Raw genomic sequence first — 124111 nt, 5'->3', positions numbered from 1 at the left:
GTATAATAAAAACTATAGGAAGGTTACACAGGAAAATATAGTAAAATACAAACGAATGAGAACAGAAGAGTCAATAAATGCATTTAAAAAATGATTTGCTCAAGCAAGAATGGGAGACGCTGTATAGGGAAAAAAATATTGATAAAGCTTATGAGATTTTTTTAGGAAAATTTAAAATGTTATATAATAGCCGTTGCCCAGTAAGGAAATACAGTAAAAAACAAAAATATGCAGAATGCCCATGGATTACAAAAGGATTGCAAAATGCATGTAAGAAGAAAAATACCTTATACAGAGAATTTATAATGAACCGAAGTATAGAAGCTGAAAATAAATATAAGAAATATAAAAACAAATTAACGAGTATTTTGAGGTTATGTAAAAAGGAATACTATGAGAAATTATTGATTATGAATAAAAATAATACTAAAGGGATTTGGAAAACATTAAATACCATTATTAAAAAGGGCTCTGGACAGTCAGACTATCCTTCGTATTTCACAAATAATGATAGAAATATTACTAATCTGAGCGATGTGGTAAATGACTTCAACAAATTCTTTGTAAGTGTTGGGCCAAATTTGGCTGAAACAATTCCTGATATGACAGATTCGGTAGAGAAAGAAACCAGATTCATTGATCGCAATCCTCATTCAATGTTCTTAACGGCAGTAGAAGAAAAGGAAATCATTGATATTGTTGGGAAATTACAAACAAAAAACTCTACAGACTCTGATGATATAGATATGGAAATAGTCAAAAAAGTGATAGAGGGCATTTCTAAACCCTTAACACATATCTGCAATTTGTCCATACAAACTGGTACATTCCCGACACAAATGAAAATAGAATATGTGATGAGGAGAATTAGGTAAATATGTGGGATTAATAAGATGTTGAGCAGGGGTAGGAGTTAATAAGTATGTGTATACTTCTTCCTACTCCTTTTCAGACCAAACAATTGTTATTTCATGTTAGACGAATGTGTTTTATTTTATTATATTTCTTTTTTGCTTGTCTGTACAAATACGTGTGTGTGTGTATATCTACACATATATTCGTATCCGTAAACGAAAGTACATGTAGACGAGTATATATTGGTTTTTTTTGTTTTTTGGTTGTTTGTTTTATTATGTCTGAAATAAATAAAGATACAATACAATACAATACTTATTTAACCTAGCTTTCCATCTGGTTAGTGTCCCTATTTTATATTGGGCTCAATTTTTTATCTGTGTACTTTATCTTTTAGCTATATCTGTTCTTATGTTCCCTTTTCAGCTCACAGCCAGAGAGAGAGAGAGCTTAATTTTAGATGTCAAAAAGTATGACGTCACAACATTCTGATTGGTCACTTGCAATGTTGATCCTGGAACAACATTTAATATGGTGATCTGGGAACAACACCAACACGACGGTATCAGATCGCCGGCAGCCAGCTGTGCCAGAGTGACCGAGCCCCAGGCCGAGGGCACCCCACCCCCGAAGTGGCCGAGTGAGCCCCAGGCTCCAGGCCCCAACAAGCCTATTTAATCATGTCTTAATTTTCCTGTTTCTATTGTAAAGCACTTTGGTGTACCGCTGGTTCTTTAAATCTGTTATATAAATAAAGTTGTATTGTATTGTATAGTCTCAATAAATTGGCCTCCATCTCTGCATTTTTTTTTACATTTATTAGTTTCACTTAGAATCAGAATGAGAATACTTTATTGATCCCTTTGGGGAAATTATTTTGGTTACAGTGCTCCAGTACAAACAGTAACAAAGACAGAACAATACACTAAGTAAGAAATAGCACAATATATATATATACACACACACATACATATACATATATACACATATACATTGACATGTCTCACTGACAGTGATGTTGATTTCACTGTAGACCTGATGATCCTGATGTTTCAGATGTCTGAAGCAAGTGTCCGATCACCCCGCTTTAAGTCGCTTTCTCATCTGCATATTCAATGCACTTCTAAAGAAAGTGGAAAAACAATCAACAACCCCAAAGTTGGTTAATAGAGTGAGTTTTTCTGTACCATGAGATAACAGGAAGTTTCAGGGACTCATTATCAGTTTGCTTATCTGATAACACAAGCTCAAACAAAACACCCATTGTTCTACAAAGTTCTTACATTGCATGCATTGTCTTTATATCACAAAGTTAGTAGGTCAAGTTGCAAATGTCAAGATGTAGTTTGATGATAAACTCTTCTTTTTGTGGTTCGTTCATTCATCCTGTTTCCTTGATTAAACATTTCCTGTCATTTCATAATTCTCACCGATAGTCCCAAATCATCACTTTCTAAAAACCTTCGCTTTATCCAGGCTGCAGTGAAGGTCTGTGTGAGAATAAACAGGCGGCAGGTAGTTATTCAAAACATCAGTACTGAGTTACCGAACATTTTTAGGTTACTGATCAGATTTTCATACAGCAACATGTCTGATGAGTGTACATTCGCATGTTTCTGGACGTCTGGAGTGCCACATTTCCGAGCTACATTGGAGTCACTGTTACACCAGAGTCCCACTAGAATGCCTTTGTTGCTGAAACTCCATGCATCTCAGAAACGTTATTACGTCACTGTACAAAAAACTGCTTAGTAATAAAAAAACATATTTTTAAAATACATTTCGTGTGCAGATGCTTGTATGCGTTGCCTGATGATTCTCGCACAAACCATCACTGTAACCTGCACACTGCAAGGCTCTGAAAGTGATGATTAAGGACTATTGGTGACAGTTATGAAACAACATTAGAGGTTTAATAGTGGAAACATTATGACTATGTATGATTGTTGGGTCTGTGTTTCCACATGCCCCGCTAGTTTAGAGACTTATTCCTCAGGAAGAGCGGAAAACAAGACAGAACATCTTCAACCGGCTTTTTAACTCGCTGACGAGGGAAGTTTGGGTCAGAACCAGCTCTTGGAGCTCACGCTCCTCACCTGACTCCAAACCCAAATCCTTCGAAGAGCAGCTGTCCTCGTAGCCTTTTTATATTTTTACCCTACTGGCTACTGGTGTTGGCCAGAGGCGAGGCCAGAGGTGTTGACAGTGTTGACAGAAGCGAGGGGCAGCCTCAGGGCAGCTGTGGCTACAACCGTAGCTTGCCTCCACCAGTGTGTGAATGTGAGAGTGAATGAATAGTGGCATTGTAAAGCGCTTTGGGTGCCTTGAAAAGCGCTATATAAATCCAATCCATTATTATTATTAATGTTAACATTCAACAATTAGACTTAAGGCAGAAGCCAGTCTAAATTATTCACCCCACTGTTAGTAGCTACACAAGCCAACTGTCAAGCACAGTGGTGGAGATATGATGATGAAAATGTCACATTTTCAGCAGGGATTTGAATTTTTTTCATTCGAAGCCAGACTTTACTGAACAGCCGTTTGGCAATGGCATCGGCTTTTTCAGAAGAGCAGGGTGAGTCGGCATTTTCGACGACATGCTTCACCAAGTCCTCGATACAGATTTCCACAGAAGATCTGTATTTTTGAACCTCTTCAGCTGCACTAAGGGCTGGATTCTCCATCGACTCGATCAAGTACTTTTTAATTATCTGGATCGTCAAGTTTTGCAATACCGGGTCACTGTCATTTAGTAACATTATCAAATGTTTGTCTTCACAGAATGTTTTGTCGCGGAGCTCTCGGTAAATGGCCTCATCAAGACCTATTAAATTTTTATATTAAAGATATGAAGAGTTGCTGTTGCTTCTCATTAGACGGCGGCACCTTTGCCTCTCTTGAGGCGCGTATAATCACAGCGTTTATGAGCTCTTTAACGAGCCGCTGTTGTTCCAACAGTGGAGGTTCCACAGTCACATCACCAGAAGGGGCAGTGGGCTCAGCCTCACACACCTCACACTCCAGAGAGGAGTCACTCTTTTTTTGAGTCCTCATTGGGCTCAGCCACTGGTCCACTTTTTGGCCCCTCTGCTACTTCTGAAACTGATTCCAGACCAGCTGACTGTGGATCCTCCTGATTCAGTTGCTGGGTGCACGAATGGGGCCAGCACGCACAGTGCTTCCATTTTTCCCCGACTCCCTGTAAAATTGTCTCCCCTTGGTAGACACTACCCTCACAGTGCCTAATCATTGGCATGACTTCAGTTATGGTGATGTGAAACAACTCTGATGTAAACCTGCCAAGTGCCTGCTTGGCGTTTTCATCTGAGCGCACCCTGTTTTCAGTGCACGCCACTGGTCTTCTGTTATTTTCATAAAGAAGTCCCTAATTTTGGATTTTATAGTTTTCCTAGTTTCACTCAAACGATTCATGTCAAAGGAATCATTGTTTTGGAGTCCTTGGTGGGCTCAGTCACTGATCCACATCATGTAAAGCCAGAAAGCTTGAGTTCACTGAAGACAGACACCACAAGCCCTGCCATTTTCAAGTCCAGTTCACTAACTAACAGAGGAGGGTTAAATCGCATATTTGTTACATTTGACATCTCAATAAACTGATCCATAAGGCCAGTAATGTTGTGGGGATGGAGCTGGACTCCCTTAAGGTGGTGTCGGAGAGGCAGATGTTGTCCAAGATAAAGACAGTGTTGGATAATCCCTCCCACCCACTCCATGACATGCTGGTCAGTCACAGGAGCACGTTCAGCGAGAGACTGAGATTACCAAAAAGCGCCACTGAACGACACAGGAAATCATTCCTGCCTGTGGCCATCTCCCTCTACAACTCCTCCATCTAACACACTGTATACTGCAATAGCTACACCCTTTTTGCAATGTATATGTGTATATATGTATATGTATGTTAGGGGTGCAACGATACTCGTATCGATATTGAACCGTTCGATACAGTGCTTTCGGTTCGGTACGCATATGTATCGAACAATACAAAATTTGTAATTTATTTTATCAACTTTCCTTCTGACGATGCTGTCTGTGTTGAGCGCTCAGTGAATCTGCGTTCGACTACTCCGCCTAGGCTGCACTGTCGAGCGCAGATCCACGTTCAACACAGACAGCATTGTCAGAAGGAAGAGCGCAGGGCAAGCTAGCAAGACAGAAGCTCTCCTTGCAACAGGCAAATTGAACCTCCCCCACCCTCATTCAGATCTGGCGTTTGGAATTATTTTGGTTTTCATGTGACGTATGACCCTGAAGGTAAGCGCGTCATGGACTAAAGTAAAACAGTATGTTGGATGTGCCACGCAATGCTCAATTACATGGGTGGGAACTAGTGTGTTAGCGCAGTTAGCTCGTTAACGTGTTGGCTGTCTAGCCCCAGCACAGGGCGATCAGGGGTAGCTCGTTAACGGAGATTTGCCGTGTTGTGGCGTTAACGTCATTTCAACGAGATTAACGCTGACAGCACTAGTGGGAACACAGCGAATATGACTGCACATTTACGCCGACATCATCCTAGTGCAAAGACAAGTGGAAGCAGACAAAAACAACAAGCATGCATGCTACAAACTTTACCCGAGTCATTTAGACAGCCGTTAGCACATGATTCTCCTTATGGGCACCTGATATGTTTAATATTGTGGCGAGCTCAGACAAGGAGGAGACGTAGGTGTCGTTTGGTCTTGCTTCCCGTGAGCTAGCCAGGGAGCACAGCCGTTTATTGACATCTGCAGAAGAACACTGCCGCTTGCTAACTGCTTAGCGTGGCAACCGCACAGCAACAACAACTACAACACACAGGGCGCCCTCTGACCCCGGAAGGACACACTGTCACAGCGAGAGGGCGTCACCCGTCACTATGGCAACATAAACAAAACATAACTGTACAAACAGAACCCCGAACAGCCCTGACCCGCTACAATATGCTGCTGAGAATATGGCCCAGAAGAAGCTATAGTATAGCTTTTATTTTGGAAAGAGCCATTTCTCTGTAATAAACTCTCTTTTCCAAAGATGAGTGATTCCTCAATCAGATACAGGGCTTGCAAAATCGCTAGCCCGACGTCCTGGGGCTAGCGATTTTTCCAGTCGAGCTACCAAAATCTATCTCTGCCCTGCCCGTCGGGCTATTGTAGGAAGGAAAAATATATGTCAATGCTTTTGCATTCTTTCGGAAATGTAGCTGGGTAATTATGTCATTGGCATCGGTGAGCCACTGTCAATATGTGACATATTGAAATCGCGTTTGAATTTGCACTTGTTTTTTGCTTTCACTTTGCAATCGCCCGAACTGTGTATAGAGAGCAACAGTACTGATTGGTGAGTGATGATAATTTGCGCACCAATTCCTCTGACATCGTCTTATCAATCGTTAGCTTACTATGCAAACATGACAAGTGAAACCTCCCGCAGCAAGCTTAAACATGTGAGAGGTTGATCGCGCAGAGAATCGCTGACCGTTATGTGTGCATGTGTAAAAGCAGCTGGATATATATTTTAGTTCTGCTGAGCCAAATAAGACAGGTCAGGGTGAAGAAGTGACAGCCAAAGAAAAGCTTACCACAAAACGGAGAAGTTATGACAAATCAGACTATAAGGCAAAAAGAAAGTGCAGCTTTATGGTTTCATGGACAAAAGAATTTCTGTGGCTGCAATATGACGAGCTATATAACCGGGGCTGCACATAAGTGGTCCGTAGGTGAGCATTCGCTGTCAAAAAAAAAAAAAAAAAAACGCGCACAAGATATGAAGTTGCAACGCGTGTTTGCATACATAAGATTTTCTGGAGGAGGACAGACATTTGTTTAAAACTCTTAAAGAAGCTCCTTTAAGCAATTACTTTGGTGTTCCTCCACCTCCAAACAAATGTCAGAAGGAGTCCGAACCACAAAAGAAGCGCGTATTCTCGGAAAAGTGGTTGCAGGAGGTGAGCTGGCTTCAAACAAATGATGAACGCACAGAGATGTGGTGCGGAATGTGCCGTGAAAATCCCACTCTAGCGGACAAAAACAGTGCTTTTTATATGGATGCAAACGCGCGTTGCTATGGGGCGCCGTTTGTAAAGTGAAACATAACGGCAACATTTTTCCACATTTAGCTCAAAACCTTACAAAAACATATTTTTTCGAGTAATTTTTTACAACATTTAGTAAAATATTTGTAACTTTTCATCAAATGTTAAATATTAAATCTAAATGTTAAATATTAAATCTAAATATTATATTTAAATCTAAATGTTAAATCTAAATATTATATTTAAATCTAAATGTTAAATCTAAATATTATATTTAAATCTAAATGTTAAATCTAAATGTTAAATGTTAAATCTAAATATTATATTTAAATCTAAATGTTAAATCTAAATGTTAAATCTAAATGTTAAATGTTAAACCTAAATGTTTAGGCTAATATGCAAATGTATTGTACGGATCAACGGAAATACCAAAATAAAAGCTTCCCGAAAACCTCCGGTGCAAAATTGTGTCTGTTCTCTTCCTCGCTTCTCCCCGCCATGTGCTGCTTCACTTCTTGCCTACGAGCATGTCCAGCAAAATCGCTGGACATGTGCTGCAGCGATTGTGAAGTGGAGACTGCAGCTGCTAAGAGTGCACTACTGCTGAACCTTTGGATGGCCGACAAAACGGATCTTCCGATGTTTTCAGCTAAATCGCCGGACGTGCTTTCTCATGGTCGGGTTATGGCTGAATTCCAGTGGAATGACGGTCCCGCCATAATGGACGTTCCAGCCATGTGTTCCAGCCCTAAACCTAACCTTATCTAACTATAACCGTATTCCTAACCTTAACTAGCAGTTAAATGACGTAAAATAGTGTTTTCCAAAGCGATTTTTAGAAAACGAAGGAACATGTGTAGATTGAGTCCAAACGGTTCTCATGTGCTCTCCTTTTTCCGTTGCCCGAAAGCATAAAATGTTGACAATTTGTCACCTAGCGAAAATTATTACGCTTTGGGAGTGAGAACGTGTCTGACCACTACGGCACACTTTTGCACCGGAGGTTTTCGGAAAGCTTTTATTTTGGTATTTCCGCTGATCCCTGCAATAAATTTGCATGTTAGCCTAAACATTTAGATTTAACATTTAGCATTTAGATTTAAATATAATATTTAGATTTAAGATTTAGATTTAAATATAACATTTAGATTTAACATTTAACATTTAGATTTAACATTTAGCATTTAGATTTAACATTTAGATTTAGATTTAAATATAACATTTAGATTTAACATTTCGATTTAGATTTAAATATAACATTTAGATTTAACATTTAGATGTAACATTTAAAATTCTGTTTTAAATATGAAAAGTTACAAATATTTTACTGAATGTTGTAAAAAATGACTTGTTTTTCAGCTAAATGTGGAAACATGTTGCCGTTAATTTCAGCATGTTTCACTTTACAAACGGCGCCCCATACGTTTTGACAGCGAATGCGCACATGCGGACCACTTATGTGCACCCGTGTAAATAACATAATGTTCTGCCGGGTGTATTGTTGGTTTTCTCTCGATTTCTGTGTCGACAAGCGCCTTTGTTACTGGGACCAGTCATTTTAAGAAAGGCCCCCATTAGAACCCATGAGAAATGCAAGAAATGCATTATTGCTCAGTCTGCAATATCTTTCCCAGAACAAACACCAATTGCAAATAACATACTAAAAATGAACCTGAAAAATCTGTTTAGAACAGCTACTATGTTGCAAAGAGTGAACTACCACTGGCAAAATTTAGCAGTCTTTGCAAACTTCAAAAAGCAAATGGCCTCGATCTTGGTTCCACTTGTCTCTTACCCGTGACTTCAGTGGAAATTTCAAATTCAGGATCTGACACAGACTGATTCATGTCCTACACAGTTCTTACAAGTTCATAGAAATTTCTGTTCAATTAGAACCAAGTATTTGAGTTGATGATTGTAATTTTTATACAATGTTGTAATTTGTTTTTCAACAATTTTTTGATTAATGTTTTGTTTCCTTTACAATATTATACTTTAATGTATAATATTGTAAAGGAAACAAAACAGGAAACAAAACATCAATCAAAAAATTGCTCTCTTTTTTATTTGGGCTACTTACATTTATTTTGGGCTACCAAAAACTGAAGAGTCCCTGCCCGAAGGGCTACCAGGGATTTTGAAATTTTGAGAGCCCTGAGATATATTTATTTTTTTAATTACTTTTGTTTCAGCAACATTAAATTAAAAAACTGTACTTTTGAGTTAAATATATATATTTATAATTTTAATAAATGACAAATTAAAAAGGCATGAACTTTTTTTTTGTATCGAAAAAATATCGAACTGTGACACCAAAGTATCGAACCGAACCGTGAATTTTGTGTATCGTTGCACCCCTAATAGACATATATAAATAAAACCACTTTTTTTTTACATTAGTAATTCCTTTTGTGCATAATTATATATTATTTTTAATAACAAATTAATTAAAGCAACAAAACAACTTGAAGAGCTGGTTTGGAGCCGAAAGAGCTGGCTCTTTTTAGTGAGCCGAACCGAAAGAGCCGGTTCTCTAAAAAGAACCGTAAATCCCATCACTACGACCCATCCTTCAAATTCGGGGAAATGAAGAACGCATTTGTCGGCCACATTTGAAGGAGTCGACGAATTGGGACAGCCTTCGTCGCCTAGCTGTGACGTAATCGGCCTTCAAATGCGGCCTCCGAAGGATGCAGCCGACGTTTTGGGACACAGCTACTGTATATATTGTTTTTTACCTTTATGCTTTGTGTGAACAACTAAGGTGTGTTGAAATCCATGTGTTGAATGAAATCCATGAAGTGCTACAGAGAAAGTTACATTTTATTTATGTAATTAACACATTTTGAAAGACACCCAGCTGAACTAAAATGATCCATGTAGCAAACAAAAACTGCTGTGAGCCGCCACCCTTATATCGCCTTTGGGCTTTTTTCCCCCAGCATTGGAAATGTATTAGCCTCAAACTCTTGTTAATAATGACCTCATGAACGTATCTGTGGTATAATGACATGAATGTCAGAATTACATCTGGGTCTTTTCATTTCTCTATGAGAGACTTGTAGACCATGTTACTGAGGAATGTCACATTTTCGGCAGGGATTTGAATTTTTTTCATTCGAAGCCAGACTTTACTGAACAGCCGTTTGGAGATGGCATCGGCTTTTTCAGAAGAGCAGGGTGAGTCGGCATTTTCGACAACATGCTTCACCAAGTCCTTGATACAGATTTCCAGAGAACACTTGTATTTCTGAACCTCTTCAGCCGCACTAAGGGCTGGATTCTCCATCGACTCGATCAAGTACTTTTTAATTATCCGGATCGTCCAGTTTTTTAATACCGGGTCCCTGTCATTCAGCAACATTATCAAATGTTTGTCTTCACGTAAAAAAAAAAACAAAAACATAACTATGATAAACTATGATGAACCCATGACTGACTATGATAACTAAAGGTAAAACTATGACTGTGACTAGATGACATGAGGGAAATTGGCAGACATCCTGACAATGAACAGTAAGAGACAAAACACTTAAATACACACATGAGGTGATCAGGGAAAGTGGAGACACGTAAGGAAACAGCTGACTAGGATGAACATAATGATGCACAGGAAATGTAAATTAAAACACAACCACATGAAAACTGGACTTTCAAAATAAACAGGAAAACATGACAAGACAGGCATGACAGCATTAACCAGGAAGACCAGGGGCCCGTTCTTCGTACGTCGCTTACTACATCCAAGATCAAATGACACATCCAAGGCCAAATCATCGCGCTAACCGTGAGCTCGCTGATCCGGTTCTCCGAACACACCCGCTGTTGACGATCAGTACAGCTGGATGAAGTAATGTGAGATCACTGGGTGTCGTAAAAGGGGCTACGCATCGATAGTAGAAACATTGATCGGAAACCCTCTGATTGGTCGGCGAAAATGTCGAAGGAGCGCGCTCGGCTCGGTATTTTTCGGCAGCAGAGCAAGAACTCCTGAGTGAGGGATTTCAGGAGTTTCAGAGTTTAATCAGAACGCAAGGGAACAAATTAAACTCGTAAGTAATTTAATAATAAAAATAATAATGGAGTGGATTTATATAGCGCTTTTCAAGGCACCCAAAGCGCATGACAATGCCACTATTCAGTCACTCTCACATTCACACACTGGTGGAGGCAGCTACGGTTGTAGCCACAGCTGCCCTGGGGCAGACTGACAGAAGCGAGGCTGCCATATCGCGCCATCGGCCCCTCTGGCCAACACCAGTAGGCGGTAGGGTAGATTTATCATATCACACTATATTATCCAATATTATATTACATCATATTATATTATAATATGTTATATTATATCCCCTTTCACATTAGAGCCACAACAGGACCCACTAGAACATGGGAACAAGTAAAAGTGAAATATAAGAATATTCTACAGAATGGTAATATTTATCACTTATATTGCTTTTAGTCTCTTGGAAAGAGACCCTGAAATAATCTGTTTGTTTGTTTATAACAGCAACCAAGAAAAGGGCAGAGCAAAAAAAGACAGGTGGTGGTCCTGCACCCCCTCGTCAACAAGTTGGTTAAGTAAATAATATCCTCACGGGAAAATCGATATCTCTCAATGAGCACACTGTCGCGCTGAGCTAAAGGATCCTGTCTGTCCCGCAATATACGCTGAATTCTGAGGACTCTCCTTATCAATCTTGCACCTTCCGCAATGGGTTGCTCGCGTAAACGGACAGGACATGGCTGCGACAGGCTTCCCAAATCCACCTTCGCTTTTATAGCCGTGGTCTCTCATCTTGATTACACGAAGTAATTTACAATTACTACTCTGAAATATGAATTACATCTGTAATAATCACATACATGTAATAGAATGTTAATAGTACATTTCCCTTTTTTAGGAAATGACCTGTATGTATGTGTGTGAAATCAATAAAAGGATCAAGTGCTGCATTATCTTCAGTTACATTGATGTTATTTATTTATCGCTGTTGCTTTCGTATAAATGAAGCGGACATACCTGCGTGGCCGCGATCTAATCCTGTTTACATAAAGTAAACCTGCTCCCGAGCAGGTTTACGCTTACGGCTCTGTTGCTATGACAGCAAGTCCCGGATGAGCTTCGGGGAACCGAACGATCCAGGATCACGCGAAATCGTCAACAATCAAATCCAGCTAACTTACTTAGCGAGGTACGAAGAATGGGCCCCTGTTGTCAGGCCTGCAGGTACCAGGCTGTTGTTCTCCTTTATCTCATAGTGGACAGAAATTATTTTTTGGAGTGGCACGAATAATTTGTGTGGCATCAAATTTGATGCAGAACAGCTGATTGTTCTGTAAATAGTTTAAATGTTTATTTAAAAACGCCTTGGCTGCATTAAAAGAAAGCTGCAAAAAAATTTGTTGTTTGCTAAACTGAGTTACTTTTTTAAAGAAGTAACTATATATGTCTGTGAAGGTTCTCAGTCATCCAGGTCATCGTAGTCAAAGGAGCTTGCAAAGAAAAGCGTCTGGACTTCTTTAAGTTGCTTGAAGACGTTTCACCTCTCATCCGAGAAGCTTCTTCAGTTCTAAGGTCAAATGGTGGAGAGTCCCAAATATAAACCTAGTGGGAGTGACCCCCCACAGAGGGACAAAAGGACCCCCTGATGATCCTCTAATCGCCTGAGCCAAGGTGTGAAACTGGGCGTGGGTCCCAATCAGCCAGAGTTTCGGGTGTGTTCATTGTGAAACCTGGCCCCACCTTATCATGCGAATTCCTGAGGTCAGATGGCCCAGGATGTGAGTGGGCGTTAAGGCGTCTGGGAAGGGATCTCAAAACTGGATTATAGATGGCAGAGAGTTGGTGTCGTAAACCCCCGCCTCTGTTCAAAGATGGTCGCTCACAGTGGACACAGATGGCTTCTTTCACTCCTCTTTCAAACCATCTGTCCTCTCTGTCCAAAATGTGAACATTGGCATCCTCGAAAGAGTGACCTTTATCCTTAAGATGCAGATGGACTGCTGCGTCTTGTCCTGTGGAGGTGGCTCTTCTGTGTTGTGCCATGCGCTTGTGAAGTGGCTGTTTGGTCTCTCCAATGTAGAGGAATGCTCAGACCTCTACATCCAGACGCTTTTCTTTGCAAGCTCCTTTGACAAGTAACTATATAATTAATTGCCCAGCATTGGTCATTATATACTGTATTTTGCAGACAGAGAGTTACAGAACTCTCTCCCAGACCACAGACTCATAATACAAGACAGAGCTTTTTTTAAAAAGAAAGAAAGTTGTGTTTTCAAAATTGGAGTTCAAGTTATTTTTACTTCCAATAGTGTTAGCATACTACACAGGTCAATGACTAGATTTTTTTTTAACATTTTCATTCGAAGTGGGGTAAAGCAGTTAATTAAAACTAGTCTAACATAAATGTAAATGCTGTAATTTGATTATTTTAATAAACCATGTAACTTGGATGGATTCGATGCTGGCGTGACCACATTGCACACGTCTGCTGTTGCTCACAGTGGTCCAAGGGATTGCTCAGGGAGTTTGTGTGTTCGCTCAGACACGAGGGAACGTCGCCTCATTATTCTGAAACACACAACAAAACTATTGACTACACTACAAACTAACTACACAAGATGTGCGCTAAACATCGCAAATCTCTCACATCTCAAAACACCGCTGTCACTCCTAAAACTTCCCCCCTTCATAAACAACTAAATTCCATATTGCCATTTCATTTTTTTGTTTGGTCCACATGGTACATTTTTCCACCAATAGGAAAGGGTGGGGGGTTTTTGGTGTTGTTTTTGCTCACAGGCTTTCAAGCGTTTTCCTTATAAAACGCCGTTTTTACCGTTTCTTCCCGCAGTAAATATAAACAACGATAGTATTCAGGAAGAAAATCAAACATTGCGTATATTTTTTTTTATCATAACTCTGGTTTTACGTGGCCTATCAACACAAAATTTAAAACTGATATAAAGTCCACACTTTTTCCGTCTGTCCTGCTCACATCTCCAGTGGTTGTACACGTTGTCATTAACGTGGCTTCACTCCACATCAGCCACGCCGCTTTGCTAGCTAAAACACCGGTGTCGGCACATAAGGACGCTGCCTGTCATAGCCTGTAAACCACGTTGATTAGCTGAATATATACTAATGTGAATCGCATTATTGGCCGGACTATGGGATAAGGAGGCATCGTGCTAATCCCATAAGGGAGCAGCCAGTCACTTACCGACTAACACTGCAAAACAGAATTGTTAACATATTCATTTTAATTTCAATTCAGGTTAGATTTTTTTTGTGCGCAACGCAGATTTTCTGTGCGCAGAGATCGTGCCAGCAGTGCGCAATTGCGCACGCGCGCAGCTTAGAGGGAACACTCCGTCAGTCTTGTTGCTCTTGAACAATAAAATGTTTAAAAATGTCGCGAGTTTACCTGGTGATATTGTCATGCAGGAGGCGATCGCGAAAACGGCAAACAATTAACACCACGCCGATGGTGCTCACGGGGCAGCAAGAGTAAACGATCGGGAGAGTCTTGTCTTCGTTATCGTTCCCCTCTTACGTTTTATTACTCCAATTTCAGCGTTTTCGCTGCACAACTAAAGCGTGCAGTTTACTTTGTGTGCATTCAAATGGAGTCGAGTCATCTAGCTCCACCTGTGGCCATGTGCCATAGCCTACAGCCAGATTAACTTGTGACGCACATCTGCACTTGGCTCTAGCGCCACGTTTGAATTCATGCACAATACATTTGGAACTTTCTGTTTTGTCTGTTTTTGTGTCTTGCAAATAAACCTTTAAAATAAATGAAATGGTACTATCTATTTAGTTTTGGCCTACATCAGTAAGAAATGCCAAATTATATACACAAAGTTATGGAAATCACCACCCATTCATGATGATTCCAATAACATCAAATAATAACATGTAACATCACATCCTGTAAGCATAGTCTGATTGTGTCTGATGTATATGGGTAATACATCAACATGGCTGGAGAGAGTTGGTAGTCATATACAGTCTGTATACGTGTGGTTAATCCAATAAACATTTATAAGGACATGGCAGTTACTGTCAATTTACAGCAGTTACACAGTGATTAGTAATAAACAGAGCCAGTGAGACGGAGTGCATTTAAGAAAGTGAGTGACTCAGGTGTGTCGGTTGGTTTGTCATCTGCCACTGGTTCAACTTGATGGAAATCCTTTGGTGCAACCGTAAGAGAGAGATGTGCATAAACAAATACACCCAAACTTCAATAAACTGAAGAAACACTGTAAAGAAGAGTGGGCCGAAATTCCTCCACAGTGATGTGAAACAGTAATGAAATCATACAAAAAACCACTGCTTCAACTTACTGCTGCTAAAGGTGCTGAAAGTTTCTCTGTGCTGCTGTTTTTCAGGAGTCACTTGGGGAACATTTTTCAGGACCAAAGATCTTGACTTTCAGCCATGTTATCTATGATAGAGATGCAAAATCTATAGATTTTGCTGGCTAAACCTGAACAATCAAATCAAATGTTCAAAATGTAAATTTGGTGACAGGTTAACAGAAAGCTTGAAACATTTATTCTGACAGGGAATCCGTGTCTGAGATTTGAATGTTTAACCTTAAAGGGCTGTTTTCATATGGAGGCAACTGGACTGTGAAGCATTGAGTTTCATTTTTGGTTAGTGCATCATCATAATTATTCTGGCACCAAGCAGCGATGTGACTTGTGGACTACTGCAGGCAAAAAATAAAACTTCCGGGCCTTCTTTCAAAGTAAAAGTAGTTGTGGGAACCTGCCAAATGTTGTGTTTCCATCAGCATTTTAAAAAGCTAAAATAAATAAATGAATAAAAAGAGTGGGTGGTGGGCTGAATGAATGATAAAACCACTCTGTGAAGACAAAACAAAGCTATAATAAATGACCACGTGCACAGACATGCACACAAAAACTGCGTGACTCCTTATTGGCTGTAACTCACCGCGCGTGATCACCTGTAATGTTCTTTAAAGCAAGAGGTTCAGGTGCTATTCTTTTTATTTTAATCTTGAAAGCACCAGTTTCTGGATCAGCACCCTAAGTAGAATGATCAGACTTTCAATAACGAAAGAAAGTATCTGTCTGATATAATCTATAGCAGACAATGGTTCCCATGCGTATATGGTGCAATTCCTGGGCCTGCAGTCACTGCACCTGCCCAAAGTCCAAGCCGAAGCCCCCCGAAAAGGCCAAAGGTAGGCTGTAACATTACCTTCCTTTAACTCTTTGACTTGTATTGAGTTGCAGAACATTTTTATTCCATGCCTGTGAAAAAAAAAAAGGACTCTTCAGTGAGGAATACATAGCTTTGCAACAGGCAGCAGGTTTACTAAAAAACAATGATATGGTCTTTTTTTACCTTAAGGCATGAGTCACCATTTTTGTAAATCATGCAATGCCAATGAAAGCTGATGGGCTGCATCATCAGCAGTTTTGGCTTGTGTAAAAATTACAGTATCATGAGCATACATATGAAGTGCCAGATCTTTATTGGATGACCACTTAATTTCAGAATTTAAGAAACAATGCATGTGACTTTGGCCTGATATAAGCTTGGCATCCTTTATCCTTTATTTTTTATTCCTATTTATTCTATTTATCCCCTTTGTATATTTTATTTATATTTGTCTCTGTATTTATATATGTGTGTGTGTGTGTGTGTGTGTGTATATATATATAACAGTTCTGTAACTGTAACTTTGGTCGTTGCTGTGCTTTTTTTGGAAGTCGAATTTCCCAGAGGAACCCACCCGAGGGATTAATAAAGTTCTATCTTATCTTATCTTATCTTATCTTATCTTATCTTTCATCTCTCAAGCCTTTTTGTTAATTATGCCTTACTAAAAATTAGAGATGGCACGATACCACTTTTTTATGTCCGATACCGATACCGATATCATAAATTTGGATATCTGCCGATACCGATATGAATCTGATATAGTGTTTTTTAATCAACAAAACTGTTTTTTAAAATATCTTGCTGCATTTTGCAAGTCTGCAAGTTCATACTCAAGTTTAAAACAACAACTACACTAAAGCTATTCTGTTATACCTGTATACAAAAAAAATATTTCATAGTTCAGCAATACTGATCAATCTAATAAACTTAAACCTACACCATCCTCACTATTCTGGTATTTTAAAGAGTACTTAGCGTAAATATTAAGAAACCTAACTAATAGGGTTCCAACTCCCAGCAACAACAAAAATAAAAAAATAAAAAATAGGGAACCACCCCTCACGCTCCACCTCATGATGCTTAATCGACGTAATCAACCTTAATTTGATGAAGTGTGAAAAAAAATGCACAGAAATCAATTATTTTTCAAGAAATATTAAATAGATTCAACATCTTTCTTCAACAAAATTGCAGACTGCACAGATGGTACCTTCCCAAAGGAAAAAGTACTATAGCTTACTAGGGTATATATATTAGACTTAATAGTTACTATATACAGTAATTGACTTCTATTCATTTTACATCAAATTAAAACTTTGGGTGTCAAATAATTATTTATTAAAAGCTCGACATTTTAAATGAGAATAAGAAAGAAAAGTATGTCTTTGTGCCCCCTTTTCCCTGTTCATGCCCTATCGGCCCCCCTGGCTAAACTTTGCTAGATCCGCCCCTGCACAGTTACCAGCGTCAGCTACGTCAGCTATGTAGAAAAAGATCCTGGTGTAGAAAGTAATATTAAATAAATTCTAACAACAGCTTATCAAGCTTAAACGTGCTGCTGTTGTTCAGCCGCTGGTTTCCTCTTTCTGGTGCAAAGTGGGCCAAAAACAAAGACGGACTCTCGACAGAAAAGCCGATCAGCTGATCATTAAGCAGTTTCACGATTGAAGTAGCAGCCGGAGAGCGAGAGGCAGTCGCTTAGGAATGCTTTACATTCAGAGATGGACTTACACACTTGCTTTACTTCTCTCGGGGATAACTTTGTCGGAGATGAAATGCCAGGTTGCTAGCGAAGCTCCACATGCTATCCAGACCACCGACAGGTCCTGCATGCCACAGCCGCTCTATCACGTGATGCATACTGCTCCGACGTGCTAACGTTCTGAGGTGAGTTACGGCGTGTTGCAAGTTTTGTGAGGTGCTTTCGTGATATTTAATGGATCGGATTACATTTTTTATTTTTCTCCGATATCCGATCCAGTAATTTAGGTCAGTATCGGACCGATACCGATACGTAATATCAGATCGGTCCATCTCTACTAAAAATGCGTACAACAGAGAAACAGCAGGGTTAAATGTAGTGTTAGGCACTTTGTTTCAGAAGGAGGTGGGCGGATCAAGACAAATATTGATAGCATCAATACCAACATTGGCATTGTATCAGATTGATACAAGTGTGGGAGGATCAGTACTTTGATTACTTTCACTAGAGAGAGGCACATTTACAGTCCAACTATCCATCTTCTTCCACTTATCCAGAGCTGGGTCGCGGGGGAGAGGTCTAAGCAGAGAAGCCCAGGCCTCCCTATCCCCAGGCACCTCCTCCAGCTTGTCTGCGGGAACACCAAGACGTTCACAGGCCAGCCGAGAGATATAATCTCTCCAGCGTGTCCTGGGTCTGCCCCATTTGCATCCCTGTCTCCAAAATACCCATTTTTAAGATACATGAAAATCTGTGATTTAATCAAATGTGTTCAGAATTTGCAAACTAATGATGATCTGATAAATCACAACACACTGCTCTCCCCTACATAATCGGTGTAAAGTATCAGAATCAGCACTGGAAATACTGGCCCTGTGTTGAATTGGTATTGGATCAATGCTGCAGTATTGCTCTGCACTGATTTCAGACACTGGATGAGCCAAGAGGGAGCACAAAGGCCAGTATAGGAGAAATGAGGAATATTGTCAGTCAGGCCAAGCCTTTGTAGTACAGTTCAGGGATAAAAATATGGAACTAGAAATGAACACAATGGGTCCACTTTAATATGATCCCAACAAACACATTTCGTGTTTTAATCCCTTTAAATAAACTTTCACGAATCATCAGTGTACAATCAGAGGCAGACACAGACTGAAGCAAAAGATCTTTTTTTAATTCCAAGTGAATCTTGACATGGTACACCATCATTTCATAATTTGACACTCACCAATAAGAGTCACCAAGAAGGAACCCGCTTTTTGTGACAAAGTATATACGGCTTGGTCACACTGAAACTCACTGAGAACTAGAGGAGGGGCGAGGGGCAGGAAAACGACTGCAAACTGGTAAGACACACATAATTACAACCAAACAATTATCATTTCCCCAGTCCTCAAATTGATGTATATTGCACAGTGCAGTTGCTACATGTCACACAAGTGTAGCATTTAAGATAAAAAATAAAACCAAAATGAAAAATCAAAGCCACACAAATCTACACATTTAGAACAGTAACAGATTCAATTTAGCAAGCATGTCTACATAATTGTGTCCAAGTACAACAAATGTTTACCCGATAATTTCATAGGTGCCATACAAAAATTCATGTGTTCACACTGCTTATTTTTCAGTCCATATGAGACATTGAGAGGATGTTTGGTAGCTTTGATATAGCGCCAATAACGGCAGGCCTGGGGGTCCAAATTTTAGTGTTAAGAGTGGAGCCATTTTTGGATTATTGCTTTTTTGGTTTTGTTTTTTATAAGAGGGACTCGTTAGTTACAATGCCTATAGGAGGAACTCTGTCACAGAAATTTCAGCTTTCCCCTTGTGTTTTATTGGTGTCCGAGCAGTCCTCAGGCCTGCTCGAGGATGCTGAGCACCAAGTGCTTTTGGATCCTGGGCTGTGCAACCCCTCTAGTGCCTTTGAGATTGTTAACCTCAAATGGAGAGGGGGGGGTTGTGGCGTGCGATGTTGCTGAATTTGGTACATCTCATCACCTGTGCGTGGCTGACAAAGAATACACACAGGGGCTGCACGCCGCAGGATTTAAAAACTGATTTTCCTTGGAGTGGAGTACATGTTACGGTGCAGTTGCACTCCAAGCCAAACTGCGCACCATCGCGCATCACTTAAAATTCATCAACGCGGTAGAATAGTAGACAAAAAAACCAAACAGGATACACCCATTAATTAAGCAACATAGCAAAAACCCATATGATGTAATACAATAAGCAGATCAGGGTGGGATAACTTTGGAGCTAAACCTTTGAATATTAATTGATAGATAAAGCCTTTTGAAGGAGCCCCTGACTGAAACACATGATGTCTGCCTATGGTAATAGCTGCATATCAACATCCCAATCACAAAAAAAAGCAAGAAAAAAAAAAAAAGAAGCTGTGCAGCCAACAGAAACGCAACAACATTTGAAAACCACAAACAGATGTCGAGTTCCACAAATACATTCACTGTTTGAGAGTAAAGCTTTGCATTTGTGTATGTTCAGGCCCTATGTTCTGGAGTACTGCACAAGTACGGTGAGCACGATGAAACATTCCCTGACTTGAACCTTCTTAGGATTCTGTGAAAAGAGGGATTGTTTTTAGACGTCATGTCGGTCTAACAAACAAACTTTGGATTTTTTTCTTCTTCTTTTTTTGTGAAAACAGGATCTGATCCCGTTAGAAAGAAAACTAGTCTTAACGCGTGACTGCTTTGATATTGATGCGAGACATCATCTCTCAGCCACTTGTATGAAGAAAGGCACTAGTTGTACAGTACGAAGAATTGCGAATACAGTCCGATAACGCAAATAAGAAGAAAACGATAATACGTCAACAGCACACAGAATCAAAGAGTGAATCCAGCCTACGTTTGAAATACTGATGCTAAATACATACGCACAAAACACACACACACACACACACACACACACACCAAAAAGCACTGAATTTAAAAAAAAAAAAAAAAGGGGGGGGGGGGGGGGGAAGAAAAGGAAAACTCATAACTTCCATTACAGCAGTTTACAATCACTTCAAAACAACAAAGCCAATATACAGAGGCACTATCATATAGAGTAGCATTCAATATACTCTAGGATCAAAATAAACCCCACTTCTATTGTATCTAGCTGTCAGAACTACAATATAGGAACGAGAATGCAGGCTAGAATGAGATTAATCCTCGAAATTCACAGCTACGAAGTGGCAGATAATCAGTACATAGCAGCTTATTATCTAATACATTCCAAAAAACAATTTGCCAAACACAGCTCAGAAAATAATAATAATAATAATAATAATAAAACCTCAACCAAAACACTCAAAATAGAGATCTCACAATATATTCCAATGTTGACAACCGCAACAAGTATGCTGGAAGTGAAAAAGAGAGAAATATCGTCGACCATGCTTCAGTAATTATTAAAAACAGACAGTCTTTGGTGCTGATTGGAGTAAAATACCAGCTGATATGACGGGTAAAGACACAGCTCTACTACACGGTGGGGGGAAAAGAAAGTCGAAAAACACTAGAAACACACAAATCAAGGCTATGCATCCACCCTGAAGGAATGTATCAAAACTGACAACAGGCTTCAATACATGGACCAAAAAAAAAAAAAAAAAAAAAAAAAAAAGGTTTGCCTCACATGAATAATTTCAAACGATTATAACTCTAATACTCGATAGCCCAGCACTGATACTGTAAGTTGATAGGTTATTTCAAACACTGAAAAGCAGTTTAAGGTAAAAACATAAAAATTCATGTTTTTTTAAAGTCTATGCCACTCCCAAAATCTAGAACGTAAAATGCATTAATGCAAGTCTAGCCTAAATGCCAAATAATAAAAACACAGCAACCCAGAGTCTATCTAGATTGTATTGCAGTTACAGTAAACAGTGACAATACTGTTGTGAATTAAGTATTATAGTGAATAGAAAACGATTATCAAAATATCAAATCACTCTTTATGTACATAAAAAGCTCATTCAGTCAAAGCCCTATGTGTGCAGCCTCTAGCTAAAAGAAATCCATACTCTGACTTAGAAAGCACACCCAAGTCCAACGTTTGCCAATATTATAACATGAAAACAAGGATTAACCTCATATGTATCCAATAAGCCCATCTTATTTAAACTCTGTAGGTTAAGTGCTGCAAGACTATTTAAATGTACAATCTACTGTATAAGCTCCTGAAGTAACGTCAGAGACACTCGTTTTAAGGCACTAAGAGAGGGCAGCAGTACAGTCTGCCCGAAACAAAGAGGGGGTGGGGGGCTATCAGCGGTCGTCGATACACACTGGGATGGCTTAACAAACACAATCTGACCGGCTTGTACATGCTACAAGGCAATAAGGATAAAGGGGGAGAGAGGCTGGGCCGCCTGACAGCAACAACTACTGATTTCCAGCCGTGAATTAGATCATACTCTCTGAAAAACAACCACTGATGGGAGGTAACATGCAAAGGACACATTCTTAATTAAAATTTCCTTATTGTCATATGAATTCATTCACTCCCGTTGCGCTCTCTTTAAAGCTTTGCGGTTCTAATCTATTATTACTTCTGTTAGTCGATTTCACGGAGAGTCTTTCAGAGCTCAAGATGCTCCGACAATCAAAACATAATCAATGAATCGGGATTACAGGCTGGGAATTTCTTTGTCCTCCGAACTTTAACGTCATCTTCGGCATTGTTACTTTTTTTCTTACTCTGTCCGCTATGATACGTTGTTTTCCATCTTCCCATCTTCTTCTTGCTCATCTTCATCATTACATGCGTCCATTTTGTGCTCTGCTGCTAGCTCTCCCGGCCCAGGTTGATGCCCCTGTCCACTTCCCGTGGCCCTTCCTGACCAGAAGGTACTGCTGTGGCCCCGCCCTGCTCCTCAGATATAAGAGAACTGGGGGTGGTGGCTGAGCTTGGTGGGGCTCAGAGGGAAGCCTGTGTAGGCGGCTGGGGAGGCCATGTAAGGGTGAGGAGGGGGCGGTGGAGGAGGGAAGGGAGGCTTGAACTGGTGGGGGTGGGCGGCGTATCCAGGCTGGTGGTGCGGGTGGATGGTTGGGGAAGGGAGGAGCCTGTGAGGGTGGGGAGCGGGGTGTCCAGGGTGGTGAGGGTGGGCGCTGATGCTCAGGGTCACCTGGTGAACTATAGCGCCTCCTTGGGGGTGGGAAAGACCGTAGCCATGCTGGAGGAGAGGGGGAGGAGGTGGGCGAGAAGGCAGGATGGGGTGGGGATGGTGGGCGGTGGTGAGTGGGCCGCTGGGAGGGTAGGACAGCAGAGTGTGGGGGGCGGCTGAGGTGTGTGTGGGGCTGAAGGTGTGCGTGTGGACAGTAGGGGGAATGTAGGCGTGCGGCCGCAGAGGCCCATAGTTGCCGTTCCATTCTTTGCTGCTCTGGTTTGAAGCGTACGGCTGCACCTGAGGGAGAGGACAGACAAAGAAGACTCATTTAACACCAGGCGCAACTCACACAGGAGCAGTCTGAGACCTCTGATATATGCGCATGCTCTTCTCTCTCAGAGTAAGACCAGAACACTGACATTACTCGTGTCTGTTGCTGTGAACATGAGCTCATAGATACACAGCCTAACGCTGCTGAGTTTTCCACTCCACTAAAAAAAAAAAAACAACAAACTCTTGTTTTACTTTCAACTGGCAGCAACAAAAAACAATATTAGAGATTACTGATTTAGCTTTTTGATTCACAGGTGAACTCTGGGTGATATCTGGACATGTTGGAAACCATTACTGGCCTGAACGCACCAGCAGCCAGTCAACTGGCTCAACAAGTTTTTTTTGCTGGTCCTAAGCCACTGGTTAAGTCATTTCATGAACAGAGATTAGAAGAGCTCAGAAAAGGGAAACAAAAACTTTCAGCACCTCTGTAAGTAATCCATCGCAGACAAAGTGTATAAACTGCACATTGTCTTTCCATGTAATCTATGCTGTGAACCATTTCTTGGCTGAAAGCAGAAACTTTCAAGTTTTTGCCAGTACGCGACCACACACACACACACACACACACACGCGCGCAAGCTTCAGAGATGCAGATTATGTTACCGCCACTCAGAAACAGCAGTTTCCTGGTAAACAGTGGCAGCATAAAAGACAGATTCTTGAGTATAAACATACAGCTGACTGCACAAGCTGACAATATCAGAATCAGTATATGCCATTAATCCTTGGGGTGGGTTGTTTAACTTTGTAACATGCACTCAATTCCAATCGGGAAGAAAAATGAAATTTACAATTGACTTAGTAGTCGATTAAAATCTGCCTCACTATTACTTTGAAAGTTCACTGGCTTCTTACAAGTTAGTCCTGATCCCTGGTTTTCCCTTCCAGCTGTTCACTGTTGTTACAGTCAGCCTCATAGACAAACACACAGTACCACATACAGAGTGTGGGAAACACAGAGTCCTCCTGGAATGATCTCCTCTAAGTAGAAGCAAACCTTAGTTCAAACCTGTTAACGGCCTATATATTAACAAGAGAAAGGACACAAACTGACCTGTCCAAAGCCCAGAGGGTGCTGCTGCCCAGTCACCTTTTGCTGTCGGGACAGCAGGGGGGCAGATGGGAGGAGGGGGATGGAGGAGGGAGTGCTCTGTTGTCCTACGAAGCTGCATCGCCCTTTGGACCGGGACCAGGAATCTAAGACTGGAAGAGACAGAAGACACATTATTCAAACAAAAGCATATACAAAACCAAAAATAGACTCCAGGTTTAGTCTGTGTGACTAAAAAGTAACAGCAACAACCACAATGACTTCAAACAAGAATGCACACCAGAGTGACAGTAGGTTTACTCTGTTTAAAGAACATGAAACTTTTGGCATCTCAAAATGTGACCATTACTAATTTAAGTTAACATGACATATTTTAACCTGTCATGACTCAAAATGTTAAAAAAAAAAAAAAAAAAAAAAAAGCCTTACTCCTGAATATATGTAAACAGCTGGGAATCTTCACATACAACACAGAACCATTAAACAGATAAGAAAATCCATAAAATCAGGCAAAGGGGAAAATGGACACTCAGAAAATGGCATCTGAGCAAAGTTGATCCTCAGACTCTGATCTGTATCAGTTTTAAACTCACTGCACAATTAACACATTTATAATACCAAATTATATTCTGGGTATAGAAACTGATCTCATGTCAGTGTCTTAGGATAACTTTTGCTGCACAGCAAGAACCAACGGCAAAAACTCAAGCTCTGGTCCAGTACCAAACCAAATGCATCCTCCTTTCCCCCTCCGTACGTAGGATCCAACAGAGTATCCTGTCCTGTCTTTATGTAAACCTTTAGAAACTACTGTAATACAATGTGGATCACTGATGGAAGACTATGCAGATTTAAAGAAGAAAAACTTTTGAGGAACGTTTCAACTCAAACGGAGGGAAAGCCATAACAGAGGCAATGTTAGCATTGCCTACAATGGATGCATCTTTTGAGGTCTTAGGCTACGTTCACACTGCAGGCGAAAGCGCATCAAATCCGATTTTTTGACCCTATGCGACCCATATCCGATCATGCTATGACAGTGTGAACGGCGCAAATCCGATATTTTCAAATCCGATCTGGGTCACTTTCGTATGTGGTACTGAATCCGATACATATCCGATGTTTTAGAAAGCGACTGCTGTTTGAACGGTCAAGTCGCATTAAATCCGCCTTTTACGTCACCGACACAAGACTGAAGCCAATTATCAGCGCCAGAGAAGCGCCCGAGAAGACATCGCGAACGCTTCCTGGCCATCCAGTGTAGATGTCAGTGAAACTGTTGGGAAGACAACGTAAACATTTTATTTGTACTGTATAATCTGCAGATTCTGACAGAAATCTACAGCTATCCTTTGAAGCACCGCTCCTCTCTTAAACGGCAATAAGGATCATTATTAGGTTATTTACATTATTATGTAAATAACAAAATAACTTAAAGCAAAAATTGGGAAACGTGAAGACCGAAGTCTTTATATTAAGGGCCATCAGTCAAACAATACTGTTGCTCTGGGTCTAAACAGAGCGCGTTGTGTATGACATCTTCTTTTGCGCATGCGGGCCGCTTTGAGCGTTCACACTAGAGAGCGTTTGCTGTCGCATTTTATTTGTAGTGTGAACGAGCAGACAAAAAAATCGGATTTGATCAAAAAATCGGAATTGAGCATTAAGACCTGCAGTGTGAACGTAGCCTTAGACTAGAAGAAAGTCTTCTGCTGTTGTCTCTTGATCACCTGTTAAAGCCTCTATGACCCACTAGGGGGCGGTAAGCCCCTACTGCTTCCAAATGACCTGTAAAGCAAACACCACCAAAGCACAGGTGACAGACCACACAACTGGGCCAAAAACATGACCACCCCCACCACTATTTCAGGTGGGTTGTTTAAAAACTCCACTTTTATACACTTTTTAAAGAAAAACAAAAACAGCGCAAAGCTCTCTGTACGTGTAACAAAAAGCAAACAAAAAGATACAATAAAACAAAAACAACCTCAGATTATAATTATACACATAGACAAACTTTGCATTGAAGAATCAGATTTCACTGACCGTTTCTCTGGACACGCTCCTCTATCCCCTGAGTGTTGTTATTCTGCACTCTCATTGGTGGAACTACCATTGTCCTGATGCCACGTGGGCTCCTGCCCTGCACAGTAGGCGAAGGTAGTGGCGCTACTATGGCAGCCAAAGACGGGTGGTTGTTGTGGTTACTGTTGTCAAGGTAACGATAGGAACTGTTGCCGCGAGGGGAAGTCGACGTGTCGGATGAGGGGGAGCCTTCCACTGTGTCACAGCCGCTCTCGTGACCATCATCCTCAGACATGCTGAACGGGAGGGGAGGGACAAACAAACATAAAGAAGATTCAAGCAACCGCTACTTAAAAGTGTTTTCAGTGTTTTTCTGTTGAGCAACTTTTTTTTTAGTTACTGAAGGATGTAAACTGCTACCTGTTGGCTCTCTTGCATGGTGAGACTGAAGGGCTGGACTGAAGAGAGTTGGAGGCAAACGAACTGGTGCTGAGGCTGCTGTCGGGGCTGCTCAGTGAGCACACTCTCTCCATAGACAAACTGGTGTTTCCGCAAGCCTCACACACACACTTCTCTTTGCACCTGAGGAGACGTTTTTAGATTTTTTTTTAGTCTGAAACAGCCGAATTTAGAGGTAGTCTCTTGTATAATGCAGGGACTTTCACAGAATGTTGTACGTGAAGCTGACATGTTTTCCCTCATAAGCAGGGTGAGCTTGAACGAGTTAATTTTCCTGATTATACTCACTCATTCAGACGGCACCTCAGTGGTTGTTCCTCCCCACCCTCATCCTCTGCATCTGTCAGATCACTGTGGATGCTGATAACGCTGGGCGTGGGGCTCCCGTCAGTGCCGGCCATCAGAACCGCTACATCTCGCTGCCTGAGCAAGTCCGACTCTCTATTAGCGTTCGTCGCCACCTCTTTGAAGCAGCTCACTTCCTCCTCTGCATCATCATCGTCCTCATCTGTGTTTTGAACTTCTGGTTGCCTGGTTTCCACTAAAGGCACCTCCCTTTGAGGCTGCTCCCTTCCTGCCACTGCCTGTTCAACAGCATCAGCCATTTTGGGGGTCCGACATCCAGTGATGTGGACGTTGCTGGAGTGAGACAGGTTCCTTTAAACAGAATTATTTCATAAATGTTTAATATATCAGTGACAGAGAATCTAAAATCCAAAGACGTGCACAAGGAGCAGAAGCCAACCTGTTGTGACTGCGCCTATTCCTTTTATTGGTTGGCTGTGGCCACACAACGTGAGCTATGCCAATGTTGATCGGCTGATGGGCCGAGAGCGCTGGCATCTGATTAGTCAGAAGAGGTTGTTTGATCACTGCGTTATAGTGGCTGTTGTGTGGACGCACTTTCCTGTTACAGATTTTAAGAGTAAAGGGTGAAAGAGAAACATGAAGCTCCATATTTCGGGTAAAAGCATAAAGAGAATAGAAAACATGCTGTGACATGATAAGAAAAACAGTTACAACTCATGACAAGAACTCCAGTAATGATATTTCAACCCTGCTTTGCACATAATTTGGTAATTCCCAAAATGAATCTTATCATTTTTGCACACATGCCAATAAAGAATTTGACAGAAAAATGTTGACCAGTGCAAGTCTTGCAAGCAGGGACTTTCCCCAGACTTTAAGTCTTTGTGACTCACCCCCAGTCGCTGATTCGCTGAGGTCCAGCTGTGGTGTCCTTGGTTAGGGAGGATGGTGGTGGTGGTGGTGGGTGAGAGGGAGGAGGCCCTACTGGAGTCATCTGCTGCCAGGCTGCTGGGACAAGGAGCTGCTGCCCCCGGTTAGACCAGGCCTGCTACAGGGACAAAGGAGTCAAATCATAGATGTTATGTAATCTTCTTTTGATCTCCATTGGCGTCAGAAGTGGTTTTTGAGGAACTTCTACTCAGTGACGCATCAGCAGTAGGGCGACGGGAGCTGAGAGTTACTCAGGGTGTGTCTGCCACTGCTTCTTTAACAGTTCAACTTATTGTTGCATGTACAGAGCTTACCTGAGCTATTACACCAGGCCTCACAGGTAAGGGTTGTATAGGAGGTGCCTGAGTTGCCATGGGGACAGAATAACCTGCTGGCTGATTAAGGTTGCCTTAAAAAACAGAAAATTTTAATTAAATTAAACTGTTACACAATAACTAAATTTTATGCCATTTGGGTAAAGTTACTTCTTAGAAAATATAAAATGAATGTTGTGTAACTGCCAAAAGAAGCTATGAACAGTCGATATACCTTGCATGGTTGGAGGACAAAGAAGGAGGGCAGGTGGGAATGAGTCACTGCACCCAAACTGACCATTTCCGGTTGTCAGAGCTATCCCCGGATGCAACACTGATGGAGCCGACTGGGTGATAGCCTGCTTCAGGTACGTGTACACAGAGGCAACGGCAGAGCAGAGAGCAGTGAGTGATAGACAGAAATCAGGTGAGAAGGTAGAGGAGAAGAGAGGAAATGAAAAGGAGCGGTGACAAAGAGACACAACAAAGGTTAGCCATGAAAAGAAGATAACGACAGCGGTGCCAGTGAAGTCAATGTGACAGAAATATTTAATCCAGTTTACTACAGTGATGCATTACAGCAACTTCAGGTCAACATTAAAGAATATGCCAACAGAAACAATATGTTAATTAATTGTACATGTTTAGAGGCATTTATGCACTTGCTGTGCTGAATGACAGACTAAACCTATTCCTAGCACATTCTCACCTGAGTGTGGATTGGTATGTTGCTGTAGCCCAGGAGGCCAGAGGAGGCAATGGGAGCTAGAGGTGGCCTTGAGAAATGAATGGTGTTCTGGTTGAGAGCGTCAAAAACTGCATTGCTGGACCGAGTGTGGCACATGTCCATGATGCGGAAAGATGACTGCACACTGGTAAGGGTGACAAGGGAAGCTGTACGTTTGTGGTTCACGAGTACATACTGTATTTTTACCATGCCAGTGTGCTCTAAGTTAGACAGGAGAAAGGAAGCACACAGGAATGTGAAAATCAACACATCTTGTGAGCTGTCGTAGTCTTACTGGTTGCTGTGAGGGTAGTCCAGAAGATGAGTCATAGTGAGGAAGGGGTGACTGAGGACACTGGTGGGAACAGTCCTGTCTTCGGCATCGACCAAAAGCATGCTCTTAAGCAGAGACACAAACTCCCGCCTGTCTGCCTTCTCTGCTTGCATGTCAGCGTTATCAGGACTCAGCACCAAGTTCACCTAATTGACAGAGCAAGTCACAGCCACAAACTTAGGTTTAAATATATATTTTGTGAAGGTAAGACTTGTATTGTATTGTAAGGTGTTTTATTTGTGTCTGGTGTAGGGATGGGTATCGTTTAGGTTTTATCCGATACCGGTGCCAAATCGGTACTTTTGAAACGGTGCCGGTGCTCAAACGGTGCTCAAACCGGTGCTTAAAGAATGGAGAACACAAAATTGGTCCAAAAACCTCTCATGTTCAGCTGTTTTTTGTAAAAATATAACAATGTTAGCCTTTTCTGCAGCTATGGGGCATATATGGTATCACTCTTGGCTGGAAGCAGTGCTTAAACAATGGAAAAAACACAAACTTTGTCCTAAACCTCTCATGTTTAACTGTTTTCCACTTTTTCTTTGGTCATTTTAGCCTTTTTAGCCAGGGTGAAGGGAGTATCTGCCATCAAACAAGAAGACAGCCGCATGTAGCTACGACGGTGTTTGCTAGTTCACCTTACATGCATTAATGTAATAACGTGGTTAGCCTACTCAACGTAAATTAGCTACTCACGCAGAGAAGAACGGCTGCTGCCACCATCATCCTCATCATTTCTGCTACACTGGCAGGGCTAGGGGCCAGGACTCTCCTCTTCGTGTTTTTGGGGGATGTTGCATAACAGTAGAGCTGGGCGATAGAACGATAACGATATGTATCGCGATATAACTTTTACTCGATAGAGAAATTAAGCTATCGCGATAGACCTCGCCGCTCTTGTCCTCAAAAAAAAAAAAAAAAGAAAAAAAGGTCAGCCAATCCAAATTAAGTAGCGCAGAGCCGAACCAATCACAGCCGCAGCGTCACGTCGCGTGACTTGTTACGTACAGCACAAGTGCCAAGCCGCACGTGTGTTTGTTTGGGAAGCAGCCAGCGGGTAATGGAGCCAGCTCGTAATGGAGGAAATGAGTGTGCCGACTAGAAAAATCAACCGAGCGTGACCGAAGAGAAAACAGATGATGGTTCCAATGCCGGAGAGATTGTCGAACGGAAGAGCCATAGAAGTTCCGTAGTGTGAAGGTATTTCGGCTATTTCAAGTCTGACAAAAAACAGAGTAGCGTGCACTGTAAATTGTGCCGAAAGCAAGTCTGGAAATACAATAAACTGGTGCATGCGTCACACTGTGCACCACGTTATTGTTTCGGTGAAATGAATTTCTACAATACTGTTAATTCTACTCTCTGCAGTGTTTAAATGCTTACATATACACACAGTTACTGTCCCTCCACACATACGACTCGGTTCTGCTTCTATGCCCCAGCTTTGTTTACTTTTTCCCACCGAGGCTTCTAGACTTCTGATTGGCCAATATTTCTGCACGGTTAGGAATCTAGCGCCACCTGCTGCTTTGGCATGTTCATAGCAGCGTTTTCCTTCATTTCTGCCTTTATGTGTGGACGGGATTATTTTTTAAAACGAAAACGGAAAATCTCCGTTTTCAAAAATACCCGTGTACGTGTGGACGTAGCCTCGGTCTCTGACTGGAAGCGCTAATTCGTCATTCGGCTTTTGTCAGACTAAAGTAACTGTTAAAACTGTTTGAAAAGCTAAGCTATACAACAAGGAGAGATTGAGAATTTCCTTTTAGTTCTCAGTTTATTTGATATTGACAAAAGTTAGTCAGTTTTGTCTGTTCTTCTGTAAAACAAACTAAGATTTATTTTTAGAATTAATATTTTGTTTCTAAGTGGAATTGACAATTTAGTCTGTTTCGTTTGTTCTATTTTGAAACTTAAACGCTTTAGCGGCTGCCTTTTGTGTAGTTTGCAATATTTGCCTTTATTTATCTGAAAAAGTCTCATGTTCCTTAAGTACATCTACCCTGTTGAACTTATTATGGGAAATAAATATTTAAATAAAAACAAGCTGCTGATTATTTCACATTTTACTTGTGAGCAACGGCACATTTAAATCTTACAAATATAGTTATTTGGCTTATATCGTGATAGATATCGTTATCGCCTGAAATGAAAAAAAACATATCGTGATATGAAAAAATCTCATATCGCCCAGCTCTACATAACAGGCAACCCACCCGCAGTAGATGTGCTCGGTGTGAGGTCTCGCAGCAAGCTATCAAATACGGCGCATTTCTGGGCTTTTAAAAAAAACGCTATGCGTCGCCAGGTGTTTCATCGGATTCGAGGTGTTACCTCCTTTGACAGTATCACAGTATCAGCTTAAAGCACTTGTTGCTGCTGAGTTTGCATATTTTGCTATGAAGTACAGCCAGACTTTTGACCGCTTCGCCTTGGGCATTTTTAATCTGTAGCTCTGCTCTAACAGAACGTACGTACCTGGCCCCGCCTACTATCCTCGGAAACGTAAAATGATTGGCTAGAATCTAAAGTGTATCACAGCTCAGGAAAAAAAAGCACCGAAATAAAGCACCGAAATGTGCGCTGCTTTTCGGTCTGGTTACTACCGTTTATGTCAGAACCGGTGCCATCATGGCACCGGACACCGGTACCCATCCCTAGTCTGGTGTGGTTTGATTTGATGCAAGTGATTTGGTTTATAAAGACTCACATGGGCTATGTCATCCAGACAGCTGAAGATGTACTTTCTGGCCTCTTTGGATTTAAGTCCTGTCTCTTTCTCATGCTCCTCTGTTGTCTGGAGGATGAACAGGAACATGAAGATAAATATTTCAGACACATAAATGTAATATGTTAAGACTTTTGTATAAGCAGGGGTTTGCATCTCTGTGTTTTGGAAATTATTACTGGATTTGTTTCAGAGATGAGGGATGAAAGGTTAGAGTATTACATAGCAGGGAGAGCAAACTATACACGTCAGCATGCAAATCTGGACGCGCAACTTGTTCCAACTGAGTTTTGCTGGAAAGTACACGTACAGATAAACACTCGGCTTACATTCATTTAAACTGTATTTAAAGTCAGCTCAGCAGGTAGTCTAAACACAGTTTCACATTTCCTTCGGCTTTCCTCCGGGTTTGCCGGCTTTGTTCTGTTTGGAAAAGATCATGCAGCTGTTTCCTATTGGGAATGTACTGCCACTTCTTATTTTTCCATGACTGCAAGGATCTTTCACTTGACTTTTTTCTAAAATTTTAATAAACAATTACTGACTTTTAATGATGTGTAGTTGGCAGGAAGAGGCAGACATTGTGTTTGTGTCATATATGTGTCTATTTTTGTAGGATCTGAATGCACATACTTTTAGTCTCCACGATGCATAGGGAGAATCTGATTCTTTGGAGAAGAAACGAGAGGTCTTGGTCCCCTTGTTGAGCAGCTGCTCGGGAGGCAGGCCTTGAGTCTGAGAGATGTACCGGATCTGAGCGGTGAAAGAAAGCAGACAGGACGCAGTGAGGAAGAGGCAGAGGAAGGAAGAGGAAGAAAATAACAGGAAAGTCACAATCAGTCACAACAACTTACATAATCACTGCATAAAACCACACCAACATGAGCATCACGAATGTAATGAATTTTACCCAGTTTCTATATTAGTTTAAATCAGCTGATGCAGTCTGCTTGTGTAAATATGTATATGACTATTCTTTAAAAAGAACATAAGGTAGACTGAAACACTTTCTCCAACATGTATCCCATAGTGCATGTTGGAGAAACCATTTTATTAATAACAATCTTCACCCACAAAATGTAATCAAAGGCTCAAATGTTAAGTGACAGATTCATATGTTCTCAGTCCATGTGTAAGAAAGGATGGCCACCTTTTACCCTTTCCCCCTCTAACTAACAAGTCCAAACTTTTTGTAGTTGACTGCAAGAAATCACAAAGTTTAACACAGCTGAATCATGTAATTTCACAATGTTTTTATTGGGATGTGTAGGCCTCTATCTGATGTTTATTTAATGAGCATGAAAATCCATTTCTATTTATCAGCCCATGCTTAATTTTACTAATTTGTGAGACATTTTAAAATGCCACTGAAGGTGGGATTACCTTCGCAGTGTGATAACACAAAAGTAAACCATCGTGCCCAGATGTAGGATGTCTTTTACCAAGATTGGTTGAGCTGACCCCCCAGGCTTGATTAAACATCTTAAATACTACGATACTCCAGAAATTCCATGAAAAACACAAATCCTACAGTAACAATTTTACAGTGTGTATGTGTGTACATGTCATGTCTACGGCCTAGAACAAATACACCGACTTGCCAGAGAGCACTGGACTGAGAACCTGCTGATGGTGCACTGAACGCCAACCACACTGTCTATGTGTGCACAAGTGTGTGTTATGTGTGCACGTGTGAGTGTGCGCACTTGTCTACCATCAGGCTTATGTTTATAAATACATTTTGCTGTGTAGAGTGGAACTGCAGTGAGCCTTGGCATAGGACAGCATGCTTTTCGGGACTCGATGTGCACGCGTGAGTGTGTGTCCTGGCATGGCCTTGTGATACAGAGCTGTCAAAGCTCAGCGGATGACTATCAGCTACTCTCTGACTGATGACAGTTCAAAGCATTAGCTTCTTATAGAGGAACAAGGACCTCCAAAAACACTGAGAAACACACAATAAAGCAGGGACGATTTTAAAGAATCGATTGCTTGGTTTGGCAACCAAGCAATCGATTCTTTAAAAAAAACAAAACAAAAAAACAACTACGTTTGATTATTTGATGTTTGAAATTCATGTCAAAACACACAACGGTGTCCCACTTTTTTCCCTTCAAATTTCTAAACCCATGACGGCCTTCATTCTGGACCTCGATGAGTTGACTATGGTCAAATGCAGGATAATCCTGCACTAGTCTGTGAATGTGTTATGGGCCTGTTCCCATGCTCCCTCTCCCTTGCCGGGGGACTCCGTTTAGGGTCCCTGTTGTATAGTTTAGATCGCCCAACCCTGTGGGAAGATAATCACACACTGCCAGGAACAATTTCCTGATTCACTTAGTCCAGATTAGTATTAGGTGGACTTCATCAAGGATTTGTTGGACCACAGTCATAAAGCAGGAGAGAGATTGGGAAGCAACAACAAATGAAGGTTTAACTGTGTAATAAAAATACTATCGTTAGGCTCCTGGGAAAACACAGCCAAGAATGAATTATACACACTAAATTTATTTTCTGCAAAAATGAGGTTTAATTTTATTTTCTCCACCTTATTCCGCCTTCATTTATGAAAGGTCTCCCTCTTCAGGCTTTCTGTCCTTGAGAGTGTGCATGTGTGTGCGCGCGTTTGTGTGCGTGTGTGCGGGAGGGGAAAGTCACCTGGTCGTACTCCAGCGCTCCAGGGTAGAGAGGCCAACCCAAGAAGAGCTCAGCTATCACACATCCCAGCGACCACATGTCTATGGCCTCACAAAATGGCAGGCCCAAAATAATCTCTGGAGCCCTGCAGAGAGAAAAGAGAAAGAAAAGGTTACGCCTGGGAGTTGTTCACCAAGTATAATCACAAACAGGTCATACTGACACAACCCAGAGAACAACAAAATAAGTATTGATTGACAAGAGTGGAAAGGCTGGGACCGCTGCAGCTTTTGTTGGATGGAGCTCAAAAGAGGTTGAACAGGAATGTTTATGAGAACAAAAAGGTAAAACAGCTCAGCAGACACCAAGCATACACCCAGGGCATTAAAGACAGCCCAGGGACTAGTGGATGAGAAACTTGCACTTCTGGACTTGTCTGTTTAGTTGCATAATTAACCGTTACATTTAGAACACAATGAACTTTTCTGAAACTAAGACCGTTGTGGCAATGTGGGAAGACAGAACCATGAAAACCATTCAAGAAAAACAGATTATTGTAAGAACTTGGCGCATAATTGTTATTTGTTTGGAACAATTTTCTGGTATTTCAGCAAAAAGATCTCTTATGGCTGGTACCCATTTTTAGCATCATTGATGACCAGAGATGGGCAGTAACTAAAACTAAAACCGTGATTTTTTGCGAGAATGTCTCATGACAGTGACGTTAGCAAGTGCGACGTTCGTGACAACAGCTGTGTGCAGATCAACAATGGATCATATATCAAGTGCGGGAGGGAGTATGAGCGTGCAGCGTTTAAAGAGTGGAAGTACTGAGCTTACTTTGAGTTTGATTCCATAAAAAGTGACAAAAACATTAGCGTCCATTAGCATTGTGCGTGGGAAGAAAACTTCTTTTTACAGCGAACCCCCCCACTTCCAAGCAAGCACCGATTTTCCCTGGCATGTTTAACTAAGACATGGTTAAAAACTTTGTTTCAACAATGAATCTTTCTGTATTATACATAAGGAACATTATGAATACCACCATGCTGCCTAGCATATGACTGTCAAAAAGGAACCAATTACCATGTTGTCAGCAGGATATTCTAAGAACTTAAACCAAATACTACATCCATATGACATGCATTCATTCCGGCAACAAAAGAACTAAATCTCTTTCAAAGAATGGACTTTGCCACTTGCGCAATTTACTGGGTCTCGTAATCTTGCAGTAGTTTCTTGAGCTGGTGGATGAAAACAATGCTCTATCAGGCCTGGACACAGCAGCTGAGAAACACTGCTGCAAACAGCAACCACTGCTGTGACGACCACAGGGAAAATGACTGTTGCCAAGCAACAACTGGACGCAGGACGATAATGTCACCGCATTACTGGGTGATAAATGGGGCCATCAGTCATCGCACTGTGTGTACATGTCTGTGAGAGTGTCTGCTTGTGTGTAGACACACAAACGCATATGTCAAGTTCATTTTTACAGAGCCCAGGCTTTCTGCCCTCCTTGGCTTGCAGGAAATTACACTTTGCCATTTCCCATTGCTCATTCAGGAGGAAGAAGTTCAGTTACGCAACACCAAAAAGAGCCTTGGGGTAGATGGCCTCAAACATTTACAGAACAGTCCTGTAGCAGGGAATAAGACGGTGATTGTGGGTTTCCTTGTTCTAAACATGCTTGAAGTGGTTGATTTTATCTGACAAACCAAAAACCAACCATTTTTCAAACAAACAGAAAGGCTAATAAAATACTTTTAAAATCTTTACTAAAATAATGAATTAAAAAATGATTCATACTTATTAAAACAACAAATAAAAATAGATACATAATGTCCCTTGTTGAGAAACTGCAGTCATAAAATAAGACAATGCTGCTGGAGATTACAACCAGTGTATTATTCTGATGTAGGAAGAGGAAACAGTGGTTCTTGTTTTAACTGTCATCACACCCATGTGCTTCTGCTGTTTCCTTAAAGTCAAGAACAGATCACACGGCAGCAACTCAATGCATTTGGACACGTACACACAGTCAAGTTTAAACTGAGCACCAGAAAGGGGAAGAAAGCAGAGTTTAGTGACACTGAACGTAGCAGTGTCCCACAGCTGGTCTACTGGGATTTCCCCCAACACAGCCATCTCTAAGCTTTACAGAGAATGGTCTGAGAAGGACCCAGAAAAATGCTTTGTTATTAATCAACAGAGAAAAACTTCCAGACGGTTTCATGCTGATAGGAGGACAACAGTAACTTAAATAATCACTTGTGAAAATGTTGAATCAGATGGGCTACAATTTGTATGAACTCACCAAAAACATTGCTTTGTCTCCTGAAATCGTAATTTTTGCTGCAACATCTGCACAAGCAACATGAGAGTGTGGTGCCATCCTGCTTTGTATCAACAGGTCAGTCCAGTGGTGGTGTAATGCTGTGAAGGTTATTTTCTTAGCACACTTTGGGCCCTTTAGTACCAACTGAGCATGTGCAAATGTGTAAATGTCTACTTGGGTATTGTTGGAAACTATGTCAACAACATAACCATCTTCTGATGGCTACTTCCAGCAGGATAATATGCCACGTCACACAGTTCAAATTGGTTTCTTGAACATAACAATGAGTTCACTGTACTCTAATGCCATCCACAGTCACCAGATCTCAATCCAATAGAGCACCTTTGGGATGTGGCGGAACAGGAGGTTCTCATTATAAATGTGCAACAGACAAATCGTCACCAACAACAGCTTGTTCAAACCATGCCACAAAAAACAAAACAAAAACAAAAAAAACAAAATCAAGGCAGTCCTGAAGGTAAAAGGGCATCTGTAAAGGTACCAGTAAGTAACTGAAAAGTCTTCGGTGACTGTGTCTATTCTTAGCTGCTATTAAATCTAGAGTCAGTAGTAATGATTTACAGTAATTATAAACTACCCAAGTGTTGATGCTCAAATGGTATGGTAAATGGGAAAGACTCCACTACACCTGAAAGTGATTCCTCGAGGCTGACATTTTGAAACGGAAGAGTCACTCTCTCTAGTTTAGACAGTACAGCCCATGTTGGTAAGCTTCAACTGCACTTAAATTTTAGTCAGTATTAAGACCACTCATTTTGTCACTTTATCTAAGGAAGATACAAGATGCTATTCTCCACCAACTACACAAGCAAAAACTCAGTTCAGCTGTGCATTACAGGCCTATAGCAAAAATAAACAGTCCACATGCATATGGTCAAGGGAGAGATGGAGACACACAAAAATAAACCTGAAGAGAGGAGTGTGTATGTGCACATGCATGTGTTGTTGTTGCCCCCCAGAGCAATAGCGGCAGCCTTCCAGATCTATAAAAGCTCATCACACAACACACAGCTGACACTCCCGCACACACACGCACACACCCACACCCACAGGTGTTTGGCAGGCAAACCAGGTTCCAGAACTAACTAGTCTCACTAGAAAGCAGCAGCTACGACACGAATAAACAGTGCATACAGTATGGCAACACACTGCTGCGGTGTTCAGAGAACAGAAATAACTATGGACACACACACACACACACTCACTCTCTCTGGACACGTGTTTAATTGATGTTGATGTGATGGGACTTGGTACAGGACACGTGAACCCTGTGCTTGAACAAACTGCAAGCAGAGCTGATTCATCATGATTACATATCAAACAACGGCAGCATTTCATGTTGCAGGAAACACGTCAACCAGAGCAGCAACATTTGAAGCATGTCTTTGCTTTCTGTTGCATTTTCAAAATGTTTGTAACAATTCCTTAAGACTAACTGATCTTTGCTTCTAATTTGTAAAAAAATAAAATAAAAAACCCAAACAAACAAACTTGTAAGTAATATGAAGGCGACTCAATGAGTTCTCAGGCCACACCTTTACAAACATGGATGCATGCCTGTCATTCATTTGTGACAACAACTAACACATGCTAACAGATTTTTGCTACTTCCTCCTTCCATCAAGCATCTACGAGGCCATATTTGTGATACATGCACACGCACACTTAAGGCCATACTACTCACACAGTTGCTTTATCCTACCTAGTGACAATATGTACACAATTTCTGCACAAATGTGTGGATTGGTGGGGAGGAAATTACCCGACGCTGGTCAGATCTTGGACTAAAAAAAGTTGGCTCAAACAAAACTGACAATGAGGTGATCTGTGGCCAATCCAGTACACTGTGTACTACACCAAATGTCAGCAGCACAGAGGTTGCTAGAGGGAAAGCTAATGCAGTGTAAAATAAGCAAATGAGCAAAGTGACAGCAGCTTTGAGGCATTTCACTTTAGCTACACCAAGTTTTTATTTGTATTTTGTAGGAGTTTTTTAAACTGCAAAACTGCAGCCAAATAAGTTGACATGACTGACTGGTACTCGACATAAGCAGATATCATCAGCCATGGTAAAGGTGTGGTGACTTTATGGCAGACTACATTACAGGATTAGTAAGGAGGAACAACTAACAAATAAAATGACAATTATATTATTTAGTCATCCAGATCAGCCTCAGATATATTGAATATCGTCTCAATGGCAGCTACCTGACATTTATTCACCTGTTCACATGATTACATTTCACTGCTTTGTAGAATGTAACCACTATCATTGTTTTACTTCATTAGCATTTAAACACCACAATAATTTTCACTTACATTTTGTTTATTATCTACACAAACTGCATTTGTATGCGGCTGATTATTATAACATTCACACTAACACAGTAGCCAGTGTTTATAATAATATCAATAGCCATAACAACAAAACTGATCTTATTAGCTTATTAGAAATATAGTGTAACAGTTTAATTGTGTTTAAGTGTAGCTCTGGACACACCAGTTTCAGATTTTTGTACAAACAGCTGCTTCACCACACAGTAGCATAAATAATCCATCTGGAGTCCCCAGAAAAATCAATAAGCTTGCCACACAGACACACAGCTACGCAGATTAGGTGTGTGTACTATCATATCATATAATACAATACAGGTGTACAATTTTACGTGATAAAAAACTGACATATCACGAAATCAGTGTTATAGAGATGCCGTGTGTTTACATTCCCTAGTATCCACAGAATGTGATAAGCCCAGGCATGTCAAAACGATGATTTAATACTGAAAAAGGCAGCTACTTAGACAACCTCTAACAAAGCACAGTACGTTGCAAAATATGCAAGAAAGCCGTTACTGCTAAAGGAAGACACAACAAATTAGTTTCAACGAAGACTAGAGATGCTGGCACCTGGTGATGCGAAACCCAAAAGTAAAGAAATCACTTAAAGCATTGCTGGAGTTGGCAGTCCATATAACAGGAAGTGGAAACGGTGGACGGAAATGACTGGTTATGTGGTGGCAAAGGCAGGGCTTTAAGCAGCTAGTTAAAAATCCCAACTCAAGATTCCCAGGTACAAAATATTTTTTAGGTTCAGTTTTATTATGTGACAATATTGAGCAGGCTGCATAAGAGCTACAAAGTTAAGTTAGTTACTGTTAAGTAACTAAGTCAGTTAAGTACGTTTGTTTTTATTTCTATAGCATCAGAAGTAGGGCTGCACGATTAATCGTTAGAAAATCGCGATCTCGATTCATACGTATGTGCGATCTCATTTCCAAATGACAACGATTTAAAAAAAAAAAACACAAAAAAAAAACAACAACAACCAAAAAAAATAAATAAATAAAAAAAATTTAAAAAAAAGACGACGACGATTGTACCGCATTTTGATCCGGGACGTAATCTGCATGAAAACAAGCGCTCACTCTTCCTGCTCAACAAATGACAAGGGCGGAGCCTTATACCACGTGATACAGAAGCTGTGCGATGCTAAAATTAGCAGGGAAAAAACAACGGAGAGCACGTCAGGGATGACGAGAAAGTGACAGGAGAAAATCCGTCCCGGTCAACCACCCAAACATCAATAACGGGAACCTTATACAGCGCTTCCCTATACACGTCGAACTCCCGCAGGCACAAAGAAATTACGGAGGCTATCACTTATCACCTGACCAAAGATATGGCTCCCATCAACACTGTGCAAAACGAGGGATTTAGGAAAATGATCAACACCCTAGACAAACGCTACACAGTGCCGTCCCGCAACTATTTTTTTTATTGTTGCACTACCTGCTCTATACACGCAGTGTCGAGCAATGGTGGAGACGGAATTTCAAGCAGTACAACATTTTGCGGCAACAACAAAACGTGAGATATTTGTTGTTTTTATGTTTATTTATTGTTTTTATGTTCAGTCTCAACTGTTACGAAGTTGATGTGCAGTTAATAAGTGCAATAAATATTTATACTGGAAAAGAAAATCGTGAGAGAATCGTGATCTCAATTCTAAGCAAAAAAAATCGTGATTCTCATTTTATGCAAAATCGTGCAGCCCTAATCAGAAGTATCATCACAAAATTCCTTCAAATATCTTAATACAACTTTGAGTCTATGCTACACAATCCTAACGCAGATGTGTGTACACATAAGCACATACACACAAAAACAAGCGCACACAGGTGAAAAAGGGGTCAGTATATAAAAAGAGAAGTGCAGGTAAATTAGGAACCAGCAAACAAGAGACAGGGAATGTATTTAATGTTTTATCATATACATACACTTAATGTGAGTATCATATATTATTCACTCAAAGTACAAGAAACGTATCATGGAATCAGGTATGGACTTCACTGGCAGGTTTCCCTGCAGACTAAATGTCAGTTAGGAAACATGATACCAAACATGGTTACAACTGATTTCCACAGTTTTACTTCCACAGAGAACGGCAAATAAAAAAAACCCAACAACAACAACAAAAAAGTCATCTTCTAGCCCTACTTTGTAAAACTGTGCCAACGTGGGTGAGGCAGCAACTTAACTCAACATATGGGTACTGCATTTTGAAAAGAAGCTCAAGATCTGCCTAGGACTCTGTCAAATTAGACCTCGACAAAGACACATCTGAATATCTACATGTACAAGATGTACGACACTAGGCGCCAAAGTAAAACATCACTTCAGTGGCAAAGACATCACACCTAGCTTAAGGAAGGCTACACACCCTGCCCCGATCTGCAACTGTGTTAAGATGATAGCAGTCTTTACTTCTACCTGAGCTGCTTAGCTGAATTATTCACATAGCCCAATGCTCCATTTTCACTGTGGGAGGTGGTTTTACGTCAACAACCCCCACAGCACAGAACAGTCACCTCACCAGGCCCTGCTGTGTCATGCTACTATGGCAACATCACATAAGCACATGATGAGCACAAAGGTTTCAGCTACAACTTTCTAGTTACAGAGCAAGGCTTAGGGGAAATCAATAAAGTTCAAGTTCATACCATCACCCTCTCAACTCAAGCACGGTGCTCACTACCAGATAAACCCAAACTATGTTGACATATTGCGCCTTTGACGCCGACAGTGAAAGATAAAATAAAATGTACACACTCACAAATTATGTAAAATGGATGTGATAATCTTTATAAGAATATAATTTCCGATCCTATAAAGTCTATCCAACTTGAATGCATATTCCTTTACAGGCTTTTGAACATGCAAACAGGAGAATCAAAAAACCCAACCTTTAATTACTGGACATGCTACCACTTGAACCACAGATTACCCAGTGAGTCATAAGTTTTTGTTTAATTACCAACGCAATTAGCAGCAGCATCCAAAAGGAAGTTCACCGTAAATTTACACAAACATTGCTAATAACGGCCCAATATAATATCTCAAATCACAATAATCTTATTACATAAGCTAGTCACAAAAGGCCCTAACTTTACATTTAAGAAAATGTACTTATTAGGGCTGCCACGATTAGTCGACTAGTCACGATTACGTCGACTATCAAAATCGTCGACGACTAATTTAATAGTCGACGCATCGTTTGAAGCTTTGTAAGATCACAAAGGACGCAGGAATGAGTAGTAGGATTTAAGAGTGTAATAACGGACTGAAACAGAAGATGGCAGCACTGCATGTACAAGGATGCCAGCTGCCGTTAAACCCCGAAGAAGAAGAAGCTGTGTCCCAGAATTCATAGCGCAGCCCAGCGCAGTTGTCAACAATGGCGGCAGCTAGTTAGTTTTAACTTTACTCTTATTATTCTTTCTGGGTCACAAAATAAACGTTTAACATATTTTCAGGCGAGAATGTAGCTGTGTAAACCTCAAATATCTGCTCAGTTTATCAGGACACCACATATTTTCAAAAGCGCTCCGATGTTTTCGGAGATGTCTGTTACCCACTAGCTCGTTAGCTAGGCGGGGGCAAGGCTAACTAGAGCCGTGAGAACACCGGACTCCCGGCAAATCGTTTTCAAACCCACCGCCGTCTTTTGCTAGTCAGGTTAAACATATATATAAGTCACTTAGATAACTTAAAAATGTTATTGTTTGGCTTTCTTTAGTATTTTATTTGTTCCTGAGTAAATCGGTTTGGCTGAGATTAAAGTTATAGTTTTTGCACAGCTAAAACTGTCAAGCAGACAGCTGATTATCAGAAGTGTGAGACGCTGGAGAATATACTCCGGTGTCCTGTTATATTTTAAAAAGCAAGGAGTTTATTAAACTTCACCGAAACAATCTGCAAATTTCATTAAAAATTAATAAACTACCATCTTGTCTTTATTTTTAGTTAGCACAAACACTTCAAGCTGTAAGCTAATGATAGTTATATAAGACCAGATGCTGCTGGTGCAATAAGCTGTACGCTGTACGTCCAATGGATGATGATCTGATTAGTCGACTAATCGCAAAAATAATCGGTGACTAGTCGACTATCAAAATAATCGTTTGTGGCAGCCCTAGTACTTATACAAGCAGTTATGGCTATGCTATTTGTCTGCCCTCACTTTGACATTAGGTGATATGTGAATGCCTTGAAACTAAGTTCTTTTCAGTGAGTGTCTAATGTGATTTATGGTCAGTGCTCTCAAGACTAGAACTAGACAAAACACCAATCTGTTCATTTTTTTGTGGATAAATATAGACTCTTTGTCATGCCAGTAAACACCAGGAACAAAACATTCATACTGGGCCTCATTAAAATGACCTCAGTTTTACTGCCATTTTCAGGGTTTCTTTGTGTTTTAAAAATCTGAATTCTCATCAAAGCCACACTGTTGGCAATGCCATTATCCATGGTGCTGGAAAATCCAGGGAAAACCCAAAAACATTAAGCAAAAAAGCAGAAAAAAGAAAAATCCATCCAACCACTGTGGTGAGGCTGTATCTATTAAGAGCTTCGCTATGGTAACAATACAGCACAGGCATTATGTAACATGAGCATGGGAGATGATACACTATATCCTTCAAACCACTCTCCACATAACCTCACTTACAAACAACGTAACACTCGCACAGAGTGAGCTGACTCATTGAACTGGGTCTTGTATAACAGCAATAAGAAGCAACAGCTACTTTCATCTGCTCCACACGTATAGGAAACAAAATGCACTGCAAAATATTATTATGACATCTCAGTTTGAATACAGACAATTCCCCCAACCAAGCTTACATACATGCTTACCAGTGCACACTGCACGTGCAGTACCAGCTATCATCATGGCTAAGCCAACTCCTCCTCACACAAACCCACAATGGAAAGCAGGTGGGATATACAGCAAGAGAAGAAAGCCATGAAGTACTGGTTTATTTAAAAATAAGACTGTGTCTGGAGTCAGCATATTCTTTCAGCCATACACCACCAGCTAAGATAAAGGTCAAGTTAAAAGGTACAAAATCTCAACATACAAACGTTGAATACTCAGCAAAGCCCCTCTGTGACATTCATGTGGCATTATTGTCAGGCATGTTAGAGCACATTTTATATCCAGGCTCAACAGCTGTTCTATAGACAGGGGCACCACATAGGAACACACCCAGACACACACAGGAATGTCTGAATGTTTTTTCCTGGATCTAAATGTGGGTTTTCACATACCACATTCTTCACTGGCCTGAGTGACCTCTCTGAAATCCACCAGCAGCCCATTTTAACTGCACTATGATCTCACTTTTGCTGCTTCGAGATGAAACACACACACACACACACACACACACACACACACACACACACACACACACACACACACACACACACACACACACACGTTCTCCACAGTTAAACAGGTCAAATGAGGAGCAAATCCTTTATGTTATGTAACAGCTGTAGCTCCACACTAAACCTCAGCTCTGGTAGAGGAGGGGGCTGGGGAGTGGCTAGATTTATCTAAAATAGAGAAGTTGCACAAAGCTATTGGTGGAATGTTTGTGCTCTAAGGCTCAGTTTTACATTTACACAAGTTTCTTCACCTCAGGAAACCCAGACTTATGTATCCCCATTTCAACACCACTACCAGAAACACTTTTGAAATAACTGATAATGTGCTACGTTCCTTACAGGGCAATAAAATCAGAACTGCAGAGAGTGTACTGTTGGGTGTGTGTGCTCCATTAGCTGCTGGCATACCCCTTATCCCAGCAGCCTCTGAAGAATTGCACAATGAAGAGTTTGCAACAGTTCACCCGACCCAAATGACCTGCTTGCTGAAACTTGCTAGTCGGAGCTGTGATGAATAAAATTGCCAGCGTTCTGTCCCGTGATTAGCAAAAAGCAAATACTTTTGCTTTGGAAACAAGCTTGGATATCATTATACGTATCACAAACAAGCCTACGAGTCCACAATGAGACGGCTATATACCAAAGAGAGACAAGGTTGTTTTTTTTAGTCGACCTTGTGGTCTACTTTGTTTTTAAGTACAGAAAGTCCTAAATTTATTGTGTCATAATGCGAGCATGTAAGCTTACAGCTTAACAATGTAATTAAGTTCTACATTTCAGTTCAACAATGCGTCCTGAGGTTGGGAAAGCTGTTTCATAAGCACGTTCTTGCTTTCACAGAGGCCAGAAAGACAAGCCAAATATTTCATGACGCTGTTCCTCATATAAACATTTCAGTTCCTCTGCACATTATGCAAGATCAGCCAAGTTAAGGGCGTGATGCACTGAGAACTACTCAGATGTACATCCAGGCATGTACATAAAAAATGCATACAAATACAGAAGGGGGAAAAAACAGCTCCCAAGACATGTCAATGAACTCCCAATGAGAGTGTGCAGGTTGTTACAGACCACGTCATTTTACATAACAGAGAAGGCCTAAACACACAATGCTCAGGCAAGACCTCACTAAGCCCTGTGAGAAACGGGGAGAAACACACAAACAACCATTACCCATGGGAATAAGTCAAATCACTGTGCTAGCATGTTATGAAGACAAATACCATGACATTTCACCTCGTGACATATCTGATCTTCCTAAAAATATTCTACCATGTGAAGCTTATTCTGAACACTTTGTACTACTGGAAACCAGCTGGGTTCAGTCTGATGCATGCACTGATTGGTTTTTTTAAACATATTTAGGGGCCTTTTTGACAAATGTGAGTCCTATTCAAAATTTTTAAAAGCCCATAATTACAGTAAAACTAAAACTTTAATTGTCACATTACAGGAAATAAAAATGTTTACCATAAACATTTATCTCAAAATTAAACATCATGCTTCTCTTATGATATGGTAACTGATAACGCTGCATTAAAACTACAGGGAGTAGTGAAGGCTGCATTCTGATCTACAATAACAAAGCAAGTTTACACAGCAAATTATTTTAGAACAGCTTCAAAATGTCTTTCAAAGTATGAACAGGAATGCCTATCATATCACGCCACACCTACTGGTGAATGACTCCCATGAGTCTTGAAGAATGATTCAGAATTGAGTGAAAGCACTCACCTGTAGTATCTGGACTGCAGATAAGTGGAGCAGACAGCCTTGGAGACATGGCTGGCTGAGCCAAAATCAATGACTTTGACTCTGTAGGGCTGTCTGGAGGGGTCAACCAGCATGATGTTCTCTGGCTTCAGGTCAGCGTGAATCAAACCCAAAGACTTGAGCTTCTTTAGGGCTGTTGCCACCTGCAGGAATTAACACAAATACAAAATATGATTCAAAATGGTGCTCTGCATTTTTTTTAGCCCATTAAAAACTAGGTGTGCCAGCTCTAAAAGCATCATCATACAATATGTCCTGTATCTTATGTGTTTCTATGGCAGAAAAGAAAAGTTTGTTTTACCTGCTGCAGAATAGGCCTGATGATTTTGAGTGGCAGTGGGCTGAACTTGTTCTGTTTAAGAAAGTCATACAGATTTTGCTCCAACATCTCAAACACCAGGCAGGTGTGGCTGCGGTGCTGGAAGCACTCCAAAGCACGCACCACATTGTGCTCCTCTGCATTCTCACTGCTCAACCGTGCCAATATCTCAACCTGGAACAAAAGGAAATAACATAGGCTCAGACTATCAGCTGTTAAAAGATTATGGGAGAGAGAGGAAAAAAAGGCAAATTGAACCGTTTCTGTTGTTCGGTTTTGGTGTGATGCTGCAACAAAACTGTGGGCATGCACAGAGTAACACAGCAGCAGATTTCAGCTAACACACTAACAACAGACAGTAATTCACAGTTCCTCACCTCAATCTGTCCCTGACGTGCATAAGACGGATGGTTCTTCAGTATTTTAACAGCCACCACTTCACTCGTTCCCCTCTTCCAACACTTTACCACCTGGCCAAAGGTGCCACGACCCAGAAACTCCAAAACCTCGTAGCTGTTCTTCTGGGAACACAGAACCTCATGCTGAACTAACTGGTAGTCACCATCTCCTGACCCAGCTCTAGTCACTGTAGCTCCAGCCACTGCCTCGTTACTGCCATTTGGCCTGATTTCAGATCCATCCACCCTGATTCCAATGTCTGTCACACCTTCCACCCTGTTGTGTTGAGCAGGCATCCCTCCACCTCCTAATCTGACAGTGTCTGCAAAGTTCCCAGTGTTGGTTTGCAACATGGCCACCGGAGGAGGAAGTGAAGGCAGAGCAGATACCTCCTCCACTATCTGCATGGTTCCGACACAGTTGTTTCCCTGCAGTTGTTCTCCACTTTCACCTGTCTTCTTTTCACATTTCTGGATGGCAGCTGTGTCTAAAAGTTTGGTGTATCCTCCTGGCCTCGGTACTCTTCTGTTTCTACCACCGTCCTCTTGCGTTCTGATACAGGCCCTACTCAGCAGCCCACAGTCCAGGCCTCCTCCTGCTGGAGTACCACCACTGTCCCTATAAAGCCTCACTTCCTGTGGGCCTCTGCCTCTGCTCTGGCAAAGAGACTGCTGATCCTGGGTCCGAGTTGGACCTTCTCCTAGGTTCTCTTCACTCTGTATTCCTGCAGTCTGCAATGCCCACAGCCCCCCTTCTCCGAGCTGTATTCCTGCGTGCAGTCTCCCTGAATCAGCCCCGACTGAGGATGGGACAACGTTGTTGGGATATGCAATACCGTAGTTGACTCCGATCACATAGGTTTTGGGTGGTGGTCGGTGCTGAAAGGCTCTGCTGGTGTTATTACTGCGGTGGGCTTCACCTATATGTCTGCTGGTACCACTACTGCTGGTTCCTAAGGCACTTGTTTGAGCTGAGTGCATCTGTGATGGGTAGACCAAGACTTGTGAGGCCATACCTAAAGAACAGAAACACAAGCCACATTAATCATTTAAAGCATGGCAAAACAAACTCACACCAAAATGCTACATTCAAAAAAAAGTAAAGAGTAGAACCAAAGTTTTTTCTTCTCCTTCACCATTCTCTCGAGCCAAGATTTTAAACAAAAAGAAAAAAAAAATACCAAAGGACACCAGAGCAAATACACATTAACTCATCATTTCACCATTACAGGAAAGGGGAACTGGCCTCCTGTAATGAGAGATGGGGGAAGCCCGCTGCATCTCTGGCCTGTCTCTGCATGCTATACTCAAGGGTCAGTTTCACACAAGCAGAACCACACTGCAAGCAGTACTGGAGGGGAAAATAATCCACCATAAAGGCACGATGAGTTATCAACCAGTGACATTTTACAAATATGGCAATGATACTGAAGTAACAGTGCTTATTTAGATTAGCATCAAAACCAAAATCAGAAGTAACACCATCTGTAAGAGAGGACGCTGAACTGTAGTAGCTACTGCTTTACTTTATGGCCTTTGCAATGCTGTAGTCCAAATGATCTAACAACGATTCTTTGATTAAGGCACACCTCACTCCCAAATCCTAGAAGCATATTAGATCAAAACATGCATTAAAGAAACTTACACAATCTTCATGTCAAGCACTCACTTTTCTATTCAGTGCTTTCTACTTTAGGTAGTTGTCTATTACTGATGTTCATGTATTAATGGAAACATTTGTTCAGCATACAATGTGATCTATGCTGTAAAAATGTAAGAGTTCACATTTCTAAAGTCAGAACACTGTGGTAGCACACCAGGCGTATACTAGCTAAAGTGTGATAACATGGTTAGAAACCAATGTGACACAATGTGGGGGTCATGATAACTGTGTATTGATAGTATTAAAGTATTAAATATTCATGTCATGCCTATAGCACAAATAGGCTTTCTCAAACTGTTTTTATGCTTTTGTAGAGTTACAGTTAGACTCATCACCTCCATCCACTCGGATTTCAATTTTAATTTCCCAAAACAAACGACAACAAACACATTCAGTTATAGAGCCAACTAAAAGAATACAGACTTTTTTTCTTAAAGATTTTGTACAGATATCTTTTTTGGTGTGTTTCTTTTTTACCAAAATAATTGTGGAGTGAAAATTTAATACTGTGATAGCCCTGGAGCACAATCTACAATGTTTATTAATGTTAGATGCTTTGTTGAATTGGATTACATGTTTTAAATCACAAATGACACTGACGTTATAGACCAAGGTTTAGGCCAGTTTTCTCAGCTGACAGTTCAAATCAAATTCAAATTAGATGTAGGCCTATTCAAACAACATGGATGTGTATTCAATGTTCACAAAAAGACAGAAAGGCAGTATAATTTTATGGAAATCTAAAGCATAAATTTTACTGATGGTTTTTATTGGGTAACTGAATTTATAAGAGATGGGGTATGGGCAGGAGGCTTTTTTGGGGGAAAAAAAAAAAAAAAAAAACTTTCAGCAAAGTGTAACTCAAGTTGTCTTGATAGGATTAGGACTGTTCCATGACCACTGGGCTCTGACCAGCCAGTATCAGGTTTCTTTTAGACTAGATCAGGTGAGCAAGGACTAACTGGTGGAGAAGTGGAATAAGAAGAGGGTCTCACCACACTGAGTGGGGTTGAAATCAACCAGGTAAGACTACTGTGGCTTGATCCGTTTTTATATCTGAAAACAAACAGCAATCTTTTAATTAATCCTTTATTTTCTCTTCCAAACTGAAAAAGTACCTAATGCCCCCAAAGCTGAACAAGGACTTTTGTTAACCCTTAAACTCTTTTAAGTGAGCAATGTCCATCTGTCCCACAAAACAGTTAAATCATTGACTAGAGTGGACACATTAGGCCGAATTATTAATTATTCAGACCTTAATGAAGCACTGCTGGCATTACTCACATCTCCCTGGAAGTTAGGAATATACAAACAAAGGAAAGTGATTATGCAGCCAAAGAACAAACATGCTTGATTTAGTTTTACACCAAATAGGATATGATTAGAGAACAGTGTTAGCCATTGTGTAACATACATATTTTAACATCCCATTGTCTAATGCTACACACTACTATAAAATATTTGCCTTCATTTATTCTTTTCCTGCAACTTTCCTTTCATTGCAGCAAGTCTGTACACCGCGATAACAGGCATAGGCAAAGGCTGCAGCCATACTTCCTGAATGCCCGTGTTTGGCTGGGTTACATTGGGACTCAGGTGATTCCAGTTTGACGCTCATGAAGCCGGCTGCGTTAAGCACAAAATTTCATTCCAAGTGCCAATGCAGGTTGAGACAAGCAGAGGGGTGTGCCTCAAAGTCAACATTAAAATAAAACACACCTCTTATTACCAGCAGGGCTGATGTGTTTCACTAGACAAACTGCTGATGGACAGTAACACTTGCAACCACACTTTTCTCTCTCAATATAGATCTGTATTCAGACTCTGGTTAACAACAATATTACTCAGAGCAGAAATGAGCTGGCAAATAGCTGTGGAGTGTGGCTGTAATTAAAATTCTTGCTGACATCATTGTAGTCTAAAACCAAACCCATATTTTTCCACTGCCTCCCTCACCGCTACCTTTCTTCATTCAACAACTACAGCAGCAAATTTAGCAAACACTAAAAATAATCTGATGGTGCTACAGGAAAAAAAAAAAAAAAAAAAAAAAGGCGACACCACCATATGGCTGATGCCAACATCTCCACCTTCCTACGCTTGCCAATATGTCATTCCAGTCTCTGGGGGCCACCGACACAGCCAGTGCTGCTCTGCCTTCTCACTGCCAGGCTTAGGTAGCCTGATATCCCCACAGGATGACGAGACCCAAGCCTGAAATAGAGAGCCACGACACACACAAGTGTTTGCGTGTTTGTATGTGCTCACGGGTCCAGCTAGCGTCCACCCCACAGTTTGTTACTGATCAATCTAGAGAGGCATGTTAGCACACGGGGAGGGTGATGTGTGCCTGGCTGTGTGTGTGTGTGTGTGTGTGTGTACGTGTTTGGGGGATGGGCAACACCAGCCGAGACACCTGTTGGAACTTATAAACTGACAGGCAGCAAAGTAATTTACTCAAACTCACTCAAAAATACAAGTGCGAACTTTTACAGGTGTTATATCTTTACTAAGGGACAAAAATGTGTCAAATAAAGTCGTTTTTTCAGTACATAACTTTTTCAAGTTAGCATAAGTTAACAAAATGCATAGCTAAAGTTACTTAAAAATGAACACACATGAAAGGGCACACTAAAACCACACACCTGAATAGCTACCGTGTGCCCTAGCTCTAATTAAGCACGTTTTTATCGCCAACAGTTTCCAGCTACAGGGGACAAATCGAAGTTAGCAGCTGTTAGCAAACAAGCTAGCCATGAGCGAAGTACTGTCAACGTTAAAGGGACATATGAAACAAACACCAGCGCAGCACACAAAGTCCATTTGACGCCCAGCCTTGCCAGATAAGGTGACATACCTTCAACAAAACCAGTAAATCGTATCGCCCAGGGTGTGAAAGAGCTGGCTAGCAACGAGGACCCGCACCACAGTCGATTCCTGCAACGGTGCTGCTCCTGCTGCTGCTGCCATCTTGTTCAACGACGAGGACACACCGAGCGACTTTTCGCACATTTGAAGCACTAAATAACGCAAATAACTATCTATTACGAGAGCCCGACGTGACCCATGCTTTCCACAGCCGTCTCGGGTTGCGCCGAACGTCACTCTTGTGCCTGCTTAGGACAAGGAATCCGTGTTTCTAAACTTTTGCATGTTAATACGCCTCGTCCCCCACGGAGATAGCTGCTGGCGGGCGGCTAGCTGTTGCTGCTGGTTCGGTAGCTTGTTGCTTCTCCGCATGTGTGGAATGTTGGGGAGGGCAGAGGGAGGGGACAGTAAAATAATAACAGTGCTGTCTCCATGAAACACTGACTGAGCTGCAACGTTTGATTTCTGTTTAGATGTGCCAGAATTAAAACTTGTTTTTAACAATCTGTTCATTTCATCATCTTTTGAACTTTATTACAGTACTATGAATTTGTATCCACTCCAAAAAAAGATGCTTTGTTTTTACACGCATGGCTTCATCAGCCCCCATGTTCACCACAAGTCAGTTGATAATGTTTATACTTCTTTTAGCTCATTCTAGCTCACTGTGCTGGCATGATCCCCATGTTTAAATAAAACACTCTCTAGCTGAGCTGTGACAAAGAAAATGGCACAAAGGACAGTCGGTGGCATGTAATAATACACCAACACAGGAGTACTGGTTGCTTCTGATTCTCTGGTCCTAAATTAAAGTTGCCTTTTGTGTTAGCGGTGATCAGCTGAAGCTTCTGTGTGCTGCTATTTTTGAGTCTTTTTAGGGAATCAAACAGAATCACTCATCGGTAATAACTGGATTGCACACCAAAGTGATAAACACAACACTCAAAGATGTTTAATTGTTGTTTAATTCTTAAATAAAATGTAAATTCAAATGTTTTGTTTTCTTCTCCATCACATCCACAGTTAGTATGCATACAGCTGGGGGAATCAGATCACATGTATATTGATGCAGAATAATTGAAAGCAATAATTGCAAGTGTCATTTTGCACATTACTTCATAATACTTTGCTGAATGTAGCCATCATATTAGGTACACCTGTTCAACTGCAAATATATAAGCCAAATAGCATTGCATTGTAGCAACCTGCTTTTCAAGCTGAGCATCTGAATGGCAAAGAAAGGTGATTTATTAAGTGACATGGATGTGGGTGCCAGAGGGGCTGGTCTCAGTATTTCAAAAACTGCTTATCTACTGAGATTTTCCCACACAGCCATCTCTAGGGTTTTTGGAGAACGGTCCAAAAAAGGGAAAATATCCACTAAGCAGGAGTTCTGTGAGCAAAAATACCTTGTTGATGTCAGAGGTCAGAGGAGAATGGCCAGAGTGCTTCAAGCTGATAGGATGGCAACAGGAACTCAAATAACCAAGCCATGCAGAACAGCGTCTCTGAATGCACAACAGTCCAGCCTTGAGACAGATGTGCCACAACAGCAGAAGTCCACACTGGGTGCCACATCTATCAGATAGGAGCAAGAAACAGAGGCTACAATTTGCACAAGCTCAACAAAATTGTAGTTTCATTTTATGCTGTGACGTTCAGATGGTAGGGTCTGGATTTGGCGTAAACAGTATGAAAACAAATGTTTTTGACTAACTTTTAGAATATTTGAATTTAATTCAAATATTACATGAACTCTTTGGGAATGTCAGCCTTTTTCTTTCGTTATTCCTTCCCCTTGAAAGGTTTAAAAGCAACTGTAAAATCTAAAATCATAGTGTATAATTTTAGATATGAAGATTGTTTTTAATACATGGCTGAAAATCCTTTGCAGTCAATGACTGCTTGAAAGTGCACCACCTCCCTTGATATGTTATGCCAGGCCTGCACTTCTGTTAAAACCCTTAAATTAAAGCTGAAAATTTAAAAAAATTATAATTGTCCAATAACGTTCAGAGCTTACTCTATGTAGATTTAGTAGTAATTAAGATTACGGACAAAATGGCAGCCAGGCAGTCATAATATAAGTGAAACAAGTTAGCTATTGGATTAGCCAAAACACACCCCAGTGCAGTTCAGGACAAGACAATGCATGTTAGCGTTACAACAGTGCGAACTTAGTCAGCTCTAAAGCATTCAAAGTGCATGCTCCCATCATGCTGTTGCACTTATTTCTTGGTTTCTTTGTAGGCATGTTCAAAAACATTAAAATAGTGGTCATAATTGCCAACAAAACTTAATTCAAACACACGCTGTTTTGAAGAATAAGTACAAGTCTCCCTCTGGTTATAAATTGCTCTTATGCAAGTATTTGATCGCACGCTTTTTATTGCACAAACGCAACGCCTTGTACTGGTTTTTAAATTTGAGATCTGGCGCCACCTACCGCTATATAAGTGTATTGCACGCAAGCAGCCTAGCGATACACAGAAGAATGCACCAAATCTTATTGGAGTTAATAATGAGAGCTCTATTATAAAATCTTTAAACGTTTTATTTCCCTCACAGTGTTTTTGATGAACGCAATCAAGCTCTTTGATGTGAAGATGGATTCAAAAATAAACACAGACTGCTGTGTGGGACGTAACGCTTTATTGTCATGTTCAACGAACATTCAAAGTGTAGTCAGTGTGATCAGTCAGAGTGTTATTCATTTGGGGAATGGCTGACGTCATTCTGCCTGAAGGAGTGAAACAGTGTTACAACCAGCTGTGTGGTAAGTTGTAAAATATGCACGAGAAAAGCCAAACCCCAACGAGAAGTGCTTGTTAAAATGAAATGTTCCAGCTTCTTAAAAACAATCAAAAAATCAATACGTAAACATCAGTTAAATTAAAATAGTTCGAGTTGGTCAACAACACAAGTCCCTTGGTAAAAATTACAGTACAACATATAATGCAGGTTATTTTCATTTTATCTAATATGCTGGAAACTATCTCACTTACTGCGGGTACAAAAAGTCTGCACACCATTATTTCCAACAGATAAACGGATCCTTTTCTTTTTCTGTGAGCAGGTATAGAAGAGATTCAGATCATCTTTTTGTTTGTTGGTTTTTTAAGTCCAACCTTCATCATTAAAGGAAACTAATTTACTTTATAGTGAAGAATTTGTTTAGCTGGGTTATTGTACATATTTCTGAAGCTACTGCAAGGAGTCCCCTGTCTGTTTAAAAAAAATCCACTAGTACTTACAGATGCATGAACTAAATGCTGCAAAAAGATTAAGGTGTATAGTTTTTGTACCCTCTGTATTCTCTTTCAGTTCCAGTGTAAAAGACAGCATGCAGGCATTTGCTGTCTTGCTCATTCTTTCGCTTGTGTGAGCTACACAACTGCTTAGAGTGCCAGTTAAACGGTGCCACGAGCAGTAAGTTAAAAAAACGTAACGTACTGATGCTTTCTAAATACTTTAAGGCTTTTACCCATCACATATCTCACTGAAGGGGTCAGCTTTGTCAACTCATCAAGGAGCTCTCTGCCAGTGTTTTAGAAGAGCTCCACCTCACCTGTCAGGAGCTAACAGGAAGGAGCATTCAGGCAGATTCACTAAAACACTTTCCCCCACCCCCACAAATTCGTTTTAAAAATACTCAGTGACTTGTTTATCCTGAGTAAACAGATTCCTTTTCAAATATACTTAAATGACCCTTTCTAAGTAGAGATTGTGGCTCTTTTTTGATAAATGTAATAAAGCAAACACATCTGTGAAATACCATAACATCTCCTGGCAGCTCCTGACAGGCGGGGGCAGCACTGGAGCTTGTTGGATGTTGGGGGGAATTTCCTAAATTAGGAAAAAGGATTGTGTAAGAACAGGAGACCTGGGGGTTCAATTGTAAAGTCGGCAGTTTAATTTGCTGGTAATGACAGCAGCTAACTTCTTTCAGATCCTATATCTTCCTACTTTGGGACACTTTTATGATACATACGCTGACACTTTATCTTCCTGAATTCTTTCTTTAATTGAATATTGCGCAAACTAAGTCATAAGGACTCTACCACGTATGGTAAAGATGCAGAATACCCCAAAATATTAGTTCTGGGTATTAAACTGTTCCGAATGATACCCTGCCATGCTATAATACTGAATACAGGCTCATCCAAGACAGCTGCTAATAGGTCACAAATATGAGGTTTGACATTTTTCCAAGCTAACAACTTTGTGGATTAATGTAACTGAGATGTGAGTCTATTTTCTAATCGACTTGGTTTAAGGTGCATACTTCTCTGGGCACCTCCCGTGACTGTTTTCTTTAAATCTTAACCGTTACTAGTGAGAGGAAACTGCAAAAAATCACAGACTGCTCTCCACATTTCTCTTCTCCCTCCCTGCAGAGTTTATGTGTCTGTGCCGGGACTCTCCCCTGGTGCCAGTATTTTCTGCAGGGTCTTTTGATAGAATGGGGAGAAGACCAGCTTGTTGTAGTTGACAAGGCGACTGAAGTGAACAGCAAGCTCTTTTAGCTCCTTGCTGACTGGAGCCAGACCTCCTGGCAGAGGAGGAGGGGTCTTATGTTGGCTGGACTCCAGGGAAGCCAGAAGGTAGTTGTGAACCCGAGATTCTGAGAGGAGAGAAGAGAGTTTAACTGTCGCTGACAAACACCTTCACTGAACTGTGCACCGCTGGTGTTGCCTCTAAGGAAGTAAGAAGTAAGTGCTCTTACCCATCAGCATGTGGACTGTGTTGTCTGGTTGGATGGCGGCGGAGATTTGCCCCTTCAGAGCGCTCTTTCGGTCAGCTGAGAATGGAGAGTAGCCATGCTGGCTTAGACACTGACTCAGCTCAACACACAGTTTCTCCCCAATGGTTGCCAAGACCTCCTGTGCACTAAATGAACTTAGGACAGATCACAAAAAAAAGCTTTAGTTTTATAACAATACAAGTTGTTAAGTTAATAAGCTTCACAACAAAAGCCAAGCTTTATGCATCTTCTATCCATAGTTTTCAGTCATGTAACTAACTCGCTACCCTAGTGTGCAAAACCATACTCCATTATGATGGCTAACAGTGGACAGTCGGTAGTATTGTGGGACAAATGTGCTTTTTTACCCATCTGTCTTGAGCTAAAACTTCTTGGATTTTTTTTTTCATTGGAGAAAAGCTACAACCTTTAATATATAATAAACTTATTTTACTGATACAATTAACTTTACAAAAAAAAGCTGTATGTAATCAGTACTTCATAGCCATCTATCAAACACTGTCTCAAAAAAAATTGTAACTGCTTTGGCCTCTTGTTCTCATGTTCACAAATTAAGCCAATTTAGAATAAATGGCGTGGCTGTAGCTCAGGTGGCAGAGCAGGTCAGCCACTAATCAGGTCGGTGGTTCGATCCCAGGCTGCCTCCTGGCTGCATGCCAAATATCCTTGGGCAAGATACTAACCCAGGGGTGGGCTCAGTCCACGAGGGCCGGTGTCCCTGCAGGTTTTAGATCTCACCTTGGGTCCACACACCTGAATCACATGATTAGTTCATTACCAGGCCTCTGGAGAACTTCAGGACATGTTGAGGAGCTAATTTAGCCATTTAAATCAGCTGTGTTGGTTCAAGGACACATCTAAAACCTGCAGGGACACCGGCCCTCGTGAGATTGCCCACCCCTGTACTAACCCCATGTTTGCCTACTGGTGGTGGTCAGAGGGCCGGTGTCCGGCAGCCTCGCCTCTGTCAGTGTGCCCCAGGGCAGCTGTGGCTACAATGTAGCTTGCCATCACCAGTGTGTGAATGGGTGTGTGGCTGAAAGTAGTATAAAGCGCTTTGGGGTCCTTAGGGACTAAGTAAAGCGCTATTCAAATACAGGCCATTTACCATTTAAATAGTTAGTACAAAGCACATCTTTTAAAACTGTTGGAAAACACACAAACTCCACAGAAAGGTTCCAGTTGACCAGAAAAAAATAAACAAAAACCCCCTTAACATAGTGACAGCAAAGTCCAAAAAAGTTGTCCAGAAATTAGTGGTCCATCTTTCATATACAATTCGTGGAAACAACACTACTCTTGTCTAAATGAGGCTAAACTAGTCACATCACCACATCTGTGAAACTGATGGAATCTACAGTGTCTCTCTTTATTTTTGCTGAATTCAGATCAGGCACATTGCAGAATATGTCAGCATGGGACCTTTCCAGAGAAAGTTACCTTGAAATTCAAACTAATCCTAAGTCGTTCAATTTACGCATTAATGCAAGTCAAATTAAATCCACTCTGGCTCAGTCATATTTGTCCACCTTTGTTTATTCACATAGAGAATAATTAGTGCTTGAGGAAGTGAACTGAAAGAAATGAAGGCAAATTTGGCCACTGTAGCTTTAAATATAAAAAAATATATATATCTTTGTGCTTACGGTGTATGCATGTCTGCAAGCAAGACGTTAACAGTGTTTTTGAGGGTCTCCATCAGTCCTGGCAGGCCTGAGATGGCCTCCCCAGTTGTAGTGTAGACAATGAGCAGCACAGAGGAGAGAAGAACCAGCTGTTCAGCCTCCTGCTGCATCTCCTGGAATCGAACCTGATCCATCAACACCGTCTGTAGATAAAAGCAGAGGAGAATTTTAGGATGAAGCGTAGAACACAAGAAGTGAAATCTAAACAAGCGCTGAGATACAATGAACCAGGATTTATTGGGTTTACCTCCGGGAAGGGGTCTGAGTCGTGGTCCCACCTGAGCAGGCGAAGATAGGCATGATTATGAACACTGAGGGGGTGGAGTGAAGAATCAGATGCAGCACCACCTGTTGCTGCTGAGTCTTGCAGGCTTTTTACTGTATCCTCAAGCCATTTCTCAGTGAAGTCTAAGGCATCTGAAGGAGAAACGATCATTGTTATTATTCAGTATAATAATAGCAGTACTAGTCAGCGGTATTACATCATTATAGAATATAATACAGGAGTCTATAACCAAGATTTTTTCAGTTTTCTGTATTGTTAAATGTAAAAGGTTCAGACTACACTAGACAGAAGGGCTAACATACAAATATTTTGAGTAGAGCAGGGATGCACAGTGGTATAAGATGAATTATTAAGTCTATGTGTAAACACTGCATCAAATCAAAGCTGTTGCGTGCTGCTGAAATTCACCTGATTTTCAAAAAGTATAACAAAGAAGTGGCATTCACACAGGAGTGACTACACCCCTGTACATCACATGCTTTTTAAAAGCATTCAATCATTGTGTAACTTATAACTGCAGTATTCGTGGGTTGACAGATTGAGTATTTCCCTTTTGTAAAAAATAAAAAATAAATACGTTAATAAAGCAAACAGTCAAATTTGAAGATGTTTGGTTACAGAAAAATGCAATTTTGTATCCTTTCTGATCTTTGGATATCTCACAAACAGCAATGAGCAATTAGAAAACAATGGACGCCACAAACTGCATATATAAAACACGCATATAGCTGTCACAATGTTGGCTTGTGAAGTCAGATTGCAAAGCCTCAAGCGTTTGTTCAGGTTTTGGCATCCAGATGTCAAGACCCCCGCTGCCTGATTCTGATGAGGAGCATAATTAATAAAATAAAGATTATGTTGTATTTGATTGGACTGGAACCTGGATGTTGAGCTGATACAGTCCTGAGTCACAGAGCAAGAAAACTGAGGGCCATACTCCAACAGAAATCCACATAACTAGTCTTTTTGAGTCACCCTTTGCTGGCCAATAAAAAGAATACAACCTCAGTGGAAAGTCTGACTTTGCTTCACTTTTCACATCTGGAAGCTACATCCATGTTTTATACAGTCTGTAGTACATCTTATTAGAGCTGCAGCTCCTACAGTCATGTTCTGAATGACAAATGGGCAACTGTTTCAGTCTTGCTACAGAGGTAATCAGTGGGTATCACAGTACTCAAGATGGTGCAAAGGACATTGCACAATGTTAACGTCTACAAATCTACCAGCTAATGAGAGATATGTTTTGGGGTTCTGTATTTCATATTGCAGGTGATTAGTCTGAATACAGTAGAATTAGACACTGCGGGTTGTGTGCTATTTAAATAATCATATGTAATGTTTAAAGCTAATAATGCTCATAACAGTAAATATGAAAGTTGTATCCCTTACTTGGTTGTTTCTCCAAAAACTCCTGGAACTTGTTCCTCTCATATTCAACAGACTGTTGCATCAGATGTGGTCTGATGCTGCTCAGGGCAAAGTTAGCCATGTCCACCTTCATCAGGTCCAGCACTGAAAATATGGCCCTAAAACATGACAGATGGAAAAAATGGGCAAACTCTAAGCACTGATGATGAAATATACACATTTCATGACAAGCCAAACTTTTAATTCAGTCTTGGTAAGTCTGGATCTGTACTAAGAAGTTGTTAATAGCGCTTTGAGCTATAATCAAAGAACAGTCGCTCTTATACAAGCTGAGAGCTGCATGGTCTGATGGGAATGAAATTACACAATCTAAAAATAAACCACAGCCTGGAACATGCAGAGCTAATGATGACCTGTCTTCCATGGCTTACTTGAGCAGAGGCACAACTTCGGTGATCTGCTTCAGCTTCTGGATGTCCTCGTCTCTGCTGGGGGCGCAAAGTGAGCCCATCATCCACACAATGAACTGGGACAGACGACCGATGTCAAGAGCTCCATTTTCAGCTTGCTGCTGGATCAGGGGCAAGTCCAAAACCTCCTCAATCTGAGAGCGCAGACGACCGTGGCCTGGTAGCAAGAAAGACAGCAGTGTCTAAAAGAGGGGAGACGAGAGGTTAAAAGAGGTTGGTTAAATCTAGAGAAGGATGATTGAAGAATACGAATGAATGCAGGCTTCAGCATCTCACCTCTTTGATCTCAGCCAGAAGTTTGATGGCGTGTTCATATGACGGTGGATCCTCCTTCAGCTGGGCTTCCAAACAATCCCAGAATGCTTTGTGCATGATCTCCTTCACTCTGCGCTCCAAACTGTTCCAGAACAACACGCATGCTTTTATATCTGCAGCAAGAAAGAACTCACACTGAGGAAAAGATCCAGTCCTCACCTTCCTTCAGGAAGCTCCGCGGGTTTGATTTGAAAAGCCTGGTTCACCATTATTTCATGAGCCAAAGCCATGTTGGTGACTCCTTTAGCTGTCTCCATCAGTTCCTCCACAGAGACAAACCTGGGTGGGCTGGCTAGAAAGAGAAAATGTATATATTTGTACACAATTACACGTCATTCTTTCAAAAGATAAAGTTTCCTTCATCTGGAGAACACACTGGATATAAACCCATTTACTGAGCGCATTATCTCTCACTTCCAAATGGATTTAGTGTGAATGTTTTACAAGCAGGCAACACTAAGTGCAATAAGCGTTGATCTCCTCAATTCATCAGTCAGAGTCTAAACAAAGCTCTCTGTTCAGCAGCACACCTGCCTTTAAGCAAAGCCTCTGTTGTTGTGGCTCACGGCCATGAGCAAAAACAAAAAGTCACAATGTTCCACTCTCGTGAAGTCATCATCTGCACAAATCTAAATCTGGGAATAAACACATGAGAACATTTTCTACATCAGAACTGACAAAGTTAATCTTTTTCCGTCTTATACAAGTCCAAGCTGTTTTTAAGTGGACAACACTGTGTCACATATTTAGTAGTACTCATGTGGATATATGGCTTTGGAGGAGTATTTTGTTTTGAGGTTTTTTTTACATTTTCGAGGGCTAGCATCCTCCACAGCTGGAGCTAGAATTGATGTTTGGACTTTCCAGACCCCTTTGCAAGGTTTTTAATGTACACCGTGTCACAGTTTACTGTGTTCAGCACACAAACCAAATGATATTACCTGCCAAGCATCTTAGAAAACATGGCATTTTAATACAGAACGCACAACAACGAGGCAAAGTAGTCTGTCAAATTTGGTGTGTCCAGGTTTAGTAAACCTACCAATCAATTCATAACCAATTAGTTGTCATTACTGAGAAGGTACAGCTGAATCTTCAGAGGTGGATGATGTATATACTGCATGGACAGTGTAACCGATAACTGCTAATTGCAAATGCTTGTATACATCTATCATTCTACTTCTTTTTGCAACCTACATTTGGCTAGCTCTAGATAAAAATCAGTCAATCAGTAATAAACCCATCACACAGCCTCACTGACATGAAGCGTCTCTGTACACAGTTCTCACAATTCTACTTATTGACTCACTGGCAGTGACTGCAAGAGCCAAGTTGGTCAAAACAAGCAAGCAACACAGACAAGAAGATTTTATCTGCCAACGCTTGAAGGCATGTGCCTGTGAACTGAAGCATTCATGGTCTGACTCCTGTGGTCAAAAACAGGGCAAAGATCACATGTTTGAACAGAAGAACTGAGCTGTTCTCACAGCATGCAAGAAGAAGGGGTCCGAGCCCAACTCCAGCCAGACTGCTAAACCATCTGTGCTGCCTCTTTCAGGACATATTCTCACATGTATGTAGAAGGTCTCACAGCCAACATGTTTATGGATGACCTACCCTCAGAAACACAGGCCTGCAGGGGAAGCAAAGGCCTGAAATGACAGTGAGCAGCAGGAACCAGTAAATCTTTTTTGAAAACGTACTTTTAGGTAGAGGTGGGCGGATCGATCCAAATATCAATAGTATCGACACCAACGCTGGTATCGGTATCAGAGCAATACTAGAGTGACAGGGTCGATAAATGTATGTATATATACTTTTTTAATGAAAGAATACACCTCAAGCATGCACTATGAACAATGTCTGAACCTCTGTGTGTTGATTGTCACATCTATTTATAGCCTATATAGCACATTCAACCAACAGAAGCTGACCCAAAGTGCTTTACGGGTGGGCACATTTATATTCCGGGTTTCAAAGTACATGAAAAGCTGAATAGTGTTTTTTGTTGTAATTACTAATTATTGCAGTACGTAATCACAATCACAGTAAATCACAGTGATTTAGTGGTCAACAAATGTGTTCAAAATGAGTAAATTAATGATGATACATCTCATAAATCACGACACACTGCTCGTCCCTAAATAAGGTGCCTTTACAGGTTTAAAAGTATCGGCATTGGTATCAGCATTTACTTGGTATCAGATGGATACCAAGATATGCAGTATGACACAGCACTACTTTCAAGGATGTGCTATTGTTCAGTTTTCATTTCAGTCACATGACAGGCTGTGACACATTTAATCCAGATCACATTCATGTGTTTAGCCAGTTTATTCAGTTGAATTAAAACAAAGTTTCACAGAAACTAACCAGGAAGTCTAACAAATCTGATGCTTTTACAAAGTCTCTGTTATACGATCATGATCTCATTAGTTAATGAGCAAGCCTGCAGACAGTACTGAACAGTTAAAATAAGCCTGATCACCTTGTGGAGTGTTGCCTCTGTGAGGACTCGGAGTGTTCGCCCGGACCCTCTTCCTAACCGTCTCCCCAGAAGCCCCCTGCCTCTGCTCCTCCTTCGACTCCTTGTCTCCTCCATCCTCCATGTGGTCTGCCTCCTTTGGCATTCTGGAGTCTGCAGGAAAACAGGTGACATGGAGATTTGAATGTGCAGGGATTTGAAATCTGAGAGTCTGCTTTTAAGAGCCCAATCACTATGATACAGCCAGGTCTTTGTAGAAGGGTGTATAGCAGGGCTACACCAGGAAGCAGTGGCTGTCACGTGAAAGGACCTCACTTAAGAGCACAAAGAAAAAGAGATGTGCAGATTTGTTTCTGTGGTGCTCAAATGATGACATCATCTGGACTGGTAGAGGATGAGAGAGGGGAGGGGGGGATCCGTGTGGCAGTGCGATGCTAAGACTGAGGAGGTGAAGTAAACAGAACAAAGCCTCATGGGTACTGTGGCTGTCCTCGCAGGCTTCGGTAACGGTACTAACCTTGTCCTCGGCAGCCCCGGGGGGAAGAGACGCGTCTGATGTGGAGCTCAACTTATCTAACGTTAGCTTTATAGTCAGCGTGAACGCCGCTTTCTGTTTAACAATAACAACACAACAACAAAGCTTTATGACACCGCTACTCCTTCATAACCCAGACACACGTTTATTCACAACTTCACCGCCGCCAGGCACCGCGCTCAGGAGAAGAAAGGCTTTGGTTTATCCTCGGAAACTCCAGCTTTTTTATTTACGTCGCAGCCCTCCTCTGACGGGTTGCCGCTAATCAAGAGACGCTTCCTGGATTGGGTGGGACTAGCATGACGTAACAGCCGAGCCCCCCCTCCCAAACGCACACACACACGGACACAGCGGCAGAAACGTTACATTTATTAGGGCCCGAGCACTGAGAGTGATGGGTGACATCTGCAACTCAAATTTCTCTAGGAAAGCTTTAAGGAGTTGGTCTTTGGTTACAGTGAAAAGTGTGAGTTTTTGTTAAGGGTGTGACCCCAGCAGTATTGATGAAGAAAAAAATTAGTATAAGTCAAAGAAATCCAGTCTGATCAGTACCAGAATTTTCAGGCGTGATGACAGACCTGCCCTGAACAGATTGATATGCCCATAGTTGGGTTGCGGTCACGTGGTTCTGATGACGCGCGGAGGCAGCGCGATTTTTGAGTGGAGGGCGGAAGTAAACATGGAGGACACTGTGGAGAGTCAGGAGAGCAGCTATTGTGCAACTTTAGACCCCGTTTCTCGGGAGAGATATAAACAGATAGTTAAAAAATATATCGGACGTGATCCGTATTCTTTGAAAATGTCCGAATACACCACAGAAGTAAAGGATTTGCCTACTATCGAGGCTGTGGATATCACCAACTACTTGGTCCTCCAGACTTCTTACTACACTAGGCAGCAAATGAAAGCTTTCAAGAGTCTGGAGGCGTACAATTTTTTTGTCAGCGGGTGGGTCCACAACCTTGGAACAAAACGTCTCCGTGATGGATACAGTTTGGTGTTTGCAAGGGTGAGTGTTTGTTCTTATATTGCTTTATCTTAAACACGCTAACAGTTAGCGGTAGCGGCTTTAACGTCAACAAACATGCCACATCCTTAGGACTTCGTTAGAGTGACAGTTGTTTGTTTCAAGGTAAACCATTCTCAGCGGTCTAACGAGACACCTCTGAAGACTTGGGTAATTGCAAAGGAGGATGGAGAAGTGATTGCAGCTCATTGCAATTGTATGGCAGGGTTAGTAGCCTGTTCTCCACTGTCACTAGGCTCAAATCCGGGCTCTCAGCCGTCTGTTGCATATCCAAAATCGCCTCTGCACATCGATGCTGTTCTGCCTTAAGCTTCATTCTTTTCTCTCGTTTGAGAACTGATTCCGATCTGGGTTTTCGTTCGTAGCCGAGATTGACCGTCGGAGCCCAGTCCTCCGACTCTTCGTCATCCAAAGCACTTGGGCAGCCTATAGTCCCAATCAAGTCAATATTAGACTACTAACTTAAAAGCACTAAGTAAACGAGAATTTAACGACAACCTAATGCTAATAAGTTCGTTTGCAAACATAACATTACCTCTGACGAAGTGGTCGCTGCAGACACGGGCATTGGCAGACTCTGCTCCTCCCGACTGTAAACGTAAATTTAAAATCCATTTTTTCCTACGTTTTTCGGTTAGAATTTTCCATTTTTCTCCTCTTCGTTGGGCTATTTTTGGTACCCTAAAATACCGTTTATCAGTTTCTCTGGTCGACCTACTGGAGCATCCGTAAACACAACAGGACATAGGCATTTTGCGTACTGTCTGTCTGTGATTTTGCGCTTATCTTTTTCACTTCCGACCGCCAGTCAAATTTCGCGCTTTACGTCGACGTCACGTCTACGTCAAATGAAACCTAGCTATTGTCAGGAATATGCAGAGCGCCACCTAGTGGGAACAGGAAATGTCATGTCTTTCACTTTGATATACTGATTATCACAGGTTCATCAGGTCCACCTCAAAAGCGGTGAATATTAACTTCAGTCCCTCATGATGCTTCAGTGAGAAAATTAGGAGTTGGCCCACTCCTCTAATGTCATGAAGGCTTTCTTGTTATGTGATCATTTTCATGGAATATTGCAAAATGGCTCAACAGCGCCCCCTACAACATTTAAAAACATCAGCCTCTGCTCTGTGTTTCATCTATGATTTTGAAACCTGGTAAGCTTATGTAAGCTATCAAGATGTACAAAAATGTCTCTTGGAGCAATATCCCAAATCCAACAGGAAGTCAGCCATTTCAAAATTAAAGTGTCATTTTGGCGACACCTTCCCTTCTTTTCAGACCTCGTACATTAGATTGACTCGATCTCCAGTGCAGGGGATCTAAAGACCTTAATGATGTTAAATTGCGAAGCTTTTTACGTTCAGGGAAACGGGGTGGTCATGGCGGCACGTGGAGTTTCAATCACTCGCCAAAAAGCATTAATCTGCTGTCACTCAGAAACCAAGTTCAGTCTCTCCCAAACTTCGTATGTATGAGTCGAGAGTCAAGCTCGGAAATATTTGATATGCCATTTGTCAGTAATAGTTAGAGCGCCACCTAGTGGGACGACTATAATCATCATTGAATGAGATGAAATTTTAGCTGGTGGTTCTACGCATGAATTCCATCCATGTGACATAAGATCGGACATGCTGGGTGTAGGTGTTGGGCGTGTCTCGATGCCCTGGGGTGCGAGGACCCTCAAAACGCTGCTCGCAGCTTTAATTTGATTGTAATTGTCTAGCTGCTCAGATGTGAAGAAGAAGAAGAGTTTCCTTCTCAGACATTTCCAAATTTGATTTCAAAAGAACAAAAGTACATTTTACATGAATTTCTTCTTTGATAGACAATAACTGGCCTTCCTATACATTCCTATATATGGATGGTAGAAATACACAAGAATGTTACAAAATATCAGCTAAAGGAAGTGATAAGGTACAAATATTTTGTTACTGTACTTAAGAGGAATTTACAGGTATCTGTACTTTACTTAAGTATTTTTTTCAACCATCTTTTTTACTTTTACTCCCTACATTTTTAAACAAATAGCTGAACTTTTTACTTAAAATTTCAGAACAGGCTCGCTACTTTAGGTTCAAAGGTCAAACTGGTTTGAGCCTAAATGGGGGTGGGGGGGTTGTCTCACACAAAGGGATGAAAGAGCAAAAACATAAATTATGCATAATTTATAACGCTATATAAGACCTATGTTTTACTTTCTTACTTTGAATACATTTCAGAGCTTGTACTTTTTCACTTGAGTAAAGAAGTTGAATCAGTAACTTTCACTGGAGTATTTTTTAACACAAGTATCGGTATTTCTATCCAAGTAAAGAATGTATGTACTTTTGCCACATTTTCAAAAGATACACTTCTCACCTCATTGTTTGAAACACCTGTTCAGCTGATATATTTAACTAGCCAGCACCATGGCAGCAACTTAATGCTTTTAAGTATGCAGACACAGGGAGGAGATGCTGCTAAAGTTCAAACTGAGCATCAGAGGAAGAATGGTGATTTAAGTGACTTTGAATGTGACATGGTTGTAAGAGCCAAAAGGACTGGTCTGGGTATTTGATAAACTGTTGATCTATTTAAATGTTTCCCCACATTACCATCCATTCTATCTAATATTATATCCAATTTGCTGTACAATGAGGTTGAATGCCTTTTGGAAAACAAAAACATACATGCTGATTGATATCAGACGTGTTACGTGTAACAGATTTACAGAAAGTGAACATTGTTTTTGAGCAGGTTATTTTAATGCAAACTCACTCCATTGTTATGAAAGTTTGGAACCACCCCCTCAGGTTTTCAGTCAGAAAACGGATCTACAGAGAACTGAGGAGTGTGAATGAGTGGTTTCGTTTTATTTTATTTATTTATTTATTTTTTTAAACTCTATTAATGTTAAAGATTTAAAAAAACAAAAACAAAAAAAAAAAACCTCTTGAAATATTTAAACAGCTTAGAGTCTAACACATATAATGCTTAGAGTAGAAGTTCCCAACGTGGCCACCTCAGGCTCTCTTCCAGAAAACAGTTCATTGGCAGAATATACTTGCAAAGAGCTGAATGTTTCACATTTTACAGAGATGCATTTGAGATTTTGTAAACAATTGACATTTTATTCAATAGTAAATACACATACATGCTTTAGTATTCTTCAATATTTATACATTTGATATACAGACACAAACTTACTGTCAGTCAAAAATGCATCTGTGGAGATGGTTCACTTTTGTATAACAAGCAAGTAAAAAGGCAAAAAACACTTTAAAGAAAACAGCAGAGACAAATCTGCACAGATCTACAGCACACTGAAGGCAGAGTCACCAAAGTACTGGTTAAATATTTCTGGGTGGGAAAGGTGAAACTGTCTAAGAAGACGCTTTTTCTCCTTGGCTGAGATCTTGGTATCCAGGTGGATGTTGTTTAAGAGGACCCACAGCGCTTGGTTGGTGGTGGTTTTTGTAGAGCTTTGTAAAGTGTTCCTGTCAACCTGCTGACAGAATGTAGAACCTGAAGAAGAGAGAGAAAAAAAAAAAAAACGTTAAAGGAAATGAACATTGCATAATTGCCAATTTAATGTAACTACAGACCTCCAGTCTCAGCTGGGAATAAAGTGATCTGGAGATTCTGCCACCACTAGGGGGCAGTGAAACATCAATAACCTACACATGATGTAGACCAATTTATGAATCACAACGGACGAGGAGAACAACAATAAAGAGGAAAATTTAATTAAAATTGATTTGAATAGAAATGTCTGGATATTATTTAGTTTTTTCTGCAGATTATAGTCTCCACCAGGGAGCATCTGCTCTTTAGCTGCATGACCTCTTAGCTGTTCTAGCCAGTTAGTCTATGGCAGATCCAACAGTGCTCATTTTTCTTAGAAGAGAGCCTCACTCTGTGGAGATGAGGGAAATCTGCTGTTGCAGATATTCAGGATGCCACGCCAAGAAAATTACTGCATGTTGAAGAAACTGTTTCACTCCATCAGTAATTAAAGATTTTTGGAAAGACTGTCATAGTAATACACAGTCATAGTGAGAGAATTTTAAGAATTTAGAGCATTGAAAGATCGTGCGACCTGTTTGAGTTAAAGAAAGACTTCATGTTAATGTTAAACGATAAAAGTATTTTACTGAATTACAGATACCATTCCTTTTGTGTTTTGCAGTGAGACGGAATTGTGCGATCTGTTCTGGAGTTTCTCCATCTTAAAAGGAAACTGATGTTGTGTGTCATTTACCAAAAGTAATCAAAAGCCATTTACCCGTCACATCCGGCAGTTTCTCCTGTACGAGGCAAGCCAGCTTGTCACTCACTACTTTGTGCAGAGCCCCAGGTATCTGGAGCAGAGAAAAAAAATAAAATAAAAAAAATTTACAGAACAAAGCTGCGCATAATCCATGAACACCCCCCCCCCAAAACAAACAAACAAAAAAAAACAACCCCAAACCACAGTTGGAAGAACAAGAACTGTGTAGCTTTACATTTGTATTTAACCCATTCATATTTTCCCACATTGTCTTCCTTTGTAATATCTACTGCTTCACAGCACCCCAAGCGAACCTTCGAGACACATTCCCATTTACATCAGTGTCTGCTGTGTGGCCACTTGTGTACAGCTTTTTTATAATTGCCATCTCTTCTACTACAAGTCAAAAGGGCCCCATGCAAACACATTTTAAGTTGTTGGACAAGCAGAGGTTACCAAAGAGAATATTCTAGATAAAGTAACTGATTACATTAAGGATGGCCAACTACAGTAGGTCATCCTTAGCGGTGGTTTGCGTGACCAGATCACAATGGGTTTAGTTCGTATGTACAAACATTTCTTGCACAAATCTTTGATCATTTTTTTCTCCCCGCTTTCTTGCTGCACTGGGGCAAGAAATCAGGCAAAAAAAATTCATCATCACTTTCTCACACAGACCAAAAGCATTCTATTACCTTGAAGATTTCTTTAACATTGCTTAGCATAAAGACCAATATAAGATCTTCTTTCTCTTTGGAGAGAGCCTTGCTGTGTAGGATCGCCCTGGAGAAAGACCTCTTCACTGCCAGCCTGTTCTCAATCTACAGATGACAGAGCACATTCTTTGATGTCAGACCCCCCCCCCCAAAAAAATAAAAACACCACTTGCTCTCACCTCCTTGTCCACTTTAATCCCATGTGGGTCAGCTGCCAGAGACACGAAGATAAGCAGCCTACGGAGCTCATCTCTGCAGCTGTGCGGCAGCAGCTTCAGACACAGTTGCAGAGCCTCGAGAGCCTTATCCAATTTAACATTTACTGAAAAGGTGAGAGAATGAAAGAGAATGTGCTGCAAGTGGTGAGGTTATTAAAAATCTTTGGAGGAGAAGAGAGCATGGTTGGAGACGCGGTAAAAATCTCACCGTCACGTCTGAACCAGTGTTCTTACCGAGCAGCTCTGTGATGGCTGTGTAGACGTCAGTCATGTGCTGCGGCAGAAGTGGAAGCCTGTTTGTGATGCTGTAGTGTTTGACCAGAGTCCCATATAGAAGCAGCTTACACTGGGCCAAGCCACTTGGGGAGAGATGTGTGTGCTCTGCACTGTTGTCACCTGAGTATTTTGAAGCTATTGTTAAACATGCCATCATTTGCAACATAAGCTATACATGTCTCTCACCATAGCTCACCAGTGGCGTTTACATGCTTTACCCGATTCTGATACTCATCATACCACTTGCCTCTTTCTTGGACGCTGAGACCAGCTGGTTCTGGGTCACAGCTCTCATTATCTTGAGGGAAACAATGAGGCAGCTCCCTGCTGAGCTCCACTACCGGCTGGTCAGGCAGGAAGTCCAAACAGTCCAAAGCTGCACAGAGCCACTCATCTTCCCTGAAAAATGAGGAGGAAACAGTGCAAGTGAGATCAACAAAAGATCAAATTTATAAAAAAAATTAAAGATTTTTAAAAATCCAAACTTACTGAGAGTCTCGGAAGGCCTTGAGGATCTGTCGGTCCAGGTGGTTGCTGCTGTAGATCAGATCTGGGTTATTGTGTGCCAGGTTGGCTGGAGATGGAGAGGATGGGCTCTGCCTGCACTGAAGCACGCCTTCCAGCACAGGGAGCTCCACCAGGTTTAACAGCCTGAGCAGGGTCTGCTCCTGCCACACCTCATCCACCACTGCAGGAAAGAGCCAGAGGAACCAAGTTCTAATTGAGTTGCAGCCTGTGCAGGTGTATTGCTGCCTTTTGTCCCGCTGAATGCAGTCTATGATAGGATCCATGCTGTTAAACTACATGTGTAATGTTATTTGGCGTCAAACATTGCCTGATAGATGCATATATTGCTCAAAAGCTGAATAGATCATTCAGCATTAATGTCAAATTAACAGATGTGCAAGTCACTCAAACCATGTGAATGAATGTACTCCGATTATCCTCAGAGATGCCAGATTGTGGCTGATCCAGTACCATCTGCTACATGTCTCTTTGAATGCAATTTGCTTGATGATCACAGCTATGTAGTACAGATTTCCTGCTTGTCCTTTGTATACCACAGCATTATGTATTGCAGAAACATTTGCTTTAGTTTAGTTGTTCAGGATTGCTTTAGTGATGCATACGAAAGAAAGATTTGTGCTCACATGATTGTGGTAAACCCGTGGCTGTCTGTACCCTGCACGGACTCAGACTCAGACTGTTCATCGGCAGCTCCAATGATTGGCTGCTAGTGGCGGGAGCATCTAGCTGGCTGGAAGTATGAGTGAAGAGGACTGGGGTGGACATCTCAACAAGCGATGCAGGGGGACAGGTCTGCTCTTCCTGCCTGAAATGCAAGAGACACGGATTTCAGGCACAGTAAATTCAGACCTTGATGGATCTACGCTACAAAAGAATTCAGCCAGTCCCAAAGGTAAAAGCAAGGTGTACCTAATAATATGGACAGTGAGAGTATACAGTAATATTTATTATTCAATTCATAAAATATTCATACATGAGATACATTTTGACTTGATGCTACCTTTGGTTAGATGTTTTATATGCAGTGTGCCTGTAATACAGATAAATAAATATTTTAGAGGTGATACCTGTCTGAAGGAGCGCAGGTGAAGAACTTTTGGATCCCATTCACAAGCACACCTTTTTCCAACTCATCTACTGAAGGAGTAGATGTGTCTACAAACCTGCATGTTTATATGAAATGTTTAGGGAATGCCATCACAGGTAGAAATTTATTTATTTATTTTTTTAAAAACAGTTCGTTTCATGTATCCAACCTGTAAAGAGCGCTCTTGCTGTCATGAAACGCATCCTGTTTCTTGTCTTTTCCCAGCACTTTGGTTCCCACCGCCTCAAACACGCCGCACTCCAACAGCGCCTGGCACACACACACCACTTTGTCCCGAGACACGACGGCACCTTAAATTTAATCAAATAGAAGGGCCGAATATCATAAATAAAATGATCTCTAGAAGGTGAAGCTATGGGAATAAAACAGCATCTACAAACCAACACACACCCTCAAAGCCCTTCGCTTTAACAATGTATTCTGCCAGTACATCCACACCCTCTGAGCCAAGGAAACAGTCACTGTGGGATTTCAAGAGGACTCGTCTGCGCTTCACGGTCACAGTAGACTTCAGGTGGGAGATAAGGCTGCTCCACATGGTGCAAGACTGGACTGGCTTGGAGGCCACACAAGGAGCTTTAAAAAAAAAAAAAAAAAAAAAAAAAAAAGGCACATTCAGAACAAACTCTTAACATATTTTACAGGCAATTTGTGCAGGGCACGATTAGATATATGCAAAAGGACAGAAGAGACCTCTTAAACACCTTTATAGGAATATATATCTCTAAGAGAATGAGGGAAAGGAGCAATTCCACCTTGTAGTGCAGTTTGCACAAATTGTTTTAAAAATGCACTCACGCTACAAACAGGACAGAAGAGAAGAAAAAAGGTGACGGTGAGACAGCGGAGGCTCGAAGCGAGGAGGAGGTTTAAACCGTGTCTGCCGTCTATCGTGATGGGTAATGTGCGATCGTTGGCAATTAAAATCGACGAGCTCTCAGCACTGGTACGGAGTCAGAGGGAATACCGAGAGTGTAGCCTGATGTGTTTCACCGAATCATGGCTGCACCAGGACATTCCCGATGAGAATGCTTCCGTGGAAGGCTTCCACACTGTTCGGGCGGACAGGGACAGCATCGCTAGCGGTAAGCGTAAAGGAGGGGGGCTTGCTGTTTTAGTTAACAACCGGTGGTGTAACCCTGCCAACATAACAATCAAAGAAAGGATTTGTTGCCCGGACACTGAACTGTGTGCTGTTGGACTCAGGCCGTATTATTTACCCAGGGAATTCTCTCACGTCATCTTGGTGGCTGTTTATGTACCCCCCTCTGCTAACCCCACAGCTGCATGTGACACTATCCACTCTGCCATAGCTCGGCTACAGACTCAGCACCCGAGTGCCTTTATTGTGATCTCGGGTGACTTCAACCATGTATCACTGGACAATACACTACCAACATTCAAACAATATGTGGACTGTCCCACCAGGGGAGAGAAAACTTTAGACTTACTGTATGCTAACGTCAAGGATGCATACAGCTCCTCCTCCCTCCCCCCACTTGGTAGGTCAGATCATAACCTGATTCACCTCACCCCCCGCTATGTGCCAATTGTGAGGAGGGAACCTGTGACCACCAGGACTGTTAGGAGGTGGTCAGAGGAGGCAATAGCGGAACTACAGGGCTGTTTCGAGGTGACCGACTGGGAAACACTCTGTGAGCCTCACGCCGAGGACATCAATGGGCTTACTGAGTGTATCACAGGCTACATAACTTTCTGCACCGACTCCATTGTTCCAGCTCAGACTGTTCATTGTTACCCAAATAACAAGCCGTGGGTGACTAAGGACATCAAAGCCCTCCTCAACAACAAGAAGAGGGCTTTCAGAGGGGGCAACAAAGAGGAGGTGAGGAAGATCCAGGTGTTACTAAAGGACAAGATCAGAGAGGCTAAGGACAATTACAGGAGGAAGCTGGAGTGGAAACTCCAGCAGAACAGCATGAGAGAGGTGTGGAGGGGCATGAAGACCATCACTGGATTCAGGCCAACCAACAGCAGGGGAGCTGAGGGAGGTGAGAATAGAGCCAATGAGTTGAATCTGTTTTTCAATAGATTCGACACCACAGTGTCTGCTCCCACCCCCACAACCTCACCTGCAGTCAGCCTGGAATCCAGAGCCACACCACTGTGCCAGCCTCTCTCTTCACATGTTGCCTCCTGTGAGATTCCTGACACCCCTCCCCCACCCATCACCTTCACTCAATACCAGGTTGAGATGCAAATGAGGAGACTTCACTCAGGCAAGTCTGCTGGACCAGACGGAGTGAGTCCCCTTGTCCTCAAGACCTGTGCCCCCCAGCTGTGTGGAGTCTTTCATAAACTGTTTATGCTGAGTCTGAGTCTGCAGAGGGTCCCGGTGATGTGGAAGACATCATGCCTCGTCCCTGTACCAAAGACGCCTCGTCCCAGTGGCCCCCAGGATTACAGGCCCGTGGCACTGACCTCCCACATCATGAAGACCCTGGAAAGGCTCATCCTGGACCAGCTGCGACCCATAGTAAGACCACACCTGGATCCCCTTCAGTTCGCTTATCAGCCTCGTCTCGGAACTGAGGACGCCATCATCTACCTGCTCAATCGTGTCTACATCCATCTGGACCAGCCGGCGAGCACTGTGAGGGTCATGTTTTTTGACTTTTCCAGTGCTTTCAACACCATCAGGCCGACCCTCCTGGGTGATAAGTTAGCAGCGATGCAGGTGGATGCTTCTCTGGTGTCCTGGATTGTTGATTACCTGACAGGAAGACCACAATATGTACGTCTCCCACAGTGTGTGTCTGACAAGGTGATCAGCAACACAGGGGCACCACAGGGGACTGTCCTCTCCCCCTTCCTCTTCACCCTCTACACCACAGACTTCAGCCACTGCACAGAGACATGCCATCTTCAGAAGTTTTCTGATGACTCTGCGGTGGTTGGATGCATCAGCAGGGATGATGAGACAGAGTACCGGGCTGTGGTCGACTCCTTTGTCACGTGGTGTGAGCAGAATCATCTGCAGCTCAACGTGGCAAAGACCAAGGAACTGATCGCGGACTTCAGGAAGACCAGGAAACACTTGACCTCTGTTTCAATTCAGGGGGTCAGTGTTGACATTGTGGAGGACTATAAATACCTTGGAGTACACATTGACAATAAACTGGACTGGGCTAAAAACACCACAGCACTTTACAGGAAGGGCCAGAGTCGTCTCTATTTTTTGAGGCGACTGAGGTCCTTCAACATCTGCCAGAAAATGCTGAGGATTTTCTATGAGTCTGTTGTGGCCAGTGCGATCCTCTATGCTGTTGCATGCTGGGGGAGCAGGCTGAGGGTCGCAGATGCCAACAGACTTAATAAACTGATCCGTAAGGCCAGCAATGTTGTGGGGATGGAGCTGGACTCCCTCAAGGTGGTGTCGGAGAGGCGGATGCTGTCCAAGATAAAGACAATGTTGGATAACACCTCCCACCCACTCCATGACATGCTGGTCAGTCACAGGAGCACGTTCAGTGAGAGACTGAGATTACCGAAAAGCACCACTGAACGACACAGGAAATCTTTCCTGCCTGTGGCCATCTCCCTGTACAACGCATCCACTTAACACACTGGTTACTGCTACAACTACACATGTTTCTTTTCCAACTATTTATTTATGAGTGACTTATGTATGTATGTATGTATGTATGTATGTATGTATGTATGTATGTATGTATTGTACTATTCTTAGTTAGTGTATTGTCTGTCTTGTCTTAATGTTGGTTTAAAATGGAGCACTGTAACAAAAAATAATTTCCCCCAGGGATCAATAAAGTATTCTGATTCTGATTCTGATTCCTGATGAGTCAAGACAGTTGTTAGGCTGCTGATGTAAATTGATTCATTAGTGTATATTTGACAAAGAATCTGAATTGACATGTCTCACTTTTTATATGGCACGAATCAATGTGTTTTTTTATCAGGTGGCAATATGTCCTAGTGCAGACAGAGGGGAAGAGCCAGGGCCAAAGGTGAGGCACATCAAGCACAGAATAATAATTTTAATCTGAGGATAAAACGCAGGTATTGAGGCTGAAAGAAGCTTCAGTGCTCTCAGAAGACTAAAAAGATGGCTAAGGTTAACAATGACTCAAATGAGATTAAACAATGCTGCTGCATGTCCACCAGGAGAGACTGGACAGTATAGATGTAAAACAAACATGCCAGCAGTTTATCTCAGTTAACGAGAGGAGCAGGCACGTGTTTGGCTCCTTCACATAGTGGACATTGAGTTGTGTGGGACACCAGTAGTCCATGTCTGTTGCTGTAACAGTAGTTCATGTTTAGAATAGAAAATCTCAGCTCACTGATTTGATCGGGGCAATAGTGCCTAATCTGTTGCATAATTTTGCTGAGAGATCTTTTACTTTGTGGTAATCTTAGAGGAGTAGTTTTATGGCCTAAAATACTTAGTCATTTGTTTAATAGTAATTTAACATTATAAAATTCACATATAAAACTATGAATCATCCGTCCCCACCAATGCCAAAACCAAATCTACGCCCTTGGAAAGGAGAGAAATCAAGGGTTGAGGAGGAAGGTTAGACTAAGCACAATAACGGAAACCTTAAAATGACCACTGCCAAATTCTTTGCCACAGCTGTTTGTAAGTGTAGCTTTGCAACGCTTGCTTAACATGAGAAAAAAACAATCAGATCTCAGTTCAGGCCTCCGCCAGGTGCAAACAACTCACCTTGATTACGCACACACAATTTCTCCGCAAGGTTCAGCGCTGCGGCTCTTTCTTTTATTGAAGCCATGCTTCTGACGGATTACAAACGTTGAGAATGGGCGGGTATAAAAGCAGGAGGAAGCAATCAATGAAAGCGCCTCCAATCAAACAAGCGCCCTCTCTGGCGTTTGTGTGCAGCTCTGTAATAAAACCGCTAGAGGGCGCTAGTAGCTCAGTCACACAGAGACCTCTGGCTATGGAGGTCTTCAACTATGTGAACTTTGTGTTTTACTGACTTGCTTTCATAGATTCAACTAATGAATAATGGGAACAGATCTTCTGATCCTCTGCGGAGTCATTAGCCATAGCTTTATCAACACTTTATTAAAAAATAATTTATATAAAAGCACTAAATGATGGAGTGATCATTTATTTTAAATATCAAATTAATTTAAATATTTAAACAAATGTTATGCATTTTTTTCTTCTCCGTTTGAGTGCCTGCAGGTGGTGTAAGTAAATCATGACCATCTGCCTGTGTCACATTACTATTGTGCAAAAATAGGACATCTCTATTAGAACTCTATTCTATTAATTTATGCATACATGCGTTTTATTTGTGCATTATATATTTTTATAGAAAACTACTGTCATATTAAAATTTGTATTTATATATTTTAAAGTTTTTGGACATTTCACATTTTTGAAAATCTTCTCAGCATCTGTCCAGTGCGCTTCCTGTAGTTCGCCATCTTGCTTGCTGTGCTAATTGCTAAAGGTAAGCTACAACAACAAGCAAACATTTTATTTGAAGTACTTACTTATGGCAGTGCCTAATTTATTTCTCTGTTAAATTAGTGTACAAATATGTATTTCAGCATTAATATGGAAATGTATGTTTAAACAGCAGAGTCATGTTAGCTACAACTAGGTGGCTTTAGCTTTAGCAATCATTTTTGCTAGGCTAAACAGTTTGTGCTTATTCTGTTAGCATGGGAGTTTGATAACACTGGAAATACCTTTAGAACAACAGTACAGTCACAGTAAAAACGAATGCTCTGCATTTATTGTGTTGTTTATCAACATATCTGGGCCTTAGTGTTTTGTTAATACCCAGATTATTAGTTATCATCAGGATAATGATAACTGATTTTGGTACAGTTGAACCTAGAGCAACATTAGTTATCATAATCCAGGAACACCACCAATATGGGCACATCAGATACACCTGATATTGACGAGTCTTACACTGTCAGCTTTCTTCTCTGGCTTCAAACAGACTAAACTTTATTATTATAGTAGCTCTCTTCTAGTCTTACTGATTAAAGTGCCAAAAGTGCTTATCACATTCATACAGTACCTTTACTTACACATAACCAGATTTGTGTATCCTGATTGCCAGTATTAGGGTAACTGGATCCAGAAAACAGAAAGTTATCCTGGGTTCTCTGAACTTTCGTAGTGCAGGGCCAAGGTCTTAAAATTAGATCAATACAAACTCAGATGAACTACAGAACAATAACACATTTTTGAGTGCCATTATTGATTTAACAAAATTAAGCCAAAATGCGCAAGTGGTGTCTAAAAATTTAAGTACACCCTTACTGCCAATCATATGTACTTTATTAATTGATCATCAACAACTGATGATCAATTAACATCTGGAGTATTCAGGTGTTGACCCAAGGAAGAAAGACATTAGCAATGATCTTAGAGAAGCAATTATATCTTCCCACCAGTGTAGGAAGGGTTATCGAGCCATTTTTAAATATTTTAATAATCCTTTTTTCTACAGTGATAAAGTGTAAAACATTCAGGACAGTTGAAATCTTCTTAGGAGTGGATGTCCTAGCAAATTCACCCCAAGATCAGATCAATGTTCAGAGAAACTGCATAAAACGTTAGAGCTTCATATCAGACCCTACAGGCCGACCTTGGCATGCTAAGTGTTAAAGTTCATGACAGTGCAATTAGAAAAAGACTGAACAACTATGGCTTTGTCTGTTGGACAATGTGCTTTTGTCTTGTCCTTTGGACAAACAAGAGCAAAGTGGAGGTTTTTATCCATAATATGCAGCCTCATTATGGCAGTTCAGGAGATAGAGCCGGTCATGTACAAGTTGAGAGATTGGTGGCCTTTTGCCCAAGGATGCCAAATATCCTTGGGCAAGATACTAACCCCAAGTTGCTTTCTGATGCATCCATTGGAATATGAATGAGTGTGAATGTTAGATAGAAAGCAATTGCCTAGAAAAGGCATTTCATTTCATTTAGTCAACCATGAAATCCTCTGTATACCTAAAATATTCTAGAGTCACAGGTGAGGTCATCTGTCGGTCCAAATTGGGTCATGTAGCAGAACAATGATCCCAAGCACAGCAGCAACTCTACAACAGAATGAGTGAAAAAGAAAAGAATCAAGGTGCGTCAGTGGGTTTAAGTGTAGAACTCAGTCTGATTGAAATGGTGTGCTGGGACCTTAAGAGAACTGTATAAACCAATCCCACAAAATCCAGTTAACTAACATTTCAAAGAAAGAGTACACCAAAATTCCTCCACAATGATGCGAGAGACTGATAAAGTCATACAGGAGGCCTTTACTTTTAAGCCACTGCTGCTAAAGGAGGTTTGACAAGTGCTTGAATCACGGGGGGTACGTCGTTTTTCACACACATAAATAAGCCCACAATATATTACAGCTTATGTTGATTTAATAATAAGGTATGATTATTGATACATTCTTTTTAAATTCTATTTTATTGGAAGGAGGACAGCATACCGCGCCATCGGCCCCTCTGGCCAACATCAGTAGGCGGTAGGGTGAAGTGTCTTGCCCAAGGACACAACGACCAGGACAGAGAGCCCGGGGATCGAACCGGCGACCTTCCGGTTACAGATACGCTTCCCAACCCCCTGAGCCACGGTCGCCCCGTGATAATGTTTAAATATATTTTTCTTATTAGTTTTCCAACTTAGAAAGAAAGACAAGCCGCTTCAGACTAAAAACACAACATCCCTTTTAAAGTCAGAAAGTTTGGTGTGCATGACATTTTACTGGTCACACGAGGTGAAGCACAGGTCACTTACTTTATCATATCATTAACAATGTGACAGTAAGCCAGCATGAAAAGAAAATAAGTAGAGTTTATCAGTTTAACCCCTGCATTTCTTTTACTTGACGAGGTAAAATAAAGAAGCCAAATTGTTGTGTTGCAGTAGTTGGCAGTATCCACACTTGGATTGCATGTATTACAGATTCAGAGCTTCTTTAACTTTCTTTTATGGTTGTATTACAAAACAGTTACCAGCATAACTCACACAAAGATAATGCAAACTTCATGTTACTTGACAGAAATGTTCCATTTTAATGGCTACGGCACTTCTTTTAATTTGTCCCTTCATGGCTTGGAGGTGGTAGTTAATACCTGCTCAACTAAATCCCAGGAAAATCAAATAAAGACACTGCAGTTTCCTCCCCTCCTGCCACATTCACACATACACATTCAGGCTGTGCACATAGTGCGCCAGGAGAGCGACACACTAACGCACGCTTGCACAAATCCCCTCCCTGCTCAGCCGGGGGTCACAATGTCAGTTTATGATAGTAGCCAATTCTAGCAGGGATCATTTAATTCTCCAACATGATTGATACTAGCGCAGGTTAAATGGGAGAAAAAAGGTCTGTTCTATTAAGAGATCATTGGCTAGTGGAGACCTCCCACTTAAATAGTTATATTTTCAGTAGGTGTGTGCTTGCAGTGTGTGTCTGTGTGTGTCACTCAGTTTCTTGGTTATGTTGAAGGGACAGTTGCAGAGGACTATCCACAGGTCAAATTAAATAACCCAGGTAATTTAAAAAGCATTGACAGTGCAATTTGTCCATTCAGTGTTATTGCTCTGACCCCTATTAGTGTCGATGGGCTGGTTCATTTGAACCTGGATGGCTTATCGAGGTGTTATCTTCTCATCGCAATGGAAGCGGTGTAAAACAAAGAAAGAAAAAAGCCCTAACAGTCATTTCAAAGCCATTAGGTCAGACTGCAGTGATTGAGAAGTATTACGAGGCCTTAATGTTCTTCTCTATTATTTCTACTAAAATCATTTAGGGGTAAAAATTGCAGATGAGGAAGTAATTATAAGCCTATAAGCTCATAAGTGGAAAGGCAGAGATGTTACTGCTTATTAAACCGTCTATTCTATTAACCTTTCCAACAAAATGCGCCCCACTCCCACCCCACCGGATTATCAGGCAGAAGAGGCCCAGTGGGACCTTTGGCTGCCCTGAAACGACTCGATGGATGTTAGCACAGAGTCTGAGACACTTCCCACCCACACCACTGTAAGTTACTAATTTTGACAGTGCAAGGCAAAGTAAATAACATCCATCAGCTGGTTTGTTTACTTGACAAAAGATGAGATTAAAATACATTTTACATGAATGATATTGTTTCAATCTTAGCTTTGTTTGAGATTTCGATCTTCTTTTTCAGTTTGGAGAAGATGTGTTGGAACATGAGCTGAATCTTTCCAGCTCACACTGTCAGACGGAGAGTGGGGGGAACATCTTACTACAGCTGCTGGAATTCAAAACCAATCTGCTCGAAGCCGTACAGGAGCTGCATATTCGGAGGGTAAAGTTGAAGTTGTAACCATGTCACTGTGAAGGCATTAAGGTACCATCTCCTTGAAGTATACTTTATTTTAATTTCATAATCAAAATCACGTCCTGTGTCATGGCTCCGGTGGCATTTTTCTGTTTCTCCATGGTGGTAAAAGACGTAAGTACTTAAAAAAAAACTGTAACAAGTATAATAGACCAGTGATCCAATGTAGCCCTTTCGTGGGCAGTGGTAGTACTGCGTTGAGTGTCATGCCTTGATCCCTTTCTCCATCTTCTATTAGCAGTAATTAACAGCAGCTTAGCGACAGAGTTCACTGATTCCTAACTTTAAAAAATCTACCAGCTCCAAGCAAGGTTCATCCATACTTTAAATACTGATCACATAAATTAGCAGAACATTTCATATCAATTTACCAAATTAGTGCAGTGAAGCTATTTTATTTAAATAATATCTGAGCTGGTTGGTACTAGAATGATACACGATACTGACTTATGCATAATTTCAAACAATACTAAAAGCAAAGATTTATAAGCAGATGCGTGAGCACATGCTCTGTGTCAACACTGGTCATTATTAGCAGCGGCTTTCTGGGAATTACGCTGTGCTCGTTTAGGTTCGGAATTGGCTGACATGAGAGCTGTTTGAACTTTGAGGTGCCTTGTTATGTGTATTGTCTCTAGTATTGCTCACTTCCTCTATTCCTCTGTATTATATCACCATTTCCTGAGTAGAACTGAGACACTAATGACTCTGTTTGGCTGAAGAGCAGTGTAATTTCACAAATATATTGGTTATGTTGGTATTAGAGCATTCATAGAGAAAGCTAAGTGCCCCTTTGGCTACGTGGATTTAACCCTGCTGGATATGATGCACATTATGTCAAGAAAGAGGGGAGGGGGTCATATAAGCCTATTAGCCCTTAACCAATGAGCACAAAGTCAATTTGTTTGTAAAGAACTAACAAAAAGAATAAAGCTTTCTCCCCTCCAGCAAGTACTTTAAATCCGAGTGTGCTTAAAGGTTAGAGGAGCAAAAATGGGATGTTGGTCGTTGAGCTTTTATTGTTATAGTCATGTTAACTCAGACACAGACATTAGATGATATATCAGTCTGTTCCTCCTCAGGCACTGCCGTTATCAAAGTAGCACTTTGTAGTTGTGTCGTTCATGGGGGTGGGAAGGTTGAGAGGCAAGAGGATGTCATGATGGAGCCGGACATTCCTGAGCAGGTCAAATTCCAGCACTTTCTTTTTTTTAAAGCGGTGTAACCAGCGGCTTTAGTTGGTGAAGATGAGTCATAAATGGGGAAGAACTGCGAGTAAGATGAAATGTCACATTACATGAAATGCATGTGATATGAGATTTAGTGTGATCTGGAAACAGTGTCAAACTTTTTCCAACTCAAATTTTTATTCCCACAAACTTCCAAATGCCATTTTTTGTTTTTTAACGCCCAATAAAAGGTGACCATTCAGAACAGCAGTAAAAATGGTAAAAAGATGAAAAGCTATAGATGAGATTGTGCAACATGGCTTTTCGGCCTTCTCTTGATACACAGTTACCTGTTTTAATTTACATGGATTACTGATCTTAGAAAGGCTTTGCTGTGCATTTAACACATGCACTCACACATACACACAGCAATTATTCCCTGGTGGAAAAATAACAGCTTTATCTCCTGTGTACTCCTTTTTTCTTTTTTTTGTGCCACGCTGGTAGCATACTTTAATAGGAACTTATAAAATAAGCTCGCTGAGTTAACCGGCTCCCACGTGCACATAAAAAAGTCCCCTGGATATAGTGAGCACTTGACTTTTACCTGCCTTCTCCAAGAGAAGAGGGAGGATAGGGATGGTTTTCCACAAATATCACCTCCCTTCTAATGTTCCCCCGTCACTGACTGCTTCCACAAAAGATACGCAGGACTGAACCAAAGAAACTTAAAGCACTTTGCAGTTTTGGCTCAACTCCACTGGCCCACAGAGTGAAAAAGATGAAGATTTTCAGACTGAATCACACCTTCTTAGTCACAGCTTTCCCGTTTAAATGTTCTTATCAGGTGTTTCCTGGTTGCTTGTCTAATTGTGAACTTACTGATGCCTGAGAGTCAGTTTTTTTGGTTTAGGATGCAGAAACCCGCTTTGAGGATCAGATCAGTAAGCTGGTGTTGGAGAAGCAGGAGATGGAATGGGAGAAGGTACAGCTTTATTTAACAAGTAATATCAAAGAATAGATGAGATCATCAGTAACTTTCTTCCGTCTTCCCTTTCATTTGCAGGAATCCCTACAGCATCGAATTGAATCTGTGACAAAGCAACACACTGAGTCACTCACAAATCTTAAGAAACAGGTGTGGTTTTTATTCCTCCATTTTCATTTCTAAACAAGACTTTTAACAATGTATTAAAACCTTTCCAAATAATTTATTATCTTTTCTCAAGTTTCAGGCCAAATTAAGAAACACAGAGGAGGAAAAGGTACAGAACTCTTATTCCCCCAAACATCCCCACGATAGAGCATTTTATTCAATAAATGTCTTTAGAGGAGAAGTAAATTTACTCATCTCAGTTGCACAGTTTTGGCCCTCGGAGTGAATTCTTTTGTGCTGTGCTTTGGGCTTTTATTGCTTTTTTGACACTCAAAATGAATTTAACATTTCAGGGGAAATATCAGGTCATTGCTGAGTTAAAAGACAAGGAGATTAACAACTTAAAGGAAGAGCTGAAGTCACTGCAGGTACTGAGTTGTTCAACATTCTTCTTTCTTCTCTATCTCTGTTTTATTGTAACATGCACACCATCAGCACCTTTTATCCCTTCTTTATTAAAAATAAGCAAGATAACACAGTTTAATCGTTAAACTGTTCAGAGAGACAAGTAAATAAAGAAAAGGCATGCTCGATCAGAGTCAAGGGTTCTGGTGCATGAGCCTGGCCCGCTCCGGCTCCCCTCTGCTCATCTTCAGACTTGACACCACAGAGGTGATAAACGATCGTACTCACGGTCCAACGCACTTTAACAACCCAGCCGTGTTACAGAGACAATAGAGACCGTTTTTGATATTCTATCTGGGAGACTCTGACTGCTGTGTTTGGATAAAATGAAGCCCGTTTGTGTTCAATCTTGTGACACGGTCTGGTGGATTCTTTAATTTAACACATTATCACACAAGTGACAGGTGGCACTGAAGTGATTTAATTGCCATGTACCTTGACTTATCTGCACACCACTGGTGTTGTATAGTTCAAGTAATGTGAAATATAAAAAGATTCATACACCAGCTATTTTAATTCTAGTAGAAATTTTTTTTTCATATTCATAGTAATGTTTAAATTCATGCAAATGATAAATGGGGTATTATTGCCCCCAAACTTTACCTTTAGGACTATTTTTTTCTGTATTTTGGGGCAAAATATTTTGTTGTTGTTTACATTTTATATGTTAAGAATAAAAAAGGAAACTGTATTTTCTCCTGGCCTAAGACGTAATTTGGACAAAGTCAGTGTTTTTTTGTTTGATTCGTTGTTTGTAGGTGGAAGTAAGTATACAGTTTAAAGAAGCAAAAAAAAAAACACAACAATTTGGCAAAATGAGAAAACATCTGGTGGCCCTATCCAGGGTGGGACGGCCTCTTTGAGTCCTGTCAGTGAGGCGTTCATTGTGTAACAATCTATGCCAAAAGTCTATAAACGTGGAGGGACTTAATCACAGAGCCCGTAAAGACAGTGTATTTGAAAGTGAGATGTCTGCATGACATGATGGCAAAACAAAACATTTGGACATGCAGATGCAGAGAGAGAGTTACAGTACTGAAACAAAAGCGTATGTTGAGATGGGGCTTTGTGTCACATTACATGATCTTTAGTTGGTAGAATTTTTGCATTTTTAAAAGATTGTAGATTCAAATTATTTCTTTTTAAATATGTTTTATGTTGCTTTTGTTTACCTGAACATGTTAAGGAAGTCTTTGCAACACAGGCTTCAAAGCTGAAATGTGAAGGTTTTTTTTAAAACTTTGGAAAAAGCAAGACTTGCTTTAAATTTCACTCAGTTGCTGCTGTTATTAAAAATGTGCCATCTTGATTCCAGATGTGTTGAAAACTGTCATGTACGATTGCAACATCACTTATTTCTATTTTCTAGAAGCCGCTCTCAAAAACAGGCTCGCTAATTTTCTTTTACTTCTGTCACACAGTTGCTGAAGTACAACTTGGAGAAGAAATCAAGTGAGCTGGTAAGGAAGGATTTTTCCATTTATACAAACTGTTGACAGAAGGTTGGTGGGAGGGGAGTAAAATTAAAAGAGGAGGATAAGGGAATGGTGCTAAGGAGGGATGGGTTTAGAGGGGAGAGCTCATCAGGAGTAACGGATAGGGAGTGTGTGACACTTTGAACTGCCAGCACAGCAGAGAAAATATCTCTATTAAAATATTTTATAACTGGGCCTCGCTCAGTTTAACCTTCTTCGCATGCCGGTGGCTCAGCAGAGTGAGAGGGAGTTGTAGAGATCTGGCGAAAAGGAGAGTCGGACAGATTGACTGAAGGGAGTGAGAATGAAAGAGAAGGGAGTGAGTGAGAAAACGGGAGAAGGAAAGAATCTGCTCAGCTTGATACACACAATCAAACTGTAATGGCAGTTTGAAGAGCGATAAAGCGCTCTGAAGCATGAGCCCACTTGATTCTTACATTTCACTGAAAGAGGCAGGCACTAACTCTGTCAAAGCGTGACCCTCACTTTACTTGACAGCTGTTTCCACTGTCGTATGTCTTTATTTTGCAAAATAAGCTAGCTCCTTTTGCTGAGCCACAGCCATCAATCTGCTACAAGCTGGTAATAAAGGGGCAGCGTGGTGGTGAATAGAGGGTCCGTTCTGGATTTGAACCTCCTGGTGACCTGTAGTCGTTCTGTGATGAGTTTGTTTGTTCTCCCTGTTTCATCCAGAAGCTCTAGTTTCCTCTCACAGTCCAAAGACCTGCATGCTACGTTAACTGGTGTTTCTTATTTGGCTGTAGGATGTGAAAGTGTGTCACCTGTGTCTGTATTGCCCTGTGATGAACTGGCGACTTGATAAGTCTTTCTCTTAAGCCCCCAAGGTGGATAAGGGGTTAAAAAATGGGCAAAGGAAGAACTGGAGTCAGGGTGAAATTGCTAATCTGACCCCTACAAAAGTAAAACATCTGCATATGGGCATATCTCATCGACCAATTAACTTTTAAGGGGGAGGGGAGAGAAGCTGGGGACAGGCAGGTGGTGGTGGCTTTAAAGTCTAAGGAGTTTTGCTGTCACCATTTATCATTTGAAACCAGATATAACAAGTGAGGGGCGGATCAAACTGACAAACCGAGGGCCCTCATAGGTTAGAGACATGTCAGTCACATGTAGAATCATCCTCAGTGATATACAAACAGTCCCAGGATCTGTGTCCATTAACGGGCCGGGTCCTCCTCAACATATTTCTTCTTGTCTGTTTTAACTGTGGCCCCTCCACAGGAACAGAAACTGGCCTTACAGAGCCGGACAAAGGACGGCCACCTGAGCCAACTGGGAGAGGTGGAGAAAAGATTCAGTGCCTTGTCCAGGCAGTGTGCCATGGTCAAGCAGGCCCATGACAACCTGGAGCAGAATGGTAATAGATACAGAAAGACAGATATATAAATTAATGTTCTGTATGATGATCACTCTAGGCTTACTAATGATCCCATGCAAACAATTATATACACAAATCAGATCACGCATTTCACATATGTGCCGCTTCAGTTTGTCATTACTGAGTGTTATTAGGTTGTTTTCAGCAGAAGAGGTTCTGGTTTGTTCCCAGTATAGCCTGAATTCTCTCGGTTATAAATATAATAAGGTGCTGGAAACAGTTCACAGGGATCCTGGTACATCGTGACGTGATACAGTAGTATGTCTCTGCTCATGCAGAATTTTCAACAGCACATTCATTCCTGAGAAAATCTTCCTTCACATCATTCATTTCACTTTATCCTCGTCTTTGTTTTGGGGTCAAGATCTGGGTAATGCGCAAAGGTCACTGTCATGTTTCTTTAAATGCTCCTCTAGGAACACTTTGATAAGAGTAAACTATGAAGACATCTCCCAGGTCAGCAGTGAGGTTTAGTTTAGCACTGGGTTGCTATCTAGAGGCTTTATGTGAGCCAAGAAAATATTCCCACACCACCAACACCAGGCAGCCTGTCCTGCTGACACCAGGCAGGATTGATCCATCACATTATTTTCCTGCTCTTTAACTTTTTAACCTTGCTGTCTACTCATCTAACATACTTTCCTCTTTTTCCTGTCAGCTAAAGGTAGAGTTTTTGTCAATGAAGCCCAGATGTAGTCATGTTTAATGAGACGTGTGTTCTTAAACTGACCTTTTGCACAACACCAGCCTCAATTTTTAAGTCCAAGAGGCATTTTCTGGCCAAATATTGGGATTATTTTAGTGTCTGTTACAATTAGTGGTAAACCAACTGCAATGGGAAATCCATTTCATCTTGTGTCCTGTTGTTTAGTTTTTTCATTGAATTTGTGATTTAGATGGGAATCCTTCCTGTTTGCCCTCATGTATAAGCTGTGTATGTTTCATGCTGCACTATGTGTCAATTTCCAGTTGATGAAGCCATGAGAATAAACAAGAAACTGACTTCTGCTAATGAAAAACAAGCAGCAACCATTGTGTCACTAAAGAAGGTATGGGGCCAAGTGGTCTAGCATTTAGATTGTTTGAGGCATTTTTGTGATTTTCCTTCTAAACTTTGTACCATTTGGCGTTATCAGTTAAATATCAGCCACTAAAATATATTGTTGTTTCAAACTAGAAGATATTGAGGGTATTATTTGAGTTGTCCAGTGGCCTGAGTAGTTTGTGAGGCATCAGCTTGACTAATCCTGTGATTCTTATGGTGTCCTGTCAGGAGTTGGATGAAGTCAGTAATGAGCTCAGCAAGGCCAAGATGACTTCAGTTAGACCGGCCAAACCCTACAGTCCCACAGGCAGAGAGCAGCATATACAGCAGCTGCACCAGAAGCTGAAGCTGGTAAATGATGGTCATTAACAGAAATCGTGTTTTATTCTAGCAATTCACAGCCAAATGATCCCAGGTTCAAATCCCATTCTGTGTGAAGTTTGCATGTTAGCCCTGCAAAAGTGTTTGCCGCTGCATAGTACATGGGATAAGGTCCAGCCCCACTGCAACCCTTATTTAAATAAGTAGAAGAGGATAGATGGATGGATTGATTAATGCTGAAAAATCTAATCCAGTTCTGACACAGACAATATTTATTTTTTTGTATGGTTAGGAAACTGAAATGAACAAGAAGCTAAGGGAGGAAAATGCAACTGAACTAGCAGAAAAGCAGGTAAGGACCTGGAACATGACTAAACCTAGACAGCTTTAATGTTGAGTCTCTTCCTTCAGTGAAATTTTGTGAACGTGATTGTTTTGGAAACTCCTTTGAAGTATTTCTACTTTTTATGATGTCAAGGTTCAAATAAACCAAAATCAAGCCCGGTCAGTTTGTGCGCCATTATTGTGTTTGTGTCTGTGTGTGGTTTAGGAGGTGATACGGTCTCTGCAGCACACCCAGCAGCTGTTGCTGAGTCAGACGCAGACAGTGAGGAGAGTAGAGTTGGAGCTACAGACACAAAGACAGACGTGCGAGGTCAGAGTATTTCATCCTGTACTATTTTGTGGATGTAACTCTTCACATGTATACATGTTAGCCAAGACTTCCCTCTTGCCATGCCTTGGTAGCCTTTTTCTGAATTGGCTTCACTTTTCAGACAAGGAGATTACATCTGTGGGGGTTCACATGTAGTGCATTTTAAAAATAACTCAGTCCCCTTACAATTGCTGTCATTCAAAAAGTGGATCAGTCTAAAAAAAACTTGGTTCTTTTTGCATTCGCGTTATAATAATGAGCTCATTTGAAAAGTCACTTTACAGAATACAGGCAAGTGAAAAGTACTTCTCACTTACCTGTATTCTGCACTAAATTCCCACCAAAGTTCCTTATCTTCATGTGATGGTAAGATGGAGAAAAAGTTTCTAGGTGTTCTGGACAGTTCCAGTTTGATGTGTTCTTCAGTTCCTCCTGCACACCAAACTCTCATTCAGCTTTATTATTATTTTCAAGGGCAACTGTTTTTTGTCTGTTTGCTTTGAGCATCTCATTGCAGTTGCGTGTGATCTGTCTGTTGTGTCTCTGCAGACCTAAATTACAATCCCCGATGATGAAACGCATGTGAAGTTTACTTTAACAGATCAAAAGAGAGAAAACAGCTAATATGCGTATCTGAGTGCCCGGCTTGAAATTACCTCCACCAAGGAGTTTCTGGTTTGAAGGCATTTGTGTGCATGTCATTCTGTCTGTAAATACAATAGCTTGAAAACTTTAGAATGAATTCTGGTGAAACTCTGTAGGGGTGTAGAGTGGAGTTTACACCCCATTCTGTCATGCTAATCTCCAAAAGTTGATTCTGTTCATCTGGACGTAGCGTTTTGTGGGAGAAACGTTTCGTTACTCATCCAAGTGACTTCTTCAGTCTCAGCTGACTGCAAGTTTCCAATCTTATAAACAGTACATTTGCATAATGACTGAAACCAGCCCACTGAAGGAACAATGGGCTGGGAGGTCAGTTCCTTAATCATAATTATGCAAATTCTCATGACCATTGATCAACACCCACTGACCAAAACCCACTGATCAAAGACCACTGATCAATGGCCATGAGTACCATTCACAGAGAGTTGGGGAATGGCTGCAATCACAACATGTAAGATGGTGACAGATGTACCCTTAGGCCCCCTCCTCGATTCAGAGATGGTCTTTCCCTTTTCACGTAAATGGCCTCCTTGACTCCGCCCTCAAACCAGCGTTCCTCCCTGTCCAGGATGTGTACATCCTCATCCTTGAAAGAGTGTCCACTGGCCTGTAGGTGTAAACAGACTGCAGAGTCCTGGCCAGACGAGGTGGTTCTTCTGTGTTGTGCCATCCGCTTCTCCAGAGGTTGTTTGGTTTCCCCGATGTATATATCCCGGGAATCCTCCTGGCACTTAACAGCGTACACTATGTTACTCTGTTTGTGTCGGGGGAGCCGATCCTTGGGGTGGACCAGTTTTTGGCGCAGCGTGTTTTGGCGTTTAAAAGCCACAGAGACCCGGCGTTTAGAAAAAATGCGTCTCAACTGCTCCGATACTCCTGACACATATGGGATCACTACAGGTTTTCGCTTGGGCTGTTCTTCTGCCTCCCTGGCCGCTGTGTCAGTGGGGATGGTGTTCACTCTGTGTTGTAGCGTCCTGATGACACCCAGTTTGTGCTCCAGTGGATGATGAGAGTCAAACCTTAAATACTGGTGTAGGTTTACGGTACACGTCAGCTTTTAGATGGCCCCCATTACTGATGGAAATCTCACAGTCTAAGAAGGCTAACCTGCCACTTTTCATATCCTCCCTGGTGAATTTGATGTGTCGGTCCACCGAGTTAACGTGATCCGTGAAATGTGGTACGTCCTGAGATTTGATTTTCACCCAGGTGTCATCAACATATCTGAACCAATGGCTTGGTGGTGTTCCAGGGTAGGATAGCAAAGCCCTTTTTTCCACTTCTTCCATGTATAAATTGGCCACGATGGGTGAAACTGAGGAGCCCATGGCACACCCATGTTTCTGCCTGTAGAACTGACCCTTGTATGTGAAGTAGGTGGAATGAAGACACAGTTCAAACACACTTGGTCGATGCTGAGAGTGGTCCTGTTGCTGAGGTTGGGGTCATCCTAATCTCTTACGGACTACCTCCAACGCTTTCGTGACTGGGATGCAAGTGAAGAGAGATGTAACGTCGTACGAGACCATGGTTTCATCTGCCTCCATAATGACATCTCTCACCTTCTCAACAAAATCCAGGGTGTTCTGGATGTGGTGTTCAGAGCTGCCCACCAGCGGGTTGAGGATCGAAGCCAGAAACTTGGAGATGTTATAGGTGACAGAGTTGATCATACAGACAATCGGTCTTAAAGGTGCACCCTGTTTATGTATTTTCGGTAAACCATACAGACTTGGTGTAGATTCCCCTGGGTACAGCCTGTGGTATGAGGTCCGGTCGATAGCCTTGTCTTGTTCTCACTGCTTCAGACAGTCTATCACCCTCTTCCTGTAGCCACTTCCTGGGTCTCGTTTCAGGGGCTTATAAGTATTTTCATCACTGAGTAGTGACAAAATCTTCTCATGATAGTCTTTCTGGTTTAGCAATACTGTGCACCGACCCTTGTCTGCTGCAAGGATGATAATGTTGTTGTCATCACTAAGTGATGTGAGTGTCTTCCTCTCCTCCATGGTGATGTTGGATGCTGGGGGCTTTGCATTGCTGAGACAGGCCGAAACTTTCGTCATGCTAAGTAAATAGTGCCCAGAGAGAGAGCTACATTTTGGAGTGCTTCTTGTTTATTAATGTGTTAGATTGGATAATTATGTCCAAATACACATTTCAACCTTAATCACACATTTAGAAAAGTGTTGCAAAGAAGAAAAGAATAGAAATGTAAAGTGTAAATCAGAAAAAATAGCACATCTTAATCTCCTGATTTATTTTTAACTGGTGTATTCATGTTAACTATCATATACTGTATGTAGTACAAATATTGGTAAGCATCACTGGTAAGCAAAATTGATTTAATAATAACAAAGTTTTTTTTGCCTACAGGAGAGAAAAAATTAGCTCCAGGTGTGTCTTTGTTTATCAATAATAAGGAAGAAATAGAAGAATTTATCTTGTTGATTCTTACAAATTACAGTCATACATTTAAGCCACATTTAACAAAAAATTTGGGGCGAATGAAATTTATCCTTACAGACTCTGGACTTTAAAGTTAGTGCGATTTCAGTCCTTTTATGTTAGAATACTTTAATTGGTTTTTGTGTGCAAAAACAAAAATAAATGCCAAACTTATAGTAATGACATGTCTGTTATCCCACTTCACCTTTGTAGAAACCTCCTTTTCATGCACGTTGGAGTTTTGGCTGATAGAAAATGTGATTTATGTCTCCAGATAAAACCCTGCACCACCCATTGGTCCCACACAGATCAGAAATTTTTCAGGGTCTATTTAAATGATTATAGAGTAAATTTATGCAAAGACCAAAATGAATGACAACCATTGTTCCTTCCCATAAACTTGATGAATGGGATGTTGTATATCACAGCATGTACATGTGTGAATATAGTCGGCTCCACAACTGAATGATAGTGTGTTTATTCTGCATTTATAGCTTTAAAGTTTATTGTTCTCTTTTCTTCTCTCTATACCACCCCCTCTCATTTTAATTCACCTATTCATTAATTTATTAAAATCATTATCAAAATGACACAAGCCAACTGATTTGTATTAGCAAGAAGTCCTCTCTCTGCCTGCCCTGTTTAGAACCCCCTGTTCACATTAAATAAACACATAAAAATTTAGTATTGCACTAAAACCACATGGGCGATTAATTTTACTGCAGGCCCTTAAACAGGAACATGAGGTGATGGGAGAGCAAAGCAAGGCAATGGAAGACAAGGTGGCCCAACTGATGGAGAGCTATGCTGCTTCCAAGACCAGCTGGGACAAAGAGGTAGAAGAAAAACTGTGCTGTGGGAGAAGGCATTGTGATGATAGTAGCACATATTTACAGTGTCCGTCAGGCTGGACTCTTCTATAGCAGACTTAATGTGTATATGGGAAGATGCCAGAAAATCATACAAGCTCATTTAAAATCACATCTTTCATTTGTCTGTGTGGGTAAACAGAAGACGAAGTTTCTGGATCACCTCAAGACACAGCAAGAAGCCCTTCAAGCACTGAAAGAGGCTTATGATGATCTTCATCAGAAACACGCTGAGCTGTCCTTACAGGCCAAATCACATGAACAGCACATACATGAAATGGAGGTATGTATCCAAAAACACATGTAGGGGATTACACGTGTCATGTGAGGCAGGAGTGAAAGATGGGTACGGGGGGCTACAAATGACAAATAATGACACTGTGATTTGTAGCGGAAGTAGTGAACAGATGAAAGAGAGCCTGGAGAGGTGGAGGTATGCTCTAGAGAGAAGAGAAATAAAAGTTCGTAAAAACAAGCAGATGTAACAGGGATGCTCCAAGGAGAAGAAGCAGTGATGGTGGATGAATTTAAATGCCTGGGGTTAACCATTCAAAGCAATGGGCAGTGCACAAGTAATGTGAAGAAGAGAGTGTAGGCAGGGTACAGTTGTTGGAGATGAGTGTCTTGGGTGATTTGTGAAAGCAAGAGTGAAAGGGAAGGTTTGCAAGATGGCGGTGAGACCTGCTGCTATAGAGACAGTGGTGCTGAAAAAGGACAAGAGGCCGAGCTCCAGATTAAAGCACAAAGGGGATCAGGTCTGTGGAGCAAATTGTCCCTAACATCAGGACATCTCCAGTATTAGATGCTTTCAAACCCCGTATGTATTTTTTGGCTTTTAAATCAGAATGACTTTGAAGTACTTTCATTTGTGCTGTTTTTACACAGCTTTATATTTCATTTAACTCTGTCATTTTTCTCCTGTGTTTTATTTGATTTGATCATTTTAGATATATAGCACTTTGTTCAACAGCTGTTGTTTTTAAATGTCCTGTAGAGACGAACTTTACTTGATTTGAGTACATCAGAGAGACAGCTCAGGTTCAGTGTTTCGGAGGCAGAGTTATAGCGGCAAGGCTGACGGTTGGACACGTACAGGGGAGAGATAGTGGATACACTGGGCAAAGGATGCTAAATATGGGGCTGGCAGGCAGGAGGAAAAGAGGAAAAGAAGATTCATGGATGTTGGTGTGACAGTAGAGGATGCTAGGGATAGGGTGAGATGAAGAAGAAGAGAGTTTCTCTTAACAGAACACAATAAACACTTTTCTACAACTCTGTTTTTACATGGAAAAACTCATCACGCAGACTTTGTACTACTCAATTGATAAGTTTAAAGTATTTACAGGGGACCTTCACTTTTTTCTACCAATATCTGTACTGTTGCAGTGTTGGATGATTATATTAAAAATGAAAAATAACTAAAATGAAAAATTAACAGGTTGTGTTTTCAGCAGTTTTGACAGAAAGTGAAATACATGTGCTGACTTGCAGAACGTTAAGAACTGCAAAGCGGTCCTCTCATTTATTAGACAGACCTTTCAAAACAGACCAGAGTCAGCACTTGAACATTCAGGGATAAAGAAACCAGGAACAGAGCTCACTATAATATTTTTCATAATATTCTGATTTACAGCTATGGGAATAATGTTAATAACAGCAGGTGTAGCTGATGTATAGTAGGTGAGTTTATAAGAGAAACTGTCATGTGAATGCATGCATGTTTATTTTTCTTTGCACAGGTAAGAGACAGCAGCCAGACACTCAGTGTTTCTACCCATCCCACCTCTGTGGAGGAAGTTAGAGGCGAGGAATCTGTAAGTGAACGCATCTCCAGATCTAAGCTTCCCGGCTTTGGCAGTCTGCAGCACTCGGTCTCCTCTCAGGCCAAAATTCCAGACCGTTTAGAGGACACAGCAACTGGAACTAAGATACTTGCCACTGCAGAAACTGAAGGTCAGCACACTAAATATAAACATACAGACGATAAATATGTTCTAAGACACTATGAGACAGTCATTTTCTTATTTTTTCTCATGCGCGTTTTATTCTCTTTTAGGTCAAAAAGTCCCAAAACAACAGTCACAAACAATAAAAGAGCCTTTAAGCCACCTAAAAATGCCCAGTTGTCCACTTACCATGAATTTCAGCTCGTGTACTTTTTCTGGGACAGGAGCCACAGAGGCCATAACATTGAACAAAGGGGTTAACAACTCGAAAAGTGAACACAACCCTGATGTGCTTTCAGATCTAACTAATACTGCTCTCTCTGTGTCTGATGATGATACCCACTTTATCAGAGGTTGCTCTGCGAGTAGTATAACTGCATCGAACTCCGATTACAGCTCTCTCGTTGAATCTGCAGATTTACCAACAAACATGAAAAATAAAGGAGACGACACAGGAATGAATGAGAAAGAACATGAGGAGAAGGACAGCGGGAAACAAGGAAATAGCCATAGAGAAGAAGAGGAGAAAAATACAGGACAGCTGAGGAATAGGGAAGACGATCAAGGAGAAGATGTGAAGGAGGGAGGACGTGCTGGAGAAAAGAGAGGAACAGCCATGGCACAAACAACAGATAGAAGAAACAGGCGAGAGGACAGTGAGGGGTCAGCAAAGGATGCTGGAACAGAAACAAAAGATAGAGCGGATGGAGCGAAGGAGAGAGAAAAGACAGCAGTGCAGACACCACAAACACAGATACGAGCCCAGACGATCACTGATATGACTGCTGAAAAGAGCCACACACTGCAGGTCATTGACTTCATGGGCGCTGAGCCGCCTGTGGATGTCTGTAAACCCTCAGACTTCACACAAAGTCTCTGTCAGAAAGTCAGTGAAAAGGATGCTGAATGCAAACATTTGAAGATCCATGGTGAGACTGGAAGAGATGGAGAACATCAAAGTGTTAGCTCTGAACAACAGGAAGTTTCAAATTTGTGTCAAAACGAGGTCCAAAGCTCAGACGGAGACACAGGATCACTAAGTCAGCCTCCCACCAAAAAAGCAGGGGAGCTTTCTGCTGGACTTTCTGAACACCTGAAGCAGTCAAGTACCTCACAGACAGACGATGCCGCATCAGCTGGTCACTCATATGGTTTTCACAGCGCTGAAAACTTGGGATCATGTCAGACACATACAGAAACACGTACTCCTTCTGATGTTATTTCAGATATGACGCAAACAGATGAAATCTTTGATGTACCTGTGAGTGAAAAACTGGCAGAACCTGAGCAGCTGCTGGAAAGCTTAGAGCAGAAAGATGGGCAGCGGAAGTCTGTGGTAACTGTTGAAGGAAAGGGTGATCCAAGTGTAGAGAACAGAAGAAAAGATGAATCAAGTGTAGATACGAATGTCTATCAAAAACCTATGGAAGAATGCCACTTAAAAGATGGCAATGTTAATATTACGATGGGTGCCATAACCCTTGATTCTGAGGTGAAAAGTGAGCATATAAAGGACACAGAAGATACAAAGAAGACTAAAAGTGAAACAGATCCGAAGCTGCCACTCGTTACAAGTCTGGGTCACAAGCAGCCTGAGTTAGGAGAGAAGCTGCTGAGTGATTGTGGCGAGTCGTCTCTGCCCAGCAAAAAGACTTACAGGCCATTATTTGAGTGGGCCGCTCCCGAGAGAAGAAAGTCAAACTCCAGAACAAAGTCAGATGTCACCATAGCGCACCAGCCAATCCAGGTATTAGAATCAAAAGGTTGTAGCGTTTTCAAGCTGTGTGATGAAAATATGTACAACAGTTTCAAAAGTCATATGATGCTCATACAGGACTAACTAGCTACACTAACCTAGAGAAGTGCAGTTAATCTTAGTTTGTAATCGTAACAATTTTTTGACATTCGGATGTAGAAATGCTTTAAAGCTGTGGTTAGTTTTATATCAGTTAAAATCTTGGTGTTTTTTTCCAGGGATCTTCTCTGTCTGAGCAGAATACAACTGCTGGATTCCCAGGACATCCTGCCAGCACAATAATACCCAAGCCCCTCAAAAGCAAACACGACAATGGTGGTGGTTTATCATTTCACTAAGGAGCACAGAAACTGCTCTGATGCATGACTAGGAACATCTTACACAGTGAATTCATTGTCCGTCTGCGTTTCTTACCATTACTAATCATCATTCATTCTTGCTTTCTTGCTGTTCTTGCCATCTCACCTCATTCCTCTTAGTCCCCTTGGTGATTATGAGGGCGTCAGACCTGTTGAATGCCTCCAGTGTCTGTGGGACCGCACCTTCCCTGAGGAGAAAGCAGCAGGGACTCTGGGAAGCAGTGCAGGAGACCTGCAGAGAGAGAACAGCAGCAGATACGGTCAGTTGTTAAGAAGTAGGGAATTGCTGGTACGACACTTTAGAAGGTGGCTCATTTATAACTGTGAGAGTTAATAATCATATATGTATGTCACAGAAGTTATTTTAAAATAGCTTGTAAAACACTAGTCAAGTGATAAAGCACAGCTCATGATTTACATACCTTTACATTTGAGAGCTTTATTGATGAGTCCTCACTGTGCGAGCTGCACTTTGGAAAATTTAATTTCAGCTGCTGAAGCCCGTGTCCAAGTACATTTCATCACAGTGAAGCTTTAATCGTGTTCTCTAGTACAAGTTGATGTTGAGCAGCAGGAAATGGCCACAGTGTCGTGTTCACATAGAAATGCGTGCCCCCCCCTCAGAGGACATCAGAATGACCGTTATAAAAGGGTTTTCTCTGTCGAGGTCATTGCCGTTCCACAGATTCAGAGCTTCATCATTTTATAGAATGTGTCTGAGCGGAGCCCATGGGAAATTTGAGCTGGAGCTTGAATGAATATGCCCGTTACAACAGCCTGACATGTCCTCAGAGGAACTAGATATTAAAATGCTCTTTCAACATTTTTGTGGTCCTGGACATTTAGAATGTAGGAGAACTTGTTTAACAGAGTACGCAGAATATCTGACAAAGATTTCAGAGGTTTCAAACTTTCCTGCTCTTTGATTAATGTTCGGTCAGGTGTTGACCGAATGGATGTGGCTTGATGTATGTTGAGCTCATAGACAGCCAGACAGACAGAGAACAAATGACCTGTGGAAGAAAAAGTACCTAATGATGCCTGGGTACCTCGCCTCTCTCACTCACTCAGTCTCTGGTCTCCACTCTCGCTCTGTCTTCCTCTCTCACTTCATCATTTGTCCCTCACTCACTTTCTCCACCCTCTTGCTGTTTCACTTTTTTTTAATTCTGTTTCACTTTTTCTCTCTCACACGCTCCCAAACTCTTTTGTCACCATCACCGCACTGTCACTCTGTGTTTTATACAATCCAGGTGCTCGCAGTTGAGGGAGATGGGCTGCAGCATGACTCGAGTATGAGGGGAAAAAACAAACTCATCTGATAGTTTAACAAATTGTAAAGAAGACCAAAGCGAAGAGTTCTGGCTGCTCTCTCTGGGCTGGATACAGATACAAATATCAGTTGTTGCTGCTTATTGTCTGCCCTGAATTTGTTTATCTGTCTTTTCTTTTCTTATGAAGGAATTAAGCATTGAACTGACATTTTTGTACCAAAAAAAGACCAAATGGTGGTGATAGATTTCTGCCTTATAGGTGCACCAGGTTGATCACAGTCTGTGGGCTTCTGCTTGTCCGCTTGATTTTCAGAATTGGCCATAGATTGCAGATCAGGGGAGTTACTGGGTTGTGAATCCACATTGTTCATTTGATATTCCACTTTATCACTTTATCAGGACTAGATTGCGATCACTCAGGATTTGGCCTAGAAGCATGCCACAGAGAACTGAAGGAGAAGGTTGAACACTATGAATACTCACTCTTTTCATACATTTGATTTATCTGCCAGTAATAGTCCAAATCCTATAGAAGAATCTTTGTGTTTCTTATTTACTGTATTATCTCAAACTATTATATTATAGAATAATAAATATGAAACACAAACTTTGTGTGACCACAATCATCAGCAGGGATGATGAGACAGAGTACCGGGCTGTGGTCGACTCCTTTATCACGTTGTTTGAGCAGAATCATCTGCAGCTCAACGTGGCAAAGACCAAGGAACTGATCGTGGACTTCAGGAAGACCAGGAAACACTTGACCTCTGTTTCAATCCAGGGGGTCAGTGTTGACATTGTGGAGGACTATAAATACCTTGGAGTACACATTGACAATAAACTGGACTGGGCTAAAAACACCACAGCACTTTACAGGAAGGGCCAGAGTCGTCTCTATTTTTTGAGGCGACCGAGGTCCTTCAACATCTGCCAGAAAATGCTGAGGATTTTCTATGAGTCTGTTGTGGCCAGTGCGATCCTCTATGCTGTTGCATGCTGGGGGAGCAGGCTGAGGGTCGCAGATGCCAACAGACTCAATAAACTAATCCGTAAGGCCAGCAATGTTGTGGGGATGGAGCTGGACTCCCTCAAGGTGGTGTCGGAGAGGCGGATGCTGTCCAAGATAAAGACAATGTTGGATAACACCTCCCACCCACTCCATGACATGCTGGTCAGTCAGAGGAGCTCGTTCAGTGAGAGACTGAGATTACCGAAAAGCACCACTGAACGACACAGGAAATCTTTCCTGCCTGTGGCCATCTCCCTGTACAACGCATCCACTTAACACACTGTTTACTGCTACAACTACACATGTTTCTTTTCCAGCTATTTATTTATGAGTGACTTATGTATGTGTATATATGTATATATTGTACTATTCTTAGTTAGCGTATTGTCTGTCTTGTCTTAATGTTGGTTTATGTTGGTTTATAATGGAGCACTGTAACAAAAAATAATTTCCCCCAGGGATCAATAAAGTATTCTGATTCTGATTCTGATCACAGCTTTCTCACAGTGGATATTTGGTGATATCTACTGTTTGTCGTCGTTTTTATGCAGGATGGCAGAGCTCCTCCGCCAAGCTGTTCTTTTCCAGCCTCCAGCACAGGCAGCAAACTGTCATGGCAAACCACTGCAGAGTGAGTATGTTTGTTCTTTAGAAAGAAGACACCAGCATTTGAACCAGAATAAATGTCAAAGTAAATAAGTAATAATGGGCAAATTTCATAGCTCCTATCTTTGTATCTACACACCTGAATGAAAATGTTCTTCACTAACGTTTTGGCCCATTCAGTAGTTAACAAAAGTATTGACAAAAAACAAGAGGGTTTTTTTTTTTTTCTTGGTTAAAAATGATATTTTAGAAGTTTTAGAAGTATTCTTATCATCTTATTCTATTCCAGCGTTTTTCTAATTTTTGCTATGTGACTTTGCACTGTCCACTTTCTGCTGTAACAAATCAAATTTCCCATGTGCGGGGCTAATAAAGGTTATTTTATCTTATTATCTTATCTTAAACATTTTCATTTAAGTGCATTACTTCAGTCTAATGGTAAGGAGAATTTGTATCGCTTAATTTGAAATGTGTATTATTACATGATTAATAATATGATTACTGACTACAAACAAGTTCATGCTAGTGTTTTCTTTGAATCAGGTGTAGCAGAGCTCCTACCTTAGCTGCAGGACCTAGTTCAGAGTCCAACTGGGAACTCTCCTGCTCCCAGGAGAGGGACAATCAACAGGAATCATTCAGGGCGCAGATCTCAAAAATCGAACAGTTCCTCAAGACAGAGAGACTCCGTCTGCCCAAAAGACAACGAACTGAACCAAATCTGTAGAAACTGCTGGTCGTCTTTATTCGCTGTCCTAGGTGAGACATTGTGTGGCACACGTTTGACAGTTATTGTTAGCGCAGGTCTAAATGTTCTGAAACATAATTGCTTTTTAATATATACATGTGTTACTGATTCCTTTGAACTGTATAGTTTCTTCTAACATTGCTGTTTGAAGTTTAAAGTTTTTTGGGTCAAATCATTAATTCTTCACTTTATTGTTATTTTAACATTTCTGTGCTTTAAATGGAAAACTGCAGAGTTTGTGTGTTTGTTTCACACGTGTGTATTTTTATGTTTTTAAGTGAAGAGATGAAAATAAGATAAGATAGCCTTTCTAAGTGACAAATATACAATACTACTACTGCTACGTTGGTAAGATTTTATTTTATCACACAGTTGCATGTGATTTAAGTAATTTTAAAAAGGCTCTGATGTCACCAGTGTAAAAATCCAACATTTCCAATCTCTTGTAATTTCATTAAATTACAGGGTTATCAGTTGTTTTCAAAATATTGTATACAAAGACTTTAGATACACTACAAGTTTCTGCAGCCTCACTGACACAACACTGACTCATCAAACCACACAAACAGGACATCGGTATGTGTTGAATGTCTTTTACTGGAAACATTATTCACAGTAAATCATGCATTCACAGCAAACAGCTGGATAAGTAAGGACCAAGAGCGCTGTTGCCCATTAAAAAGGCTGGGAACATGCTAATTAACATTAATTAGCATCATAGCCAATCAGTGTGGCATGTCTCAGAGGAGCTCTAATTGTGGAGGCACCTTTGGTCTACACCATGTTGTTTCTGCTGCTGCTGTTGTTGGAGGCAATTACAACTCGGGACACTCTGGTTTGACTGTGTTTACACCTATTAAATTAACAGAAATAACAGTTCAAATAACAATTAGCACTAAATACCCCAACCCTAATTAACCAAAAATCAATTAGTGAACACACAGTCCAATTAACACGTACTAACAAGCCTCTCGTTAACTTTATGTTCCCTGTGAGGATGATGGCGGAAAGAGCATATGGCCCCACAAGAGCATGAAGCAGCTGACCACACATGTTTGGATTCTCATTAGTCTGGTTGCTGCTTATGTACTGTAGACGTGTGGCATTTGGCTTCAGCTCACTCGCATCAGGTTAGTTTAAGTGGGTTTGAGAGTGTTGGACAAAGAGGTTTTTGTAGTATATAGACTGTCTAGATGCAAATTTCTATTAGCAAACTGATCTATTAATACATCTGACTGACATCAGTGCAGTTTGTAGCCCTAATTTTCAGCTGTCACACAGATACACAATGCTTTTTTACAGTATCACCTTCAGAAGACGAGATAATTTCAACATTATAATGTGCTGTTACGCATTTTTGACTTGGTGATAATGTGAAGACATAAAAATATATTACTTCACTTTTTAAAAATTACTTTTTTATTACCTCACTTTTTGTAGGTCACCATATTGATGCAAAAAAATATCTTTTTTTTTTTAATATAGCATAACAACATAGTATGTAAATATAATGCAAACATAATACATAATACCCATCTGTCAATTTTCCAGCACTCATCTAGGGCCAGGTCACTGGGGCAACCGTCTAAGCAGAGAAGCCCAGTCCTCATTATCTCACCTGCATAAACAGAATAACGCAAAGTTCAGTGTTGCAATGCTTCCCGTTTAACTTCTTACCTGTGCCTGATATGCAGCGAGTCAACAGAATTGCATGACACTGCCTGAGAGCATCACTCATATAGGGCTAATTGTTTTGGTTCATAACGTTAAATGGACTCATTCTTATATAACGCTTTTCTACTCTCCCAGAGTACTCAAAGCGCTGTATACAACATGCCACATTCACCCAATTACACCCATTCTCACGGACTCTAAACTAAGTGATTTTCTAATGACATTCACACACATTCACACTCGGATGGATGCATCGGAGAGCAACTTGGGGTTAGTATCTTGCCCAAGGATACTTGGCATGCAGACTGGAGGAGCCAGGGATCGAACCACCCACCTTCCGATCAGCAGGGGACCTGCTCTACCTCCTGAGCTACAGCCACCCCACATTAGATTCTGTCTTTAGCTTTAAATCCGATACACGGGACTTTGAAGCACATAAAGATATAGTTTTGTTTTCATTACTGTACTTTGACACTATGCTGTGAAACATAGGTTAGCAAAAGTTAACCATTTGGCTGTGGTAATTGACCCTTATGACTCCCCCACGCCCCAGAGCATGCCTACCAACAGATCCACAGCAGACCTTGTTGAAGTTATAAGAAAAGACTCGAGCTTTCACCATATTTCTACTCGCACGCTAAAATTAACAGCTAACATTTCAGTGGTGGTAAAATGGCTCAGCTTGATCCATCTTACTACACTTACTGATAATGAATACGTCTGAACCTTAATGCACTCATAAAGAAACCTGGAGCATTTGAGTGGCTGTGCCCACCACTGCTGACCCTTATCCGTATTGGGAGGACGGGAGATGATGGGAGGAGAGGTGGGGGAGGTGTGGAATATAAAAGAGTTAATTTTAATGCACTCGTGGTCGCAAAAACTCATAGACGATCTATATTTCTCACTCATACAGTTTTTGCCTCTCCTCTTTTACATAAGCGTGCACATGGCCACATACACACATACAGTCTCTGTTATGAAGTGTTGGCACTTTGAAACAGTCAATTACCCTCTGGCTAGGGAGGATACCTGCTGTTAATTACTGCTCAGTGTTTTATATGGAGCGTAAATAAAGAGACCGCTGACATTCACATTCCATCAATGCGTCCCCCAGCTCACACTGCATTGTGTGTGTGTGTTATTTGAGTTTAAAATAACCCTTGTGAGGTAGGAACCATGGGGAAAACAGCATTTTGGAAAGAACGGGTACAAATCCTCCAACCTGACCAAAAAGATGCTGTTTCCCAGTGAATTTGCCTCATAAGACTAAATCCTGAAATAGTACCCCTGCACAGATATGCAGTATAATATATGCAGTTAAGATTTTGGTTTATAGTAATGTTGAGCTGGGGTTGGCAATGGCAACCTTCCATTTTAAACACAATTTGTTTTTACCCTTCCATCTACCCCAGCCTCCTCCTTAGTCCTAAAACACAGTCAGTCTTCAGTCCCAAATGTGAATCTGATAAACTTCGATCATCAGTTTTTAATGCATGTTGACTGTACAGTGATAATAACTATAATGAATCAAGGCCATGATACATGTCTATTATTGTTTTGTTATATCTCCCTGTCATTGTTATGAGTTATGAGTTGGTCCCCCTGAATTCATCCCAGGTTATCTTTAGTTGCAATTATACACTGTACATAGTGGGAAACATTGGACCACTACTTTGAAGCCACAAGTAAAGGTATCATCATCTTTCTGTCATATTGGTAAACTTTTAATTTGTTTAGTAGAGTGAGGTTCTCGAGCCAAAAATGCCATTCATACGTCTCCATATAGGGTTTTAATTATGAGCCATAATGTTGTAGCCATCTAAAGTTGACTTACTATATTCTTCAAAACTGGGAAACAATGATATGTGTCTTGTAGAAATTGCCATAAGATATCAACAACCAACCAATGTGATGTCAGACAAAACATCTACTATATCCATAATCCTAAAGGGAAGCAAATACATCTCTGATTAGTGGAGGTCACTGTTGCCATGGAAGATTTTAAACATGTGACAAAAACTTCAGAAACTGTAATAGCAGTGATTGCAATCAGTTGATGAAGCACTGTACTATATCGATGACGTGGCTATATATATTACTTTGCTACACACAAACAGCAAAATATATTTTAAAAGTTCCGGTTTTATTTATATAGTGCCAAATCACAAAAACAGTTGCATCAAGGCGCTTTATATTGTAAAGACCCTACAATAATATAAAGACAACAGAGAAAAACCCTTAATAATCATAAGACCCCTATGAGTAAGCGCTTTGGTGACAGCGGGAAGGAAAAAAATCAATTTTAACAGGAAGAAACCTACAGCAGAACCAGGCTACAGGATGGACGGCAATATTCCGTGAGCAGTTGGGGTGAGGAGGGGAAGACAAGACAAAAACATGCTGTGGAAGAGAGCCAAAGATTAATAACTAATAATTGATATTATTATCAAAAGTCCTATTATGCAGCGCTGCAATAATGAAAAGAATTTCATTTGAAAAAGTTGGAAATCATTATGGGATTTGCAAAAACTTTTGGGATGAGTAGCTCCTTCACTGTTAAAAGAAATTATTCACACAGTCCTGCGTCTTTTTATGGTCATGACTCAACTGGTAGCTGGCTGCTTTAGTTCAAGACAATCAACGGGTTTCTTTGCTCTCACTGGTAGTAGCTTCAATTGCTCGCTTCAAAGTTGAGAAAAGTTTAACTTAGGACAACACTGGCGGTTATTTCATCACTTTCTGTGGTCTGTCGCCACCATATGTCTTCTAGTCACTTCCTATGTGGATGCTCCATAAAGGCATTTGTATAACAGGCTAAAAAAGAGGCAGATAACCACTACTGTGGCACAGATATAGGCTTATTAGTGCATACAAATACATACAGGATACAAATTAAATTAGCATCTTACCGATACCAGATTAAAAACAAATCCAATATTTGAGTTTCCACAGCAGTTATTGTTTTACTTGTTTACACTCTGCTTGAGTTCACTTGGATCAGCTGGTTGTCGTGTTTGTGACGTTTCAAATATGTGTTTCCAACAGCAAAGGTGTCTTTGGTGGACAAACTGCAATGTCAACGCTCGTAACATGGTTGAAGAATGCTTATCTCATCTCTTTGTTACTTTTTCAACCTTAAATTATCAGCCGATATAAATGCTAATACAAAAAGATTAACATATAGCTAATATCAGTAATCTTGCTGGCGGTATTGGAGGTTGCCACTTGGTGCAAAGTAAAAAGTGACTTAATCACGCACACCTCCACCTTTACCTCCCAAATTGTGGCCTGTACAGTTAAAAGAAAAAAAAAAAAGACAGAAAATGTAGTCAAGTTTAAATTCAACCCTGATTTACAGTCCCATTTATTGAAATTCTGTACATGAGAAGGGAGGAAAGTTATATATTTGCCAATCCTCCAGCTAAATGGGTCTCACCACCACTAAACATTGCTGACTGTCCTGGGGTTACAGGGCCATGTTTTGTCATATTATACCTCTTTGCCTCAAAAGCCATCACAGTAAATCTAGCCGGGAAGTCGTATTAAACAGTGCAGTAGATGTCTGCAGAGACGGACGCTGAGTGCAATCCTGGCACTCTGAGTGTACTCTGCAGTCTTAAAGTGAAAAAGTGCAGCTGCTCCTTTGGCCCTGTAAAAATACTTAAATGAGCAGATTATTATAGAGAGAGAGAGGGTGGCTTTGGCTCCTCTTACCTCTTGTTACACTCTTGGTAGAATAGAGCTTCCTTTTTGTATTTTCTATATATAGTAGCTAATTTTTAGTATACTTCTTACTTTAGTATAATTAATGTTAAATGTGGTTTGGCCCTGTTTTAAATAACCCTTTTGCCAATCAGAACATCTTATTGTTTTGCTTTCAATAAAATTTAATTGTATAGATGTATGGTGACCTACGGAGTGTAAATAGCCACAATTAAAACTGTTCCTCTGTTGTAAATGGCCCAAAACTCTGCAGAGTGTTTCTTTAAGTTTCTGTCTTTTTTAGGCATGAAGAGTTTGCTTTAATTCAATTTCTGACTCAAAAATCTGATGATTTCTTTGATTTTAGGGACTTAAGTTTTTGATCTTGAACTTAACTTCTTCAGAAGGCTATTACTGTGAAAAGCGACCTGTTAAAAGTCAGTATAGTAGTCAATCTACGCTCCTTTCCACACCTATGGTCACGAGCTCTGGTTTGTAACCTAAAGAATGAGGTCGGCTGGACTTAGTCATTCAAGAAGGACCCGAAGTAGAACAACTGGACCTCCACATTGAAAGGACCCAACTGACTGGGATTCCTCTGGACACTTCCCAGGTGAAGTATTCCGGGTACAACGGGGGATTCCCAGGACTCGTGTTGAGACTACATCTCTCATCTGACCTGGGAACATCTCAGTGTCCCCCCAGATAAGCTGGAATCTGGGAGGACACTGGGGTGAGGGAAATCTCAGAATGCTGCCCCCGTGACCCAAGCCATGGTAAGCGGTAGAAAATGGGTGGCTAGATAGATACATGCAACTGTCCTTAAAGAATTTTCCAAATAATAAAGAATAAAGTAAATCTTTTCCAGTTTAGGGTCACAGGGGAGCTGAAACCTGTCCCAGCTGTCATAGAGCAGGTCGACAGGCTGTCACATGCCTAATGGAGAAACACTCACATTCTCACCTGTGGGCGGAAGCTAGAGCACCTGGACTCATATAAGCTCCACACAGAAAGGCCTCAGCCTACATTTGAGATGCTAAGAGGCATTAGTGCTAACCACTGTACCACCTTGCTTCTAGTTTAAAGCTATGAAAGTTTCCCTTGAGTATGGCCCTTGAGTTTGTACACACACTAAATCAGTTAGGTACCCCCTTAAGCAGCTGGACACATCAGAGGAGGAATCAGTCATCAGTACAAAAGAAAACAACCGACATTTAAACTAAAACCTCTCAAATGTTTTACTGTTTTCTTCACATAGTATTTCTTATTCTTAGGTTTGAAATATAGTTGTGCTGTTTGTCTTGGTTTCTATCTCTGTGCATTTTTACTGCAGTGAGACCTCGCGACACTGATAAATAACAGGCTTCACCTTTCCTTAGCGGGGCTTAGCATGACTGAATGCACTCCTAGTCTCTCTGAGAGTGTGTCCTCAGCTGTGAATCACTTGTCTTCAACATACATCTACGGTATACTCACACACACACACACACACACACACACACACACACACACACACACACACACACACACACACACACACACACACACACACAGATGCTGCTCTCGGCTTTTACCGGCATGCAGAGAGCAAAGCAGAGAAGATAATCTCTGAAATGCTGACCTGCTGTCAAAGGTCAGAGGAGTTGAAAGGTCGCCCTGCGCATCATTTATAGGCTCTTAAATTAGACTGGCTCTTACACTCTGGCATACTCTCCCTTTCAAACTGTTATCAGACTCTACAACGTATGACTGTGACATGTGCAAATCGGTTTAGTTGGCGATGGGTCCAATGGTAGAGAAGAAAGAATGCAAAGAGAACAAAACACAACAAAACAGAATATGAAAAGATAGATCGAGGCTTTGGGATCTACTAAACATCTTGATTGGGATCTTATTTTTACTTTTAAAAATATTAATTCTTTATCACATTTTCTAGAACTTTTCTTACAGATATCGCTAACACCTGCTGTTTTCACAACATTACATAAACACAACATTGTATTTGTGTTGCATTTCGCCTTTTTATTTATGTTTTTATATGTCGTTTATTGAATAAAATTCCATAAGGTCCTGTGGTGTGGTTTAACCATGTTTTAGACAGTAACTTATCAAGGCACTTTCTGATCCCTTAAAAAAAATCTTTTTTAAGGTTAAAAAAAAAAGCTAGAGGCTACAGTTTGTCCCATAATCTTACCATTTAATGCAGCCCGATTTTATTTATGTAGCACCAAATCACACCACAGTTGCCTCAAGGCACATTATATTGTAAGGTAAACCCCATACAGTAATACAAAGAAAACAGGGAAATCCCCACAATAATATAAACCTCTATGAGAAAGCGCTTTGGTGACAGTGAGAAGGAAAAACTCCCTTTTAACGGGAAGAAACCTCCAGCAGAACCAGGGTCTGTGAGGGGCGGCCACCTGCCGGGACAGGTTGTGGGTGAGGGGAGGAAGATGGGACAAAGACACGCCTGTGAAAGAGAGCCAGAGATTAATAATATTGAATAATGTATTTTTCTCTTACTTACGAAGGAGTATTAATGCCACTTTAAGAAAGAAATAGGACATTCCTTTTTCTTTTGTTATTATAGTTGATTTTGAGAATAAGGTTGAAATTCATAGATTCAAGTTGTAGTTTCAAGTTGAACTATCTACCCTCTACAAAATTTCTTGTTTAGTTGACTTCAGAATCAGTTTAAGTAACAAGGAAATGATTTATCTTTTGTGATTTGATGAATGTGATGATAACTATGAGGACGTTTCAAAAGGAAAAAACACACAAAGTTGGAAGAGTTGGCTGGATTTGTGCAAACTTATTTAGCTTGAAGCTGAGATATTGATGGTTACAACCTTGTCCAGTAAAGAGGGAGTATGGTGCATCACAAGACAGCTGATCAAGTTGTTTCACTAACTCTTGCTCTACAGATTTTTCAGAGGGTATAGCAATCGTGGCTGTAGTTTGACAACTTAATCCCCTCTTTGTTCTCAAAATAGTATTTTGACGTTGTCTAACATTGAAGCTTTGTGTCTGTAATACTCTGTTGTAGTCACTCACTGAACAGAGAAAAGTAGTAGTCGTGTGGCTAGGGGAGCTCACTTCATGAAGGAGTAGTCTGCTGTCCTTGATGCTACCGTTTTGGAGTGAAAACAAAGTTAAGGGGCTGTGAAGAGTTGCTAAACCTAGTGACAAAATGTTTAGGTTTGCAAAACTGAGGAGAAATGAAATGTAGCAATCACTGCTCCAGAGATGTCAGGGACTCCAGCTGTGAAGCGACATATAATTCTACAACAAACACTCAAAGTGAAAACCTACCCAGCAAATTAATCTCTGAATAGTGGAATTGGTTGAATAATGCTCTAACCTAAAGGTTACAGTTAACATAATGGTTGCTCTACAGTAATGCCACCTGACGCCTTTGCACCTGTCATAGTAACCAAGACCACCAAAGAGCTTCTTATGTCTGTTATATGTGAAAAAGTCTATATGTCATTTTTTAGGACATTTACTAAACAATTAGTTCCCTAACATTGCCGTTGAACGGTGTCCATTAATAGTGTAACATATAATAAACTGTGTAAATCGGTCACTTTCAAATCATTTTTAACTTAAACTACCAGGCAAAAGAGATTTTCTGATGATTTCAGAGAACGATGTTACACATAAAAGAAGCTAAAGATACACACTGATTATTTCCACCAGAGTTGGACCGATCCACCGCTGACTGGTCTCTTGCTGTTATTTGCTTATCAAGCTGAAAATAAAATACTACATGACGAGAAAATCAGATGTTGAATTAATTTGAGCTGCTGGTGGAGTTTAAAGAGGCAGTAAAAGCATGCTCGCACCTAAACTTCTCTATAATTTACTTACTACACCTGGAAATGTGGTAGAGTCACAGGCAAAGGGGAAAACAGATGAACATGAGCGATGTAAAGAAAGACGGGATGAAGTGAGAGATAGAGAAGCCAGCCAGGCCTGTGATACTCTGTGGACTGTTACCAGCTCCAAAATTATCTTCACGGAGGACCACCATGGCGGCAGACATACGTTTCTGATTTCCTGAGAGGGCTTTAACTTCTTACGGGTACATGGTCCTCCCACAGACTAACACTGTCACTGATGCCTATATATCTACAGGAATGTGCGCGTATGTCGCAGCATGCGTACGTGCTTGTCTCTGCACGTGCACGCCACTCTGGAAGATGAAGCCATTTTGTAATTGATGGAGCAGGGGCCTAAATCTGGGCTCTGGGTCACACAGACACACGTGTGCAGATGCACACACACATGCCATGTTAAGTGTCAAGCCTGGGAGTCCCTCCCTCAGCGGGTTGCTTGTGGTCGGTATTGCAGAGCATTTCTTTTCATTCCAGGGGATCCTATAAACCTGTCACAGCCATGATGTCTCTCTCTTTTTCTCTCTCTCACTCTCTTTATTTTCCGCTTCACAGCATCCTTGTCTCTGAATCCCAAAAACTAAACACAGCTTTTCCGAGATTAGAAGTTCTGCATCTCGCTTTCGTACACACACATGCCCTTCCCTCTAAATCGTCAGCCCAGAGCAACCTGCCAGCTCCGTTTTGGTACAAATGTATTCAACTTCTAAATGTCAGGCCTTGGAGGTCTATAACAACCCTGTGTGTTTTTTTTCTTGTTTTGAACGTGGAACTCAGCTTGAACTCATAGATAACGGTTGCTATGTTTCACCTTGTTTTCTTAGATTTTGTTTCAAATAAATGGGACCTGCGAGGCTGAGACAATAAACCCAGGGTGTCATGTAACACGTGATTTGTGCAAAGTCCTGGCTGAACGTTCATGAATTTTAACAGCGCGCATTAAGCAGACAAGTATTATCAGAGCGCGGTGAATAACGCGGCGTTATGAGGAGAGCGGGAAGGTAAAAGGTGCATCTGTTCATATCTGTCAAGTCCTAGACACGCAAGGCTAACATAGAGGCTATGCTGTAAGATAGAGCATCTCTCCTTCTGTATATAAACACAGTCAAATTTACCATAGTGAGACTAATTCTCTGGAAGAGGTTAGGTGAACCATTGGGTAACCACAAAGCACCTCATGGTGCGCATATGCAAAAAAGCAGCTTTGTGGAAGATCCTGTCAGTGCAAATTCACTAGTCTTCTGTGAAAGCTCTTTATTTAGCATTTACATTTGTTGCTGGTCAGTTATTTCTATTGTTTGTTAATGTCTCACCTGTCTTGTTAAACTGCCACATTAACTAGATTGCATAATTGATTCCCTACAAAAATACAGACTAATCATCCTGTATTCGTGTCTGTATGATCCATCATTTTCTCCAATGTTAAACCAAATCTATACGAAAGAAGTCATTCCATTTTTGTTTTATTAATTATTTTTGAAAAGGATGTAAGAGATGTTGAATGTTTATTTTATGGGATAAATGTGTAAAACATGTAAAAGATGGATGTGAGGTACAGTATCTGCATTCTTTCTAAGCAGCCATAACATCTGGAGCTTTCCTTTTCCTGATGAGTTTACTGTTCTGGTAGTTGATTTCAGGCCTTTTTGTTTGCTTTTAAAATTATGGGTCCCATCAGTGTTAAAAAGGAGGATAAACCTGGTTATGCTTCGTTGTGTGATTGACCTGTTGCTGACAACCCGTATCCATCAGTTTTTCAGTCACAAATCACTTCAAGTCTCAGGTTGATCCTTCACACTGGGGCTTTTGTGTTGTCCACATTTGCATGTTTTGTTGTCTGTAAATATGACTTTTGTGTTGTTTTTCCTCTGATTTTTCATCTGACGGCTGCTTTTGTGCTGACAGAACATCTTACACGGGTCTCGTTTCAGTGCTAGACGTCATCCCACTCACTGCCCCATTAACCACTCTGATACAGCTCAGCTCTGTTTGTTTTGATAGCACAGCAGCGACACAGATGAATGTCTCTCTCTATTATGATTTCATTAACAGAGACAGTGTCATTTTCCCACTCTGTGCAGCTCATGGCCTCTGTGGTTTTCCATGGACTAGTCTGCCCAGAGACCCACTGCCTTCTTCTGCCTCCAGAGTGGGTTACTGGGGGATAAGTCTGGATGACCTCCCTGGTATACTGGAGGGGCAAGACCCAGGAGATAAAATGTGAATAAAAGGACAAAACAAATAGAACCAAAATGGAGATTTTACGATCTCACTCGAGGGAAATATTTTATTCTCCTCAACTGCCACAGTTTGAACAAGGTCAAAGCCATAAATATAAAAATGACAGGGAACCAGGCTCTATGAGACTACGTTTAAAGTCCATGTGTACGTGACAGTAACGGTTTTGACCTTGAGTTGTGATTTTTTTTCTTCAGAATACTATTTGACTTGACAAAACTCAGCTCAATGCCACAACAGAACAGAAATATGAATTCACAGATCCATTGGCCTAGAGGTGTCAAACATCAGCCCGCCATGTCTGACCCCCTGGAAGGCTTTCTAAATGTGCAGCGGTGCATAGATTTTGCACTTTTAACTGTTTTTCGAAAATAAGTTTTATAGATTTTTCTATTGATTAAGACTTCCCTTGTTGCCATTCATGCAACACCAAATATTTTAGTTACGTAATAGAGAAATGATTAAATGACAGAAAAGTTTCCTTTTTCCAGTATCTACTATATCTAAAAGAAGAACATCATTATGAATACAGCTGCCATTGCCTGGTCAACCAGCTACCAGAGCTTTTTACAATAGATTTTACAATTTTATCATAAAGAAAACTGAAATGTATTGTTGAGATTGCACTTCTTTTTCTTACATTAATATATGTCAGGGATTAAATGTAAAGTTAGACACTCACAGAAAGTGGAGTTTCACTGGTCCGGCCCACTTAAGGTCACATTGCCCCTTATGCGGTAGTTTGACATCCTGCATTCATCAATCTGAGCACTACAGAGTTACAACATCTTGTACAAAAGGCCAACATTAAGGAGAAAGAGATCCACAGTGTGTTTTTTTGTCCTGTCTCTCTCCCCTCACCCCCAACTGGTCACGGCAGATGGCTTTCCCTACCTGAGGCTGGTTCTTCCTTTCTCTTAAAAGGAAGTTTGTTCTTCCTACTTTTGCCAAGTGCTTGCTTGGCAAAAGTAGGAGTTCATTTGATTTTTGGGTTTTTCTCTTTATTATTGTAGGGTCTACAGTTGTTATGATTTGTTGCTATAAAAATAAAATTGAATTGAACTTGATTCAGGCATACTTTTGTGTCATGTAGAACTCAGCCTGTATACTCTGCGAATCTTTTAAAAGTGGTCATTATGAGCTATGAAAAGGTTTCAATATGGCAGTGAAAACACCTCAGACAGTATACAAGATGGACATCGCTGCTGTGATGTCACCCATCGGTTGTGAAGTCCCACTTAAAGCCTCAAACATTTTCCCCATTGTCTTCTTGGTGTTTGAAACTGAATGTGTTGAGTGAAGGTGTGGGTCTGACTGCACAACCACACACTCTAAGTTTCAAACCACAGGCTAACAGACTAACGAACTGTGACTGAAAAGCCATTAGCCATTGGGGATGTCCTGAAATGTGCATGTCCTGAAATCAGTCGCAACTGATTTAGTTTTTTACAAATGTTTCCAGTAACAACCACAGGAGCAACAAAACTTTTAAACTTCCGCTCAGCCCTTTTCTTAACATGTCGATTGTTCTTTTTTCTTCCATAAAACAACCTTAAAATCTTAAATTCATATAAAAAAGTTCACTTTCCTGTAGATTTCACATTGTAAAGAAACATAAGTGATGTGGTTCAAATACAGTTGTTCTGTTTTTTGTTCTTTTAGACTTCTTGACCATTGTGGTTGGTTGCAATCATAGCATGTCAAAGCAACGTGTCTGCACATCCTGCGACGTCATTAATATGCAACACGAACACTACAGAAAAGATGGATGTTGAAGCAAATATATACTTTCTGCTTGGTCTGTAGCTGTTCGTCACACTCGGGGAACACAGTGTTGTTTTTTGTAGCCATTTTCTTTGTCGCCGAGTTTCAAACATGACGATTTTGATTTTCCTGAATGAGACACTCTCATGACTCATCGAGTGTCGCTACTGACCAGCCAATCAGTGGCATGTAGTCTGATGATATCACATTTTAGTACCTTGTCCTTGTACCTAATGAAAAAACCTGCAAGTCTTGCCGAGTCGATTGAAGTAGGTACTAATGGAAAAGGGTCTTTAGTGATTGTCTGGCAACCTCTGGCTGTGAGGGAAAAAATCTGCATATATGTAAATGTGTTGGTGAGTGGTTGCAGGAAGAGACTGGGTCAAATCAGTCAGAAACTGGGTGCTGCACTAAAATCTGCTTGTGACCGCTTTGGTTGCTAGCAGATTACCACCTGCATCTGTAGTTTGTACGCAAGATGCAGACTTGCCTGTACTCACCATTTTACTCTCCGAGCTGTAGTGTAGCTACGCTAGCGACCAGAAACCAAATGCCAACTCATCACAGAATACACACTTTCCCCAGTTACCAAGGTGTCACTGACCCTCTCTAGGTTTGGGTGACTCGGGCTTTAACAACTGATACCAGGAACCACTCACGCCCAGTCAGGGAATACATATTTTTCTCTGTACAACTAACCGGTTTCATGGCCTGTTTGACTGAGCCCTTAGTTGCATTATTTATATGGGTATAGAGAGGACACAAACTCAAAAGAACAAGTCAAGTCTTGGTGATCCTGTCCTCAGCAAGAAAACAGGCAACACAAACAGGGCACAGAGAATGTTTGCCATCAAAATAAAAGGTTGTGCTTTAGTGCTGTAACCAAGATTTTAGAAGGTTTAACTTTTATTCAAATGGTCTCTGTTTCCTGTTTAAGTGTGACACCACCTTAAGTGTGACACCAAGACAAAATGGAAATAAATGTTCTTAAATTGTTGAAGTTGTTAGGTGAGAAAGGATTTTTCATTCCATTGTTGCTTTTCAATAGTTGTACCCCACACTCATACTGAGGGTTGTTATGGTTGCATATTACTCACTGCGACACTGCACATCTAGCGAAGGGGAGCCTTGGCTGTAGTGGAAACAGAAATGCAAAACGGCTCACGTTCACTAACCCCCATCAACTCCTCCAGACCTACAAAACATTACGGTTGGCCCCCACTTATCTGCTGTATTTAAATTCACAATTCCTTATCCAGCCTACAGTTTACAAATGAGCACGAAGCTGCACGCTTGTGTTTGGGAGAGCGCTTTGTAGATAGAGTTTACAGCCGTGTGGTCTAAACTGTTTTTATTGTAGAACTCCGTGTTTCAAGGCTCCTACGTTTTTTTTCAAGTTTTCTTTTGGTGTTTTGAAGCCAAGATTCATTTTTCTATTTTTGAAGTTTACCATTCTCATTCTGCAGAGCAGTAATTTTAGAAATGGCTCCATGAGCTGATTTACTGATACACAGAGGTCAGCAGTTTGATTTACTCACTTCCTGTAGTGCCTGCCTGTTATGTGTTCTCATGTTTTTTTTTCTCTCTTTTAATGGTTTTTCATAGCCGGTAAACATTTCTCAGTAAAGATAGCTGTTTTCCCCCCCATGTTGTCTAATTGATAACTCTTCAGTCATGGAATTTTTATTCGACAATAATTTTCATCGAATTGTGGGATCAAAGAGATAAAATTGTTACACACACGGTTTTGATAACTAATTGATAATGATGGATAAAGTGTTTTTACTTTCAAATAACTATTTGGAGGGAGGCAATAATGTGGGTCGATAGTGATCTGTTAGTAGTTGATTGATTGTGTTCAGTCCAGCCTGAAATGACCTGTCAGATGGAGGAAAAAAATGAGGTCAGAGGTCATCAGAATCAGATCAGCGGAGCTCCTGCCCGCTGCCACTGTGGTCATCTCTCCCTGTGTCTCTGATAAAGACAAACAGTGTTTGTTTTCTGGTGGGTTTCTGCGTGTCGGAAGTGAAATCGGGCCGTCCTCCAAGAGCAACATGTGGAACTAGAAATAGAAGGTTGAGATTTGCAAGGGAGTTCTGATGGAAAGAAAACAGAAGATAGAAATGTTAAGAAAACTAAAGGGAAGCAGAATATCTCCTACTGGGCTGCAAGGAGTCTGCTATTGCTGTGCCGAGTTCAGTCAATGCTTTCAAGTAAAAGAACAGCGGTAATCTCAGTTATCAAAGCTTTGTCACAGCACGAGATACTTACAGACTATGCAGCACCAAAGAACAGTGTTAAAATGATCTATTATTACACTTGATGACTGAACTCATACCCCCCCATCATCGTTCGCTGTCAGCCCATTTGTTATTAAAGTGCTGGAATGTGTCTGGTACTTCATCATGGCGAGCGTCGCTGAGCGGTCACTCTGCAGCGGGAGACCTCATGACCGAGCTACGCTCTCACCCACCAACTCAAAGATGTTGCAACAAAAAACCCAGGAAAAAAGATGCAATCCGGATAAATAGACTAAACTGTAATGAGACAAAGATGAAGATGTCAAAAGAGGCAGTGGTGATGGATTCAGAGTTGGTCTATTGGGCAATAATCTCTAAATGTATGAAGGAATATGTATGTAATATAACGAGTATCATTTTCTTTTTGTTTTTAACTGCTATGCCAAGGCTGATCTCGCACTGCATTTACTGCCTAAGAATATACATCCATAGTTTAGGGATTTCAAAATGTGGACAATGAAAAAAATATACCAATGTCAACAAAATGAAAACTGGATTTGTATGACTAAAGAGCTGTCATAATGGCATTGTAATTTATGGTTCCCTAGGGTTAAACTAGTAGAATTTTAGACACCCTATATCTCAGTTCAGATGCATAGAGGTACCACACCTTCATGTAACACGTGGTTGCTTCTGTAAATTGTGAATTTTGACAGGGTAGTGTTTGCAGTGCTGATATCATCGTCAGGGTTTTAAGTTTTGGGATGTTTTTAGTTTTCTGTGACCTCGTGATTGCCGCTTTTGGATTTTGAGATGTTGGTTTTTTTGTTGCATTCTCCCTCAAGCTGTGTGTACTTCCTTGTGGTTCATCTGTGGTTACCTTTTGTTAGATCAGCTGTCCTTGACAGTTGACTGAGATCATCGCGCTTCCTTCTGCATTTTATGAACATTTGCAACTTGGGCTTTTCCTGTATATGTGTATTCTATCAGGCTTGATATTCCTGAAACCAGGTAAGTAGTAAGTAATGGCACCAGTTCTGAGTTGAACTTGTCCTTAAGATCCTAACGGCGTGTGTTTTAATGACAGATCTACTAACCAGTCACAAGTGGTTGTTGGCAGAGTGAGCTGAGTTGGAAGAAGCCATAAACTGCTAAATATCTGTAAAGTCTTTCACAGGACAGAAATCTGTTTGTTTTTATTTGGTGTGTGTGTGTGTGTGTGGGGAGGGGGGGGGGGGGTATGGCTGTGTATAATAGGCTCAGAGCTACACTAGATAATTGTGGTTTGATCCATGATTCTAATGGCAGAATCATGGAAAACTTGTCCTGTAGCATTAGCCACAGTTTATAATACTAGTTTGGAATGTTGCTTTTTTCCTTTGTCCTAAAACAAAACGCTTTGTTGACCAGCCAGTGAACCCAACACACATATAAACACATGTATGCAGTCCTTCCTCTGTCTGAGATCTGTTTCAGTGTTTCTGCCAGTTTACTTGCCAAATGTATCATTGCCAGAAGGGTAATCTGTTCTGGTCTGACTCCCTATTAGCTACTTTATAGTCCCGGTTGGCTGACTGAATCTCGCTCGTTATGAGCAGGTGACAAGGACAAGATGAGGATGGAGGGCAATGCTTGATCCCTGTCACTACAGTCTGGTTAGCCCAGTGTGGAAGGGTGGGGGGTAACATTTAGTTTTCTGTGTTGAGTGTAGCACTTGCATTAATACTATAAATCTGGAGAACTTTATACATATTACAATATGCTATGTAATCAAGCACTTGGCGACAGTAGGAAGGAAAAACTCCCTTTTAACAGGAAGAAACCACAGAACCAGACTCAGGGAGTGGCAGCAATTTACCTCGATCAATTATGATGTGAAACTTACTTACTACTAAACCTTACAACCAAAGAAGCGAGTAACTTTTTAATATTTTATTTTTCTGAATTTTTATTTTTATTTATTTATTTTTTTGACAAAGGGGGGATTTTTTTTCTTCTTTCTTTCTCAAGTAAAAAAAAGTTATTTTCTGAGAAATGTTCTCTCTGCTCGACATTGTTTCAAAACTCATCTGGAAACAGAATTGTGTTACGGGAGGAAAAATGAGATATCAATGAGAATGAGCGAGAGAAAGGAGATGACAGGTGTGCGCACATGAAAACTTACAATCAACACTGTTATCATTATTAAAAACATGAGAAATCTCTGGCTGCTTCATTTTCCATTTAATATAAGGTACTTCAGAGTACCTACTTTTCATTTCCTTTATAATATGTCGGATTATTGGGCAAATAAAAGAAAAACCTGATCATCAAAACAAGCTGGCTATGAACTATTACCAAACATTGGCACCCATGAGTCTATAATTTGCTGATATATGCATGACAACAAGCAATACAGCCCAGAAATCCTGCAAGAGGCCAGGTAGACCCCAGGCAGGTCACCAGTCCCTCCCAGAGAGCCAGAGTAACAACACAGACACCTGGGAGACCAAGGTCAAAGTTCAAATGTTCTTGCACCTTTCCCCCGCCCCCGCTTTGTGTTTCTCATTTCAACAGTGGTCTTGTTTGATGCCGTGAATCAGAGGTTACTTTGACTGTAGCACAACATCAAAACGTACTCCATCAGCACCCAGCTGTTAGATCCCACTGTGGCCTTGACTGGTCTAGTTTCATTGTGTATTCTTTGTTGCATTTCACGCTAGTCTCGGTCCTTTTATCTTTCTCCATCCTGGTTTTATGTGGTTTTGGGTACAAGCAAGAGTTATCAGTACCTGTTAAACCTGGTGAACCTAGGGAAGGGTCAAGCATTGGCTAAAGGCACAGAGGGGTTGATATCAGTCTGTTTATTTATCTTTTTTATAGACGTGTTTTACCCATAGACTCGCCTTATCAGACATGAGTCCGTTCTGGTTTTGTGTGTTTATAAAACTGCTGTTTTTGTATTTTTCTCCATGCCAGTGCCTGCATTTCCTCTGAACGTGACCTGCGTAAAGGTCACAGACTACCTGCAGTGTTTCCTCAATTTCACCTAAAAATGCAGCAATGGCCAAAAAACTTTAATGAGCCTGATTAATGAGCAGTTCTTTTCAGTCTGTTTTAGCATCAGACAAATTTTAGTGTCTGGCGAGTTAAATCAAAGCCATCTCAAGTGGGTCAGATGTTTGGATCTATTTTCAGATGTATATTAACTCATGTCTACAGCTTCAGATTGTGTCGGTGGATTTGGCTGGATATTAAGGAGAGAGCAGTGATTTGTTGCTCTTCTATTCAATGCTGAAAATATACATACATACTGATTTGGAAGTCGTTCCCTCAGCCGTCTGCTCAGAGACAGAGATAGTATCTTTGAAGAATTGTCTGCAACAGCCAGAACATAACTCACTTTACACAGCCTGCTAAAGCTGATAGCACGCCAACATCTGTGTGTGCGTGTGACTGTGTCTGTATATCACTACCTCTCCCTCTGTCCTCTTCTTCACATCTGCTTCAGCAAAAACATCTAAAAAGTGTTCATAGAAATCCACATTTCCACAGGAACAGCGAATACATTAATTATATCTGAACAACTTACAAATAAGTAACAATACATTGAACCATTTATGTTCCTTTGAATATCTGGTCTTATAAGAGTGAGATATGTCAGTAGCGAAGTTGCCCTCATTAATATTTTTATATAATCTTTAAATCAAATTATGTGTAACACTAAGACAGCCACAGCTTGGTTTTATTTTTATTTATATTTTTTTATGTCTTTCGGCTTCTTGTTTTGTTTTAAAGCACACATTTACATTTTTTCTCCATTGAGGATTTTATGCTGACTGTGCATACTCTACACTCGTTCAAGAGCATGAATGGTAAATTAACTTTTTTAGTCTTAAAAACCAATCGACCAATTACACATTCAGCTGTTCATGCACACATTCACTTCAGTTTTATTTATACAGTTTTAAGTTGCCTTGAGTTGCTTTTATTGAAAAGACCCTACAATAATACAGAGAAACCCCCAAATCTCCATCAGAACCAGGCTCGGGGAGGGACGCCCATCTGCTGTGACCCGTTGAAGGTTGAGGGGAGGAAGACGGGACAAATGGGACAAGATTAATAATAACTAATGATTGAAAGCAAAGAGGTGTATAAACACAGAGAGTGAAAAAGGTGAGTAAGGAAGAAACACTCATCATGCGAAGCCCCCAGCAGCCCAGCCCTGTTGCAGCGTAACTAAGGGATGTTTTGGGCTCACCTGGACCACCCCTAACTATAAACTTTCATTGGTTCAACACTTTAGTCTGTGCTCTCTATGTTATGTGCAGATAACACACATGTATGTTCATGTACTGTATTATTTTAAACAGTCTCCCTTGCCAATTTTTTCTGTTTTATTTATAATAACCTGATATACATTACAATGTTAGAAGAGGCCAGTGTCAAGCATAACTTTAATGATCCTTGCTTCTCTGAATTCCAGCAGTTGAGCTATTTCGAGCTGCAATTCATTTTACTATTTCTTTCTTTCTCTCTCTCTCTCTCTCTCTCTCTGTGTGTGTGTGTGTGTGTGTGTGTGTGTGTGTGTGTGTGTGTGTGTGTGTGTGTGATCACAGTTGGTTCAAGGTTGTCTAAAATATGAAAAACTGAGAGCGCAGCTGGTACTACCACACTCTTAAAGCATTCTGGGACTGCATATCCACCATCTGGGGCCGGGCCGTTATTTGCGCCCTGCTTTATCATTTGTAAAGTGGCCGGTGTTTATTCAAATAGCTTCAGAGAGGCAGAGACTTCACTCTGTTCCAGGTCAGTCTGGTCCAGCACCTGTGTTTGCAGGGAGCGCCTGTCCACTGTGGCTTGTAAATTTGTGATTAGAATTGGCCAAAGAAAACATTATTTGGAGGTCAAAGGTCATGGCAATGGCATTAAGTTCACTTAAAACTATTAATTACCAGTGTCAGTAAAAAAAAAAAAGAAAGAAAAAGGTGCGACCAGTGCGTGACCTTTCCCCATCTTCTTGTGGTTCTCAAAGTTGGAGCTGGAAGCAGTTCATGTTTAACGAGGTAACAGCACACTCACTCCATACCCACCACCACCACCTCCGGCTCAACTGTGCCCCACCTGCAGTGGTTTTAATCTCCACTCTGAGGCTTGCCGAATACTTTCAGAGGAACTGCTCTAATCTGCAAGTTATGAAACCCCAGGAGAGTTTCAACAGAAACGCGCACACTCCAAAGCCAACTTTAACATGTAAATTGTCCAACCGCCCTACAAAACTGTTGCTGAGTCAGTTTTTTGCATTTAGCACGTGTGACTCATCTTTCTTCATCATCTTGCCTCCCTCTCGATGATACTTCTGTTTTTCCACCGAGGAACAAAATGCAAGTTGATGAATATGTGGTGCACTCCCTGTTGTGTAACCAGCTGTGCTTTACTGTTGCTCTTTGCTCCTTTGCATGACTCTGGATGCGTCTTTGAGAGAAATCTGCTTTGTTTAGCTGGAGAACAATATGGCAGAGACTAACTTCTTCTTCCGCCTGAAGCGCAAGGAGGAGTGCAGTAGTTAGCCTAAGACGAACTGCATATATGTACCATTGTATCTCCTTTTGTGTGTTGGCGTAATTTTCATAAAATTGCATTTTATTAATGACGATTGGCAGAAACAAAGTCATAATGAAAAAAAATGATATCAGTTACCATATTGCTGGCCAGCTGCATGCTGCAGTGCTCATCCTTGCTCCATATCAGTAAATAGCTCAAACGGGAGGATCCAGGGTGAACGCACACAAACACACACACACACTCTTACTTGCAGCACGTCTGTAGGAGAGCAGGGAGGACACATTTTGGCCCCGGCTAATCCAGACACAACCTGCTGAAACAAAAGAGGGCTTCATATGCATAAATATCTGACACAAAGGTATAAAACACACCTGAGTAAACATGAACACACACAGATTTACACAGTTAAATGTTCTAGTTAATTCTGCATGGCATCAAAACATCATCATATTCTTTAAATAAAAGGGGAAAAACTTGAAATGAGTTCTTAATTTAAAGACGCTCCACCTTAATGCCAGTCTGCTGGGAAAACAAAGTATTCCTTGGGTCACTGGGATCTCTGTGTTTCTAGAGAAAACATTGGGGCTAAGGTTGTCGAGTTTTCATTTGAAGATAATTTGTTGTTCGTGGAGCAGGAATGTGTTCCATTGGCCGCGGGGGCCATCAATCTTTAAACCAGATTGGTCGACTGGTCAGATGCCTGAGAGCTCCTCGGGGATAAGAGGCAGCCATGTTAAAGTGGAGAGTGAAAGTGAGAAGTGAAGGAAGAAAAAAGAACAAACAGGAGAAGAAAAAAAAGAGGGGACGAGGTAGAGGAGACTGACCTGAACATGTTCCTGAGACTATCCTGTAGCGCGCTGCTGGCTTCTTTCTCAGCCCGAGTCCTATCAAAGATCAGAAGGCTTATCATGATGGATCAGAGGACATTTATCAGCAAAACACAGAACAAAAGACGCAAATGTGTGTTTGTGTTCGTCACTGAAGCTGAGAGGACTCTCAGACTGTGAGAATGTTAACACCAAAGATTACAAGAAGAGTGACCTCTGATATAAAATGTCCACAAACTCACGCTGGTTTAATTTAGGGCCTTAATGGACAGCTCTGATCATTACCACTTGATAAATAGAACACTAACACTAAAGATGGCTTTACTCATTTGGCTGATAAACTACAACTGACTGAAGTAAAGATGCAGTAATATTAATTGCAATTAAGGGGAAATAAAGAGTAATTTTACAGTACAAAATAATCTTTCTTCTTTCAAAATAATCTTTCTTCATCTTAAACTAAGCTGTGACAGCCCCCTTAGTTCATCCAGTGTCCGAAACAAGCTGCTTTAACTCTCCCTTAAAGACAAGAAGAGATCCCCTCTCATTTACATCACAGAGATAGAGTAAAAGAAACAATAATTAGTCTTACTCCCAAACTATGAATGTGAATTATGAATTGTTATCTCAGTTAGCAGCGGCAGCATCTTCTCCTGTGTGGCTGTGTGAACACAGAGGAAGAAAGAAACGAAGAAGGAGAAACACTTTCAGGTTCAGAAGAGCTGTTGCTAGTTTGCTACCTAATCTTAACATAAAGTTGCCTGACCTCCTGGTCCCATGTCAGAATAACAAATAAGTTAAAATGTACACGATTCACTTAAATCACCAGTTACATGTGCAACATGTTTTGAATATGAATAGTCTTGCTGAAGAACAGAAATGAAAACATCAGGTGGGAACAGGTGATGCACATTTGAGCAGAAGACTCCAAACAAAAATATGAAAGTTGCCTGATGTTCAACCAGAATTATGAACTCATTAAACTTTTCCCAAATAAAGACATTTCTACCATAAATCAGGGCAGAAAAGATACAGGTCACTCCACGATACTCCAGCAGAATGCAAAAAATGAAGTGTGTGACGCTCTAAATATCCTGGTGGAAGATGGATAATAATGAAAGTGTAAAAGCAGGGCATGGCTAACCCTCTGCTGCTAATCACAGCATGCATTTTTCTAAAACAGACACCATTTCCCCCTCTCACCTCCTTCACCCTGAAAAGGCCACCTAAAATTAAAGTATCTTTCCTTACTTCTACCGCTCAGTAGGATAAAACATCCTGTAGTTAAGATTAAAACTAGACTGCATTTTATTAGCTCCATTATCAGGCAGTTGAATCTTTGTGTCGCAGTGCAGTGGCTATATTGTTACGGTCCAGCCATGCATGCATACAGAGGCAGGACTCCTGCACCCAATAAACTCATCATAACTCGAAGGATTTTTCAGCCAGTTTTCAAGTTGTTTGGTTTGGTGCTCGCTGGTGTAGATGACAACACTGATGAAGATTGTGAATTTTCCTTCAGAAGGAAGAAATGAGACAAAGTAAAGCACATGTGTTTTCTTACCTGCGTCTTATTTACAGATTCACGGATATTTTGCTTAGAGGATAATGCACAGTCACACGGACTCACACTTCAATACC

At 41.0% G+C, this 124111-nt stretch overlaps 4 protein-coding genes across 5 annotated transcripts; 1 reads left to right on the top strand and 3 right to left on the bottom strand.

The window, feature by feature from the left end:
- Positions 1-18953: 18953 nt before the first annotated feature.
- Positions 18954-52238, bottom strand: hipk3a (homeodomain interacting protein kinase 3a). Its single transcript, XM_085360133.1, has 18 exons — positions 51869-52238; positions 47328-48364; positions 46933-47124; positions 46593-46774; positions 34790-34913; positions 32765-32884; positions 32114-32200; positions 29365-29549; positions 29052-29214; positions 28578-28701; positions 28343-28437; positions 27992-28146; positions 27535-27696; positions 27078-27446; positions 26751-26912; positions 26352-26626; positions 24309-24457; positions 18954-23215 (listed from the first exon to the last, which is right to left on the bottom strand). Exons 2-18 carry the CDS (start codon positions 48360-48362, stop codon positions 22685-22687), a joined length of 4110 nt encoding a protein of 1369 aa, XP_085216259.1. The 5' UTR covers positions 48363-48364; positions 51869-52238; the 3' UTR covers positions 18954-22684.
- Positions 52239-56213: 3975 nt separating this feature from the next.
- Positions 56214-63401, bottom strand: tcp11l1 (t-complex 11, testis-specific-like 1). Its single transcript, XM_085358701.1, has 9 exons — positions 63260-63401; positions 60931-61063; positions 60733-60853; positions 60418-60638; positions 60008-60144; positions 58577-58746; positions 58291-58472; positions 56606-56778; positions 56214-56503 (listed from the first exon to the last, which is right to left on the bottom strand). The coding sequence occupies exons 1-9, from the start codon at positions 63399-63401 to the stop codon at positions 56280-56282; spliced, it is 1503 nt and encodes a 500-aa protein (XP_085214827.1). The 3' UTR covers positions 56214-56279.
- A 4715-nt stretch (positions 63402-68116) lies between these two features.
- On the bottom strand, positions 68117-76697 carry LOC146629549 (DEP domain-containing protein 7-like). Its single transcript, XM_085358700.1, has 12 exons — positions 76631-76697; positions 72310-72495; positions 72068-72209; positions 71879-71974; positions 71435-71616; positions 70773-70971; positions 70531-70682; positions 70242-70403; positions 69969-70111; positions 69769-69894; positions 69089-69164; positions 68117-68328 (listed from the first exon to the last, which is right to left on the bottom strand). The coding sequence occupies exons 1-12, from the start codon at positions 76695-76697 to the stop codon at positions 68117-68119; spliced, it is 1743 nt and encodes a 580-aa protein (XP_085214826.1).
- A 4206-nt stretch (positions 76698-80903) lies between these two features.
- Positions 80904-100558, top strand: ccdc73 (coiled-coil domain containing 73). Of its 2 annotated transcripts, XM_085358699.1 has the most exons (21): positions 80904-80948; positions 81100-81240; positions 83356-83427; positions 83509-83580; positions 83672-83707; positions 83892-83966; positions 85425-85463; positions 86721-86856; positions 87847-87926; positions 88151-88273; positions 88536-88595; positions 88794-88898; positions 92738-92848; positions 93024-93164; positions 94621-94834; positions 94938-95031; positions 95197-96574; positions 96802-96898; positions 97063-97202; positions 99777-99856; positions 100375-100558. In XM_085358699.1, exons 1-21 carry the CDS (start codon positions 80904-80906, stop codon positions 100556-100558), a joined length of 3423 nt encoding a protein of 1140 aa, XP_085214825.1. The 2 variants fall into 2 exon arrangements, with proteins under 2 accessions (XP_085214825.1, XP_085214823.1); XM_085358697.1 differs by having other exon boundaries at positions 94938-96574.
- Positions 100559-124111: the final 23553 nt, after the last annotated feature.

Source organism: Diplotaxodon limnothrissa, linkage group LG7 (assembly GCF_057381915.1).
Source record: "Diplotaxodon limnothrissa isolate DT_005_m linkage group LG7, D_limnothrissa_male_GT1.1, whole genome shotgun sequence".
NCBI classification, from domain to species: Eukaryota; Metazoa; Chordata; class Actinopteri; order Cichliformes; family Cichlidae; genus Diplotaxodon; species Diplotaxodon limnothrissa.
Note: the sequence above shows the minus strand (reverse complement) of the source record. Positions and strands in the feature narration are given on the sequence as shown.

Coding starts and splice junctions, on each gene's coding strand:
- hipk3a (XM_085360133.1), bottom strand. CDS start 48,362: ATGGCCTCACAAGTCTTGGTCTACCCATCACAGATGCACTCAGCTCAA. Junction 27,697..27,991: donor CAGCGAATCAGCGACTGGGG/GTGAGTCACAAA, acceptor AATCTGTAACAG/GAAAGTGCGTCCACACAACA. Junction 23,216..24,308: donor ACCCTCTGGGCTTTGGACAG/GTCAGTTTGTGT, acceptor CCTCTCCCTCAG/GTGCAGCCGTACGCTTCAAA.
- tcp11l1 (XM_085358701.1), bottom strand. CDS start 63,401: ATGCCAAAGGAGGCAGACCACATGGAGGATGGAGGAGACAAGGAGTCG. Junction 60,854..60,930: donor GCGGAGCTTCCTGAAGGAAG/GTGAGGACTGGA, acceptor GTTCTGGAACAG/TTTGGAGCGCAGAGTGAAGG. Junction 56,779..58,290: donor CTTGCAGACATGCATACACC/GTAAGCACAAAG, acceptor ATCTGTCCTAAG/TTCATTTAGTGCACAGGAGG.
- LOC146629549 (XM_085358700.1), bottom strand. CDS start 76,697: ATGGCTTCAATAAAAGAAAGAGCCGCAGCGCTGAACCTTGCGGAGAAA. Junction 72,210..72,309: donor TAAAGCGAAGGGCTTTGAGG/GTGTGTGTTGGT, acceptor ATTAAATTTAAG/GTGCCGTCGTGTCTCGGGAC. Junction 71,975..72,067: donor AGCAAGAGCGCTCTTTACAG/GTTGGATACATG, acceptor ATAAACATGCAG/GTTTGTAGACACATCTACTC.
- ccdc73 (XM_085358697.1), top strand. CDS start 80,904: ATGGATGTTAGCACAGAGTCTGAGACACTTCCCACCCACACCACT. Junction 96,575..96,801: donor TAGCGCACCAGCCAATCCAG/GTATTAGAATCA, acceptor GTTTTTTTCCAG/GGATCTTCTCTGTCTGAGCA. Junction 97,203..99,776: donor AGAGAACAGCAGCAGATACG/GTCAGTTGTTAA, acceptor GTTTTTATGCAG/GATGGCAGAGCTCCTCCGCC.